At 40.9% G+C, this 121,896-nt stretch overlaps 3 protein-coding genes and 1 pseudogene across 10 annotated transcripts; 2 read left to right on the top strand and 2 right to left on the bottom strand.

Moving 5' to 3' along the window:
• Positions 1-1,104: 1,104 nt before the first annotated feature.
• Positions 1,105-21,710, bottom strand: TATDN3 (TatD DNase domain containing 3). 4 transcript variants are annotated; one of them, XM_027074473.2, is made up of 10 exons: positions 21,541-21,710; positions 20,016-20,048; positions 19,045-19,118; positions 18,743-18,827; positions 14,539-14,601; positions 13,304-13,413; positions 13,085-13,140; positions 11,656-11,768; positions 3,848-3,922; positions 1,105-1,324 (listed from the first exon to the last, which is right to left on the bottom strand). In XM_027074473.2, exons 1-10 carry the CDS (start codon positions 21,604-21,606, stop codon positions 1,181-1,183), a joined length of 819 nt encoding a protein of 272 aa, XP_026930274.1. In that variant the 5' UTR covers positions 21,607-21,710; the 3' UTR covers positions 1,105-1,180. The 4 variants fall into 4 exon arrangements, with proteins under 4 accessions (XP_026930274.1, XP_014918388.2, XP_014918389.2 ...); XM_015062902.3 differs by having other exon boundaries at positions 3,848-3,928; positions 21,541-21,708; XM_015062903.3 differs by having other exon boundaries at positions 3,848-3,925; positions 21,541-21,706.
• An 11-nt stretch (positions 21,711-21,721) lies between these two features.
• NSL1 (NSL1 component of MIS12 kinetochore complex) lies at positions 21,722-61,863 on the top strand. Of its 4 annotated transcripts, XM_053209068.1 has the most exons (7): positions 21,722-21,997; positions 25,676-25,751; positions 29,426-29,556; positions 31,123-31,177; positions 53,297-53,364; positions 59,622-59,683; positions 61,676-61,863. In XM_053209068.1, exons 1-7 carry the CDS (start codon positions 21,764-21,766, stop codon positions 61,680-61,682), a joined length of 633 nt encoding a protein of 210 aa, XP_053065043.1. In that variant the 5' UTR covers positions 21,722-21,763; the 3' UTR covers positions 61,683-61,863. The 4 variants fall into 4 exon arrangements, with proteins under 4 accessions (XP_053065043.1, XP_053065042.1, XP_053065044.1 ...); XM_053209067.1 differs by lacking the exon at positions 61,676-61,863 and having other exon boundaries at positions 59,622-61,117; XM_053209069.1 differs by lacking the exons at positions 59,622-59,683; positions 61,676-61,863 and adding an exon at positions 59,302-59,340.
• LOC113604024 (uncharacterized) lies at positions 30,552-30,647 on the bottom strand (annotated as a pseudogene).
• Positions 61,864-89,059: 27,196 nt separating the features above from the next.
• Positions 89,060-113,617, top strand: BATF3 (basic leucine zipper ATF-like transcription factor 3). Of its 2 annotated transcripts, none has more exons than XM_053209245.1 (3): positions 89,060-89,344; positions 92,012-92,116; positions 112,983-113,617. In XM_053209245.1, exons 1-3 carry the CDS (start codon positions 89,267-89,269, stop codon positions 113,196-113,198), a joined length of 399 nt encoding a protein of 132 aa, XP_053065220.1. In that variant the 5' UTR covers positions 89,060-89,266; the 3' UTR covers positions 113,199-113,617. The 2 variants fall into 2 exon arrangements, with proteins under 2 accessions (XP_053065220.1, XP_026930275.1); XM_027074474.2 differs by lacking the exon at positions 112,983-113,617 and adding an exon at positions 100,846-101,339 and having other exon boundaries at positions 89,086-89,344.
• The last annotated feature ends 8,279 nt before the right edge of the window (positions 113,618-121,896 follow it).

Genomic DNA, 121,896 nt, shown 5'->3' with positions numbered 1-121,896 from the left:
ACTTCTAAGTGTATAGTTTAATGACATTATGTACATTCATTATGTATGATGGTGGGGACATTGCATACATCCCCACCAATCCATCCACAAAACTCTTTGCAGCCACGATTTTTAAAACTTAAAAATATAAAAATATCACTACATGCAAAAATAGATACATTTTTCACAAACCTATGTACATTTTAAACATGTGACAAAATTCAGATTGGATCTTAAACTTAGTTACTACCTAACCTTTGGGGCTTAGTATTTAATGGTGATTAGACACACCATTCGCCTCACACGTCAAGGTCTAAGATCAATATAAGAACCTATACATTTCTTTCTTAAAAAGAAGTAATTCAAAGTCCTGACAATTCAATTTTACAAACCCAGAAAAAAGAGATTTCTGGCAGTATAAAAAACTAGATCTCCTTTCACCAGATAAATCCTATGGGAAATATAACAGGCGGTGAAGGATCAAACTTTAGCCACCGCGGTAGCACTCACATCTTACCTGTGGGAACCACCCTTGCCAGAAGAAATGGTTTCGGTTCATCTGGTGGTTCTACTTAATGGGGAAGGTAAGAAGCAGTGGTGTTTCCCAATGTCCTGCTAGGGCCCCAATAATTAAAAAGAAGCACCAAGTGGAATCAGAACCCAGGGTTTCAGGATCCAAGCCCAGTTTGAGGAGAAATATCTTCTCCAAAATTATAATCTTCTATACCTTTATATAATGGCTTCTTCAGTTCAGACTCTTTTTTTTTTTTAACGTTTATTTATTTTTGAGAGACAGAGACAGACAGAGCATGAGTGGAGAGGAACAGAGAGAGGGAGACACAGAATCTGAAGCAGGTTCCAGGCTCTGAGATGTCATCACAGAGCCCGACACAGGGCTCGAAGCCACAAACTGTGAGATCACGACCTGAGCCGAAGTCAGATGCTTAATTGACTGGGTGTCCACCTGGGTGCCCCTAGTTCAGACTCTTAATCGGAACATTTCTTTTTTTTTTTTTTTCAATATATGAAGTTTATTGTCAAATTGGTTTCCATACAACACCCAGTGCTCATCCCAAAAGGTGCCCTCCTCAATACCCATCACCCACCCTCCCTTCCCTCCCACCCCCCATCAACCCTCAGTTTTAATCGGAACATTTCTTTCTCTCGGATGCTGCTCCCTGCAGCACATTTGGTTTTGAAGCTACTTCTGGAGCAGCTGCCGAAGCTTGGGGAATAGTTTCAATGCATTCTGTGTTGTCACTTCTATAACTTCTTCCACTGAGATCCCCTTCACCTGGGCAATATATTCTGCTGAAATGGAAATGTTTTGGGGTTCATTTCGTACCTGAAACAGAACAAAGCAGACAGTGAATCAGACATGACACTCAAGGGAAGCAATCTTAGAGACCATAGATAGAGCAGAACAAAGTGAGTTGGTAAAAGCCAGTGAGGTTTTTGTTTTTGTTTTTTTTCTTTTCTTAATGGCAGTGGAGGTGATGCAAGGCTGGGGAGAAGGCCCTGAACTTCAGCTTAAAAGCTACAGCCACAACATTGGCCTGTACAATGTTGACTGTAAGTCGATGTCGTTCTTGAAAAGAGTCCTCGGGTATTAACACTGAGGCCCAGGGCCCAGCACATAAAGCAGTCTGCAGGTGGTGAACACTTGGTGACCTGCCTGTGTGATGCATTAACTGTGCTTTGGTCTGTTGTATAAGTGACTAGGTTGTAAAGGTCACTGCTCTGCTGCCTGGCCTCTTCACCTCACAGGTTTATTACAGTTGGATTCAAGAATTGCTACTGTGTGTCTGGAAGAATAAATAGATTACGTACTGGTATTTCACTGATTCTAAGATGTTTAATATCTCTGAAATTGATACTGGTTTTACTTACATTCGATGGCATGTCATAGCATAATTGTCAGTGATTTTTCTTTCTTAGTTGTTACAAAACAGTGGTGTATCTATAATCAGTAGCACTCAGATTTTACAAATTATTATTATGTTTTCTACTCAGGATGATAATACTCAGGGGAATAAGATAACTGTTAAAAAAAAAAAAAACCACCTTGATAATTAGCCTAAAAAAACAATGAAAAATATGCACCAAGATTTTTGCTCAAGGATGTTCATCATGTTGTTTATCATGCTGTGTTGGAAACAATGTAAATAACAATATCAAGTTACAGATATTATGGTATGTTCACATACTGGAATATTACACAGTTATTAAACATGATGAGGAAAAGCATACTGACATATACAGATGTTTACCAGATAAAGCAAGTTATGAAATTCAGGCTATTCTTATTTTTATGAAAAATATATATGTACATATATGGATATTAAGAAGGCTGGAAGGACATAAAAACTAACATTTATTAGTGCTTATTGTAGGCAAGATTTTGTTGTAAACTTTTCATAGGATTTCTCATTTATTCCTCAAAGTAACTCTATGAGATAGGTACTATTATTATCTGCTTTATTAGCGTCACTTTTTTTTATAGATAAGAAGGAATCCTAAATGGCTGGTTTGTAGGCTGGTTGAGGTTTAAACCTGAGAAATCTGGTATCAGGGTTTATGCTCGTAGCCACTGCTCTCTAGTGATCACTTTTCAGTAGTACATGGTTCTATTTTCTTGTTTATGATTTTCTGTGCTTTCTGATTTTCTAAACAAATGCACTTTACTTAGCAAAAAGTATATCCAGCTACAAAATTCATTTATTCAACAGATATTTCTGAGTACCTGCTATGCACAAGGCTCTATGCCGGAAACCCAGAATTTTTGACAAATCAGCTAGAGGCAAATATAAACTGAGTTAGAACAGCATTTGAAATTCATTTCTGTTTAGGGGGAAAATGCTACGTTCTGTTCCTTCTAGTATACGCTAACCAGGAAAGCAATTCTGTACCATCTTGTCCTATACCCAAACAAAAAAATAACTGGAGTTGTGATCGTCTATTTCCTCATTCCTCTGTCTTCTATATTCTTTAAAGAGCCAACTTACACAGATATGTAACTAATTGGACTTTGATTAGCAAAAGTCACATTGCAATCGTAAATAATCATAGTTTATTAAAAATCACATCACTACTGCTCCCAAACTTCTGAGTCTTGAGTGCCAGTCCTCTGAACCTGGTAGGCATGGAGACACAGATGTGATGGGCAGTCAAGGGCACTCAGTAAGCCACACTCGGAGGTCAATGCAACAGGTGGTGTCCAAAGCAAACAGAGCAGATACTCTGGCTTCCTTTCAGTTACAATTTTAAAAGGTAGCAATACTTAAAATATGACATTTTGTGGCCTACAATAAAATGTACAGCAAAGATCACATCAATAAATCTATGATTACATCAATATTTGTACTGAAAGAAACAGAGCCTCATTGTAACACGCTAATTGACAGAAGAAAAAGAAACATTTCTTGAACATCTACTATAAACCAGACGCTGCTGGACATTCATATACATTATTTCATTTAATACTCACTGTAATATTCTCAAGTATTTTATTACTATTTTGCCCACATTTTGTAAACGAGGACACACTTTCAAAGAGATTAAGCAACTTGCCCAAAGTCACACAGCTAGTGGGTAGCAGAGACAGGACTTGAATCCAGGTCTTTCTGACTCTAGATACTGAACTTTTTACTGTACTTGTCTGGCTCTCATTATTACATACATTAAGACATGGCTGATATCCAATAATATGTGCTGGAGCACAAGAGCTATATAATTAATAAAATCTCTCAACCTAGCATTAAAATAGGATTCCACTGTATTTACACTGTAATGAGACACACGGCTCAACTGAAAATAGCTCAAAAGAAAGAGACAATCTAAATAATGTAGATTTTAGATAACCATTTACCTGTTTTTCTGGTCCTAGTGCAGGTGAATCTGTTTCTAAGCAAATTGAAGTTAAAGGCAACTGTTTCACAAGTTTCTGCTTTTTGGAGAAAAGACAGAGCCAGTTTAAAACATGAGCCATAAAGATAAAAAAGGTGCACTAAACCCATATACCAATGCATCCTACTCTCCAGGAACCTAAAATTCATGCTTTCCTATTCAATCAATAATTGTTCACTGTGTTCTCATCCTTCTACTACCAACTGATAGATTTAAACAGAAACATTCATTGCCCCAAATTATCCAAAACCTCCAGGGACCCAAGCAGTAGTAACCAATAGCCAAAAATGAAGCACACGCAGCAAGAAAGCCAAACATCTGGTATCACACGCCCAAGGGAGACCCAAGGAAGAGACTTCTGTGGTGTCTCCACCACCACCACCCACCACGCTCAGTGTTTGCTCCTACTATTCGCTGTGAGTCACTCAAGGCTTTGCGTTTACCAATTCAATTCATGTGCATATTTAAAGTTTCAGATTGGGTAGGAGATGGCTTTATTTTCCTGTTTATGATTTTCTGTCTGGATTACAAGGACTGTAATGAACTTCATGAGTTTTAAAGCAAGAACAGAATTCTCTTGCTGCCACTGCACTTTTAAAGTAAAAATGGGAAGTGAATCACTATGTTGTACACCTGAAACTAATGTAACATTGTGTGTCAACTATACCCAAACGAAAAAAAAGTAAAAAAAGTAAAAGATGGGCAACAGATGATACAAAATGAAACATGGTTAAAATAAAGTATTTTAAGATTAAAATTTCAAAAAGCATTGAAATATTATGCACTATTGGTAGATAAACGCTAAACTGTCATAAACTTCCTTTAAGGAAATGTGACAGTCTAACCAAAAATTTAAAAATGTATCCCTTTTCCTCAATGATTCCATTTATAGGAAATACTGCACAAATGTGCACGTGTATTTGTGGATGTACAAAGGTATCCACTGAAGTACCTTAAAATGTTTTTTAATGTTCATTTATTACTTTTGAGAGACACAGACAGACAAAGCATGAGCAGGGTAGGGGCAGAGAGAGACAGAAAGGGAGACCCAGAATCCAAAGCAGGCTCCAGGCTATCAGCACAGAGCCCGATACGGGGCTCAAACTCATGACTGTGAGATCACAACCTGAGTAGAAGTCGGATGCTTAACCGACTGAGCCACCCAGGTGCCCCATCCGCTGAAGTACTTTAAATTGAAGTATAGTTGACATGCAATATTATATTAGTTTCAGGTGTACAACATAGTGATTTGATAAATACTTACATTACTAAGTGTTACCCTAATACTGTCACCATACAAGATTATTACAATAGTATTGACTATATTCCCTGTGCTGTACTTTTCAACTCCATGACTTATTTTGTAACTGAAAGTCTGTACCTCTTAATCTCCTTCACCTACTTTGCCCATTTCCCCGCTCCCTTCCTCTCTGGCAACCACTAGTTCTCTTATGAGTCTGTTTGGTTTTATTTGTTCATTTGTTTCTTTTTTTAGATTCCACACAGAAGTAAAATCATATGGTATTTATCTTTTTCTGTCTGATTTATTTCCTTTAGCATAATACCTTGTAGGTCCATCCATACTGTTGCAAATGGCAAGAATGCATTCTTTTTTATAGCTGAGTACTGAAGCACTGTTTATTAACAGTGAAAAACTAGAAATGACCTAATCTTTACTTACAGTAATGATTAAATAAATTATGATACATCCATAGTGTGAAATATTACACACTTTAAAGATGAAGTAGATCAATATTTATAGACACTAATATCCATGAAGCTGACTCAAAACAAAAAGACTAAGAATTGATCTGAATCAATGTTATCAATGATTATCTTTGAGTGGTAGGATTTAGGCTGACTTGAAATTTGTTCTTTTCTGAAGTCTTTCAATTTTCTATAATGTACATATACTGTCTTTAAAATTAGAAAAAATAGTATTTTTGTTTTGGAAAAGAAATGATACAGCTAAAAATTATTACCAAATAGGAAATTTTTCCACACTTGATAAAAATAGGAGAAATAAAAATAATCTTGAACTATCAATTAACTTGACCTAACTGACATTTTAGAACACTCCATCCCCCAGTAGCAGAATACACATTCTTTTCAAGTTATGTATGTTCTATTTACCAAGACCGACCATATTCTGGGCCACTAAGCCTCAACTAATTTATTTTATTAAAAAAATTTTTTTTCAATGTTTATTTATTTTTGAGGGGATGGGAGGGGAGGGAGGGGCAGAGAGAGGAGACACAGAATCCGAAGCAGCCTCCAGGCTCCAAGTCGTCAGCACAGAGCCTGATGTGGGGCTCAAACTCTCAAACTGTGATATCATGACCTGAGCTGAAGTCAGACATTTAACTGACTGAGGCATCCAGGCGCCCCCTCAACTAATTTGGAAGAATTAAAATTACATAATGTATGTTTCCTGAACACATAGAATTAGCGATCAGATCCTAATAACAAAGTTATCAGGAAAATTCCTAAGTATTTGGAAATTAAGCAACACACTTTGAAATGATCAGTATGGTCAAAGAGGAAGTCACAAGGTAAATTAGAAAATATTTCAAGCTGAAAGAAAGTGAAAATACAGCATCCATCAAAATTTGTGGATTGTAACTATAAGAACTGGTTAGTGCTAATGCAACTATAGCATTAAAGGTTTATATTAGAAAACAGGGAAGATTTTAAATAAATAATCTGAAACTTAACTATAAACTATACTTTAACTGTAAAAAGGATAATATATAGGCACACCTTGCTTTACTGTGTTTCACAGATATCGAGGCTTTGTTTTTGTTTTTTTCTTTTTACAAATTGAAGGTTTACAGCAACCCTGTATCTAGCAAGTCTATCAGCGCCACTTTTCCAAAAGCATTTACTCAGTTTGTGTCACTGTCTCACATTTTGGTGATTCTTGCAATATCCCAAACATCTTCATTGTTATTATATCTGTTATGCTGATATGTGACCAGAGACCTCTGATGTTACTATTGTAACTGCTTTGTGGCACCGCGAACTGTGCCTATACAAGACAGTACATGTAACTGATAAATGTGTATGTCCACCCACCAGCCATTTCCTTGTCTCTCTCTCCCTCTCTCCCCAGGCCTCCCTACTCCCTGAGACATACAATACTGAAATTAGGCCAATTAATCACCCTACAATGGCCTTTAAGTGTTCAAGGGAAAGGAAGAATCACATAGCTCTCATTTTAAATCAAAAGCTAGATACGATTAAGCTTGGTGAGGAAAGCCGAGACAGGCAGAAAGTGAGGTCTCTTGCGCCAGTTAGCCGTTGCGAATGCAAAGAAAACGTTCTTGGAGGAAATGAAAAGTGCTGCTCCCGTGAACACACAAGTGATAAGAAAGTGAAACACCTTATTGCTGATATGGAGAAAGTTTGCGTGTCCTGGAGAGGAGATGAAACCAGCCACAACATTCCCTTATGCCAAAGCCCAATCCAGAGCAAAGCCCTTTAATTCGCTGAAAGCTGAAAGAGGCGAGGAAGCTGCAGAAGTAAATGCTGAAATCAGCAGAGGTTGGTCCATGAGGTTTAAGGAAAGACACCATCTCCAAAACATGGAAGTGCAAGGTGGAGCAGCAAGTGCTGACATGGAAGCTGCAGCAAGTTCTCCAGAAGATCCAGCTCAGAGAATTCAGGAAGGTGGCTACGCTGTAAAACAGATTTTCAGTGTAGACAGAACAGCCTTCTATTGGAAGAAGATGCCATCTAGGACCTTCACAGCTAGAGAGAAAAAGTCAATGCCTGGCTCCCAAAATTCAAAGGACAGGCTGACTTTCTTGTTAGGTGCTAATGCAGCTGGTGACTTTTATGTTTACTTACCATTCTAAAAATCTTAGAGCCCTTAAGAATAATGCTAAATTTATTCTGCTTGTGCTCTATAAATGGAACAACAAAGCTTGGATGACAGCACATCTGTTTACAATGGGATTTAATAATTACTAAGCCCACTGTTGAGACACAGCTTTATTGTGATATTTGCTTTATTGCAGCATACTCACACTACCTGATTTCAAAACTTACTATAAATCTAACATAATCACGGTTGTGTGATATCGGCATATGAACAGACATATGCATCAATGGAACAGAATTGAAAAATGAGAAGTAGATCCAGATATACAGTCAATTAATTTTTTTACAGTGCCAAAGTAGTTTTAGGAAGAAAGGATCATCTTTCCAGCAAATTATACCAGAACCAGATATCTATAGGCAAAATAGTGAATCTTGCCTCATACTTCACAACATATACAAAATAGATCACAAATCTAAATGTAAAACTAAATCTGTAAGTCTTCTAGAAGAAAACATAAGAGAAAATCTTTTTGACCTTGGGTTAGATAGATTTCTTAGATATGATCCTAAGAGCGCAAATCCTAGAAGAAAAATAGTAACTGAAGCTCATCAAAATAACGAACTTCCCTTTGAAAGACACTAGAGAAAATAAAAGAATATATTTGCGAGAAAATGAGAGAAGACATTTGCAAAACACTTAGCAGATAAAGGACTTGCATCCAGAATATATAAAGACCTTCGCCAACTCAACAATAAAAAACAAACCAAATAAAAAGGTGCAAAATACGTGAATGAAATTTTACCAAAGAAGAGACGTGGATGTATGGATGTTAAATAAGCACATGAAATGATGTGCTTTTATTTTAAATTTTTTAAAACATTTTATTTCTAAGTAATCTTTACACCCAATGTGGGGCTCACAACTCTGAGATGAAGAGTCACATGCTGTACTGACTGGGCCACCTAGGCACCCCTGCAAAGATGTGCTTTTAAATTTTTTAAAACTTTTTATTTGAGAGAGAGCACGAGTGAGGGAGGGACACAAAGAGAAGGAGACTGAGGGAGAGGGAGTGAGAGAGAATCCCAAGCAGGCTCTGCACTGTCAGCATGGAACATAAATTTTAAACATCATTAATTGAGGAAATGCAATGGAAACCACGAGAGATGGTTATGCACGTTATCAGAATAGCTAAAACAAATGACAACACCAAGTACTAGTAAGGATGCAGAACCAAGACTTTGGCTTACTGCTGTTGAGAATCAAAAATGGGACAGCCAATTGGAAGTCAGTTTGACAGTTTCTTAATAAGGTAAACATACACTTAACCTTATGACTCAGCAATAGCACCTCTAGGTTTTAACACAGAAGAAATGAAAATATATGTCCAAACAAAGATCTGTATGTTAATGTCTATATCAGCTCTATCCATAATAGTGTGAAACTGGAAACAATCTAAATGTTTATCAACTGGTAAATGGGTAGTCACTGGAAAATCCACATGCAATCAAAATAAACTACATATACAAAATAGACTACTCATATATGCAACAACATGGATGAATCCAAAAGCATTAAGTAAAATAAGCCAGATCCAAAAGCTTACATGAATTATTTCATTTAGATCACATTCTAGAATAGGTAAAACCATAGGGACAGAAATCAGTGGTTGCCAGGATTGGGGGTGGAAGGAGGAATTTACTAGAAAGGTGCATGAACCAACTTTTTGGGATGATGGAAATACTCTGTATCTTGAATGTGGTGGTAGTACACCTTTGTTAAAACCATTAGAAGTGTGTATGTAAAAAAGGCAAATCACAATAGGTATATTTCTCAATAAACCTGATTTTAAAAACTACAATTCAAAAAATAATAAAACATAAATAATTGTTACTGGAGATTTTTTTTTAATTTTATTTTATTTTAGAGAGAGAGGGAGCAAGGGAGGGAGCAGAAGGAGAGACAGAAAGAATCATAAGCAGGCTCCATGCAGGCAGTGTGGAGCCCGATGTGGGGCTTGATCCCACAACGCTGGGATCATGACCTGAGCTGAAGTCAAGAGTTGGATGCTTAACCAATTAGCCATCCAGATGCCCCTTGGAGATATTTTTAAAAAATCTTGGCTATACCTCAATTCTATACTCTTTACTTACATTAGTTCTGAATACTGGTAGACAATGTACTGTATTTCACAGAATTTAAGGTGCCATTGACTGTAACATGCACCTCAGTATCAAAGACAATAGAATATAAAAAAAAAAAGAGTGTCTAAAAATATGGTAAATTACCTAAATTAGGTTTTGTTGCATTTTTAATTGATACAATTCACATACCATAATATTCATTCTTTAAAAGTATACATTTCAGGGGCGTCTGGGTACCTCTGTCAGTTGAGTGTCCGACTTCGGCTCAGATCACGATCTTGTGGTCTGTGAGTTCGAGTCCCGCGTCAGGCTCTGTGCTCACAGCTCAGAGCCTGGAGTCTGCTTCAGATTCTATGTCTCCCTCTCTCTGCCCCTCCCCTGCTCACTCTCTGTCTCTCTCAAAAATAAATAAACATTAAAACAATTTTTTTTTAAATAAAATAAAAGTATACATTTCAATGGTTTTTACTATATTCACAAGGTGGTACAACCATCAGCAGTATGTAATTCCAGAACTTTTCGTCACCCCAGAAAGACACCCTTTACCCATTATTAGTAGTCACTAATGATTAGTAGCGATCATTAGTCTACTTTCAGCCTCTGTGAAATTTGCCTAGTCTGGACAGTTCATATAAATGGAATGATATGTGTTCTTTTGTGTCTGGCTTTTTTCTTAGCATAATGTTTTCAAGGTTCATTCCATGTTTTAGCAGGAATGAGCACTTCAATTCTTTTTATGATTGAATAATATTCCATTATATGGGCACACCACATTTTGTTTATCCACTCCTCGGCTGATGGACATTTGGGTTGTTTCTAGTTTTTGGCAATTATGAATCCTGCTGCTGTGAACATTCATGTACAAGTTTGTGTGTGGATATATGTTTTCATTTCTCTTGGGTATCTACCAAGGAGTGGAATTGCTGGGTCATATGTTAACTGTGTTTAATTTTTTGAGAAACTGTCAAACCGAGTAGGTGTGAAGTGGTACTGCATAGTACCCTTGATTTGTGCTTTCTTTTTGGCTAATGTCTTTTCATGTCCTTATGACCATTTGTATGTCTTCTGGAGAAAATCTACTTAAATCCTTCGTCCATTTTTAAACTGGGTTATTTGCCTATTTATTATTTATTTATTTTTTTTGAGAGAGAGAGAGCGAGAGCAAGAGCATGAACAGGAAAGGGGCAGAGAAAGAGGGAAAGAGAGAATCCCAAGCAGGCTCTGTGCCCAGTGCAGAGCCTGACACAGGGCTCGGTCCCACAACCCTGGGTTCGTGACCTGAGCTGAAATCAAGGGTTGGACGCTCAATGGACTGAGCACCCAGGCACACCTATTTTTTTTCTAATTGGTGAGTAGTAATGGTGTTTTATATACTCTGGACACTAAACCCTTATCAGATATAATTTGCAAATACTTTTTCCCATTCTATAGGTTATCTTTTCACTTTCTCGATAGTATCTCTTCTAGTATAAAAAGTACAAGAATTGTTTTACTGCGGAAGTTTTAAATTTTGGTGAAGTCTATTCTTTCGACTGCTTGTGCTTTTGGTGTCATATCTAAGAAACCATTGCCAATTCCAAGGTTATAAAGATTTTGATCTGTTTTCTTCTAATAATTTTATAGATTTAGCTCTTGTGTTTATGTCTTTGATCCATTTTTGAGTTAATTTTCATGTCAGTGTGCGGTAGGGACCTATGATTAATTTTTGTAATGTAACCAGAATAAGTATTACAAGTGTGTAATAAAAGCTCGTATTTTAAAGTGTATTTCACAAAGCAGAAATTGAGGCTTAATGAAAGAACTTACCTGTCCACTTCTTATGATAGAAGGAGGAATTGAGAAGAAGTACCCAGCTCTTACTCCTTCCATGGCTACAGATGGCCGGCCATCAAATGCATGCAGAAGCACTTTGTCAGCACCTGTCAAAGGTTAATGATAAGCTAGAGTTTCCTTTCATTTCCTTAATGAGAAGTTTTTCCACTAATCAAATTGGGCAACATAGATTGTAAATTTTAAGTAAATGTTGATCACTAGGACATAAGGATGAGGTTCTAGGACTTCTAACGGGTAAATGTACAGTGTTCAAACAGTACAATAAAAATACAGCACGTTGTTAATCTTCGGAATAAAATTGAAATACAATTTTTTAAACAAATTTCTAAACATCCTTTATCATCAAACCTTTTCTAGACATTTGGAAATTATTCTAGTAGGAACAATTATTGTTCCTACTATGTCTTTAAGCAGTGAAATTATCCTTCGCAAGAATGCTTGTGAAAGAGACAGGGAATCAGTGACTGAGAGATTCTGTAGTCAGGGCTGGCTTCACAAGATCACTTTCAGTTCTTAAAGGATGGCCACTCAGCCTGCCTAAAAATCCCAGTAATTTTTAGTAATCCCGGTGATTCTCATCACTGAGAAATACAATACTTTCTAGCTGCAGGCAATTACATTTACTTTACTATTTGATACAGTTTTTTTTCAAATAGTAGGTGTGATCATTTGTGGATTGCGACTATTAAGTGAACTATGAAATCAATTTAGTGAGTCACGACTGACCAGCATGTGCTTATATGTATGTGTGTGTCTGCATATATGTATGCACACATATTTATATATACCATATAAATATACTGCTCCTTAAACGTTTCTCAGGTTTCTTTATGCACATATACGAAGTCTCGAAATAAAGTCATACTACAAAAAAAGTATACATGTGTATATATTGCGACTCAAAATAAAGTATATTTCTTACTGTGTATAGCACTTTATAAAGTCTGAAAAGTAATTCTGTAAGATATACTTTTACTTTAGAAGCAGCTGAAGTTGACAGTGCATTTTATGTATCACGGCCACAGCCTGTATAATTACCCTTTTCTGAAGCAGCAGCCAGAAAACATGCAAAACAGTAACAAATCTTTGCTCTGTTTTTTTCCTCTGTCTTTAATCAGCTGGTTAAGCTGATTAAAAAATTAGAACTGCTAATTTTTAAATTAGGGAATATAAATTACTTGATCCAAGTTTTCATTTGCTTTATGCTGGCCTTTTAAATGGCATAGTCACACCTGGAAGTAGACCGACTTGCAAAATCACCTTAGTTGGTTTCCACCTCCACCCTTGCCCCATTTTCACTCCCTTTAAGAAATCAAAGTGAAACACGGTTTATTCCGTGAGAACATGGACTGGAACTGTCAAAGTGAAATATTAGGCACATTTCTCTCAGGAACCTAAATACCTTGCTCATTTAAGAGGCTGATGGTGGGTCTTCCAGCTGAGCGTGAGTGAACATTTCTGTTTAACAACAAAAAATTCTTTTTAGGTACTTAATCTGTAAGTATTATTTTGTTCTATTAAAGCAATTCAGAGAAAAAGAAATGCAAAGCTCCATCTCAGGAGAATCATTATGTAATTTGCTCCATAGCTATTAATACAGAAAGATGATTAATTAACCTACAGAGGCAAATTTAATCTTTTGGCTAATTGGACCTGTCGGATTAGGACTTGTCGCTGCTCTTCCTTCTGTCCATCAGTGCCAGCAAATCTGGGGGAGAAATCTAGTCCCACCTGTAATGGAAAAATACAACAGATTTACACGTTTATGGTTTAATGAACCTATAAGACATGCCATGGAGCCATGCTGTCCAAGAAACATGATGGGAGCCATACATGCAAGCCACATGCGGAACTTTACAGTTTCTAGTAGCCTTGTTAAAAACACTAACAAGGAGCACCTAGGATGGCTCAGTCGGTTAAGTGTCCGACTTCGGCTCAGGTCATGATGTCACAGTTCATGGGTTTAAGACCTGCATCAGGCTCTGTGCAGACAGCTCAGGGACTAGAGCCTGCGTCAGACTGTGTTTCCCTCTCTTTCTCTGCCTCTCCCTTGCTTATGCTCCCTCTCTCTCTCTCAAAAATAAATAAACATTTTTAAAAAAATAAAATAAAAACACTAACAAGAATCAGGTGAAATTAATTTTAATAATATACTTTAATCCTATTAATATGTCAAAAACATTATTATATAGTAATATTATTATTTCAATACAAAATCAATATCAAAAATCATTGTTATTTTACATTCTTGTTTTGCGTACTAAGACTTTGAAATGCTGTGTATTTTACATTTATAGCACATCTCAGTTTGGATCAGTCACATTTCAAGTGCTGAACAGTTGTATGTGGTTACTACATTGGACAGGGAAGATTATAATGCCTGTTTCCCTTGACACTATTTTGGCACGCATTGCTATATTCTAAATTTAAGTGTTACTCTTATGTTTTATCTTTGATTAGAAGTGGAGTTTATTACCAAGTGATAAAAATGTTTCACAACTGTAAATTGTATAATAAAAATGTTTTTTAATTACAAACTCTAGCCTAGTTAATGTCAGTATACACCAAGTTAACTACCACAGAGATGACCCTATTTAAGAAAAGGAAAAGAAAATAATTAGAAACGCTAACAAAGTAGTTTTCTTTCATTAACATAAGCCTATGGTGAAGTTTCTATTGTTTTATCCGCAAGCTATTTTGCTTTTTGAGGAAGTACTGACAAATTATCATTCAGCTAAATAGGGTGAAGATAATTATCTAAGTCAGTTGTAACCACCAACAGTGAATTAAAGATTATATTCATATATCATATTTAAGTCTGGATTGGAAGTCATTTGATCGGCTATTTGGTGTTACCTCTCCAATTGCCAATAATCGATCCTTGTAATTCTCCATAATGGGCAAAGCTACATCCAAATCCTGGGAGAAAAAGAAGTAAATTTGCTTAAATAAAGAGGAAGGGAACTGATACTTTAGAAAAAAACATTTTATATGCCAGGCACTGTACTATACTGGATCCTTTACATACATTCAATACCTTTAACCAGTGAAGAAGTATTAATAGTCATCCTACAATGGTACATACTACTATTTGGAAATTTGAGTAGAAACATCCCACACTCATTCAGGTTACAAGAACAAGACTTTCAATGAAAAGTTCCACCAGAACACTTCCTAATATTTAAGAGGAATTCCCTGGCATTTAAGACTGATTTGGATTTCCTCCTGGAATAGCTGAGCAAGAGAGAAGAAAGCCAACAAGTAGTCACCCTTGTAATTGAGCTTTTGGGAGTGCACTGTGGTATGTCCACCTCTGAGGATGTTTTTTTAGTTTTTTCATAGTGACAATCCTATACATCCTCCTGCACTGTTTTCACTGATTTCTTCTGTCTTTACAGTCATGCCTAGCCTATTTTTTCCCTAAAGATTCAACAGCATAAACACTAAATACCACACATATGCTTCTTTGTCAACTACTGAAATAACTGTATACTATTAGTTTCCATGATATTACTATTTCCATTTAAAGAGAATTCACCCTGTGAGAGTTCCCTTGTAAGAAAAGGGAAAGACAAATAAATACATATATGGAAAATTTGCTTCTAGATATCTTATAAACTACTTTGAGAGTTTCAGTCTCAGGATATGTAAATTGCAAAGAATTCTACTGAAGATAATCAGAACAAAGAAGAATTAAGAAGAGGGAGGTGAAACAGATGGTAAAGGAACAGGAGATTTTACAGTTCTACCTCTAGAGACAGAAAGGATGAGGGAGAGAGTAGATCAAGGCCTCAGAAATACATTCTAGTAGACTCAACGAAGAGGAATTAACATTGTTGTAGGAGCTAAGAGTATAAAACCTTAGACACCAGAGAAGGCGTCTGACAACAGCCGAGGAGGTTAAACAGTGTCATCCAAAGTTTCTTCCATATCAAATATACAAGTTACTCTGTCTTGAAAGCTCAGAGGCACTGGAAAAGTTGGGGATTACCCAGGAAATGGCTGATATTTGGAAAGTCTTAGAAAGAAGGTGTACGTTTGGATGAAGACCAGATATAGGAAAAATTGTGCTTCTTGGAATATGTATTATCTGTGAAAAAAAACAAAACAAATTTATAATAAGACTGTTCCAACTTCTCACGAAATAGTCTGGAAGTTCTGGCAAGTCAGGGATAGTAAATAGAAATTAATATAATTCATACTACTAACTTAATACATGTGTGTATTTGTGTGTGTGGTCTCTAGTATTTCAATAGATGTAGAAAGTTTTATAAAGACATTCATAAATCTATTTCTGACTTCATTTCTGTTCCAACTTCCTCCATAAGGTCTCAAGTTCCTTAATAGCTAATGGTTCTATTATGGGGCTTCAAAAATCCTAAACCTCTATCTATAACTAGGACTACTATTGTATAATTATTCATGGTTTACAAATGAGGAAATTGTGGGGCATCTGGGCGGCTCAGTGGGTTAAGTGACCAACTCTTGATCTCAGTGCAGGTCTTGATCACAAGGTTGTGAGTTCAAGCCCCATATTGGGCTCTGCGCTGGGCATGAAGCCTCTTTTAAAAAAAAAAAAAAAAGAGGGAATTAAGACTTAGCAAAGTGCCACAGATCACAGAAGCCAGTAGGACAGGCCTTTCTGACTTCAAAGCCCATGCTGTTCCTACTATGCTGCTGACAGAAAAAAAGAGAAAAGAGGGAGGAGGAAAAAAGGGGACAAAGGGCAAAAGGGAAGGAGAGCAGATTTATTCTGAATGATTTTAAATAATTACAAAAGATTTTTTATCAAAGAAAATGTTTAGTCTTCAGAACCTTTAGAACAGGTCAGGTGTGTAACACAAATGAAGTGGGCCAAGAAGGGACCAGAGCCAACTGCAGAGCACATGCCCTGTTTGCAGGGGGCACTAGATTGCAGACAGTGAATTTTGGTTCCCTGAAGCGTCTCCAGGGTCCAAGCCCTGCCTGGTAATAATATATATTGAATGAATTAATTCAGTAATGTGCTGGAAGATTTGTGTGATCTAGGCAACTTTACACTTGATCTTAGCCAAAGGCCGGGAAGCGATGCTAGGCCACTTTAATTTTATAAACAAAATTAACTTAATAAATGCTTACTGCATACCTAGCTTTGTACCACATATTAGGGGCTTATAATTTAATCAATATGGGAAAATGAATCTAGGGTATGGACAAGCACACTAGGAGTAAAATAGGAATAACTGCTTATCTGTGGTGTTTTTCAGAGGGCTATCCTGAGATTTCCTAAGTTCATATCTGCTTTAAGAATCTAGAATTACCCATCTATTGTTGGTATTTTAACTACTTTTATAAGTTAAACAGTCCTATCAGTTCTACATCTGTGCCAAAATATGTCAAATCCACCCACCTCCTTTCACCTCTGCTGCCACCACTCTGGTCCAGTCTACCACCGTCTCTCTCTCTGTAATAGTCTCCTAGCTCCTTCTGTCTTCCTCTTTTGCTCCTGTCTTAAATCTCCCATTGAATTGATGAAATCCACCAAGGCCCTTACGACGTGACCTCTGCCCAGTCCCTCTGACCTCACCACTGTTACTTCCCCTTGCCACCAGTCACATCAGCACTTTATTTCTTGTTCCTACCTTAGGACATTCGTGCTTGGTTGTTTCCTTTGCCTACAACACTTGGATGCCTCTCTCTGCAGGGCCAATTCCTTCATAGCATTCAGGTTGCATTTCTAACATCACCACCTCAGAGAGGCTTTCCTTGACTACAATCTAAAAACCAGCATCCACAATCCCTATCACGTAATCTTGTTTTATTGTTTTTAAAGCACTAAGTGCTACCTAAAGTTTTCCTGTTTGTGTATCTAATTTTTGATGGTCTGTCTGCCCCTATCTAGAATCTAGCCTCCACGAGAGGGATTTCACTCCATGCTGCTTGGAGGAGTGCTTGAAATGCAGTAGGTGCTCAGTAAACACTTGTTGACTAACTAAATGAATGCCTATTAATAGAAATCTCAAGACCAACGAAAGAAATGCTATCTTGCTATGATCCCCAATATTTTTGGAATTTTAACTCTTTGGCAATTTAGCTAATTCTATCATATCAGGAGAACAACTCAGGAGAGCTATAGGACAAGTATATATTTTTACCTTAAGTGAATTAAAAGTAATTTTGTTTCAAAATAAATAGAGCTACCTGGCGTATCCTAATGTAAGAATACAAATTCACTATTATAAAAAATCAAAGACCTTGTAACCTCCTTTATTCATAGGTAACAAAAAGTCTTTACTTCTTCAAAATGGGGGGCTATCAATTCCATTATGTAATAAAGCATTTAAGGAACTGTGCATCACCCTGATGTTGAGTCAGGAGACAAGTCTGAAATGTAAGGCACATTGGCTATTGTGAGTCAGTGAGATCTTGTAGGTAGGATTTTTTTCACAGAGGGTATAAAAGCAACACAGCTTAATAGATCAGAGCATTCCTATAGAAATGGCTTAATGGTCAAGAAGACACTGCTCATTTGCTCCCTTACAATACTACATCTATGAATTTGTGACTTTCTTTTTCTGGATATTTTATCACTTTTTTGCCAAAGCAATAGGACAACATGATAAAAAATGTGACAGCAAGTCACTTATAATTCTGCCCAATCATCACAGCTAATACCATTTCTGTGTTTTTCTCTCCAGTCTTTTCCTTATAGAATATATTTTTCCTTGGATGTCACTCCTAGCAAATAAACCATTTGGTATCCTGCTTTTCTCCCTATATTATACTGTTAAATATTTTCTTCATCACTAATATAAAATAAACCTTATAATTCTCATTTTCCACGCATGCATCCCATATGTATGTATGTATATTTAACATTCTACAAATTAATTTTTATTTCTGAGCCTCTAGGCTGTTTCCATTTTTTCCTCTATTACAATAATGCTGTAACAAATACCTATGTGAAAGGTAGTATTTCCTTCTTCTGGATTATTGCCTTAGAATATAGGTCAGAAAGAAGAGGATTACAAAGTAAAAAGGTATCATTTTTTTTATGGTTCTTGTTTTATATGACTGTTACCTTTAATGTGACACTTCTTTGGTCTTCTGGTGAAACTCCTTGCACAGGGTGAACACCCAAACATGGCAGGACAAACCCCTTATACCTAAAAATGTAGAACAAATTAAGAGAGCAGGAATATTAAACTAGTAAACAATGCTACTCTAAAGAACAAGTATGAAAGAATTTTTTAGGGCTACATCGATGTGACTTTTTTTCTTCTTATTCTCTTTCAAAATGGATGATCTCTGATATTATAAATATGACATCATAACTGCATCCTTATTAGCAACTCTTTAAATGCTTAATGAGAGAAGCAGCACCTTTCTGAAAGCTGCATAATCTTCTCAAATTCTTCTGAATGTTCAGCAACCACCACAAGAGCCATAACATTGGCCTGAAGCAAAAATGAATAGTTAGAATCTCAAACAATACACATTTAATATAACTGAAGATAAATTTAAAGTCTTCTGTACTTTTAGTTATTCTTACTCACTCACACACCATCAATATAATCAGGATGGCTATCACTGGGTACTCACTATGTTTCAGGCACTATGTTCAGTGAATATAAGTATTACCTCATTTAATCTACACAACCCCATGAAGTAGGCACTACTGTAATCCACTATATAGATCAGGAGACAGTTTTGGATGGAGTCAAATAACTCGCCAAAGATCATTAGGCCTGTGTAATTCCAAACTCATAATTAAGCTGCCATAGTGAATGATTGCTGTGTATGTAAAATGTATTGGCAACCATTCCGGACTATCACTTTTACGGAAGACTATAAAGTGGTCGTTATAATGAATTTCATAAATACTTCCAAAAATTAGTCATTTTTTTTTCTGAAACAAATTAAAAATGTCTCAGGAAACTTTTGTAATTTCTCCATGATCTCCAGAGCTAGTTTCAGAACTGACAGATGGACCAATCTGTTCCATATAACTGGTAAGCACTGTAGTTGCGGGAACCTATTTTGGATCCAGACTATCTATCTTATCTGTATCACGTTACTAGCAGTGTGTCTTTGGATAGGTTAATCTCTAGGTCTGAGTTTTCTCATCTACCAAATGGTTGGCTACAAAATAGTAGCTTCCTCCTAAGGATGTTGTGAAACATTAAATGAGACAATGTAAGAAAGGGCTTAGCTCGGGGCCTGGCATATAGTAAACAGTTAATTAATGTTACTTATTATTAACAAAGCAACATAAGCATACTGTCTCTAAAGTTCAAGCTGTTCTAGCTTGAAATTAATAGGAAAACAAAAGGCAATGATAGATATCAACTTACTTTCTTGGCTTTCTCCAAAACATCATCCAGATCCTAAAACAAGCGTAAGTAATCACAATTATTTCAGATAATAAATAATATATAGCAATGTAGTTAGGCACCATAAAGAATGACAACAAAGGCAAGGAACAGTGTAACAGAATGTGAAGAGCAATAGTGATGCACCTTCTGTTTACTTCGTCTCTCCCTAAAATCTGGCTTCTGTTCCCACTCTACTAAAACAGAAACTGTTATTGTGAAATATAAAGGACACTTCTCTATCCTCCTCTTACTTTACCTTCAGCAGCATTAAGAACTCACTTGTTCACTCCTTCTTTCCTGAAATATTTCCCACTCTTGGCTTCTGCTATACTACTCCTGCAAACACCGCTCTCCACTAGCTGCTACTTTTCAGTCTCCTTAGCTGGCTCTCTCTCCTCTGCCAGATTTCAGGACCCTATGCTCCTCTCTCTCTATACCTTGGGTGATCTCATCCACAGGTTTTAATACCATTATGCTAATGAGTCCCCAATTTTGATCTCCAGCCTATTTTCTCCTGAACCCAAGACTGACATTTAAAGACATGACATTTCCACTTGGAAGGATATTAGGCTTCAACATGTGCCAAACATCTGCTTCTCTCAAACCCCCTTGCAACCACCATCGTCTCCTGTCTACATACAGTAAACGCCTCCAAAAGCTAGGGTTTTCTAGCTTCCACTCTTGCTATTTGCCACACATTAGCAAAACGGTTTTTAAAATGGAAATCAGATTTGTCCCTCTCCCTTAAAAAAACAAAAAACAAAAAACATTTACTGGATCCACATTGTCCTTACTGGCCTACTTCACCAGTCTTGTTTCCACCCCTCTCTTTCTAGCTCAGTGGGCTCCACCAGCCTTTTTGTAGGCTGAATGTGCCAAGTTCTATCCTGTCTGGGGCCTGCAACCTGCTTGCTTTTTACACCACCGTACACCCAACTCCTTGCTTGGCCGACTCTTTGTCTTTGCAATTCCAACTTAAGTGCCCCCTCTTGAGAGGTTTTCCCCCTAAAAGACACCCTGCTCTTCCTTCTCTATCATCAGCCTCTCATCCCCAATGGAGCAGTTTGCAACTGTGCAACTTTGCAACTCTGATTTTGTGTGTTCTGTCCTTTTGTTTGCTTCTCTTCCCCATTAGAACTGGAACACACAGTGCGCGGGAAAGTGCCGAAAACACAATTCCCAGGAAAACTGGGGGCTCCGCCAGGAGTTGCGAGGCGGGTGGGATAAACGGCCGGACCAAGGGGAGGAAGGGGGAAAGCACTCCAGCAAACGGGAAGAGCAAATAAAAGCTACGTGGAGACAGAGGGCTTAACGCTATTCAGGATCAGAAAGAAAAATCATGAGGACTGAGATTAAATACGGAGCCGGGAGCAAGTCACTCCGGGCCATAAACGGGCCTGGGAGGATTTGAGGCTTGGTCTTAAGGGAGGAGAGCAAAAACAATCTGAAGGTAAAGGGCCGCGAGCCTCCCCGCTCCCACGGGCAGGGCCTCGCCCTTACATACGCTGTCAAAGTCCGGGGCCGAGAGGTGGCAGTGACAGTCCACCAACCCTACGCCCACCGCCCCCATCGCCGCCGCCAGCGCAGCACTCCACTGGTCCGCCGAGCACCAGCCGGAACGCTGCCGCAGCGGCGGGTTGAGATTCCGGCCGGACGCGTGCTGCTTTCCCCAGTGAGACCCCGCCTTTCCGCTCCCAGAGTTCCCGCCCGCGATTCAAACAGGAGAAATGGCGCGGGCGTCTGTGTTGGTGGTCCCTTCCCCTCCGAGGGACGTGGAGACAGTGGCCGGGGCGGACGACGGGGCTTCGGTCGCCGCCACCTCCCGAGAGGACTTCCGGGTGCGCTGCACCTCGAAGCGGGCCGTGACGGAAATGCTAGAACTGTGTGGCCGCGTTGTGGAAAAGCTTGGGGACGCGCTGCCAGAGGAGATTCGGGAGCCTGCGCTGCGAGATGTGCAGTGGGTACGGGCCCAGTAGCCATCTCTTGTCTTATCATCCCCTTAACCCGCACCGTCTGAGGGCTCAGAAGGGGCCTACGCCGGGCTTCGCAAAGTTAGCGGTGCCGCCCGCTCGCGTAGAAGCGGCCCGAGAAACGCAAGGGGACGAGATAGATGCTAGTGTCAGCCGGGTATCGTTAATCGCTTAAGGCCGGCGCTGTCCAGTAGAAAAATACAAGGAGCTATGTATGTAACTTGAAATTAAAGGAAGAAAAAAATAGGTGAAATTAACTTTAATGATATGTTTCATTTAGCGCGCTCTATCTGTATCCAAGATACCGTTTTAACTTGATATAATAGAAAATGAACGAGAAATTTCATATTCTTTTGGTAGTACTAAACTTTCCAAATCTGGTGTCTTACATTTAAAGCTCATCTCCTTTCGGACTAGCCACATTTTAAGGCCTCAATAACCACAAAGTGGCAGATGGCTCCCCTATTGGACAGTGCAGACATAGACTCTTGGAAAGGGTAATCCTGGAAATCGGTCAGTCACTAAACTAGGTCTTTCCATTTCCCTGTTTCAGAACTTCATGTAAAGTCCGCGAAAACATTTTCTCTGTAAGTCTAAAGTAGATAAGGAAGGGGTCTTGATTATAAACTTCAGTGGCCCTCAAAACATTTCCCCTTCCTTTCTCATATTTTGCAAAGCCCTGAAGAAGCTTTTTTTGGGGGGGAAAGACACAACAGATTGAGGGATAGATACCACCTGTCTTCAGGAAGCACACAGTCTATCTGTTGGGGGAAAAAAGTTCAAAAACTCATTCACACTCTGTGAATGACCACAGTGCAAACAATAAAAAAAAAAAAAAAAAAAAAAAGGTTAAATGGAAGAAGGAAGGAACAGTGCCTGGGTAGTGATTCTGTGTTCCAGTTTTGTGTAGAGTAGTTCTGCTACTACCTTCTTGCAAGCAAGGGAACGATAATAGAGACATACCTCAGGACCTTTTTAGTAGTTTTTGGGGAAAGACTGTTTCATTGCATAATGATCTTAGAATTTGTCCCTTTCTAGGAAGTGCTAATGTACTTAGAACATTTACTTTACAGAAAAAAAGGAGCTTGGCTTAACCTATCATACCTTATTTAACGGATGATTAAGTGAATTAGAAGATAAAGATTTGAAGACTTAAACTACCAAGGAATTTATTGTGTTTTATATTAAGAGCAGGTAAAAGGCAGAGGCTTAAGTATGCTGACATATCTCTTTAGCTAAAACCACATAATGTAGTAATGGAAATTCGAAAAAAAAATTGGATTGGGGCAACCAGGTAGCTGTCAGTCAAGCTTCTGACACTTGATTTCTGCTCCTGTCACAATTTCAGGGCTTGCAAGTTCGAACACCGCACCAGGCCCTGTGCTGACAATGCAGACCCTGCTTGGGATTCTCTTTCTCCCTCTCTCTGTCCCTCCCTCGCTTACACTCTCTCTCTCAAATAAACTTAAAAAAAGATTAGATTGATATGATTTTGCAATGAAATGTATTACAGTTTGTGTTCTGAGATAATCTTTGAATGACCATGTATAAAGTAAGGATTTTAATTTATAAAATCTTTAAAGTGTATTTAACCCATAATTATCAGTCATTATTTGATTTATGCTTATTTTTACTCATACAAAATGTGTAAAATACATTCTCATAGTAACAAAGGCATAAAACAAAAGTCTGAATTCCTCTCCCCTATCCCCCTTCCTTCCTGGAAGTAACTTACTATTATGGAAGGCCTGGAGGGTGTAATCCTTCTATACTGCACCCCCCTCACTTTTTTTGTTAATATTTGTTTACTTTTGAGAGAGGGAGAGAGAGAATCCCAGCAGGCTCCACACTTTGGGCACAGAGCTCTTTGGGGTCTGGATCTCACAATGGTGGAATCATGATCTGGCCCCAAATCAGGAGGCAGACGCTTAACTGACTGAGCCACCCAGGCACCCCGTCTATACCTTTTTATGGTTTTTACATCTCTCTCTCTCTCTTTGTTGTTTTAGTTTTTTGTTTTTTACGTTAATAGTGTCATGCTAATGTAGCAGGTTAGCTTTTTTTTTTTCTATCAAATATGTCTTTATTATTTGGCAATGGTTTTTAGAGATACACTTCATTCTTTTTAAGTGTTGCATGATATGGATATAGTATATTTAACCATTTTCCAAATTGTGAATTAGATTTTATTTTCCCCTCAATGTTTCACAATTTCAAATACTGCTTTCATAAATATTTCTAATGCATTTTTTATGTTTTTTGGGAATAGTTCTTTAGGATACTTTGCTAGAAGTGAAATTGTTAGGTAATAGGGAGTGTGCATTTAAAATTTTAATGGTAGTATCTGGGGCGCCTGGGTGGCGCAGTCGGTTAAGCGTCCGACTTCAGCCAGGTCAGGATCTCGCGGTCCGTGAGTTCGAGCCCCGCGTCAGGCTCTGGGCTGATGGCTCAGAGCCTGGAGCCTGTTTCTGATTCTGTGTCTCCCTCTCTCTCTCTGCCCCTCCCCCGTTCATGCTCTGTCTCTGTCCCAAAAATAAATAAACATTGAAAAAAAAATGTTTTAATTTTAATGGTACTATCAAATTCCTTTAGTCCTTTATTTTTTAATGTACACATTTTTAACCTTACAAAAAACAGACTAGTACAGTGGACACCCTTGTATCCATCACCAAATTTAACAGTTACCAAAATCTTGTTACACTTCCTATTTTATTTATTTATTTTTTAAGTAGTTTCCACACCCAAAGCGGGGCTGGAACTCACAACCGTGAGATCAGGAGTCACATGCTCTATAGTCACATGAGCCAGCCAGGTGCCCCATTACACTTCCTATTTTATTTTACTTTTTATTATTTAAAAAAAATTGTTTTTTAAGTTTATTTATTTATTTTGAGAGGGACATATCAGCAGGGGCTTAAAGAGAATCCAAGCAGGCCCTGCAGGGTCAGCAAGGAGCCCGATGGGCTCAAACTCACAAACTGCAAGATCATGACCTGAGTGGAAATCAAGAGTCAACTGACTGGGCCACCCAGGTGCCCCTACACCTCCTATTTTATTTTATTTTTGTATATTTGTTTTTAAATGTTTATTTATCTTGAGAGAAAGAGAGAGCACGTGTGCAAGCACGAGAGGGATAGGGAAAGAGGGGGACAGAGGATCCAAAGCAGGCTGTGTGCTGACAGCAGAGAGCCTGACATGGGGCTCTAACTCACCAATTGTGAGATCTTGACCCTAGCCAAAGTCAGATGCTCAACCAACTGGCCACCCAGGTGCCTCTACACTTCCTAATTTAAAGCAAACTCCAGATCTCATGCCATTTCATCTCTGTATATCTCAGTGTACATCTCTAAAAAATAGAGTCCTTTATGAAGTAGAAATTAATTTCACTATCTTTTAAGCATTTCTTCCCTGTTGTTAACACCGATGCTCATTTAGCAGCATATGTAGGTAGTGCTTATACCTTTGAGATTCAACTGACTCTAAATCAGAGTTAAAATGTAGAAAGAATCAATGACTGATGGAATAGTACTTAATTGAAAAGAATATACTAATAAGCTAATCTACTTTTCTTGATATTATTTACAAATCTGAAATTCTTATTTTGAATAATGTTTTAATTCAATATTTAAAGTTATTTTTAGTGACTTGAGTATTGTGAATTTATTTCAGACCTTTGAATCAGCTGTGCAAGAGAATGTCAGCATTAATGGGCAAGCATGGCAGGAAGCTTCAGATAGTTTTATGGGTATGTGTATTAACTTCTTCCTTGTGTCATTTCTGAGTTATTTTTGTAGCTAACTTTATTTCAGATGCTAATTTTAATCCCCATTTTCAGTGTCCCATTTAAAAAATTTCCTTCACTAGGGGGATGGGGGAAGGAAATGAATCTAAAAGACTATGGAAGCCATAAATCTGAAGCAAACAATACAGTAGGTACCTTGATTCTATATATATGCTATCTGGCATTCTCAACAAGAATCTGATTAATCTTTGAAAGTACCCTTGTTAATAGTTTACTGGAAAATACTGTACAACTATCTCCAGACAAAAAAAAAAAAAAAAAAACAGGCCCAGAGAATTTCTGTGATTAATACCTTATAAATCAAGTTGTAGTTTTACAGGCGATCCTTAGAGTAGATAGTGAAGTACCCTTAGAAGTATGAAGTTAAATTATAAGAGTACCATGTAAAGTATGAGGTAAATATAAGGAGAAACCTCCTTAAAGACAGATTATTTTCTTCAAAGAAGATTTGATTGTACTAACTAATGATTTTGACGTATCTGAAGAAATCAAAGTTTTAATAGAAAGTGGTCAGTGTAGGAAGGACAAAATTAGTAGAAAAGGAATGATCTATGTGGGAAGAGAGGCAGAATTTTCCAACAATGTCTGAGAGAAGGACTACCCTGACAAGAGGGTCAGAGTGTCTTGTCTTTCCCCATAGTGATGTTAGAGATGCTGACCAGCATAACTTGGTATCACTGCTTGATATCACTTGATCCAGTTATACTCTTGAGCTGATCGCAAGCCCATCAAGTAACCTCTGTGGTTATAATTTTTCTTCTCAACGTTAAGATAATACTTTGCCCAGAAAATTTCATGTCTAATCCTTGGGATTATTATAGTTATCTCTTCAGAGTCACCGATGTTCACTTTCTGGTTTATATGTTAAAATGGTAAAAGCAGTAACATTAGATTTCTCAAATATCAGAGTGATTGCCAGTTAGTAGGGGAGAGGGGGTGTATCACAATCACCTAAGAGAATTTTCAAACTACACAGCCTTTACTGTATCTTTATCTGACTCTTGTTCTGTGAAGTCACTTTGGAATTGCTTTATTGTTTGCTCCAGGCTGCCTTTAGCAATATGATTCATCAATTTATAGATTAAGATATGTATTTTCTAATAAATTGGCAGCCTAGCTGGAGTATGGTTATTCTTTGTTCCTTTTCCTCCTTATAACTGTGAGGGGAAATAGTTGAGAATACTACAATTTTACCTTCTTTCATGGGCACTTGATAACACCAGGCATGATACCAAATTCTAGGACGTAGATGAGAATACCTGGTCCTTACCATTTAGGAATTCATTGTTAATGGAAGGAAATGGACGAAGAATTACCATAGTGTTTGGGAAGGGGGAGAAGACCTAACAGAGTGGATTGTTATTAAATTAAGTGCATTTAATAAATGACAGCATGCTAGATGAAAAGGAGGAAGGACATTTGAAGCAAAGAAAACAGCATATGCAAAGGCACAAAGGAGTGATATGTTTGGAAAACACCAAAAATGAATTGGGGAAACTAATGGCAGATGTGGCCAGATAGATAAATTTGGGCCATATCACAAAGAGCTCTGAGAGTTTGCTGAGAAATTTGCATTTTATCCTGTAGGAAATGGAAAACCAGTGGAGATTTTTAAAGTAGAATTTACATGAAAAGCTTTGTGTTTTAGAAAGCTACCTGCCCGCTGTGTAGGGGTTGGATTGGAGAAGAGAGAAATTCAAGGCAGGCTGATCTTAGGGAAGTTATTACAGTAGTACAGTAAAAGACGGTGAAGACTTGCCCTAAGTAGGAAAGGAGAGAAAAGTGTTCAAGAGATATTCAGCAGATAGAATTAAAAGGATTTGTATCTGATCTAATACACAGAAGCAGTAAGTAAATTTCACAAAGGAGAGGGTTTTTTTTGTCTGTTTTGTTCACGGGGATCATTTTAGAAATGAGTGGAGAAATGAAAGAATGAATGAATATACAAGTGAAATCAACCTTCTCCTTTCCTCTGTAACTACCCTGAAAGGACTTGATTTTAGGTTTGACCAGGTACATTTAAGAATTAAAGTGTAAGTTCCTTGAGAGCAGGGGCTATATTTATTTTTCTTATCACTATATTTCCAACACTTAGCTTGGCACATAGTAGGTACCTAGTAAATACTTGTTACATTGGGTGACAAAATCCTCCCTCCTCAAATTGTTTATACATTTCAGTTTTGTAGCTTTATCATTAGGTGGCGCTGAGAAACCACTTTCCTCCTACATAAAAGATTTAGCTGGGGGACTTTTTTTTAACTGTGAAATAGTACATTATTATTTCAGGCTAATGATTGAACTTTTTAAATGGATAAATTAAAATTTAGGGAGGGCTGCCCACTTAAGTGAGTATTCAAAGTAAGCAATGGCTGATTTTCTCATAATACTCTCAAAAGAAGTAATTTAGTTGGACTTAATGAGTATTTGTCACATGAATGAGAGATACCTGATACAGGTCATTAATCTTTACCCAGTATGTATATATATGCTGATATATATCAACAATGTTTGGAAATGTTTCCAAAAATATGTATATTACTATTTCAGACTTCTTAAGGAAGCTTCTACTCAATAAAATAGGTACATTTCCAGCATAGACTTTGATACAAATGGCCTAGCTCTTTAGTATTTTTAACTACTTATTCTTTAAGATGATTTTCAAAATAAGGTTGATGTACCATCTTCATTCATTTCATCCGGGGTGTCTAATTTTGGGGCTCCGTTTCAGAGGCCTTTGTTGAATCAAAATTTCTGTACTCCTGACAAGGTCCCCATGTGATTTTTCATTCTGCTGAAGTTTGAGAGTCACTATTTTAAAACAGGAAAGCAACGGATAACATAGTTTTAGCTAAATCAAAGAAATTCTAAAGTCACTGTGTCTCTTACTTTTTCTTACTATTTATCCAGTTGTGTCTATTTCAGATTTACCAACTCTATGCTACTGTCACAGCTTTGGTGCAGCACACAATAAACTCAAAACATGTTAGAAACTGTGACATTAAATGCCCTTTACAGTCTAGTTCTTTTGTAATTATATCATCCTTCTTTCCTTATGCTTTATCCTGCAGCCATTTAGAACTTTTAGAACAGTTTCCCCAAAACTCTTATGATCTTGCAAATACAGTTTTCTCTGACTAAAATGCTTCTCTCTGTATTTTTTCCTACATTTTTTTTAATCTAATGGATTTACATTTAGATTTCAAGGCTCAGCTCAAATGTTACTTTCTGTTTAAAGTCTTAAATTCCCCAAGCAGAGTTAGTGTTCCATTGTTCTGTGTCTGAATAGCATTTTGTTCATACCTCTGTTGAATTTATCAAGTTGTTTTGTAGTTTCCTGTTTCTTCCAGTGAACTGTGATCCCTTAGAGAGCAGGGATCACGTTATATTCATCTTTGTATTTTTCTGATTTAGGCCTAGCTTTCCATAGGTGCTCAGTAATTGATTTTTCAACGAGTAAATGAATTAATCACCAAAGTGGGGTCATACATTAACTTACCGTATTTGTTTTTCTTAATTATTTTTTGTTTTCTAAACTTAGCTTATCTGTATTACATTACTATATAGGATATAACCAATGTATTTTAAGAAAATTTTTAATATTTTTTCTCTTGAAATAGATTCTGATATCAAAGTACTTGAAGATCAGTTTGATGAAATCATAGTAGATATAGCCACAAAACGTAAGCAGTATCCCAGAAAGATCCTTGAATGTGTCATCAAAACCATAAAAGCGAAACAAGAAGTTCTGGTAAGATGATTTATCTTTGAGAGAGTACATTTTGTGTAATGTCTATTTTACTATAATAAAAAAATTAAAGTATAAGATCTGTGTGGCATAAATGACATTTTGTTTTCTTTGCCTTTTCTTCCTCAATTACTGTTTGTCTCTTGTAAGATTTTTTCCTATTCTAAGTCATACAGATTTTAAACACAGCTGATTTTAAAATAGAATTTGAAGATGACAGACTGACAATGACTTTACAATTCTGAGACCAAGAAGGCAAAATAAATTTATCTTTTAAGCCTTTTCTTTCTGTGTGTTGTTTGTGTTTGCATATTATTTGTGTATGTTTATATATTTTGGAAGACCCTTTAGTTAAACTGATGATGAAGGTTGAGTACCTGTTCATAACACCGAAATTTGCTTTCTGAATTGTGTGTAATTTGTTTTGCTCCGAAAGTCATGATGGGACGAGGGTAGGTTTGCTGGGAATGCCATTGCCTCTGGAGTGAGAAATACGTGTTGCTTTAGATTATGTTATACTGTTTGTCATTAATTTTTGAAATTAACATACTTTCACGTATAAATCTTCTTGTTGCTTTTTTTGTCAGGAATTGTTTTAGACAGTAAAGATGGTTACTTTACCTAAAACTTTTAGTCATTATTCCATGAGAAAAAATATAAGCAGAATTTTTCATTTATTTTCTGCCATAACAGTTCTCAAAGAAATACCGTACTCCATTCCCCCCCACTGCTTTTTAGTGTTTCCTAGGGAAAACATTCAAAATGTATTTACTTTCTCTCTCCCTACTACTACCCTCTTCTTTCCTGGAAAGAAGCCTAGTAATCAGTATTGCATACAAGAGAGAAAGTTAGCAGGCCTGGGTGAAATGGAAGTTTAAAAACTGATGAAAAATGGATGGATGGGGTAAGGATACTAAAGACAGCTCTTTTAGAAAACATTTTGTCTCCTGCTGGCTTTGGACAGGAGTAAGGCGGAACATTTTCCTTTTTCTTTTTGCTGAATTGTGGATCCTGTTCCGTGTCATCCTTGTGCAAGGACCGTGCTAGTTTTCTGTATTGTTCCAGTTTTAGTATATGTGCTGCCGAAGCCAGCAGGTGGGTCCTGTTTCTGTACTTCCGCTCTTAGCAGTCCCAGCGTATCAAAAGGTGTGTAGGCTTTAGTGTGCTGACATGGTAGCGTGAAACAGAGTTGCTGTGGACATAGGAGCTCTGAGTCCCAGACGCCTTAAAAGGAACTTTTGAAAAACAGTCTGTCCATAATTTGGAGACTACCTTGTCCTTTAAATCCAAAATCCAGTCTCCGTGCCTTTAATTTGCTTGTTCGCTTTTCTTCGGCGTTTTTAATGGTGCTATTTCTTAGTGTACGCAGTAGGTGGCGCTACTATAAAAGACTTAGTTTGTAATTCAGACTTTGAACTTTTCGCCTCTCCAGCAGATTTCAGCATCTCACCCCCCTCCAAAAAAAAGAAGGATTCTACTGACTAATAGTATATGTGCTTACATTAGCTGAAGGAAATGTTTATATGAAGGATTAAACGATTAAATCTGTTTAATTTATATTGTGTTTAGAAGCAGTACCACCCTGTTGTACATCCATTGGACCTAAAATATGACCCTGATCCAGGTGAGTCAGTGTTCATTTGTGGTACAAGTGAAGCATCGCTTGTAATTTTTATGAGTCCCTGATACTCTTTTAAAGGTGTCAGCGTGAAGGGTATCTTCCCTTTGATGCTCTCACTACCAGTCATCTGTGTTTAGCTCTTCACCTAAGATTACAAGAGCTTGCTCGAAACATACTGACTCAGGATCTCCAGGAGTATCTGAATTTGTGTCTGAATTTGTATAAAGCTCTCCCTTGACCTAGACTATTATAAAACCTTTTCAATCTCTAACTTCTATTGTAATACCCTCCCATTTCTAGCTGCTACTATACTATCCATTCTTTGAATTACAGCTAAAGTTATACTATTAAAGTTTTGTAGTGTCACTTCCCACGGTGATAACCATCATTGGTTTCTCATCATTTACAAAATAAAATCCAATAAAAATATAATGTTGAACTTAAGAGATATGCATACTTGATATACCTTTGAACTCAACTCTGTTTCCATTTAGATGCATCCTTTAAAACACAGAGAAATAAAATTGATACAAATTTATGTAAATTTAGCAATAGAATTTGCATTGCTAAAAATGTGGATCTATATATTTTTTTAAATGCTGTATTCTTACATTTAAAAATTTGAAAAGATTTTCCTAAGAGACCTTTTGGTATTTTCCTTTGGCATTCAGAAGTAGCATTTCTGAACTATTAGAAAAACAGTTAAGACCTTGATTTATTTGTATGGGCTATTTATAAACTTACGGCTTTGAGTAGTTAATCTTTGTCAAATTGTGCACCACTTTCTAACATGTCCCCTACCGCTCCTAAACCTCCTAAAGCCAATGAGATAAACCAAGAAGGGGGTGTACAAGTGTAAAGATACTCTGAAGTTTGTTAAAATCACAGCATTCACTGTGTTTGACAAATAAAAATTAACCTGGGACCTAATGCTTAATTGTCATGGCTCACTAAAAAGGGTAAGTTGCCAAAATGCAGTGGTTGACATATGCTTGTTTTGAACAACGTAAAAATAATAATTGATACCTGTGATATCATAATAACCCAAGTATTACTTTTTTTTTTTAATGTAAACTCTGTGCTTAACATGGGGCTCAAACTTAGGACCCCAAGATCAGGAGTCACATGTTCTACTGACTGAGCCCCCCAAGTATTACTTTTTAGATATAGTTAATTTTCCTCTAAAGAAATTTGTAACCTTTTATCTTAAGAGGGAAAACAAATTTACTTAAATGATCTTTTGAAGGTCTATGTGATTTTATTCCTACCATTCCAGTTATGTAGTACTAGTGGAAAATATCCTCTGTATCATATGATTATGACTTCAGAATTAAGCAGAGGAATAATTAGAATCTGTGTTTTGGATAAATTTTGAGATTTTGTCATTCTACATTTTCATCATATTTATAAACTTAGAATAGCATAAGTTCTTTAAGCATAGCAAAATTAACTTACAGTTTTATTAACTGTATATTTTGGGGCAAGTCCCTTGATTTCTTTAACCTCAGTTTCTTTATGGTGAGTTCTACATTTGGAGCCTGATGCTTTAGGTGTTAATTCCAGCTCTGTCACTAAATATTATAGCATTGTTCTGCCTATATTATAGCATTGTTCTGCCTACTTGTTGAGGTTGTATTATCAATCACAAGAGATGAGGAGTTCTATAATATAGAACTAAAATACATAAGTACAAGTTTGTAAAGAAATACAATATAATAATAACCTTATTATAAATCCCATCATTTATAGTGGCATACCTTATGATACTGTGTAGCTTATAATACATCAAACTGGTAAAATCATGCAAAATTAATTAAAATGGCTTAGGAGGAAAATAGAAAGCATAAATTTGTATAGAACCTAAAAGTCTGAATAAGCTGCATGGGAAAATTTTTATGGGAACTTCTTGAAAGTTTTTTTCTTTTTGTTAGAGTATTAAATGATACTAAATTTATTTGAAAGCTGACTTTTTTTTAAAGTTTATTTATTTTGAGAGAGAGAATGTGAGCAGGGGAAGGGCAGAGAAAGGGAGAGAAGGGGAAAATCCCAAGCAGACTCTGTGCTGTCAGTACAGAGCCTGACGCAGGGCTCAAACTCACAAACTAAGAGATATGACCTGAGCCAAACTTGACAGTCGGACCCTTAACTGACTGAGCTACCCAAATACTCTGGGAAGAGTTGATTTTTTAAAAATTCTTGAAATATTTCGAACATATAGAAAATATGGAATATAACATAACGAACATCTTTGTTGCTACCACCCATATTTAAGGGCTGTTCACATTTTTGCCAAATTTGTTTCAGACCTTTTTAGAAACTAAAAGCTATGGATATAGTTGAAATGTTCTCTTTACTCCCTCATCATCCTATCCTGCCTTCCTCTTACTTTAGAAGTAATCGCTATCTTCAAGCTGAGTGGCTCTTTCCTATCTGTATTTTTATGCTTTTACTTTATGGATGTGTAACCATAAATAATATGTGGCATTTGTTTTTAAATTTTTATATAAATTATATCATACTGATCATATTCTGTAACTTTTCCCCTCTTGACATTGTACATATTCTTGCCCATATTTTGCTAATAATTGTTCCTGTAAAGCTTTCTATATGTGTGTGTATATATATGTATATATATTATATGTATATGTATATTTGTATATCTGATATATACATATATACACATACATATACACATATTTAAAAATTTTTTTGCCAATTTGATAGGCATTCAGTAGTAAAGGTTGAGTATACTTTCTTATGTTTCCTACAGTTTCTTCTGTGAGTTGCCTCTATTTATATTCTTTGCCTATTTTTCTGTTGAGTTGTTTGAGCTTTTCTTATTCACTTCTAAGAGTCATACATACAGACACATATCCATACACATGTACACATATTCTGGATTGTTTGGTTATAAACACTGTAAATACTTGCTCTCAATTTTTGGCTTGTCTTTCAACTTTATTTATAATGACATTATATGTAAATTTTAATAAGATTTACCAGGTTTTTCCCCTTATAATTTGTTCTTTGAGTGTCTTTAAGAAATCCTCTACCCAAGTGACATAAAGGTCCTTTGATATTTATTGTTTCGGTTATCAAGTTTAGGTCTTGTATCCATCTGAATTTTTTTTTTTAGGAAGGAATCTAATTCTGATAGCCAGTTGTCCCAGCATCATTTATTGAATAATAGTTCCCCCCACCCCCATCTTTTCTCCACTGCTTTGTAATGTCACACTCTAATATGCTAAGTTTCCATATATTTGGGGGTCTTTTCTGGACCCCCTTTTTTTTTTTTTTTTTTTTTTTTTTTTTTTTTTTAGAGAGAGAGTGTGTGTGCAAGCAGGGGAGGGGCAGAGAGAGAGAGAGAGAGAGAGAGACGGAGAGAGAGAATCCCAAGCAGGCTCCATGCTCAGTTCACAGAACCCAATATGGGGCTCAAACTCACGAACCGTGAGATCATGACCTGAACTGAAATCAAGAGTTGATAACTGGTAACATTTTGGGATTACATATTATAATTGAATATTGCTAATGTTTAAGAACACCATTGATTTTTATTGTTGAACTCTTATTAGTTCTAATGGTTTATCTAGTTCCAATTAGATTTTTTAAAATGTAGATAATCGTACCATTTACAAGTAATGATGAGTTTTGTCTTTTTCCTGCACATCTTTTTTTGTCTTATTACATTGATTAAAATCTCCAGTATAATGGTGACTAGTAGCAGTGATAGTGGTCATAATATTTTAAAATTATGAATAAGTGTATAATTTTATTGAATACTTTTTTGCCCCAACTGAGATCATATATTTGTTAACTAACTTTATTGCAGGATAATTTACATATAATAAAGTACATCAATTTTATGCATACAGTTTGAGTTTTGACAAATATATACAACTATGTAACTATTACCACAATTCAGATATAGAATGTTTTCTGCCACTCATAAAGTTCCCTTGTGCCCTTAGAGCGTATGCTTTTTGTCTCTAACTCTGTTAATATGGTAAATAAACATTGACAGATTTTTCTATTGGTTATCTTTGCATTTATAGGGAAAACCCCATTTAGTAATATATTTTTTCTTTCATACACTGTGGAATTAAGTTTGCATATACTTTATACTTACACTTTGTTTAATATATTTACCTCTAGTATATTTGCATCTGTAGTCACACACACAAAATGAACATGTGCTGTTTAAAACATGCTATTCTGGGGCACCTGGGTGGCTCAGTCCATTAAGTGTCTGGCTCTGGATTTTGATTCAGGTTATGATCTCACGATTGGTGAGTTCGAGCCCTGAGTTGGGTTCTGGGTTCTGCAGTGTGGAGTCTGCTTGGGATACTCTCTCTCTCTCACTTTCTATCTCTCTGACCCTCTCCCAGCCATGCCCTCACATCCTCTCTCTCTCTCAAAAATAAGTAAATTAACTTAAAAACAAAACATGCTGTCCTTTTCTAATGTCATCAAGGTTATACTGCCCTCATAAAACAGTTTGTAAACATAGAGGTTATTTGCTCTTTGAAAAGTTGATAAGATTCATCTATAAAACTGTGAGCCTACTGGGTGGTTGGGTGCTATTTGACTTAGCCATTGGCTAGGTATTCTAACCATTAATATAGTTAATGATTATTTATTTCTTCAGTTTTTTTTTCTTGAATTGATTTTGGTAATACTTGTTTGGAAAATATTTTGGTAGTATTTGTTTCATCCATGTGCTTAGTCTGTTGGTGTGAAATTGTATATACTAGCTGCTTCTATTTGAAAAATCTCCTCTGCATATGATTATTTTCTTTCTTAACATTGATTATGCTTTCTCTTTTTTCGTAATATCTTGCTTTAGGTTTTGTTTGTTTTTACAGTCTTTTCAAAAGTCAGCTTTTAGTCTGTCTTTTTTTTTTTTTTTTTAAGTTTTCTGGTTCCTTGAATTCTGATCTTATCTTTAGTATGGTCTTCCTGCTTTCTTGAGTTTTCTCTGTAATTTATAGCTTCTTGAGTTGAACACTTTGTTTGAGAGTTATTTTTCAATAAATACATTGAAGGCTGCTAAGTTCTGCTTTAGCCATATTTCCAAGTCTTGACATGTCTAGCTCTGAGTATTTTTTAGTTTGCAAATATAGGTGTTTTCTTTGACTACTTTCTCTCTCTCTCTCTCTCTCTCTCTCTCTTTTGCCTTCTACCATGTTGGTAGAATTTTCTTTATTCTTTTTTTTTCTGGTTTGGAAGCTATATGCTGTGTTTCTTTTCTTTTAGTGTTACCTATAAAATTTTAGCACACTAGAATTCTAAAATTATCTAACATAGTGTGGAGTTGTTGATTATTTCAAGTCCCCTTCTGTGTAAGACAAGGACCTTATTACACTTTACCCACTGAATAAGCACACCTCTTCCTCAATGTTTTTCTTTGTGTCTAGAATGTTAGTTTTTCTTTTATTAAAAAACAGTTTACTCATTACTACTTTTCTGCACTCAAGGATTAAATTTATCAACAAAATTTTCCAAGTTCTGTGATTACTATTTCTTGAATCTCATGACCTTCCTTCTAGGTTCACTATCCTTGCTGATGTGCTTCTTTAGGTATTTAAGTAAAAGTCTGAGGATGGTAGACTCTCTTAGTTTTGTGGGGGTTTTTTAGTGTTTATTTTTCAGAGAGAGGGAGAGCGTGCGCATGCAGAGAAGGGGCAGAGGGGGGAACAGAGGATCCAAAGCAGGCTCTGTGCTGACAGTAGTGAACCCAATGCGGGCTGAGCCGATGTTAGACCCTTAACCAACTGAGCCACGCAGGCATCCTGACTCTCTTAGTTTTTACTTCATCCTAGCTCTTGAATTGTATTGTACTTACTTTCATTTACCATAGGGAATATATTACATCCTTATCTTTGGCACTCATGTTTTGGATGGCTTTATTGAGATATAATTTATATATCTTACACATTTATTTATTTATTTATTTAATTTTTAAAAAAGATTTTATTTTTTTCTTCAAGTTTTTATTTAAGTTCCAGTTAGTTAACATACAGTATATTATTAGTTTCATGTGTAGAGTTTAGTGATTCATCACTTACACCCATTATTTTATTTTTAAGTAAGCTCTACACCCAGTGTGGGGCTCAAACTTAGCAGCCCCAAAATCAAGTATCATGCTGTATGGACTGAGGCAACTAGGTACCCCTCAATTTACATTTAAAGTGTACAGCTCGATGGCTTTAAGAGTTATACAACCGGGGTGCCTGGGTGGCTCAGTCGGTTAAGCGTCCGACTTCAGCTCAGGTCATGATCTCAGTCCGTGAGTTCGAGCCCTGCATCGGGCTCTGTGCTGACAGCTCAGAGCCTGGAGCCTGCTTCAGATTCTGTGTCTCCCTCTCTCTCCGCCCCTCCCCTGCTCATGCTCTGTCTCTGTCTCAAAAATAAATAAAAACATTAAAAAAAAGTTATACAACCATCACCAAAATCAATTTTTTTAAATTTTATTTTTAATTTTTTTTAATTTACAACCAAATTAGTTAGCATATAGTGTGACAATGATTTCGGGAGTAGATTCCTTGAAGCCCCTTAACCCATTTAGCCCACCCCCCCTCCCACAATCCCTCCAGTAACCCTCAGTTTGTTCTCCATATTTATGAGTCTCTTCTGTTTTGTCCCCCTCCCTGTTTTTATATTATTTTTGTTTCCCTTCCCTTATGTTCATCTGTTTTGTCTCTGAAAGTCCTCATATGAGTGAAGTCATATGATTTTTGTTTTTCTCTGACTAATTTCACTTAGCATAATACCCTGCAGTTTCATCCACGTAGTTGCAAATGGCAAGATTTCATTCTTTGGTTGCTGAGTAATACTCCATTGTATGTATATACCACATCTTCTTTATCCATTCATCCATCGATGGACATTTGGGCTCTTTTCATACTTTGCCTATTTTTGATAGTGCTGCTATAAACATTGGGGTGCATGTATCCCTTCAAAACAGCACATCTGTATCCCTTGGATAAATGCCTAGTAGTGCAATTGCTGTGTTATAGGGTAGTTCTATTTTTAGTTTTTTGAGGAACCTCCATACTGTTTTCCAGAGTGGCTGCACCAGCTTGCATTCCCACCAAAATCAATTTTTAAACATTTTTTTCACTTCAGAAAGAAATCCTTAGCCATTCTCTCCATCTCTCATCTCTTTCCCCTGGCCCTAGGTAGTCACCAATCTCTTCCTGTCTCTATAGATTTGACTGTTTTGGACATTTCATATAAATGGAATCATGCAATATGTAGTCCTTTAAGAATGGCTTCTTTCCATTAATATAGTGTTTTCAAAGTCCATCCATGTTGTAGCATGTATCACTACTTCATTTCTTTTTATTGTCAAATAATATTCCCTTTCATGTATATAATTTTTATTTATTCATCAGTGTAGGGATTTTTTAAAAAGTTTATTTATTTTGAGAGAGAGGAGGCGGGGTGGGGAGAGAGAAAGGGAGAGAATCACAAGCAGGTTCTGCACTAAGCTTGATGCAGGGCTTGAACTCACAAACCATGAGATCACGACCTAAGCCAAGGTCAAGAGTCAGACACTTAACTGACTGAGCCACCCAGGCATCCCAAGACTCTTTTTTTTTTTTAATAAGCTCCATGCCCAATGTGGGGCTTGACTCATGGCATCAAGGGTTGCATGCTCTACTGACTGAGCCAGCCAGGCACCCCCAGTATAGAGACATGTCTCTAGTTTTTTTGTTTGTTTTTGGCTATTGTGAATAATGCTGCTACGAACATTTGTGTACAAGTTTTGTGTGTATATACACTGTCTTGAGTGTATATAACTAAGAATGGGGTTGCCGATAACTCTGTTTAGCTTTTTAAGGAACTGCTGAACTATTTTCCAAGGCAGCTGTACCAATCACATTTCTGCCAGGAGCATATGAGGGTTCCATTTTTTCTGCATCCTCACCAAATCTTCTTATGTTTGTCTTTTTGTTTATAACCTTCCTAGTAGGTAGAAAGTGATATCTCACTATGATTTTGATACACATTTCTCTGATGATTTTTAATGATGAGCATCTTTTCATGTGCTTTTTGGCCATTTTTTTTATCTCCGTTGGAGAAATGTCTATATAAATCCTTTGACCATTTTTAAATTGTGTTATTTATCTTTTTATTGTTGAGTTGTAATTGTTCTTTATTATTCTGGAAACTAGTCCATTATCAGATACATGATTTGCAAATACTTTCTCCTATTCTTTGGGTTGTCTTTCACTTTTTTGATGGTATTATTTGCAGTACAAAAGTTTTAAATTTTGGTAAGTCAAATTTATTTTCTTTCTTTTGGTTGCTTACACTTTTGATGTCATATCTCAGAAACCATGGCCTAATATATGGTCGTGAAGATTTATACTTGTGCATTCTTCTAAGAGTTTTATAGTTTTATATCTTACATTTAAGTCTTTGATCCATTTTGGGTTAATTTTTGTATATGGTGTGAGATGGGAGTCCAACTTCATTCTTTTGTGTATGTACGTATAACTGTTTTCAGCACCATTTGTTGAAAAGGCTATTTTTTCACCTAATTGAATGGTATTGGCAACTTTGTTGGAAGTCAGTTAACTGTAATGTGCAAGTTTATTTCTGGATTTACAATTCTGTTTCATTGGTCTCTATATCCTTAGGCTGTTTGATTATTAAAGTTTTAATAAAGTTTTGCAGTTAAGTTTTGAAATCAGAGTGTACTTTGATTCTTTTGTTCTTTTTCTCCTTTGTTCTTTTTCAAGATTGTTTGCCTCTCCTGGGTCCCTTCAATTTCCATATGAATTTTAGAATCAGTTTGTCAATTTCTGCAAAGAAGCCAGCTGGCATTGGCATAGGGATTGTGTTGAAACTGTAGATTAATCTGGGTGTAAGGCTATCTTAATATTAAGTTTTCCAATCCATGAACAAAAAAATGTCTTTCCATTTATTTAGGTCTTCTTTGATTTTTTTCAACAAAGTTTTCTAGTTTTTAGCACTTCTTTTGTTGCATTTATTCGTATTTTATCCTTTTGATGCTAATGTAATTGGAATTTAAAAAATTTTTATTTTCACTTTGTTCATTGCTTTTATAAAAGAGTGGAATTGATTTTTATTTATTGATCTTGTATATTGCAACATTGTGGAACTCATTTATTCTATTATTTTTTTAGTGGATTCTTTAGAATTTTCCATATAAAATATTATATCATCTGCAAATAGTGATAGTTTTATTTCTCCTTTTCCAATTTGGGTGCCTGACATTCATTGTTGATAAGAAATCTCCTGAGACTCTAGATGCCATTCTTTTAAAGATGGTCTGTTTTTTCTTTCCTGACTTTTTAGATTTTCTCTGTATTCTTAATGCTCTGCAAGTTTACCACAATGTGTCTAGATGTTTATTTTTATTTATCTAGTGTATTGTTTGGTGTGTATTTTTTCTTATTTTTTTAACATTGAAAATGACTTTATTGCTTTTTCTTGATTATTGTAAAATACATTCACATTCTAAAAATGTTAAAAGATAAGAAACACATTATATGAACATACATGATTATTGCTTGACTCCCATACCTTCAGTCCACCTGCAGATTTTTCTGCCCATACCTTGAGAACATATTACAAATTCAGCCACTTTCCACCAAATCCATTACTACCTCTCTTACCCATATTTTCTCAGCAGGATTACTTCAATAGTCTCCTCGCTGGTTTCCTTCCTTTTATTCCAGTTTTCCACACAGCATCCCAAGGATTCTTTTTAAAGCATAATCAGGTCATGTCACCCCCTGCTTATCACTCTGTAGTGACTCCCCATCCTGCTTCCGTGGTCTATAAGATCCTCTCTGACCTGGGCCATGGCTGATTCTCTGATTTCATCTCTGACTTTGGTCTCTTCTGTCACCTTTCCTTATTGTGCTGCAGCCACACTAGCATTCTTGCTGTTTCCCCAAGGACGTGCCACACACTGGCCCTGTGTCTTTCGCACTGGTTCCTATCTGGCTGTTCCCTGGTTCCTATCTGAAACCACCTACCTGACTCACCTCAGTCAGCTCTCTGTTCAAGGCGTTACTTCATCAGAGAGGTCTTTCCTGACAACCTATGTCACATCCCCTTCTGACCCCCTTGCTCATACTCTGTCCCCTTAACCTGCTTTTGTTTTTTCACCACTTAACTATAATTTCTGTTTATTTTATTGTCTTCATTTCTCCCCCCACTGTTTTATAAACCCCCTGTGAACCAAGACTTTGTTTTGTCTACTACTATATCCCTAGCTAGCTCTCTACGATCATTATCTGGCATTTTATGCTCAAGAAGTATTTGTGAAATAAATATATAATATTATGTATGTGTATGTATATATATACACATATATGTGTTTAGTATATATGTATGTATATATATGTGTATGTACATATACACATATGTGTGTATATACATACATAAAATTATGTATACGTGTATATATATCATGTCATACACTTAAAAAAAAATAAGGATAGCATTCTATTTTTTACTTTTTGTTTTTGGCCTCCTCTCAGATATACACTGTTAACTTGGTGTGAATTCTTTTATCCATTTTTCTCTACTCATATAATCATACAGGAGTATATATGCACTGGACATTTGGGGCATAATATATTTTATAGAAAATTGATTCGTGTATTCAAATTATGTGCAATTTACTCTTTTAAGTATATGGTGGAAGTCTTCCAATTCAACTGCCATAAATCTTTGTTAGTATTTTAAATTATATTTTTGTAACTAGTTTTTGTGCTAATTAGTTTTATAATTAGTGAAAGTAAGTTTAATATGAAATTTAAAATAATAGTGTATATATAGTAGTAAATGAAAGTCCTTCCAAGTCTGCCTGATCCCACACACCTTCAAATAAACAACTACTTTAACAGTTTGATATGTCTGATTTTAGATCTTTATCAGTTTATTTGTTTTTTGTTTGTTTTTGTTGGGGGGGGGAGGTTTGAGAGAGAGAAAGTATATACCTGTGTGAAGTGTGAGCCGGGCAGGGGCAGAAGGAGAGGGAGAGTGAGAATCTTAGGCAGGCTCCACACCCAGTGTAGAGCCGGACGTGGGGCTTGATCTTATAACCATGAGACCATGACCTGAGCTGAAATCAAGAGTCAGATGCTTAACCGACTGCGCCATCCAGGTCCCCCATTAGATCTTTATCAGTGTATTTGTATATGGGCAGACAGGCACAGGGAGGTTTGAGTTATTATTTATTTATTTTTAATCTTTTTTTACATTTATTTATTTTTGAGAGACAGAGACAGAGCACAAGTAGGGGAGGGGCAGAGAGAGAAGGAGACACAGAATCCAAAGCAGGCTTCAGGCTCTGAGCTGTCAGCACAGAACCGGACACGGGGCTCGAACTCACAAACATGAGATCATGATCTGAGCCAAAGTCGGACGCTTAACCTACTGAGTCACCCAGGTACCCCGAGTTATTTTTTTTATGTAAGTATTATGTAATACATTCTATGACTTTTTTTTCACTCAACAGCGTAATAAATAGTTCAACTCTATTTGTAATTTCTTTGTACACACACACATAATTTTATTTAAATATATATATTTGAGGCGGGGTGGGATTTTTTATTTGTTTTGTTTGCTTCCTCTTTCCTCCCATTTTCCACTCACAGTTCCAAGTATACTTTTAATCAGAAGACTCCTATCTTCCAGAAAATCTTTAACCTAATCTTTGAACTTTGCTTCTTTATCATTTCTTCTATTTTTGTATTATTCTCATTTTTATTTGATAATTTATTTTTCTGCTGTCATGTCTATTATGATTTCCTTTAGCTATGAGAGGATCCTAAACTTTTAAAATTATTTTCAGATTGCTCTATTTTTATGCCCTCTGCAGTAATTTCTCACCTTCAAATTAGTTATATTGGCTGTCATTCATGGTTGTGATTTTTTCATGTATTTTGGAATTTTGATTTGCAAACACTCTTTCATTAAGATTATTTATGTGCTTATTTTCATATTGTCACTGCTTCCCTGCCCCCCACCCCCACCCCCCTTCCTGTCTGGTAGTTGTGTGGTTGCCTTTCATCTGCTCCTGAACAGTCTCAGGCAAGAGCCGATCTTGCACTGGCAGCATGGGGCCCCTGTTCCAGTGTACTTTAGGAGACACTGAGTCTAGTCACTAAGTCAGCAGGCAGCTTGGTCCAGGCCCAGGCTTTGAAATATTGTCTGCCTCCCATAACTTCTAATGTATGCCTCAGCTCCTGACTGTGGTTAATGGCAAGTCTTTTTCAGGGTAGGAAAACTCAGTATCTCAACCTGTGGTTTCATACTGCAAAGTTGACTCTTCCCATTTCCTGCTCCTCCGGAGCACTTTGGACCCCTTTTATGTTACAGGAAGCAAATTCCTAGTTACCTACTGCCTACCTACTGTCTGCCTACTGGTGGGTCTGCAACTTTGGCCTGACTTACAGCTTTTTCTCTTCTACTTTTTTTGGTTCATAGAAATGTTTATTTTGTATATGCTTTGGGATATGTCTTTTTAATTTTCTGTATTTATCCCATGATATTTTCGACAAAGCTGGGGAGTTTTGTGAATTTCCAAGAACAACTTGACCAGAAGTCTACTCTTAAAAACACAGAGCTTTCATTCCTCTGCTGAAAATTCTAAAATCTTCCGATTAAAAAAATATATGGGGGTGCCTGGGTGGCTCAATTGGGTAAGCGTACAACTTTGGCTCAGGTCATGATCTTAATGTTCATATGGGTTCAAGCCTCACGTCGGGCTGGACAGCTTGGAACCTGGAGCCTACTTCAGATTCTGTCTCCATCACTCTGCCCTCCCTTGCTCACACTCTGTCTCTCTCTCAAAAATAAAATAAAATAAAATAAAATAAAAATTTTTTTAATCAAATATGTATACATATCTGTACATATATAAAATACATTTCAAACTTCTTAACATTCCCTTATGTGATCTGGCCCCCACTTTCCTTTTTGCTGTAGACCTATGGTCCACCTTTCAGTTCTTTGAAAGTGCCTCACTTTCACACATGCTTTTTCTTGGTGCTTCTAAAGGTGGCATCTTCTTTTCTTTTCTTACTCTTTAAACGGTACCTCCTCAGAGAGATCTTTCCTAACCACCCTAATGACAATAGCCTTTTCCCAGTACTCCATCATAATACTTGTTTATTTCCTTAATAGCACTTGTTTACATTTGTGAATTTTCTTGTTTATGGTCTCACAAAAGTGAAAGTTCCATGAGCTTTTTTACTTTGTGTTTGCATTCTACGTGGCCAGTGTATAGCACCATGCTCAATAAATACTAAGCGACTGTTATTCATCCATGTATTCAATATATTTATTGAAGGCCTACCATATGCCAGAACTGTTTTCACTGTGGAGGAGATAATGGTGAACAACACAAGCAAGGTCCCTGCTCTATGGAGCTTATGTTCAAGTGGGAGAAGAAAAGTACAAATAAATATAAAAGTAAACAAGTAATCAGTGAGAGGGTGATGTGTTTACGTTGAGAAACACTTTCTGAGGAAGTAACAAGAAGGAATTTGTCTTATGACAATCAAGAGGAAGAGCTTTTCAATCAGGGAAGAGCTAGAACAAGGTTCCTAAGTCAAGACTGATCTTGAGTATTTATGGAATAAAAGACCACTATGGCTAGAGTGGGGGGAATAGAGAGGAAGAACATTACAGGAGAATGTTAGAGACTTGGCCCAGGCCAGCAAACACAGGCTAGGAGTGTGAAAATATATGGTACCTTAAGAGAGAGACATCTCTTCAGTACTAAAGATGCTGGTGAGGAGCAGGTGGGAGTGGGTACAGAGGAATATGTGTCTGCTACCCAGAAGGTGTGTTCAACAGTTATGTTCAAGTTGTAGCAAAGGGTTATCTTCTAGAACGTCATAAATCACTGCTAGTTTTTTGTTTCGTTTTCAGCAGGGGTGCTACTTTTCAATTCATGGTTCTCATTCATGCCTTTGGTTATCCCTTTAGAAAGGGATATCCCTTGGTATGCATGCTTGCTCATTTGTGCACATAAAATGCATTGAAAATAGAAAGGAAGACCTCAGTTAATGCTTTTTTGCTGGATGTCTGAATTTGTGCAGGCTTTTAGATGTTCATGTTTCCCAGTTTAGTCAGTGCAGTGACCTGAAAGCAAAACTAGGTTGATTACCCAATCTTTCATTTCCACTTTTTCATTTCCCTATGTTTTAGAAGGCAAGTGACTAGGGAAGGCAATGTCCTCAAGGGTGCCTAACTTCCACATTTTTAAGAGCAAACTTTTTTTTTTAATATCCTTGCAGCAATCCTCTGATTAGTTGTCTACCTATGAGTTTTCGTTTGTCAGTTATAACCTTTTGTGATCCTATTAGTAAAACTAATAATTGCTTCTATATTGTCTTTTTTTTTTTTTAAGTTCTTTGATGTTAATTGAAAAGACTGCCTTCTTCCCCCTGTCCTTCACTAAACATATAGTGATGACAAGGAGCTATTTTAAGTTTCTCTATAGTAGACTTGATACTTGCAGTTCTTTTGCTGACCCTACAAGTAGAAGACTTAGACATAGTTCCTCTTCTTCCCTAATAATGCCGGCTTGCTTAAGCCACTGCCAGAATATTTACAGGTAGTAACCCGCTTTCAAATGGTTATGTTTCAGAAGTTCTTATTTAATCTGAGCTTTGGAATTTGAAATACATTTTCCCCCTGAAAAAGTTCGCAAGTGGTATTTTTATAAATGGGTAAGTTTCTAGGCTACCCTTTAAAGACCATTTTTTTCCTGCAATGTAGCTGAAATACTACACATTAATGTTGAAAAATATTAGGAAAATCACATTTCAGATGTACATTAGTTCCACTACAGATGTTTAAATAGGATTTGGGGGGAACGGTTTGGATCCCTAAACACCTTTGCAGTGAGAGGGAAGTGGTGTCACAAAGATGTTCCCATGAAAGCTATGGAGAGAAGGCCATTGAGAATGCTTCTAGAGGAAGCCCATACCCAGTCTCCTACATGGCAGGTGTCAGCTCTGTGCATGTGATACATTCTTAAGTCAGATGTTTGTGTAACAGGGGTACATACATGCTTTTACTAGTGAGAAGTGAAAAATTGATTTAAAAATCTTGAGTGAGGGAGTGAAAGTTTTATATATTTTGAAATTTTCGAAGCAGATATTAATGTTGGAAAATGCTATTTTGATGCTTTTATAGGCAACATATTCACTTGTTAGTGATCATTTTTAATTGTGTGTTTGTTTTCTCCCCTCTTATAGTGCTTTTTAAAATCTTTGTGTGCTTGGTTTTTTTCCTAAAATTATTGATGTTCCTTAATTTTCAATGAAAGGAATTTAATTCACTTAAAAAAAAAAAAGGTACTATAATGTTAATAGTTAAAGCAGAGTTAACTCTAGAATTGTTCTATTTTTAGTTTTTACCAGACATAATTTATTTTTATTTCAAGAGATTTTTAATATGTTAGAACTAATTTTTGACCATTTGTTATATTCTTATGAGTGTAGTATAATTCCAGACAAAATGGTTATTTTGGAAAGTTACATATAGAACATAAAAGAGCATGTGCTTTGAATTCTAGGAAATGTGGGTTCTAGTTCTATTCTAGATCATTTCTCAGTTCTCACAGCTCTGTTTTCTTATCTATAAAAGGAGGCTGATGAAACCTGCTTGCCTCACAGGGTTACTAATGGTAATACACAAGATTGATTGTTAATGGATGCCACCCCACACTACTACAGTAATGGGCTGTTGGGATTAAGTAGACAGTTACTATGCCATTGGGTTTCTCTTCTCTGTGCTCCTATTTCCTTTCCATAGCCAAGTTTCTCAAAGAATAATCTACAGTCATCAGCTTCGCTTTTAATCTCTCACTTTTGTCAAGAAATCAGTAATATTTAGTATTTATATTGTTATGACTATGTAAGTGTTCTTCAGTATGAGTCAGGTAATCATTACTATGAGTATATTTCTTTCTTGAACAGCTTCTCATCCTCCTTCAGAATGATAATGGCTTTATTTTTCTGTTTGCTTTGTTTGCTGTTGTGTCTATCACTAATTCTTTCCCAAACACTTCAGTAGAACTATAAAATTCCTCTCAATGTGGTAAACACTTTAGGTTATCCATCAAATCCATTTTAAACCTTTTCCTTTTTCTTGGAGATATTCCTCTGGGAGGCTTTTGTCTTCCTATTCTAAGCAGGACTGGTTGCTCTCTAGGCCTGCTGCAAAACTTTTGTCCCATTTGTCCCTTTCTCATCATCCTAGGAATTTCCTGTACTTCTGTTTTGAATCCTGTTTCCTGGTTCCTGTGTTTTCTTCTTTCTTGATTTATTCCCTTGTTTTGGTGTAGCACATCCTCTACCATCCACCTCCTATTCCCACTTACCCCAGCCATCCAGCACCAGATCCTTTTTTAAGGCAACTCTTAGAGCACCTCTGAAACTTCTACTCTCCTTTCAGTTTTCCTGTTGGATTGACCTCACCCCTCTTTTGCCTCCACAGCGCACTCTTATCATAGTCTTGTTCCATCATACGTACTGAGCACCTGCTCTACATGTCAGGCATTGTGTTCAACACTTAGGGAGTCCAAGGTTAAGAGAATGATGTTCCCAAGGAAGTTCTAAAAATTAAGTTAGAACACTGGTTCTCACTGGTGGCAGTACTGCCCCCTAGAGGCAGTTTTGAAAAGTGGGGGAAGTTTTTGGTTACCAGAGTAATGGGGAGGGCACAGCTGGCATTCTATACTCAGGAGCCAGGAATACTAAATGTCTTATATGTCCAGCACAACTTCAGATTATTCCACCAGAAATTCATGTGTGAAAATCTGTTTATAATTATCCAAGTCTCTGACCTAACTCCATTTTACACTTAAACTACTCTTGGTGACTTTTACATTGTCATTGCTTGTGCTACAGATGGAGAACAGCTATTGTGTCCATCAGTGTAGGCTTATAGACAGTTTTTTTCAAAGAGGCACATGTTTATACAAAAATTAGGAATCCCTTGGGTAATAGATTATTTTGTAAATCATGCAGTAACAATGAAGAATAATATTAATTACCATATCTTATAAATAAAAGTAAGATGAGTTTCAAGAGTAAATGTTAAAAAATACTCTGTTCATTATTGTGTGTGTGTGTGTGTGTGTGTGTGTGTGTGTGTGTGTATGTTGAGGTATAACATACAGTGCACAGCTTGATGAATCTATATACACACATACACATAAACACATGCAGCTTCCTCCTCAATCTAGATATACTGAGTGTCTGTATAGTTAGGAAACATGGGACAAACTTTTTTTTTTTGAGAGAGAGAGAGAGAGAGAGAGAGAGAGAGAGAGAGAGAGAGAGAGAATCTTAAGCGGGCTTTACGCTTAGCACAGAGCCCAACATGGGGCTCAATCCAATGACCTGAGCTGATCGTGACCTGAGCTGAAATCAAAAGTGGGACATTCAACCAGCTGAGACACCCAGGTGCCCCAGGACAAACTTATTTTTAAACAGTATGCTACTTATATTTTCAAATAAGGTTCCCATTATGTTTTCATGTATACAATAAGCACAATTGAAAGTGGCCAAAAAGTCTAAAAACAAGGAAAATAGTCTATTTATTGTAGTTTTCACGTATTAACAATTGGACCCATTGTCTTAAATTTAGGAGTATTTTACCTGAAAAGGTAATTTGAGTTTAAAGAAAAAGATAGTATATTATCTGAAACTAATACATACTTATTCTGCTTCCTGACTTTATGGGCAGTCTGTACTATGTGACACTTCCAGTACCCAAAAAAGTTTTCTTATCTTCCTTTCTGGTCAGTAATCCCTAGCCATGAGAGGTAACCACTATTCTGACTTACATCATTACATCATCGTATTTCTTCAGATACTCTTTCTCTGTTTGTTAACATGTGCAGTAAAGGAAAACAGAACTAAAAAGAAACAAACAGATCTTTGCAGCCAAAGCCATGTTTTATCAGTTAACAACTTTCATACTCCCTTTTTTCCAAAGACAATTACTTAGGAGCATTTCCAAAATTTTTAATTGAAAAAGTTTCTGGTACAGTATGTAATTATTACAAAAGCAACAAAGCTGATGGAAAATATGTAATAGAAGACTTGAGACTGCTTTTAAATAGGACTAGAACCAAATGTTACTAAATTAATGGAAACATACAAAAGTAGAAATCTCATTTTTTTTTAATTAGAGGTTTTAAAATATTTATTTATTTTGAGAGAGAGAGAGAGCACCAATGAGGAAGGGGCAGAGAGAGGGAGACACAGAATCTGAAACAGGCTCCAGGCTCTGAGCTGTCAGCACAGAACCCATTGTGGGGCCCGAACCCAGGAACCGGGGACCATGACCTGAGCTGAAGTCACAAGCTTAACTGACTGAGTCACCCAGGTGCCCCTCATTTTTTTAATAGAAATGATTTTCAAATACTTGCTATTATAGGGGCGCCTGGATTGCTCAATCAGTTTAGCGTCTGACTTCAGCTCTGGTCATGACCTGATAGTTCGTGGGTTTGAGCCCTACATTGGGCTCTTTGCTGATAGCTCAGAGTCTGAAGGCTGCTTTGGATTCTGTGTCTCCCTTTGTCTCTGCCCCTCTCCCGCTCACACTTTGTCTTTCTCTCTCTCAAAATAGAATAAACATTAACAATTATTTTTTAAATACTTGCTATTATTGCCACGCTAAATATTAAAAACTATATTTTTGTATAATGATAAATTATGTGACTATTAAAAATTTTAATATGAAAAATCTATTTAAAATTCCGATTCTATTTTTGGATTGCTCCTGTTTATTCTTACTCAGAATGTATCCATAAAGAGCAACCACATATCTGCTCTATATTCTTGTTTTGGCCCAGTCTATCCTGTGTTCCTCATCACCTTTTGACAGTATGATCACTGAAATCTTTTTAAGTAAATGTATATACTGAATGTAGTCTGAATTATGGTGGAATTTCTAAGTAGGATTTAATTCCCTTATACCTTACCATGTTATAATATGGTGAATTATTTTGACATGACACTTTCAATAAGGCCATCTCATTTGTAGTAATACTGCACTTCCTAATTTTCACCATTTCAACAGCCTATACTTTGTCTTGGTAGGTTATCCATACTCCATTATTTCCTCTTTTTTTTTTTTTTGTCATATTCAAGTAATATAGACTGTTATTTCTTATAAAACACTAACTTTTTAAAAAAAATTTTTTTTAACGTTTATTTATTTTTGAGACAGAGAGAGACAGAGCATGAACGGGGGAGGGGCAGAGAGAGAGGGAGACACAGAATCGGAAGCAGGCTCCAGGCTCTGAGCCATCAGCCCAGAGCCCGACGCGGGGCTCGAACTCACGGACCGCGAGATCGTGACCTGAGCTGAAGTCGGACGCCCAACCGACTGAGCCACCCAGGCACCCCAAAACACTAATTTTTCTATTTCTGCTTATGATCTTTTGTTTTCTATGTAGAATGACTTCTAATATAAATTTTCTTAAAACCAAATTTACTCAGGATAATAGGTACAATTATTTGAGTACTTCATTATATCTGTTTTTCCTTTGTATTTTTATTTATATGTACAGAAATACGATCTTTTTTTTTTTTTTTTAGAATAGTAAAGGGGACTTTACGAAATATGTTCTAAAGGGGGAAGTTGAGTCTCAAAGGGTTGAGAAACTATTCTAAACAAATCAGTGCCATGAAGTTTTCCAGTTATTCTACTAGAACTGTTCAGGAGACTGTGGGAGTCTGTAGCAGGGGAATGCTCATTCAGGCAGAGAGTGGAATTTGTGGCAGGATCATGGAAATGTGAGGCTGTGCAGGACAAGTTTAACCTTTTCAAAAACTGGCTTGTTTCTGCGTGTCTTTCTTTTCTAACTGGTAAGTTCCTTGAGGGGCAGAGACCCTTTTTCCTTACTCTGAGTACCCAGTACTGGGCCTAGTCCATGGAAAATACATAATAAATGTTGGAAGACTCAGCAACTCCCATACAGGTATGCAAGTTTGAGGGGGAGAGAATAAGTGAGAGCCTGGCTAGAAGCCAGACTGCCACAAGAGTCCCAAGGGATGGATCACTGATACGCCATGCTCAGAAGAAAATTTAATAATTGCCTAAGTACTTTGGGGATATATCCCCTAAATATCCCCAAATCTTAAAAGATTGGAAATTAGCATATTATTCTAAGGCAAGGGTCCTTAGAATACGGGGAGATTATTAATTTGGATAGAAAAAAATACATTGTTATTTTTACTAACCTTATACTGAAATTTAGCATTTCCTTCAGTGTTGAATGTAGATCATGGTGGTAGAATTAGCAGTACCTGTAACTTTTTGCTACTAAAAGCCACAGATATTTTCAATTTTAGTTATTGCAGATACCTCACAATATTGTTGATGCTCATTATTTTCGTAAGATGGTAATTATTAGACCTGCCACTTGATCTTATTTAAATCATTAATAAAGAAGCACATGTATTACCTATCACAACACTTCAATAGTTGTATTTTAAATTTTATTGTAAAACACTCTAAAATTCTGGAGTAAGCAAAAGCGATGAATAATGACAGAAATCAGATGAGTGGTTGCTTCTTGTAGAGAAGGTTGGTTGGGAAAGGGGCACAAGGGAACTTTGTAGGGTGAAGGAAGTGCCGCATGTATGGTTTGCATATGTCAAAGGTGACTGAATATTAAACTTGAGATCTACATTTTGCTGTATGTAAATTGTACCTCACTTAAAAAAACTAACACATTTAAAACTATTCTTAGAAAGGGTCTGTAGGCTTCATCCAAGTGCCAAAGAAATCTCTGGTAGCAAAGCTGGTTAAGAACCCTTTTTCTGAGGCCATCCTGTTACCTTTGCCTTTCCCTTTCTTTGAGTACCCTCTTTCTTCCAGGTGCTTTTGCTATTCGTTTCCTTTTTTTTCCTTTTTCCTAAATGTGGTCTACATTTTTGACCTAAGGAAAGTCAGACAAGAAAATAGCAGCTATGAAAGAAATTTTTCTTGCTTGGCTTATCTGCCACTTTCTTGAAGCCAGTAAGGTTGTAGCTCTCCTAACATGGTTATATATTTGCTTAGATCTGAAGTAATTTCCAGTGAGAACTACTCTTCTAAAAACTAATTTGTAGATAATTTCAAAATGGAAGGATTTTTCTTACCCAATTTTGCTTGGAGTTTAGTAGGATTTGTGTCCTTTTATATCATTGCATATACAGTTCTGTTATGAAGTAGCCATGAACATTTATAACAAAGATTGGAAGAAAATAAAATGTATTAGGAATCAGTAAAGCACCAAGGAATTAGGAAAGAACAGATGAACCTAAGGGAAGGGAAGTAAAAATAATATAAAAACAAGGAGAGGGACAAAACATAAGAGTCTCTTAAATACAGAGAACAAACTGAGGGTTGCTGGAGGAGTTGTGGATGGGGGGATGGGCTAAATGAGTAAGGAGCATTAAGGAAGACACTTTTTGGTATAAGCACTGGTGTTATTCATAGGGGATGAATCGCTGGAATCTGCTCCTGAAATCATTATTGTACTATATGCTAACTAACTTGGATATTAATAAAAAATAAATAAATAAAATAAAAAAAAATAAACATTAAAAATTTTAAATTAATATTATTGACAATCTATTCCAGGTTTTTTTCCAGAAATTCCATCTAGTATCCTCAATACAATGTGATTGTTTATTCCAAATTCAAATGTGTTTTACGTGTATAAAATTCAGGGTAATAAATATCAAATATTAGCCTATATTTACTTTAAAATGGGATGATAGTGCTTGAAGATGTTAAATACAGTGGTAGATCACATATAGAACAAACATTAGGCTATTAGGGGCACATAGTGTTAGGACTACTCCTAATAGAACTCTTGTTGCCTATCATACCTATTAGTTTTACTCTACGGTTCTAACATTTCCGTAGTCTTTTTATCTATCTAGATAAATTTAATGGGACACTTGTTGTAATAGATTACAAAGTATGCTAAGAAAGATTGAGCTAAGGTGGGTAGTCTTAACGGATTTTTGTCCAAATAGCATCTGTGTATCTTTTATGACTTGGTATTAGATAAAGAACCTAAAATACTGTTTGGTGGTTTCTTTGCAGCCTCTCGTGTGGAAAATTTGAAATGCAGAGGAGAAACAATAGCTAAAGAGATCAGTGAAGCCATGAAGGTAAAAGCTACATGCTAAACAGTTATAAAATGAATGAAATGTGTAGCTAGGTGTACGTTTTCAACATCTATGTGTATTTTAGTCTATTGTAACAGGAATTCTCAGTAGTCTTTTAAGTAGATCTTTAATGAATTTATGAAGTGACAATAACATTCAGAATAACTACCATTTAATAGGAAGTATATGCCAATGTATCTGACTTCTTTGAAGATTGGTTATATTTTTTAATTCTGAGATTTAGCGGTCTATCAGACAGTTTTGGATAATAATGCCACCTAACACGTAGTGAGCATTTATGGGTCAGACACCATCTAACTGCTTTACATATATTATCTTACTTAATCCTTAAAATAACACTATGAGATAGGTACTGCTAATTTCTGTGTTTTACAGTTGAGAAACTGCGGCTCAGAGAGGCTCTAGATTGCCCAAGTAAATGAGTCAGGATTTACACCCTGGATATTTGGCTCCCGAGCCTTTACTTCTTTTTTTTTTTTAAAGTTTTATTTATTTAGTTTGACAGAGAGAGACAGAGAGATCACGCATGTGCACATTGGGGAGGGGTGGAGAGAGAGGAAGAGAGAAAATCCCAAGAAGGCTGCTCGCTGTCAGTGCAGAGCCCTGTGTGGGGCTCAATCTCACGAGCTGTGAGATCATGCATGACCTGCGCTGAAATCAAGAGTCAGACGCTTAACCAACTCAGCCACCCAGGAGCCCCAGTATACTCTTAATCACTGTATTATGTATGCTGCGTATTCAATTTGGAGTCTTAGTATTATAATAAAATTGTTTATCTTCTCGACATTTATTTTATGCAAACAAGAAAACATTTGGATTTCTAGTATATGAAAATTATTTTTAAAAAACTCCTGAATCTTCCTTGTTCTGATCATTTTCTATGACATTCTTTTGTGGTTTGTATTGATTCCATGATTTTCTGGTGCTCATGCTTTTCCTATTGCATGTTCTTTATCAGGAGTTAGCAAACTAGTGAGCCAGGCAAGAACCCAGCCTGCACTTGTTTTTGTAAATAAAACTTCATGTCACAGCTCTGCCTATCCATTTACTTATTGTCTGTGGCTTCTTTACATTACGATGGCAGAGTTGAGTAATTGTGACAGGGATGTGAGGCCCTTTACAGGAAAAATGTACTGATCCCTGCCTGGTCTTGATGATCGGGATTTCCAAAATACTTACTATCCTAAAATATGGAATCTCAGACATCAAATCCTTGGCTCTGAAATTCTGTTAACTTCCTGTTGCCAAAGTTTTGTTTTATTTTATTACCAGACATTGTAGGAATAGAATATATCTTTTTAGTTTTAGTTTTTGGTTAAAATCTCTCAGCATTTAAAATTGGTATTTTAAGGTAAAAGCAAATATCCATGACCCAAATAATTAGGTCTTAGAAAAGCCTTGACCTAAAGAATTAAAATCTCGAGTGTTGTATCTGTTTCTGTGTGGTTGTGTTTCAAACTGAGATTAATGTTAAGTATTACTGTTGTTTGTTTAAGTCCTTGCCTGCATTAATTGAACAAGGAAATGGATTTTCCCAAGTTTTAAAGATGCAGCCTATTATCCAGCTCCAGAGAGTCCACCAAGAAGTCTTTTCCGCTTGTTACAAGCAACCAGATGTTAAACCTGAGAGCTTTATTACACAAATAGAAACCACACCAACAGAGACTTCTACCAGGAAAGCCACTGATGTGGTACTGAAAAGAAGGCAAACTAAAGACTGTCCCCAGAGAAAATGGTATCCGTTGCGGCCAAAGAGAATTAATCTTGACACCTCTTGACAGCTTTTTGTTTATCTTGCGAGTTGAAATTCGGCACTATCAACATTTAGATTACAGCCTAATGCCTAGACAGGGCTTCCTTTAAAAAGACAAATAACTCTTTAACTAGTGATTCCTTTATACAAATATAGTAGCTCTATGCTGACATAGAATGTAATCATTGTGTTTCCTTATCATTTTGTCTTTAGTGATGAAAAGCATATTTTTTGAATATTGGCACAAAGAGATCAGTGGGTATTAAGAGTGCAAACTTTTACTGTCCTTAAATGTAATCAACTCTCGGCTACCTTACAGCTTTTGTGGAATACCACGAGTAACACATTCTATTAGATTTCTGGTGTACATCTTTCTCTGAAAAAGAGCAGTGTAACAGGTATCTTTATTTAAATGCTAAAAGTAATCCTCTGTTCTGATTAGGAGCCAGGAGCAGATGCATTTGGGTTTTGTTTTTGTTTTTGTTTTTTTCAATGCAGTTTTGACTTATCACATTGATATGCAGATGAGAAGACTGGCTTTGACTTTGTTACTCCAAGTTCAGCTAATTTGGATTTGTGGTGTTATTTTTAGGATTTTTGTGTTTTTGTTTTGTTTTGTAAGACAAAGAAGACTTATTTATATAAGACTTTCTGTTAGAAATAAAAATTGGCATGGAGCCAGTATTTCTTGTTCACACTTCTGTTCTCCACAGGCCTTTCAACTTTTAAATATTATTTGACTTAGGACTAGTAGTTTCTTTTTAGGGTTTTTCATTATTTCCACATGATTGCAGTTCAAAAATATATATCGCATTAATACATTAACAAATTGTCATTGCGGAACAAAAATAGATGTAGTCATACTGAACTATTTTACATTTAAGGATGCTTATTTATCAAGGACATAATTATTGGTAGAAGTCTGAGAAAACTATGTTGCCTATACTTCTAACATTTCACTACAGTTTCTTATAGCTCTTACTGTACCTCTTTGTCACAGTAATACAATGCAGACAGGGCCATCTAACTTTTCTCCTTTTGAAGACTGTACGACTTCATTCACTTGCAGAGGAATTTACTAATCATGAGGTTGGAAAATCTGTACTTCCCTTGTTTATTATGACTTAATCATAAAATGTCTAAATGTGACAGAAAATCTGTCTCATTGAAGAAAATTTATAAAGCCACTGTATTTCACTCTGTATTTTAATGTTACAATTTGATATCTGTATATTTGTAACAGCAGTGTGTTTTTTATTAAAATAATGTACAAAGAACTGAAATCTTAAAACTATGTATTTTTTAATTATCTCAGGCATCTTGAGCTCAGCTTTAGTTGAATGGTAAATAAGCATCCTGCATTTCTCAACATACTAAATTTCACTTTAAAGTTGTTATGAGGCTACAGGAGCACCTGGGTGGTTCAGTCGGTTAAGTGTCTGACTTCAGCTCAGGTCATGTTTTCGCAGTTCGTGAGTTCGAACCCCATATTGGGCTCTGTGCTGACAGCTCGGAGCCTGGAGCCTGCTTTGGATTCTGTGTCTCCCTCTCTCCCTGTCCTTCTCCTGCTGGCACCCTGTCTCTGTCTCTCTCTCAAAAATAAACATTAAAAATTAAAAAAAAAATTAAATTGTTGTGAGGCTACAGAATATTGCTATTCTAATATAGTGCTAAGTTTTTTATGGCATAAAATTCTGTATGAGGTGTTTCACTTCAATAGCCTATAAACAATTGTTAACTTTCCTGGATAATTGCATTGATGATTATATAAGAAAATGTCTTCCTTTTTTTAAGATGTCTATTTACTTATTTTTGAGAGAGAGAGAGAGACTGCATGAGTAGGGAGGGGCAGAGAGAGAGGGAGACAGAGAATTCGAAGCAGGCTTGAGGCTCTGAGCTGTCAGTGCAAAGCCTGATGTGTTGCTTGAACTCACAAACCATAAGATCATGACCTGAGCCAAAGTCAGATGCTTCACCAAGTGAGCCACCCACATGCCCCTAAGAAAATGTCTTCCTTTTTTAAGAGATACATATTGAGATACATAGAATTTAATGACTTCATGTCTTGGATTTTCTCAGAAATATGTCAGCAAAGAAAAAAAGAATAGATTAAGTAAATGTGGCAAAAATCTTAATAATAGTGGATCTGTATAATGTATCCATTCCTCTACTCTTTTTTTTTTTATTTTTTTTAACGTTAATTTATTTTTGGGACAATGTGAGAGACAGAGTGTAAGCAGCAGAGGGGCAGACAGAGGGAGACACAGAATCTGAAGCAGGCTCCAGGCTCTGAGCTGTCAGCCCAGAGCCGGATGCGAGGCTCGAACTCACGAACCGTGAGATCATGACCTGAGCTGAAGTCGGACGTTTAACTGACTGGGCCACTCAGGCGCCCCATTCCTCTACTCTTTTGTCTGTTTGGAAATTTTTATAATTAAAAGAAAAAAAAAAGTTTGTTATACCTTAAAGGTCCCAGACAACTGAAACTTGAAATCCCTCAGAGAGCCCAAAGTTCCACTCCACAGTTATAGGAGAGTTCCGAATCAAAGACCACTGGACAAGACAGTATGTTGCCATTTTTAACCAGGATAAGCATGGCTGATACAAGTAAAAGTATTGGTTAAGTATATGTTTCTAAGAGAGATTAGAAGTATTTTCTTCTAAGAAGAGAGATTGAATTCCTGCATAAAGCATGAATTAGCTAAGATGATGAAAAGGAAGAAAATCTATAGTTGTAGGCAGTATTGAAGGAAAACAAAATCAAACATCAGCCTCCTTGTGGTATGAAGAAGGCTGGGTTGCATGGAGTCTTAAAATTTCCTTTAAACAAAAAACAAAAACGAAAGTACAACACAAGAAGGTCAAATCCAGTTCCAAAGGAGAGAAAACACATTAAAGCAGCTGATTTCTGGAAGAAGTGAAGGAAAATCTGTTTTCCATACTTCAGCCATTACAAACTATATTGGTGTACTTGAGCTGCTGTAACAAAATATCAGACTGGGTGGCTTCAACAACAGAAATTCAATTTCTCATATTTCTGGAGGCTTGAAATCCACGATGAAGAGGCTGGCAAATTCGGGGTCTGGTGCGGTCTCTCTTCCTTTGTGTATACGTAGGGGTAGAAGTGCTGGTATCTCTTCTTGTGAGGACATTAATCCTATTGGATCAGAGCCCCACCCATATAACCTCATTTAATCTTAAATTATTCCCTTAGAGGCCCCGTCTCCAAATAGAACCACACTGGGGGTTAGGGCTTCAACTAGGGATTTTGAGGACATGCAAATACTCAGTCCATAACAGTAGACAACAGAAATTTTATCCTAGCCCCCTTTCTCTGGGTCTTTATGGCTTGGGCTGCAATGGAGAACAAAGCCAATAAAATAAAACTTTTTGTTGGCTTCAAAATATGGCTATCTCAGACTGAATTTGTTTGACTTCTTTTGAAGGCTATGGTTTTTCCTTCTCTGCCTTCACGTTGATTCATCCATTCAACAAATACACGTTAGGCACCTACTCAGTTCAAAAGTCAGGTTCAGAGCATAGTCTCAGAGCCAGATCATCTATTGGTTTTGTTTTGTTTTTTTTTTTAATTTTTTAATGTTTATTTATTTTTAGAGAGAGTGTGAGCGAGGGAGGGGCAGAGACAGAGGGAGACACAGAATCCGAAGCAGGTTCCAAGCTCTGAGCTGTTAGCACAGAGCCTGATGCAGGGCTTGAACCCATGAACCATGAGATCATGATCTGAGCCGAAGTCAGATGCTTAACTGACTGAGCCACCCAGGTGCCCCTATTGGTTATTATTAAGAGTTAAATAACATTGGGCAAGTTACTTAACCTCTCTGTGTTGCTGTCTTCTCTAATGTAACATGGGAACGATGTTAATATTATTATGTGAAGTAACTGTGTTCATAATATAAAATCCTTAGACTACTACTTGGCACAAAGTTTACATAGTGAGCATGCTGTAAGCACTATTAATACTTGGTTTGATGAAGGAAATGAAAACGTTCATAGGATAAACATTGTCTTCAAGAAGTTTATATTCTAGTGAAGAGAATGACCATATGAACAATGATCATGCAAAGCAGTAAATGCTATATAGATGTATATGTGGCAGACTTTGAGAAGTCATGGAAGTCTTTGCGGAGGAGGTGACATTTCTGCAGTTTTGGATATTTTAGGCAAATAATCAGGATTCCTGGCAATGTGAAGGGAATATCCCAAGGCTGGTGGTTGTCAGACCAAATGCATGGTGTACTGAGGACCATCAGGTAAGGCTTGATGTATAGGTCTTGTCTAAAAAGATTTGTTATAAGGAAAATTAAAAAAAGAAAACAAAAACTTGTCATAGGTGAACTTGAACAGAGGCAGGGTCAGCTCTTAAGAACTTTGTACATTTTAGAATTGGTGATGAGAAGCCATTAATTTTGACAAAGGAGGTGAAAGGAAATGGAGATCTATTGAATCCATTTTTCTCCTTGTGTAGTATTTACCCCAAAACAGCAAGAGTAAGAGAAACACACACTCGTCTTCTGAAGAAACCAAGAGGTATGTTGCCCAGACCATAGCATATGAAGAAGGAATGTGTATGGAGGAAAGAGTAATGAATTAGCAGGTCAGAGGAAGATCAAGTCTAAGTGTCTGCAGAGAGAGACATTGGTAAGAGAAATTTGCCAATTTGCTCCCAGAATTTCTAGAACACTGAAGAATGGAGGACACTGCAAAAGTCTGAGATGAGATAGAGGAACCTAAAAATGAGATCATGTCCCCCCTCCACTCACTGTCAGTAATTGCCTCTGCCAAAGGAACTTACTTTCTGGAGAAAATTGAAATAAAGAGTCCCTGGACAGTAAGGGTGAAACTCAGGGGGGAAAAAAAAGGTCAGAATAAAATGTTCCATTGGAATGGTAAGACTTGGAAGTTCCAGAATACTAGCAGTTTGGCTCATGTATCTTAGACAATCCTGTAGAGAAATTGAACAACCTATACAGATAGTGGTATTTGGAGATCCCAAACCACATGTCCAACTGACCACTCCAGTAACCCTACTGTAGCGCCATTTAGTGCCTAAGTCCCACTTACCTAGAACTTCCAGAAGCATTTTTGTATTTCACTTTCAAAAGTAAGTGGACATAATAAAAAACTGGAAGCAACCCAAATATCCATCAGTAGTAGAATGAAAAAATAAATTATAGCATATACTTATAATGAAACCCAACACAATTTTTTTTAATGAATTACTGATATACACACAACATGGATGAATCTCAAAGACATTATGTTGCATAAAAGAAGCCAGGCACAGAAGAGTGCATACGGTGTATGAAATCAGAATAGGCAAAACTAATCTATGGTGGTTATGCATGGGGAGAGGGGAGATATTAATTGGGAATAACCACTAGGAATTCTTTTAGGTGAAGGAAATGTCCTAGATCTTGCTCTGAGTGTTGTTCACATGGCTGTATACATATGTGTAACTATTTAGCTATACACTTATTTATGCATTTTATATAAGTTTTAAAAAATAATAAATATACAAATTGAGATTCACCAGACATTTGAGGAAAGTCTAAATGCAGAGACCAAAGACTGAGTCCCATAAAGGCAGTAATCTTTGTTCTGATGTATCCCAAGCACCTGGAAAAGTACCTGGCATATGATAGTTTCTCAATGCATATTGATTAACTGAATGAATGAAAACAAGAACACAAAAACCAAAGAGAAAATAGGACCTCAGAAAAGCCAGAGATAAATACAAAACAAAGTTCCAGAATAATTGCTATCCTCCCAGAGGTAACAAGATATTCCATTCATTAAAAAAAAAAAAAAAAAAAAGTTCTCAATATTCCATTCATTTAAAAAAAATTCTTGAAAATTAAAGGTGTAAAAGTTGAAAGAATTTCGGTGTGAAGGCTGGAAGATAATAATGAAATTTTCCCAAAAGTAGAACCAGATTAAGAGATGACAATTTAGAAAAAATAAGAGTAAAGAGAATAAATTCAGAGGGTCCAATATCTAATTGATACCCTTTTCAAAAAAGTGCAGAAAAAAATCCAGGAGTCAAAATTCTTAAACATAATGCAGTTACCATATGACCTAGCAATTCAACTCTAAGTTCTAAACCTCAAAGAATTGAAGACATGTCTACACAATAATTTGTACATGAATGTTTGTAGCAGCAACTCAAATGTCTATCAACTGATAAGTTAATAAAATATGGTATATCCAATTGATGGGATATTATTTGGCAATAAGTACGGTACATATTAACAATGTGGATGAAACTTGAAAGCATGCTAGGTGACAGAAGTCACTCACAAAAGACTTTTGTGCAATTCCACTTACATGAAACCTCTAGAATTGGCAAATCTATAGGAACAGAAAATTGATTAGTGGTTGCCTAGGGATGGAGGAAGGGAGAGGTTAGGAGGAATGGGGAGTGTATAGGGTTTCTCTTGGGAGTGATGAAAATGCTCTAAAATTGACATGGGCAGGGGCACCTGGGTGGCTCAGTTGGTTAAGTGTCTGACTTTGACTCAGGTCATGATCTCATGGTCCATGGATTCAAGCCCCGCATTGGGCTCTGTGCAGACAGCTTGGAGCCTAGAGCCTACTTGGGATTCTGTGTCTCCCTCTCTCTCTGCCCCTCCCCTGTTCACACTCTGTTTCTCTCTCAAAAATAAATAAACATTAAAAAAAACATTGATGTTGGTGGTGGTTGATTGGTGAATACACTAAAACCCATTGAACTGTACCTTTAAATGAGTGAATTAATATGGTATGTGAAATATATCTCAATTTAACAAGAGTAAAGAAATAGAAATAATATAAGACACTAGCCCCAGATGGATTCCAAAATTCCGAAAGGAAAAGGCCCCACTGAGTATTCAGCACAAGGAATGAAAAAAGACAAGAAACAAAAAACCAAAATCACCCATACCAAGGCCCATCACTGAGAAATGTTAGATAAAGAGAAGTTCCTAAAAGCTTCCAGTAGAGGGAAAAGATCATAAAGAGACATTGGCATGGCATCAAACTACTAAACACTAATTTTTAATCTAGAAGTCTCTGGAGCAATATAACCTGGAAACTCTCAGTATAAATGATTTGCAACCTAGCAATCTATACCTAGCCAAACTATCAATCAAGTGAGAGGTTAACCTAAAGCCATTCTCAAACATGCAAAATCTAAATAAGTATATATTTAAAAAATATATTTTTGGAGGCACCTGGGTGGCTCAGTTAAGTACTCTTGATTTTAGCTCAGGTCATGATCTCAGGGTCATGAGACTGAGCCCCAAGTTGGGCTCTGCACTGGAGCCTGCTTGAGATTCTCTTTCTGTCTCTGCCCCTCCCCCCTTTTCTAATTTTATAAATATATATATAAATTACATATATATGTAATTTATATATATATTATATATGTAATATATGTAAATATATTTACAATATGTATGTAAATATATTTAAAATATGTAAATCATATATTATATAATTTACATATTTATATTATATTTTATATATAATTTACATATTTATATGTATAAATATATAATATATATTATAAATATATATAAATTATATTTAAATATAAATATATATAAATATAAATATATTATAAATATATAATATAATATATATAATTATATATTATATTATATATTATATATATTATATATTATATATATTATTATATTATATATATTATATATATATTACACACACACATATATATATATATTTAACCCCAAAAACATGCTGTTTGGGACACTGCTAGTGAATGTGCTCTGCTACATAGGGTAAACAATAAAGCAGCAACCATGGGGTCTAGCAAAGAGGCTACAAGATGGAGAGTGGCAAGCTCAAGTCCACAGGACACTTCAGCAAATCTGGAGAAGAGTCCAGTCAGACCAGGTTGGAATATGAATATGTAGGACTAGAGAAGAGTATTTTCAGGAAGAGGAAATATAACTGACAAAATGAGTGATGGTTTACCTGGAAAATTGTATAAAGGAGATATTATGTGGTATTCAGATGTTCAGAGAAAGAAAAAAATCAGGCAATTATTCACTATAGTAAAAGCAGAATATTGTACAAGAAAAGAAATGTAGTCATAGTCACAAATGGGCCTCACAGTGACCCGTATTTATATAGACAATAAGGAACACCTCAAATCTGAATTCAGTAAAAAATTGGAAGAGTTCTATTAGGATGAAAGGATTGGGAATTAGTAGAGGAAGGACACTGGGCAGTCAGGGCAGATAGTGGTCAACACACTGGAGCAGCTAGGGTGACAGGGACTGGGCACAGAGGGAGCTTCAATGCCAGCCAATATAGAAGTTCATTTTGTAGAGTTGAAACAACTCATTTGGTTGTAACTGTGTCACCTGAATATCAGCCATGAAATGGGAATGCTGGGGAGTGAAATCTTCACCACTATGAAAAGTCAGTGCATGATCTCTGAAATAGCTGAATCAAAGGACAGCATAATGTGGACATTATTCAAGTAAATACCAGAAAAAAGAAAAAAGAAGAAAAACAGCTAAGAGAGTGGAAAGTGAATGAACCCAGGTGGGTGAAGCAGGTCAAGGGACTGGTGTTTTTTGCTTATAAGCCTTATAGATTTGATTCTTTATGTGCATGTAATACTTGCATAAAAATAAATTTGATTTTTAAGTGATTTAAAAACTCACACAGTATGGAAGTGAATATGAATAATCTTTGACTCTATCTTCCATTCTCCCTATCATTAAGAATTAAGAGACAAATTACACCCCAGGGGCTTTTACAGGGTTTCAGTTCCATTATCTCAGTATATTTCAGATAAGACTTGTAGATTTTGTTTTTAGCTGAGGGTTTTAGTTTTGGTTTCTTTGGAGGGTTGGGTTTTTTTCTGACCTATTGTTTTGCAAATAGATTCCATTATCAAGCCTCTACATACCAAAATGATGAAAAAGTATCTTTCTAGAGAACCACTGGAGACGTTGGTGAGATTTTATGAAAGGATTTGGGGAAGCTAATGTTCTATTCCTTTGAAACTTCAGAGCTCAAGAGTCCTCCCATAATTCATTGCTTGTACCCTGTGGGCTTTTCACTAATATTGGTTGAATGAATGAATGATTTCATACTACAAATTTCTGACTTGTCAGTTCCCCCTAGATCACAGTCTCACACGTTAATGACTTAGCATTCATGTTCATATTCATTATTAATTGAGGTTAGGAGATGGGCTAACTACCACGAGAGGAGGGGAGTGGAGATATGGAAGGGGGTGGGGTCTAAGGGATCTAAGAGACTGGCAAACTTGGCTGAATGAGAGCTTTAGAGTCTCCTGGCTACTGAAGCTGACGTCTAATCCCCATATCCCTGAGGATGTCAGAGCAGAAGGTGGCATTCACACCCCTCGGATTGACTCCATGGTTCTAGCAGATGTATTTTCCCTCCAGCCCTCCTTTCTTTTGGTTGTATTCCTTTGACTTCTGTGTGGCCTGGCGTAGCCAGAGAAGACAACCTGACCCCTCAGGGTCCCCTGGTCTGGCTAATCCCCATGTCTGTGAAGGATCAGTCTGTATTTTCACGCCTCATTCAGAGAATGGCTCCCATGCCTTTGGGTTCCTACCTAGTCACAGATTTTAAGGCCTCCCTTGCTGCCCACATGTGCGGCTCTGTGGCCCACTCCTGCCATGATGGCCCTGGAGCTCTCTGTCCATTTCTGTTCCTGGTGCTACCTTGATGGGAATCCTCTCCGTGCCCCTCCTCACCAGTTGGTAAGTATACAAAACTTGAGCATTTCACTTTTTTTGTTCCTTCAAACTCTTCTGAGGTTTGGTTTCCCCATGAATCAGCCAGTGGTTACCCTCCCTCTCAGAGTCCTTGCTGGCTGCATCACCCAACTGCCTCTCTGTCCTCCCCTGCCCTTGGCTGCACCGTTGGTTTGGTGACTTTTTCCTGGGTTAGAGCTTCCTTGCCCCTTTGTTCCTGCATTTCAACCTCCTTTTCTTTTGAGTCATTTTGCAGCTCAGCATCTCCCAGGATAGTAGGTAGAAAAAGGAGAAGAAGGATGCATTGATCTGTGTATCTTGCTTCATTTCTCTCCCTGATTAAAAAGGAAAAAAAAATGGTGGGCAAAAGGTTAAAATAAATGTGGGTATGAACTTTTGCTGACATCTGCCCACCTCTGATCCTGTGTGGGTATAGAAATTAGGGGATCACAGGGGCAGAATAATAACATTTGGACAACTTGTAGGACACCTCTGCTCCAGGTCCCGAAAACCCCACCCTCAGAGCCTTGTGGTCTTTCCCACTTACGTGTGAAACAATATTTTAAAATTATTTTTCATACATGCATTCTTTTATTCCATAAATGCCCAGCGGATCCAAATAGTGTGCTAAGGTATGTGTGGATATGCACATGGCATAGAGCCTTCCCACAAGCAGTCTGCCGTTGGTCATGAGAGAATCCAATAGAGTGGTACAGGGGGAGTGGAGGGAAAGATCCAGGAGTGGGGGGGGGGGGGGGAGGGGGGGACACATCTTACTGTTTGCTGGGGTTCTAGGGTCCCAGAAGGAAGGTGAGAGCGAAACCCATAGGTTTCTGAGACTTCTGAGGAATTAGCTACTAGCAAGAAATTGGCTTCAGAAGCTATGATGGAGTACTAAGGAATTCCTATACTTTACTGGCAAATTTTGATACCGCAATTTCTCTTTGTTGTTATAAGCCCAACCCAAGAGATTTTATTTTATTTTTTTATTTTTCTAAAAATTTTTTAAAAATGTTTATTTATTTTTGAGACAGAGAGAGACAGAGCATGAACAGGGGAGGGTCAGAGAGAGGGAGACACAGAGTCTGAAACAGGCTCCAGGCTCTGAGCTGTCAGCACAGAGCCCGACGCGGGGCTCGAACTCACAGACCGTGAGATCATGACCTGAGCCAAAGTCGGATGCTTAACCGACTGAGTCCCCCAGGCGCCCAGGACTGTTCTTTTAAAGGAAATCATCAGATTTGGCAAATGATTGCTTCTCTAGAAATACTGCTTATTAAGATGAATCCTCATTTCTTTTGTCCTCTACACCCAAAGGGAAGAAAAGTTCAAGAACACAAATAAATGTTTCATTCTTTCTGCCTAGGTGATGGACTCTGTGACCCCTATCTCCCAACCCTAGCACCCCCAGGCTGCCCTCCCTGAAACACTGGACTTAATTTGCTGGGAGTTCTGCCCAGACTCCTTTCTCCCCCTTCCACTAGCTGTTATCTGAGTCACAGGGAAAAGAAACAGAAGAGGGATAAGCTGAGATGTGGCAACAAAGGGACCATGATCAGATCTATCCCCTATATTGTCTATGAAGGTATTACACTCTCTGGGGATCTCATCAAGTGCTATATATAATATACAGAGAAACCCGTGGTTCCCTTCACTATTTAATACATCAGATCAGTGCCTTAGAATTCTCAGAAACCATTTGTTTTCCTCTAACAAACTCCTTTTCTCTTTCATATCTCCCTGTAAATCTGATTTGAAAAAAAAATTGTTTAAACAAACCCATGGTGTCAGATTTGTTCTAGCAACATGGGGTCACAATACATTCTACTCTTGGCAGTTCAAGATAAAGATTACCCAAAGAAAAGGAAGAGATTAAATGAAGCCACAACTCTAACAGTGCAGCACAATTGGGTGAAAAGCTATTAATATATAGTGTGAACTTTAGAACGGTTGAAAGGAACATACTTTTTATTTTATTGTTTTATTATTTTTAATGTTTATTTACTTTTTGAGGGAGAGAGAGAGAGACAGAGTGCGAACAGGGGAGGGGCAGAGAGAGAGGCAGACACAGAACCCAAAGCAGGCTCCAGGCTCCAAGCTGATGCAGGGCTCGAACCCACGAACCACTAGATCATGACCTGAACCGAAGTCAGACACTTAACCAACTGAGCTACTCGGGCACCCCGGGAACGTACTTTTTAAACAAATATATGAAGAGTCCACTATATGCCCAGAATTGTACAAAAATACTTTCTCTATAAATATTTAAATGTAATTTTATCAACATTTTTGCTGAATGTAATAGTAATAAAATACTAGTAGTTACCATGTGTTGAGTGCTTCCTATGTGTTAGGAACATGCTAAGAAGTCCACATGCATCATCTCATTAAATCTCAAACAATCCATGAGATAGAGGCGATCATCTCCATTCTCATGATGCAAAGATAGAGGTGAGAGAGTGTTCACACCCAGCCACTTTCCCAAGGGTCTGCTGACTATCATAGTAGGGCAAGTCTGTAGAACTCCAACCCCTGCCTATGTCTCTCCCCAAGGTCCACAAGTCCTGCGTCTCAAACCTCCTTGCCATTACGCCACAGCTACCTTGCTGGCTTTTCTTCCTCTTCTCCTTCTCCTCCTCCTCCATGACTCATGGCGACATAGGTTAACAACAAATATTTCTCAGCCTCCCATGAGTTAATGAACAGCTAATATTCCCACGTAATAGCAGCGTCTAAGAAACTGCCCACAGTGGTTTAAAGCAGTTGATTATCTTAAGGAGATTCAATACGGTAGTCTCCCCACCGCCCCCTCATCTGTGGTTTTGCTTTCCTTCATTTCAGTTATCAGTCGGCCGTGTTCTGGAAGCAGATGATCCTCCTTCTGGCATCTTGTCAGAAGGTCAATAGTTGCCTATCCCTGCATCACAGTGCCTGCATCATTCACCTCACTTCATGCCATCGCGTGGGTATTTGATCATTCTGTATCATCGCAAGAAGAAAGGTGAGTAGAGTACAGTAAGATATTTAGAGAGACCACATTCACATAACTTTTATAACAGTATGTTCTTATAATGGTTCTATTTTATTATTAGTTATTTGTTATTACTACTAATAATATTACGGTGCCTAATTTTTAAGTTAAACTTTATCACAGGCATGTCTGTATAGAAAAAACACATAGTGCGTATGGGATTTGGTACTATCCATGGTTTCAGGCATCCACTGGGGGCCTTGGAACATATCTCCTGAGGGGAAGGGGGAAGCTCTGTATGTCCTTTTGCTGCCAATTGCTTGGGAAATAGCCAACCACCCCTTCACTGTAGGAAGCTAACCATCATGTCTGTTCAGAATTACATTATAGGAAATTCTGAACTGGCAAACTGTGACTTAATAAGGTTTTAAAGCAACTTCCAGACAGCTGAGTCATCAAGTGTTTTTGGAAAATTATGTGCCATACATTGAATTCATTGCCCTATCTCTGCAGTGGCGTAAGATATTTATCTGAATTATAAAAGAAATGATTTTAGTTGATAGCTGCTCGAAATTGTCTTCCAAATTTATGTACCCTCTGTGACCAGAAGATATTCTGCAAACACTGACCTGACTTATTTTTGTTTCCCCAGTTTACTGTTGTTCCCTCCTGGCCTTCCATGTCTAAGGCAGAGCCCTGAGGCTGACTGCCCCTCAGTAATGAGGAGGGGGACATGGGCCCTGCTTGGAAGAAAGGGCTGTGGGACAAGTGGACATCAGGGCAAGTCCTGAAAGCCTTATTCTGTTTACAGAGAGAAGGATTTTCTAAAGTCCATTAACCTCCATGTAACACGTCAAGAGCCAGGGCTCGGAGACTAGCTATAGGTGCAGTCTAGGAGAGGAAGGAGACCTTTTCCCTCTGGCCCCAATGAACTGTAAGAAGATGAAAAAAAATGAAACTGGTAGACTCAGAGTACCCCACTTCCCCTCTCTGGGGAGTGGTCTCAGACTCTGAAAGGACACAGCCTGGAAGCACATTGTCCCTGTGCTCCTCATCTAACCACAATCAGACAGGAGGGTAAAATCAGTGCCGTGTGGTCCTCCACAATTCAGCCCCTAAACCTGCCTTAGCCCTGTTGTTTCACAGAAGGCATTTGGAGATCCGCACGTGCTGTGGAGGATTGTGGGAGTAGCCAGTGGAGGTGGCTGGCAGCCTGTGAGAGGGACACTGGGGAGAGTGACTGAATCATCCTACACTGGTCTGGACACTAAAGGGGAATCACAGCCATCCTTGCAGGTAACGCAGTGCCTGTGGGAGCTGAGGTGAGCCGTGCCAGGGAGGGCCACAAACCTGAACTAGATCCCATAAATCACAGTGTCAGACGTTCCCAGACACAGGTGGACAGGAGCATCTCCATGGAAGCTGGAGACACCAAAGAAGGTACAAGGCTCTGCACAGATGGCCCTAGAAACCCTTCTTCCCCCTACATCCATATGCAATCGCAGCGAGAAACAAGGAAATCGAAGATACTAAGTCATCCAAAAGAGCCAGAGTTACCGCCTAACAAGTGTTTAAATAATTGGATCGAGTTGGATTTTCTAAGTTGGACTAAGGCTAGTGTTTATTATTTTTTTTCTCCTGTCATCTGACAGAGTAGTAGTTTACAGGGGTGACCTGATCGCTTCAGATGGGTAACTGCCAGTCCTGACACCGTTTATTTAATAGTACCTCTTTTTAATAGTGCCTACTGGTTTCATATGCCACATTTTCCATTTAGCAAAATCTAATATATATTTGGGGTCTGTTTCTATTCTGTTCCATTCATATGCCCATACCAAACCGCTTTAGTTTTTACAGTTTTAAGATACATTTATTTTCTCTTAAGACCATGCCTCCTCCGCTTGTTATCATCATTTTTTCAGAAAGTTCCTGGCTGCTTCTGCGTATTCCCACACATGAACTTTAAGTTCATAGACACACTCAGATTCAAGAAGAGGTGGGTGTGGGGGCTACACAAAGGCCTGGATGCTGAGAGGCAGGGTTCAATGCGGGCCGCCACAGTAGTCTTAAAAACTTCCGGTACGCGCTACATCTTGAGTCACTGACACAATGCTAGGCTCACCGTAGATTCCCAGCAAACATCTGTTGAATGGCTACTACTGAACCATCTGGCTAATAACATTGCATACATAAGCAGCACCACTGGAAACGTAGAAGTTCAGTTTCTGAAGACAAAGTCTGAGAAACTACGCTTGCTGCTCTCATGTGTTGGGGTCATTTACACCTCAGTTAGACCCCATTCTACTTCTTGGAAGGCATCCTACTTCTTGGAAGGCATCACCTATTATTATGCCTCAGGAAGACATCCTTCCTGAGAATCTATTCAAAATACACATTAAACCAATAAATAAGTTGCAGCATTTATGTTCTGTGGAAACAAAGGGGAAGTTCTTTGAGGAGAGTGGTTAGTGTAGAGGGAGGCCAGGAGGTTTCATTGTTCTAGTGAGTCAGGGAAGACTTCCTGGAAGAGAAACCCTTTGAGAAACCCTTTGAATGATGGGAGAAGATAGAGGTTGATTGGGGATATTCTGGGCAAGTGGTATGACCTAAAAAGGAATATCCAAGACACAAGAGGAAGATGGAGGAAAGGGTTGGTGAAGAGCTACAAAAAATGGAGGGCCATATGGGGAAGGTGTTTGACAGGATTGTGCAGGCACTTTCTGCAAAAGCTTTCCAGTGCCTGAAACACTTTTGCAAAGGTGAACATTTATTGAGTCTGAGAATCCAGAAGGAGATCACTTCGGCATTGTCACTCCACTGCTCGGGCTCCCATTCCCTTCCATTCCAGAAGGGAATGGAAGCCCTTCCCTTCTGGAAGTGTTCACGTTGAGGCACAGGATGAGCATGACTGTATCGCAGGTTCACAGGTGCCAGAGTGCAGCAATGCACAGCCTCAACAACACCAGGTTTAAAAGTGGTTTCCCTGGGGTGTCTGGGTGGCTCAATTGGTTGAGCATCCAACTCTTGATTTTTGGCTCAGGTCGTGATCCCAGTATCGTGGGGATCAAGCCCTGCATTGGGCTGCATGCTGAGCGTGGACTCTGCTTGGGATGCTTTCTCTCTCTCTGTCTCTCCCCTGCTCACTCACTCATGTGTGCTTGTGTGTGTGCGTGCATATTGTGTGCATGCTCACACGTGCTTTCTCAAATAAAATAAATAAAAACAAAAGTGGATTCCTTGAAAAGAAACACTGATACTAAGAGGAGGCAACCTGGGTGAGCCCCAACTGCCTGGAGCTCTAGTCCATGTTGAGTAAAGCTGCCTATAGGAAGCCTGATCTCCTTGAAGAACATAATACACAGGGCATGTCCCCTGCCAGAGAGCACCCTGCAAGGGGCAATGTGGGTTCCTCTGACCATTCTTTGTGACCACCCATTTCACAATGAATGTGGGAAGAAGTGGCTGGGAAATGGCAGGAAGCAGGCACTGTTTTCCCTGCTTGATCCAACATTGCTGAGTAACCAGCAAATTCCTGGAACTGCCTTTACCATTTGTGGCTCTTATTTGGAACCACACTCTTGAGTCAGACAGCCAGGAAGGCTTACTAAATATTTGCCACATGTAGAATCTTCAGCCAGTTTCCATAAAAAGATGCATGAAGTCACAAGTGAAAGTAAGCCCCAAAAGTCATCTATCTAGTTCCCCTGCTATCAGGAAAGAGAATGCCAGATAACCAAGCCAATTAGTTATTAGGAAAAATATGCCTTGGTCTCAGCCCTTAGAAGGTTCTGGGGATACCTCAAAGTGATAAAATAATTGGGAAATGAGACCCAAACACCATGGAGAAAGAGGATTGATTCGCCCTGGAGAAAATCAGGTTGAAGGCACAGTGTTTTAGTTCTATGGAAGATTCTGAGGCGGAAGAGAGAGGTCAACACTTCTCTTCCTCTGCTGGGGAGAGAGCAAGAGGAAATGGGTCTAAAGAACAGCATGTGGAACTGAAAATAAACACAAAGCACTGACAAACATCAGCATTATTACATCCTGGAACACCAAGGGTAGGTATAGACTCTTCATTTAAAAAAAAAAAATCTATCCATTATACTCTTGTCTGAACACAGACCAAAAAAGATCTAGAACAACCTCTCCAAAGTCCTTCTATGTTATGGTTGTTAACAATAATTATTTATTAATTAAATACCTAATAGTTTATTAATTATCAATAGTAATTATTATCATTATTCTAATTCTCTATAATAAATGGGTTTCATTTTATGCTAAGATAAGAATTCTTAAAAAAATTTCTTCTAGTCTTCTGTGACTTAAAAAAATTATAGTTAGACTTTTAATAAAGACTGGAATTGCCTGGTATATGAAAATGTGAGATATAAAATTTCACTACTTTTATGTAGATAAGTTGTATGGCCCTTACTTTAAAAATAACATAGGGTATTATTTATACTTGCTTTTTTTTTTAAGTCCTGTTATATTACACAGTCTACTGAAACTATCACCTGGCTTAAAGAAACAAAAGTGCAAAACTCACTGGAGTGTTGCACACTTCCATAAAACAAATCATATTTTTAAAACACATTTTTCGGTTGTTTTGCTAGTTCATGTCCCACACTCAACTGACATGCATTTGGAAATCACTTCATAGCATGAGTTTATCAGTATTCTAAATGATTCTTTTAATCTGTTCTCAACAAATTGGTGATTTGCCTAATGTACTACTTTTGGTGAATTTGGTCATTTGAAATAGAATTCTAACGATATTCACTATGTGAGCTAGAATGTCAATAAAAAAGAGGCACTTTGCCTACAAGCCAAGATATAGATGTAAAGTAACAATAACAACACAGTTCTGGTCTGAAGCACGGACATGAAGCCACCCAATGGTTTATCAGATATGTGCATTATGATACCAAGCAATGCACCAAAATAGGGCAGATGTTAGAGGACAATGGAAAAAGGCAATCACTTCCGGCTGGAATGATCAAGATAGTCTCCTAAGAGGGAGCATTTGAGCCACATTTAGAACATAAGTAGGATTTTGATTGACCAAAAGCATTCTAGGCAAGGGGAATGACATGAGCAAAAGTGTAGAGGCAGGGGCCAACTTATTAGGGAACAGTGAGGTATTGACATAGCTGAATTAGTTAAATCAGAAGTATATCATATGGGCTTTAAATGTTATTCTAAGGTTGAGGACTGCATTTTTCAGAAAATGGGAAGTCATTGGAGGTTCTTTTTTTTTTTTTTTTTACCCAAGTGTGTGTCTAATTACTTGTGGCACTATGCCAGATGGAGATACACCAGAATTACCCAAAGACATATTCCTGACTTTCCTATTCGGATGCATCACCAGTGTTACTACATATGTAGGAGCAAAAACAACAACAACAACAAAAAAAAAAAAAACAGAAATAAGAGGGAAAAAACAAGTTTGAATAATTGGTAAAGACAGTCTCAACTACATGTTTTAAAAAGTACAATTAGGGAGGAAGGAAAATATTTAATTGACCCTCAAGTTTTTTTTTTTTAATTTTTTTTTTTCAACGTTTATTTATTTTTGGGACAGAGAGAGACAGAGCATGAACGAGGGAGGGGCAGAGAGAGAGGGAGACACAGAATCGGAAACAGGCTCCAGGCTCTGAGCCATCAGCCCAGAGCCCGACGCGGGGCTCGAACTCACGGACCGCGAGATCGTGACCTGGCTGAAGTCGGACGCTTAACCGACTGCGCCACCCAGGCGCCCCAATTGACCCTCAAGTTAAATAGAACTCAGGGAAATGCAAATCAAGACCACAAAATAACATTTTCCACCTACTAGACAGACAAAAATTAAGATATCTGACAATGATTGGTAGAATAATTAGACAATAATCAACATGGATATAGAAGAACTCAACAACACCATCAAATAGATATTTTTGGAACATCCCACCGAACAACAGCAGAATACACATTTATTTCAAGTGCCCGTGAAACATATAGCAAGATGGACTATGTCCTGGACCATGAAACCAACCTCAACAAACTAAAAAGAATTACAATCATACAGAATGTATTTTCTGACCACATGGAATCAAACTAGAAATCAATAACAAAGATAACAAGAAATCTTCAGATACTTGGACTAAACACTCTTCTAAACAACCCGTGGGTCAAATAGGAAATTTCAAGAGAAATTTTAAAAATACCTGAACTGCATGAAAATGAAAATAGAACATATCAAAATTTTCATGACACAGCTAAAGCAGTGTTAAGAGGGAAATTCATAGTGTTAAATGTCTCAAGCTTTCACCTTAAGAACCTAGAAAAAGAAGAGAAAAAGCCAAAAGCAAGCAGAAAGAAGGACATAATAAAAATCAATGAAATTAAAATCCAAAAACAACAGAAAACCACTGAAACAAAGAGTTGATTCGTTGAAAAGATAAAAAAAATTGACAAACCTCTAGGAAGACTGACCAAGGAAAAAAAGAAGGCACAGATGACCAATATCAGGAATGAAATGTAATATACTAGAGAACCTCCAGATATCAAGAGAATAATAAAGGAATGCTATGAGCAATTATACACACATAGACAGGGCAACTGAGATGAGATGGACCAATTTCTAGAAAAATATTAACTACAACAACTCACCCAATATGAAACAATTTTAATAGCCTTATAAATACTAAAGGAATTGACTAAAGACCCCCCCCCTCCAAATCTCAAGATCCCAGTGGTTTCACTGGAGAATTCTAAACATTTAAAGCAGAATTAACACCAATTTTATACAATCTCTTCCAGAAAATAGAAGAGGGGGCATTTCCCATTTCATTTTGTGAAACTGGACAAAGTCTCTTATTCCAGAGGTACAAGTCAGTTTCAAGTCAATTTCAATATTTGAAAATCAATATAACCCACTTCACAGACTAAAAAAGAAAAATCACACATATCGATTGATGAGGAAAAACTATTTGAAAAAATTCAACAATGATTCATGATAGAAACTCCAAAAAAACAGGAATAAAGGGGAACTTTATTTCCCTCAATCTGATCAAGAGCATCTACAAAAACAATACAGCTAACATTGTACTTAATAGTGAAAGACTGAATGCTGTCCCCTCTAAGATCTGGAACAAGGCAAGAAAGTTTGCTCATATTCAACATAATGCTGAATATTCTAGTCACTGCAGTAGGCAAGAAAATAAAATAAAAAGTATATAGATCAAAAAGGAAGAAATGAAACTCTCCATATTTGCAGATGACATGATTGTTTACATAGAAAATCCCAAGTAATCTACAAAAAATTCCTAAAACTAATAGGTGAGTTCAGCAAGTTCACAAGACACAGGATAAACCTACAAAATCAAATGAATACATGGATGCCAAAATTTAAAATTTTTAAATAGTAACTCAAAAGAAATATTTAGGTGTTACTCTAACAAACACATAAAGACTTACATGCTAAAAGCTACAAAATGTTGATGAAAGAAATAAAAAATCTAAATAAGTGGAGAGACATACTATGCTCATGGATTGGAAGACTCAACCTAGCAAAGATGCCTATTTTCCCCAAGTTTATGTACAAGCTAAATGCAATTCCTATGAAAATCCCAGAAAGATTTTTTTGTAGATATACACAAGATTATTCTAAAATTTATATGGAAAGACAAAGAAACTAGAATAGCTGAAACAATCTTGAAAAAGAGGAAGAAACTAGAAGGAATCTATGAAATTTCAAGACATTATATAGCTATATAAATATATATTTATATTTATATAATATATATTTATATAACATATATTTCAAGACATTATATATCTATAGTAATCAAGATATATATAAATAATATATATAAGTATATAACATATTTATATAATGTATAATATATATTTCAAGACATTGTATAGCTATAGTAATCAAGACTATGACGTATAGGCAGAGACACAGACACATATCTAAATAGAACAGAATAAAAAACCCAGAAATAGACCCAAATAAATAATATGCTCAGTTGATTTTTGACAGTGATGCAAAAGCAATTCAGTGGAGGAAAGATCTACTTTTGGAGAAATGGTGCTGGAGCAAAAGACCCTAATTAAGACTCACATCTTACAGAAAAATTAAGATGGATCACATCCTTAAATCTAAAATGCAGGGGCATCAGGGTGGCTCAGTCAGTTAAGCATCCAACTCTTAATTTCGGCTCAGGTCATGATCTCATGATTCTGGAGCTCCAGCCCCGCATCAGGCTCTGAGCTGGCAGTGAGTAGCTTGCTTGAGATTCTTACTCTCTGCCCCTCCCCCACTCACTTGCGTGTGTGCACGTGTGCACGCTCTTTCTCTCTCTCAAAATAAATAAACTTAAAAATTTTTTTAAATACGTAAAATGCAATGCAAAAACTATGAAACATTTAGAAAAAAAAAGTGAGAGAGAATCTTTAGGATCTAGGGCAAGTCAAAGAGTTCTTAGACTATATCAAAAGCATGACCAATAAAAAGAAAGATTGGTAAATGGGACCTCATCAAAATTAAAAATTTTATTCTCCAAAAGTCCCTGTTAAAAGGATGAAAAGACAAGTTACAGAGTGGAGAAAATAGTTGCAAACCACACATCTGACAAAAGACTAGTATCTAGAATGTATAAAGAGTTCTCACAGCCCAGTTATAAAATGGATAAAAGACACAAAGAGACACTTTACTGAAGAGCACATACAGATAGCAAACATATGAAAAAATATTCACCGTCATTATCCGTTGGGGAATGCGTATATAAGCCACAATGAGATATACTACTCACCTATCAGAATGGCTAAAATAAAAAATAGTGACAACACGAAACGCTGGAGAGCATGCTGAGAACCAGTATCATTCATATACTGCTGGTGGGAATTTCAAATGGTTCAGCCACTCTGGATCCAAAGTACTTTGACGGTTCTTGAAAAACTAAACACTCAACTACTCTCAGACCTTGCAGTTGTACACCTGGACATTTTCCCAGGAAAACGAAAACTTATGTTCACAAAGTGAACGTTTCACACAATATGTTCACACAAATTCCTGTACACAAATGTTTGTAGCAGCTTTATTCATAGTAGCTAAGAACTGGTGCCTCCCGATGGGTGAAGGATTAAATGAACTGTGGGGACATCCATACCATAGAATACTACTCACCAATAACAACAACAATGAACTGTTGATATAGGCAAACCTGGATCAACTTCCAGAGAACTATGCTGCGTGAAGAAAAGTCAATCTCAAAAGATCATATATTGTATGACTACATTTACAACATTCTTGAAATGACAAAATGATAGAAATACAGAACAGATTAGTGGCTGCCAGGGATTAAGGATGGGGTGGACCAAGTATGAGACCGTCTATATCTATGACTATAGACGGTGCTGCCGACACTCGTGATCTTTGTGGTGAGGGGAATGTTCTCTATCTTGACAGCATCTATGTTAGTATCTGTTGTGATACCGTACCAAAGTTGTTAAAGATTTTACCACTGGAAGAGACTGGGTGAAGGGCACGTGGGATCTCACTGCAAGCGAATCTAAAATATCTCCAAATAAAAAATTTAATTAAAAAAACCCAAAAATGATAAATACAAAATTTAAGATAGTGAAGGGGGAAGGGGATAGAATAGGGAGGAGCATAGAAATGAATCAAAGAGACTGTCGGTGTACTGGCTCTTGGATTACATGGTGAATTTAGAGACGCTTTGTTATATTATTAATGAGTAAAAAAAAAAAGTGACAAATAATTAAAAGATCCAATGACGACAGAATAGAAGTATAGAATAAAGAATAAAGGTTAACTCAATTTTGTGTACCCGGGATCTAGGAGGTAAGTGACAAACTAGCCCAGCTCCTTTTGAGAGGCAGACTTTGGGCTGCTTTTTACACAAACCTGAGGCTCTTTCAGCTCTAAAGAGGCCAAGAGCATGGGTGATTGTTAAGAGAGAAAAAAGATTTCTTGAAACAACCCCAGTCACTCATCTTGAGTGTCTGGGGGAATAGCAAAACTATCGCTCTCTTTCTAGTGAAATCTACCGCACTGTCAGTGGAAGTCACTCACAGTTTTTTCATGCAGCAGACGTGTGATCAGTGCTCTGAGCCCAGCCCTGTGTTAGACACAGCAAGCAGCTGGAGCTGTCCCCTGGGAAATTACAAATTAGTTGTAGATAGTAGTAGGTTGTAGAGGAAGAGTGAAATTACTTTAAAAAGGGAGTCACAAATGTCTCATTCATTGTTTTAAAGAGAATAATGAGTAATCTCTTCAGATACTAGGCTGTTATAATTCTGATGGTATGCTACAACTTAGGGCTGCACTAGATATTAGCATTGCATAACTAGTGAAAACACTCTTACTAGACGTCATTCTGTGGGAAACAAAATTGGAGGGGGACAGAAGAAAAAGCAGTCACTTAGTTATTGTGTGAAGTATGCTACCACGGTGCTTATGTAAGCCAGTAATGTGCTGTGATGGTAGGTGCTGGACCTTCTCTGGGGGCAGCTCTTCTAATCCAAACACTACTTGCCCCAGTGTGGGTGTTCATTATATATTAATTATAGATTAATCATTAATATTAATCATGTTAGTGAGTGCATGTTCTACTTGAGTTTGAATGCCAACTCTGCCACTTTTCTGGGTAAGCCGGGCACATTCCTTAAGCTCTTTGTGCTTTGATGCTTTCATTTCCAGCGCTGGTTATTCCTACCTCCAGGCACTGGGCTGGGCAGTGGGGCCAGAGTGATAAGACATTGCCTTTGCCTTCGTAGGTTTTCTAATCTAGTAGGGGAAGAAAGACGTGTAAATAAGGAATGAGGTGTTAATATACATAAGAACTGGAAAAACATACACCAAACTAAAAACTAGAATTGTGGATGGTGCTCACTCTTAATTTATCCATAATGGTTGAGTCTCCCCTTTAAAAAATTTTTTTTAATTTTTTTTTTTTTTTGAGAGAGAGAGAGAGAGAGTAGGAGAGGGACAGAGAGAGAGGGAGACACAGAATCTGAAACAGGCTCCAGGCTCTGAGCTGTCAGCACAGGGCCCGATGTGCCGCTTGAACACATGAACTGTGAGATCATGACCTGAGCCAAAGTCGGTGCTCAACTGACAGACTGACCTGACTGAGCCACCCAGGCGTCCCGAGTCTCCCCTTTTTACAATGGAAATGTATTCACGTATTTGTTACATAAATGTAAACATTTTAACTGCATAAAGAAGTAAAAAGATATGTAGTTCATTCTGATTGTCAAGGAAAGTCTTTGTGGAGGGAGAGATGCTTAAGCTATACTGTGAAAGAGTAGATGTTCATCGAGTCAACTGAGCTAGGGGTAAGAAGGGGATGTATGTGGAAAAAAGAAGACGGAAGCAGAAAGACAAAAGCCACAGAGAGTGGAGACAACTGGGCATGGTCTGGAGGATTGCAAGCAGGCATACTGCATGAGCATAAGGGGTGATGTGGCTCTAGAAGCAAGAGAAGTTCAGAGAGATGGAGGGAACCATGGAAGCCAAGAGGAGTAGTGCTTCATCCTGGTGACAAAGGACATCCTGGTGACAAGGAAAGGTTTTAAAAGCAAGAGTCATGTGGCAAACTTGCACTTTTAGATGGTCCGGAGGCCCACAAGAGCAGAAGAAGGAAGGCCTTTTATAGGGCACCTGGGTGGTTCAGTGGGTTAAGCGTCCAACTCCGTATTTTGGCTCAGGTCATGGTCTCATGGTTTGTGAGTTTGAGCCCCGAATTTGCTGCTGCTGCACTGACAGTGTGAAGCCTGCTTGGGATTCTCTCTCTCCCTCTTTCTCTGCCCCTCCCCTGCTCGCGTGCCAGCACTCTCTCTCCCTCTCTCTCTCTCTCTCTAAGTAAATAAATAAACACTTAGAAAAAAAAAAGAAAAACGAGGCAGAGATGGATTTACTTTGAAGCCAGTGAAGTGTGAGCCCATCACGTAGACCTGTCCAAGGCCCGGGAAGGGGTCATAGCACTATGTTCACTTGGTTACATATTTTCATAAAATCAGCAAAAGAAAGAGATTTTAGCTGCGATTAATCAAGACTGTGGTTTCTTTCCACTCCAGCTTTCTCTCTGACATATTTCCTCTCCGGTCGGGCGGCACCAGGATGACGGTGTGCATTTTTGAGAGACAGCAAAGGGGGGTTGGGGTGGTATACACTTACGTTGGGAGTAGAGTTTTTACGGATAGGAGACTGGTATAGGAATGGTTTCCAGGATACTCTTAACGCCCACTGTGCCAACTCACGTGATGTGGCCTGCGAAAGCGCAGGGCAGGCGTTATTGCGATGTGAACGTATCCTATGGTGTTGGCACCAGAAGTAAGCAGGCAGTGGAAGTTTGAAATATACTCAGCCCAACCTAGTGGGGGGCTGAGTCTTCCAGTTATCAGCCGTGTAACGGTGGAAGATTCGGTTCTCATGGATGCCTAGTCAAAGAGGAAGTCCTCACTGTCCCGGGTTTTACCTGATGATGCAGCTGACACAATCATATATACATAAACTTTTTGGTGAGAATCATAGGAAACAGAATTGACCAGAGCTCCTGTATTTTGAGGATGTGAGCCGCAAGCACACCACGCTATAGAATCACGTGATTTGTGTAGCTCAGCTGTCAATAACATAGTGCCCATCAAAGAAAAGATGCAGTGATCTTTCTATTCTCTTCTGGACAAGTGACTTCCAAAAGCATTGTTATATATTGTGATAAGAAGGGGTGGTCAAGGAGTACACGGCCGAAAAACCTATGTAATAAAAGCATAAGGAGTGCGTTAGCTATTAGTGAGAAAGACCCCGAACGAGAGAAGTAGGGCCGAGGACGGAGGACGGAGCTCAGGGCAGCACTGGCTAGGAGGCAGGCAGAACTGCCGAGATGAGAGAGACAGAGGGACAGAACAAGGATGATGAGCCAGTCATTTAAATTTCCCAGCCTCTTTTCCAGAATCTTCTAGGGTCACTCACTGGCATCCCACATAAGTATTATCCTCCTTCTTTTCCTGTCTCCTTTTTCCTCCTTTTTTCGCCTTTGGCCTTTTTCTTTTTCCCTCCCTCCTTTTTCAGGGCCAATTCTACACAAAGGAGTAAGACGGTAATAACCTAACACAGTGTGATTAAATCACTGTCTCCCAATCTCTTTCCACTCGTAAAGCCAGGGAGCCTAAAATTCCACTAATTGAAATCCGTCCTTTGCGTGAATGCATTATCAATGCTTTTTCCTTTTAAAATGTAAACACCTTCAGTAGAGGTAACTCGAACGCCCAGGTTTGGCTGGCTGTCTTTGTCTTTTTCCTCTCTGAGAGCTGCAGGGGAGAAAAGCCTGCCGGGTGGGAAGTTTGGCTGGAGGAAATGTCGTGAAACATCGTGCTGTGTTTTGGATTCTACAGAGTCCAGAACTTCACCTTGGGTTGCACACCTTTTGGGCAATCCCAGGCACCTGAGAGACAGCTTCAGGGAGTGGATGTTTCTAGAAGGGGCTATGAAAGGGAAGTTGCTAAAAACAACCCTTGACCTGTTGTTTGGGGCATGTCTTCATCTTATATTTATCTGTTCCTGTTTTTTTTGTTTTCTTCTTTACCAGGAATCCAACAAGTGACCCGAGAAACAAGCAGTCAACTGTAGTCCACCTAAAAGAGTTCCCTAATTAGCTAGTAGGATTTTCATACACAGCTGGCAGGACTATTGATTGTAAGGTCATTTTGCAATATATGTCAAATACCTTGAAAATACGTATATTCCTTTTGATTAGCAATTCCATTCCTACAAATTAAACCTAAGGCCATAATCAGAGAGGTGCAAAAATATGTGAGTGTAAGGATTGATATGGACTGTATTGTGTCCCTCCCTAAATTCATAGGTCAAAGCCCTGGCCCCAAATGTGACTGGAGCTGGAGATTGGGTCTTTAAGAGGGAGTTAAGGTTAAATGAAGTCATAAGGGTGGGGCCCCCATCTAATAAGCCTGTGGCCTTAATAAGAAGAGGAAGAGATGGGCGCCTGGGTGGCTCAGTCGGTTAAGCGTCAGACTTCAGTTCGGGTCGTGATCTCACAGTTTGTGGGTTTAAGCCCCACGTTGGACTCTGTGCTGACAACTTGGAGCCTGGAGCCTGCTTCAGATTCTGTGTCTCTCTCTCTCTCCCTCTCCCCCCACTCATGCTCTGTCTCTGTCTTTCAAAAATAAATAAATATTTTAAAAAAATTTTTAAAAGAAAAAGAAGAGAAAGAGAGAGACATCTCTCTTTTCTCTCCCTGCCATGGGAGGACACAGTGAGAAAACAGCCATCTACAAGCCGGGAAGAGGGTCTTTACCAGAAACCCAACTGACCAGCACCTGTTCTTGGATTTTCTAGGCTCTAGAACCATGGAGAAATACATTGTTTACATCACTCAGTCTGTGGTATTTTGTTATGGCAGGCAGGCTAAGACAATGATTTTTATAACAATGTTGTTTGCACATATGGAAAAATTGGAAACAACAGAGTAATAGATATCTAGAGCAGCTATGGTATATCTCTACAATGGAGTTTTACGCACGTTTAAAATGATGATGTAGACGCATATTTCTTGTCACGGAAAGAGGTATAATAAGACGGGATTTATTATAGGAATTGGCTCAGATGGTTATGGAGGCTGAGAAGTCCCATAACCTGCCATCTACAAGCCGGCAAGATCAGGAAGGCTGGTGGTATAATTCAGAGTCCAAAGGCCTGAGAACCGGGGATAGGCGGTGGTGTGAAAAGCTGCTAGTATAAGTGGTCCCAGAGTCAGAAGGACCAAAAACACAGAGCTCAGGAGCTCTGATGTCCAATGGCAGGAGAAGAGGGATGGACGCCTCAGCTCAAAAAGAGAAAGGGAATTCACCTTTTTGTTCCGTTTGGGCCCTCAGTGGTTTAGACAGTCCCCATATTGGTGAAGGAGGATCTTCTTTTCTCAGTCTACTGAGTCAAATGCCAATCTCTTCTAGAAACACCCAGAAATAATGTTTTACCAGCTGGGTGTCCTTTTGCCCAGTAAAGTTGACACATAAAACCATCACAATAATGCCAAAATACTAACAGGGTGATCTCTGTATGGGTGCTTGGATAACACGCAGTACGTTTCTTCTGTATGTTTTTTAATCAATTCTAGATTTTACTATCATATAGGGCCTATAATCATAAAAATATCAAAGGTTATAAAGTCAGCTAGCTGACTCTTAGCCAGTTGCACTATTGGGCTTTGCACAATAATTGGCTGGCATTAAGAAAAAGCAATTTTCTCATTCTAAAAAAATGTACAACAAACTACAAATTTTAAAAATCTGACAAATACCAAAAACAGCAGAAAAATACCATATTTTTATTAATTACCTCCCTGACATACCTCTCTAATACTCCTTTCTTACAATTTTAAGCTGTATAATCTTTGTTCTCCTCTTCATGAGACAATGATCCTGTAATGTAGTTTTTCTATAACTAGAGTAGAAAGATAATCCAGTGTTTCCAGGGGAGCGGGGTGGGGGGATGAAAATTTGACTTAAAAAATATTCAGATAACTTCTTTCACAACACTTCTTTCATGACACATTGTCATTTTTTTAAAAAGAATTTTCATATTTGGAAAAACCTCTAAGTTTGTAAATGTGTGAGTTGTAATATTTCAGGGCAGTTCCTTTTCTTTTCCACTGATTCATTCTAAATATTCTTAGAACTGATGTCACTTGTTAGCCAATCATCACCCCTGTAATGGCACATCATCCTCATCAATGTGAGTAGTTCAGATGAGAACAGCAAGAATTATAAATGTCAATTCCATCGTGTGTTTGGTCTGCTCTACTCCATCATTGCATAATCAGACCCTGCAAAGAGTCTGTTCTTGCTTCCATCTGACGCTGTTCTTCTGATGTCTTTGCTTCTAGTATTCTCTGAAATCCGTGTTTACGGTTTGCTTTCTGATGTCAGAAAGTTTTCTGTTGATCTTAATTGCTTACCTTTTCCCCTTTAGTTTACATTTCATGAATTTTATATATTTTTTTCTTTCAGTTCTTTAATACATAAATACATTTAGAAATGAGTCTGGACTTTTCTAACTTTCATTGAAAATATTATAGAACATATTTCCAAACAGCAATTAAAATTATAATCAAGCTTTATCAAGTATACTACCTAGCAAAGAAAAAGACCATAAAGTATATTTTATAATCCTCTATTTATAATCCTTGATTTCGTTTCCAACAGGAGAGGATGCTGGTTTGACAAGACATGCAAGAACTCAGTCCCCTGCTTACAATTTTGCATGTGTGCTGATCTGAAGAATTTTCCTAGATTCACTTCTGAGGCCATACATTTCAAACCTTTCTCCACCATCCACATTGGTCTGGTGCCGGGCAGTGTGAAAATGTTCATTTCTCAGTACAAAGAACCTTCTCAGGTGAGTTAGCATGGTGGGCAGTAGGGATATTCCTGGAAGCCTATAGCTAGTGAGAGTATGACTCTAGACAGAAATGACTGCAGAACACATACATATATCCCAATATAGAAATACAGCTCTGGTGAACCTTTCTTGGCAACCCCCCACCCTCACCCCCCAGATGCCCACACAGCTAGTTCAACATCACCAGACATGAAGGGAGCGAGGGGAAGTTGGGGTGAAAAGTGATAGTGGTCTTAACCATTTGTACTTAAAACATCCCACTTTTACAAATTTTATTGCAGCTTATTACCATAAGAACACATTGCTAGGGCCCCTTCTGGGTCTTGAAAGAGGCCTGTCCAAGTGAGGAACCTTAAAGCCTAAGTACAATGACTTCCTGGCAAATGTACCTTGGCCTCCATTGCTCTCAGCATCTTCCTAGCCCTCATCCCCTCTCTCCTGGATTATTGCCATCACCTCCTGTTTCTTCCCTACCCCTTTTGGACTGTTCTTAATGCCACGCTCAAGGAAAACCTTAAGTCAGATCATATCACACCTCTGTTAATAGTCCAATGTTTTCTCGTCTCGCTTCAAGAAAAAGGCAATAGTCCAGAGAGCCCTGTATCACCAGGCCCTTTGCCTTTCTGACCTCATCTCCTGGTATGCAGTCCTTCCTCACTGCACTCCAGTCTCCTACAGTTTCTGGAATGGTCAGGCATGCTCCCAAGAGGCTCTTGCATTTGCTGTTCATGCAGCCTGAACCATCCCACCCACATACTCACATGCCCCCCTCTCTCACCTCCTTCAGGAAAACCTCGCTTGGCCTTTCTTCACAACTCTCTATTTCTCATCCCTTCTTTGTATTTCTCTGTAGGACATACCACCATCTAAATACCCCACTTGGCTTACTCTTTGTCTCCCTCCTCTACAACGTGCAGTCCCTGAGTTTACTTTGTCCAGTGCCATATCCCAGTGCCTAGAACGCAGCCTGACACAATGACTGATTTCTGGTAAACACAGGGGGCTCTGCCTTAAACTTTCCTTTGTCTAGCCCCACAGGAAGCCCACAAGACCACCTTCTGAGAAAGAGCAGGGAAAATACAGTTACTGGAAAGCCAGTTTCCCTAAAAGAGAAGAACAGAGGTGAAGTAGTGACAGGGTTTTCTAGCATGCGAGCAACTTGTTTCTATAAAGAACTGTCATCTTGTGAAGTGAATCACCAGAGGATTTGATCAATGAGCTAGAAATCTCCTGCACCTCCTCCCCCTGCCGCTAAAGATGTGATCCAGGGTCACTGGGGCAGTAACGGGAAAATACCAAACCATATCATTTCTCTTCATGGTTCAAAGGAAAAACTACATAGGAAAAGGAAAGGCGGAAGAAGAAAAGGAGACACCTGAAATGTCTATTCTTGCTTATCTTTCCTTCATTTTCATTGTTCTTTCTCCTTCTGACCTAGAATAAAATGAACCAGAAAATATTACAGAAAATAGGCTGTTCCTAAAGCATCCCATTTGGCCAAACAGGTGTTGGCATTCTGATGTGACAAATGAGCTTAGTGTCAGGGAAGGCAGTAGTTAGTGCTTGTGAATATAAAATGTTTTAAGATGTTAACATAATAAAATGTTCTCCAAAAAGTTAAATAAAGGAAAAGGAAAAGAAAATTTACTTATAATCCCACCACCACAGCAGAAAAGCTAGTAGTTTTGTATATTGTCTTCCAATGTTTTCTCATAGGCGTATACTTTGTCATTGTGGTATAAAAACCCCACAGCATGAAATTTACCATCTGAACCTTTTTTTAATATATTAAAAAAAAATTTATTGCTTATTATTTTCGGGAGAGAGAGAGAGAGAGAGAGAGGGAGGCTGAAAGCAAGCAGGGAAGGGGCAGAGAGAGAGACACAGAATTGGAAGCAGGCTCCAGGCTCTGAGCACCTAGGACAGGCCCTACATGGGGCTCGAACTCACAGACCGCGAGATCATGACCTGAGCTATAGTCGGCTGCCCAACCGACTGAGCCACCCAGGTGCTCCTCATCTGAACCATTTTTAACAATAGTGTTTTACTCACATTTTTATATACATGATATACTTGCACTTTTTGTTATCTGACTTTTTTTCTTATATTACCTATGTCCAATAAATCTTCCATGTGGCAAACTGGTCCACATGCTTGTAATTTTTTTTTTCACATGCTTGTAACTTTAAAGATGCACCCTGTTCTGTCCCATGACTAAAACATATTTTAGTCGGCCATTCTCCAATAATTGGACATTTATGTTGCTTACAATTTTTCTACTTAAAAAAATATGATGAGCTTTCAGTGCATATAGTATTTTTCCCTTTAGTCATTTACAATCATCTTCCTATGATTTTCTAGAAGTTTTCTGAGGAAAATGAAGTCACAGGTGATGATTATTGCATGGTTTCTTTAAAAATTACAATGAATTTATTTTGCGAGTGAAATATGAGGGCACCAATTTCAGCACACTCTCACCAACATTTGATACTTCTAATTTTGCTAATTTAATATTTTTAAATTTTTCTTTTTCTAACGTATATTTTTTCCTATATCTGTTTTCCTTGAGCATTTCCTCTGATGGGAAATGCCAGTTCATGCCTCTTGTGTAGGTCGGTTTTGAGAGACTGTCTCAGTATTTTTCTTATTCCTTTTCAAGGGCTGTGTATGTAGTAGAGATTTTAACCCTTTATCATAACTGTAGTGAACATTTCCCCCATCTGTTTGTAATTTATTGTCATGCTCTCATCTATAGCAATTTAGCATTCTTGTACAGTTCAGATCTTTCCAGTGTGATTTCTCCTGTCGCGTTGTCTCAGAAAATTCTCTCCATGTTGTCTCATCCCAGGGCTTTACTAAAGAATTTAATTCTCTGAAGCCGACCTGTTCCTTAAATGCTCACTGGTTAACTAAGATCCCTCCTTTATATTTGAGTAACGTAGGCTAGTAGGCCTATGCCTATAGGAAGAGTTCTGGTGTGCTGGGACCCGGATCCAGGCTCCGTGGGGAGCGAGGTGGAGGGCACAGCCGCCGCTGACCCAGGCTGCGGTGTGACTCCGCGGGAACACAAGAGTGGCAATACCCAGAAGGAAGGATGGGACTGCACCTAAATGTCCGTGCTTTCGCCTTACCCTTTCCCTTCCTAAACAGCATTGGGGAATGAAAGCACTTCTGAAAATTAAAGATCACATGGCCGGTAGGTTTTCCTATCTTGTTAGAGTCCTTATGTTTCCAGAAATGAAGGCTCCCAGTCGACCTACCGCAATGCATTTACTGCGCCCTTGGTGTGCGGAGCCCTGTCCTAGGAACATTGTGTGTATCCGTGTGGTTTGCAAGTAATAATAGCTCCGGGGCAGCCATGAGTTATGTGGCACGGTGGAAAGGATAAACGGGAGATGAGAAGATAAATCTAGGCGGATAACCGAATGTAGACATGGCTCCGTTGTGGATTCTTGATGGTATGAGGGATACGGCACGGTCCCGTTGCACCCACCCTCAGTCCTCCCCGCTGCCTTGCACCTCAGCCCTGTGTCCAGTTGGTCGAAGCCCCTGATCCCACAGACAGGATCGTCCTGTCCCCAGCCAGGCAGTCAAGTTCACTCAAGGTGCGTCTCAAAGCTGTTGCCAGGGTCTTAAATCCTGGCGGAGAGCCACGTGCGCGGGACTGCGAGTCAGAAGTGCCCGCCCCCCATCCCTGCTGCTGCCCACGAGCCCGAAGACTTAGGCGACCGCAGTGGGAAGGCACATCTGACCTCTTGGTCCTGGTTCCCACCCGCCCACCTAGGTTCGCAGTTATCTTTCTTTCTCGGTGCAGACCACAAACCCGAAACCGCTTGTTTTGTTCTTTGCTGGGACCAAGAACAGCACTGCTTGACTCTGTATCTTTTCCCTGGCAGGCAGGTGGAGGGGAACGCGCCACACCTCCACCCCGTCCCCAGTTGGGCACTAATCCACTCATGTTAACTTGTAGGCAGAGCATCTGCCACTTTCATCTTGAAAAAGAAAGCATCAGAGGTTCAGATCCCCGAACCTGTCAATAGTGAGGTCCACCGCGGCAGATTCGCTCTCAGGCGCTCTCAGGACAACCTCCTCCCTCCCATCCCACACTGAGGGAATTCACCCTCGGGGCCGCCCGGCCTCGCGCTCTCCCCCAGCCCCGCGGCGCGGGTGAAAAGGGACGCAAATGCCCCCGCAGACAGGCCCTGGGGTGCCCGCGGCTCTCAGGGTGCGCAGCGGGACCCGGCAAAGCCGGCTGTCCCTCCCCTGGGCTGCGCCTCGCAGGTGGGTGAACGGTGGGTTGAGGAAAGAGTGAGAGTGGCGCCCGCGCGACCGGTCGCCGCGAAGAAAGTCCCGGAGACCGTGATCCATGCGCGAGGGGGAGGCGGGGCCGGTGCGCAGGCAAATACCGAGATGGGACCGCTTAACAACCCCGCGCAAGGCCACCCCCTTGTGTTTCGCAGCCCGCGAGGTCCCCGAGAGCGGCCGGAGGAACCCAAAGGCTGCGCTGCGTCTCCCCGACCCCTGGGCGCCGCAGCGTCGCCCCTCGTGGGTGGGCTTCGCGTTCCCTCCCGGGTTTCCAAGCTACCACGTGACTTCCACGAAGTGCCGGGGCCCAGCGGAAAGCCGCCGCAGGGGTGGGATTTGGGACCCCGAGGTGCGGCGAGAGGGCGGGGAGAGGAGGAAACGGGGCGGGGGTGGGAGCGGGAGGGGCGGGCAGACTCGGCGACGCGCAGGCCAGCGGCCCGGGCCGGGGGCGGGGAAACCCTGGCGGCGCGCGGCGGCCGCACGCGCCGGGAGAGCGGGAAGCCCGAGGGGGCGGGGCGGAGGGCGGCGGCCGGCAGGTGCGGGGGCGCGCGGATGCGGGCGGCCGGAGAGTGCCGCTAGGCAGCACCCCGCGTGCAGGGGGCGGCGGGCCGCGCGGCCGCTCCTCCGCGAGGCTGCGCGGCGGGGCGGGGCGGGCCGGAGGAGCGCCCGGCATGTCGCAAGTGCTCCCGGCGGCCGGCAGCGTCCTGCAGAGGAGCGTCTCGGCGCCCGGGAACCAGCCGCAGCCGCAGGTAGTTGAAGGAGGCTCAGGGAGGTCCGCGGACCTGCGGGGATGGGGGCGCCGAGGGGCACGCGGAGGTGGGTGGGTCTGGGGTTCTGGAGTGGTGACCGCTGAGTGTCGGGGTGGAAGGCGCTGCGGGAGCCAGCGACCAGCAGGAGTGGGGGCGTGGGGTGGGTCCAGGGCCCCCCGGCGTGCGCCTCTGTCCGGCGGTCCTCCGCTCACGCACGGTGCCCGCGGCGTCCGGAATGGTGACCCGTCTCTTGTGGCCCGGGAAGCGGAGAGACTGGAGGGCGCGGGGACCCAGGCACGGTCCACGTTTCCCCGCACGTGGGATCCGCGCTGTCCCGGTGTCGCCATCCTTGCGCTGGCGCCCGCTGCCACCCCACCGCCGGCGCGCGTGGCCCTTCCCGGGCGCCAGGGTGCGCAGAGGGGAAATTCAGCCCGAAGGGGCAGCTCGTGTCCAGGCACTTCCAACATCTACGGTCCGAATGGGGAACTCAAGACCCGTGCCTGAGGGTGCGGGGTGGGGGCCCGCAGTGGGCGGACTCCAGCCCCAGCGCTGGTGGAAACCCCTCGGCCCCCATCCAGTCCTCTGTGCTGTCCTGGGCCACATTTACAACTGTGTACTTAGGAATCTGAGACGAGGTTGCCCGCGGGGATGGCCATCAGAGAACTTCCCACTCATTGTTATGCTCCCCTTCCCAATTTGATGCCTGGTACACGGTGTCATCAGGTGGCTCTCAAGAGTCACACATTTCTGAGTTTGGACCTCGGTTTTACCACACGCACGCTGAGTAGCCTCGGGCATTTTGCTTAACATCTTGGAGCCTTAGTTTCCCCCCCTGTAAAATGAATATAATAATAACCTCTTGTGATTTTTATGAGGATTAATTAAGATATGGTTAATAATTGATGGCTGTCTCAACACTTTGCTCTCCTTTCTGTTTTGATTAAATGTTACTGCTGGGTTGTCAGGTGTGAGCATATGGGTAGGTACAGAGTGTCCCCTCCCAGAGGGCAGGACACAGGCTGCTTCCCTGTGCCCTGTGACTTTTTGATTGCGGACAAAAAGGCGTGATTTGGTGACAAGCACTATGGGGAATTCAAAAATAGCAGCAACCTCTACAGAGGTTGCTGAGGGCGTACCATGTGCTGGGAGCTTTAGGATAAAATCTCACTTTGTCCTATGCTCGTTCCAGGCGTTAGGCTGTTAGAATGATTGCTACAGTGATTACCCATCAGTTGTTCAGGGCATGTCTCTCTAGTGCCTAAAACAGTGCCTGGCACATGGCAGGTACTCATTTAATACTTAGTGAAACAATGAATGACTCACACTTACAATAAATGAGAAAACTGAACATTCAGAGAATGTAAGCCCTTTCCCCCAGGCTATAATGACAGCAAGAGACAAAACCAGGAGCCACGTATTTCTAAGCTGAAAGTCTGTCCTGTACATCACATTTTGCCCATGTGGTGTTCTGGTTATGTTTACCAAGACTTCTTTGTCTCTAAAAAACTATGCTTTGACCCCTTGTGCCTGTTCCCTTAAGCACTACCTTCAGACCGCATCCATTTGTTATATTATTTATGTATGTTGTTTGTGTCCTTCTGTAGACTTAGATTCTTCCATATACTGGAAATTCTTTACCCACTGGAACTTGGGGGGAAACATATGTCTCTCATATTGGAATACAAGACCATATAAAATGATAACTGCAGTTACCCATTATTTTATATTAATGTTTGCTTCCCAATAATATTAATAATTGAGTAGCTTTCCTGTGTTTGTATCCTACTAACTAACCTCTTAGCTTTTAAACTGTTTAAAGGTAGCATACTCCCCCCCCCCCCCCCCGCTCCCCCCGCTTGGTACCTTCTCACAGGGTTCTGGAAGGCAAAGAGTCTCTACTTCTCCATGTTTTTTCTATAACTGAGATGTTTTTACCTTGGTAGATGCATTTTGTAAGCCTGCCTGTTTCAGGATAACTCTTAAAGGATTTGACTCGGTTTGGTTAAATCTCATACAGAGCGCTAAGAGCTCTCAAGACACATCATCAGTCTGCTTTCTGATTCACTCTGACCCGTGGAACAAAATGGCCATCAAGCATTGTTCAAATGAGCATATTGTCTGTGGTGTTTAAGATCATCTGGTGTGTTGGCAGAGTTGTGTGGTTGCAAGTAGTTACAAGCGTGATGTGATTTGCACGCATCGAAGTACCTGTTTGTGTGGTGGCGTCAGACCTCGCACGTGGCAGTTTCCAGACAGCAGATGCCTTCTGCCTTTCCCGTCCTCAGATGGACAACGTTGACACCACACCTCTTCCAGGCACACACCCTGTGGGGTAGAGGTTTATGAACGTTGGTTTGGAGTCCAACAGACCTGAGTTCCACTTCCCACTTACCCGCTTACTAGCTGTTATACCTGGAGCAAGTTCCTTAACCTCTCTGAGTTTCTTATTCCTCGTCTGTTAAATGGCAGTCACACCACACATTTGTCAGGGTGGTCACGGGGGTTGGTAGCTAAGCTCAGCCACGGCACGCGGTGAGCAGCAGGTCCTCTGCTGTGACTGCAGGTAAAACGGGGAAGCTCCATGAGCCATGCAGAGGAAAGAGGCAAGGCTGAGGAGGGTGAGGCAAAGGGCCTGGACAGCACACCTGACCAGACATTTCCCCCCAGAGTCCGGAGGACGATGACCGGAAGGTCCGAAGGAGAGAAAAAAACCGAGTTGCTGCTCAGAGAAGTCGGAAGAAGCAGACCCAGAAGGCTGACAAACTCCATGAGGTGAGCCTGTGATTGGGGCAGAGCCACATTAAGGCCACGGAGAGGAGCCACCTTCTGCCCTTGCACTGTGGTGGCGGCCCCAAGGTCATGTCCTGGTCATCACCGATTTGGACACACAAGTCTAATTCTGCTGCGTCCTTCAGCCCAGTGTTCTGATTCTTCACTCGCCGACATCTTGCTTTCTCCCTCATCCACTGGTTGTTCCTCACTCTCGATTTCTTTCATTATAAATCAAAACAAAATAAAACAAAACTTCCTCTTGATCCCAATTCCTTTTCAAGCTGCCACCCCACTTCATTTCTTTCCTTCCTCACTTCCCTGCTCCTTAAAGAGAGACCTGCTCTCTCCACGTCTTCAGTTCTATTTATTCTCCAGTCCCATGTGATATTGTTTCTACTGCTCCCTCCCCACCCAAGGTGCCTGCACGCATACACACACACACACACGCACCCTTCCTATGGAAGCTGCTCCCACTGAGGCCACTAGTGCCCTGGCACTGCCTGATCCAGAGGCCTGTTTCTAGTCTCATCAACCATGACCTTGCTGGAACATTTGACACCATTGACTCCGTCCTTTTTTTTAAATAGATTTTTAAATGTTTATTTTTGAGAGAGAGAAAGAGTGCACGCAAGCGGGGGAGGGACAGAGAGAGAGGGAGACACAGAATCCGAAGCTGGCTCCAGGCTCCGAGCTGATAGCAGACAGCCCGATGTGGGGCTCGAACCCATGAACCATGAGATCGTGACCTAAGCCGAAGTCAGATGCTTAGCCGACTGAGAGCCACCCAGGCTCCCTAACCCTTCCCTCCTTGAGACCTTCCTCAAGGTCTTTAGCTTCCAAAAGACCATACTTCCCACTTGACCCTCTTAACCACCTTTCTTCTCAGTTCCTTCACTACCTTTTCTCCCTCTGCCTGTTTTCTTAAATGTTGGTGTTGACTGGGCTTTCAGACTCTGCCCTTTTTCCTTCCCATCCTGGAAGATTTGATCTATTAATCTGTTCTCTCAGCATCAGCTGCCCACATTGATTGCTCCAGGCAAGACCTCAGTCGCAGGCCCTTGACCCCATATCTCGAAAGTCTGCTTAGATGTCTCCAAGTGGGTCTGCTGTAGGCTGCTTGGATGCAACATGGCTGTGACAGTGTGTGTTCATCCTGAGACTCTCTTCTCGCTGTCTTCAATTGCAGTTAATAGAGCTAACCACCTTTCTCATCACCCACATCAGGAACCTGGGACTTATCCTAAACTCTTCCATTGCTCTCCACTCTCTATCCCACATAATCTCATTGCCAGGATTGGGAACTGCCCCATATCAGGAACTGGCCTCGCAAGCATCCGAGGGCCTGTGCAAAGAATTGGTGACAGTTCTGAACTCTCGTCTATACACAGAGTTGGTGCAAGTAATTGGGGATTTTAGTTTAATGTTTCCCCGCCTGCTCTCTTGCCACAGCTTGTCTCCACAAGGCGAGTCTGGGGGCACTGACGGCATAGCTGACCGAGGTATAATGGGGGGGGGGAGGACAGCAATCTCTGGAAACCCTTTCACAGTGAACCGAGAACAGATTGAGGATGCACGTACTCCAGGGAGAGGTGACCCACTGGTATAAATTCACAGTGGGCATAAATGACACGTTAGACTCTTTCCCGGGAGCAGGAAGGCTGGGCCCTAAAAAGAGAGAGGGTCTTCAGATGAGGGTCAGGGAAGGTCCTTCCCAGCCTGTATTAATCCTGGAAACTTCCCACAGAAGAGTTGGAATGTCCTTTGAGTGCTTTCTTCCTTCCCCTTTGCTGCCGAAGCAGTCTTGGGTCTAGCGTCGTGTTACCAGATAACCCCAGAGGGCACTTTCGGCTCAGTTAGTGCATGGTCCTGTGTTCAGACCGCATGTGCCAGCCAAACAGCGAGGGTTCTTCCCCTCAAGAAGCTTCTCGTCCAAGCCAGGTGCATTCACTTAAGAAAACACTAGGGGACACTCTGTTGTAAGTCCCAAGTAACTATGTGTGTGGTTGTGAGTGAGCGACTTGGACAGGACCTTCCCCAAATATTTGTGAAGCTCTACCATGGCCAAGGCGTTGCTGCTGGGTCACAAGGAGAGGAGTAAGATCTCATTCCTGTTTTGGGAAGCATAGGAGTTTTCAAGGAAAGTAGCTCGTTTCCGGTGGCCTCGGTAACAAATTATGACAAATTCGGTTGCCTTACCACAACACAGGTTTATTATCTTACAATTTTGGACGTCATCTGTCTGGAATGGGTCTCACGGGGCTCAAATCAAGGTGTCCAGAGGTGCTGTATTCTTTCCGGAGGCTCCAGGGAAGAATCCATTTCCTTGCACTTGCTGGCTTCTAGAGGCTTCTGTGTTCTCTTGCTTGTGGTCCCTTCCACCTTCAAAGCCAACACTGGCTAGTTAAGCTTCTTTCATGCTATATTACTCTGATACTGTTTCCATTGTCATCTGACTCATGACTTCTTCTTTCACTTATAAGGACACTTATGATTACATTGGGTCCACCTGCATAATCCAGGATCATCTCCTCATGTTCAGATTCTTTTTGTTCTTAATGTTTATTTATTTGTTTTGAGAGAGAGAGAGAGAGAGAGAGAGAGAAAGAGAGAGGGCGTACGTACGCATGAGTTGGGGAGGGGCAGAGAACAAGGGAGACAGAGAATCCCAAGCAGGCTCCATGCTGTCAATGTAGAGCCTGACGCAGGGTTTGAACTCATGAACTGTGAGATCATGACCTGAGCAGAGATCAAGAGTCGAATGCTTAACCGACTGAGCCACCCAGACACCCCTCCCCAAGTTCAGATTCTTAATCACACCTCCAAAGTCCTTTTTGTCATGTAAGGTAACATATTCACAGGCTCCAGGGGATGGATGTCGACCTCTTTGGGAGGCCCTTGTACTGTGGAGGGCCTTTCTGTTCACTTAGCCTCTTCTGCTGTCCCTATACTGTGTCACGTGACCAATTGTGCCAGGTGCTCTTTTGGGAAATGGGAATAACTGATGTGAAACCCAGCCCTTCCATGGGAGAGCACTCCCTTCTCTGTCTCTGTGGAGCCAAAGAGTAGTTCCGGTTTAAGTACCACTAGCGGATCACCTCATCAAGAACAGTCTTTCTGAGAAACACAGTGTCAAGGAGGCCAGGACAGTGGCTCCACCCGTGCACAGATCCCCAAGCTGTAGCCCTTAACTTTGCTGGCACTAGCTACACACAGGTGTTATTGGTCACAAGAGGGTGTGTGGGGGAGCAGGTGGCTGGCTCAGGAAAATGGAAATACGTCCCAGTCCCGCTGTAGAAGAGGACTGTCTTCTTTGGACCGAAGGGTAGCACATGAATTCTGTCTCCGCTGTTAATTCCTCCCATGGAGGGCAGCACAGCTGTGTGGGGGTCTATGTTCTGCAGGGCAAACATAGCAAAACAAAATAAAATAAAACAAGACAAAAAAACAAAAGTAAATATAGTAAAAAAAAAAAAGTACTTTTTTAAACTTTGAAAAAAGTCTACGTATTGAGGGTGGGATATCTGGTTAAAAACTGCGGTAAAGAATAGCTTTGTTGTGCTCCGGTGAGTGAGCTGAGGGCAGAGCACCCAGCAGGCTGCTCTGGGTTGTGGCAGAAGAGCCCTTCAGGCCCCCTTGGGCTCCAGGCCACGTGAAGGACAGGAAAGTGAGAGCCGGACACGTTTCTCAGAAGCCTCTTCAAACCTGGGACCGGGCCCCTCTCTAGGAGACACTAAGGGGTGCAGAAAGCAGCACTTGGTAGCCGTGGCTGCCTGTCACTCCCTGGGGAGATTAGCCCATGAAAAGGGCTTTACTCGGTCCTTCCTCTGTCCCAGACTGTGGGGTAGCATTGCTGCATATCTCAAAGTCACTCGAGATCTTTATTTGCCTTTCTTGAATACCACGAAGGGGAGTATTTAGAGCTCGTTTAAAATTCCCACCTTTCTCTCCTGCCCACCTTGTTCACTCACTGGAGTCTCTCTTATCTCCAACACCTGAGAAACCTCCTCCAGTCCCAGCTCCCAGGAGCCTCTGGGCCACCTCCCATCTCTCCTGGCTCTCCGTCTGCAAAGCTGGAGGACAGTCCGTCAAGGCTGGGCCTCCCTGGAGGGCCGGGCTGGGAGAGCCGGAGCAGGCCATGCCAGGGACAGGCTCAAGTCACTCTTCAGTCTGAATTTTCCCCTCAGCGAGGTGGTTGCTGGAAGCCCGACTGTGGTGACGAGAAGCCGTTCCTAACGTGTGTCTGTGTGCCTCAGCGCTCACTGTGGCTTTTCAAATCATCTCAAGGCGCTTACACCTCTCATGGGGATTTCAGCCTCTATTCATCTCTGAACATTAGGCACACGCCTGAGTCCACATTCACAAATAGGGACCCAAGTGAACGGTCCAGCTTTCTACGACGAGCCAAAAGGTGTCTCAGAAGTGGGTCAGACTGGTTCGAGCCAGGCATCCGAAGGTGTAAGACTGAGAAAGAACGTTGAGTCAGAAAAGGAAGGCAGACGATGCCATCCTCAGGAACCCCAAATGTCACCAACTGACGGATTTCTTAGGCAATTTGGTTGTGGTCTGTGTTGCCACGGTTTTTTCAGATATTGCATATTCAAAGAGAATGCTTCATGTCAGTCCCTCCTTGGTTTAGAAACTGATGATGACACTAATTTGTACGGCCCTCCCTGATGACACTATCTTTCTTCTGGGAAGGAGATCAACCTAGGGCTTGGGAATAGGCTCATTGTAAAATCCTGAGCCCTCACAGCCCTTTACTGCCAGTAACCACCACGGGGAAATTTGGGGCCAGTCACTGCCAACTGAAAGCACAATTGCTGTCCTTGCTTGAGGATTGCATTTGACCTTGAAATCAGGTTCCAAGTCTGCATGACCTTGGAAAAGTCACTGCGCCTCTCAGAGTTTCACATTCCTCGCTTGTGAAATGGGGTCTGTGTGTGGCTGTGCCCTCCTGATGGCCTTTTCCTCCCCCTCATCTACTTCCTGCCTCTGTTTTCCTCTCTGGTTCCTGGTACCCACATTAGCTTGTCAGTTGTTGTTTTTTTTTAATCCTGGACCCTGGATGCCCCCAGACAGCCCCTCGCTCCCCAGTCAACCTCTCTTAGATGCCCAGACCAGGGTTCCTCAGCCTTGGCACTACTGACATTTGGGGCTGGATACGTCCTTGTCTGGGGGCGTGCTGTCCTGGGCACTGTAGGCTGTCGAGTGGCACCCCTGGCCTCTACCCACTGGATGCAGTAGCGCCCTCTGGTCCAGTTGTGGCAACCCAGCTGTCTCCAGACATGCCGCCTGTCCCCCGGGGACCACCGCGATTGCTCTGGTTGAGGATGGCTGCCTCAGACAGTCTCATTTCTGAGGCAGAACTGGGATTTGCAGAGATTTCGCCGCCGGGAATGTTTAGGTCTCTGCTTTGCGACTGTGTCCTGAGAAACGCCAGGGAAGGCAGCGCAGTGACCTCCAACCCTCCTGCGCAAAAGGCTCGAAAGTCAGCAAGATTTGAGCTAAACTGATCTTTTGGAAATAACAGATGGGCTAATGTTCTTGCTTATTTTCACGTATGTCAAGTCCAAGTACTTTCTTCTCCATGTAAAGTGGGTGTTACTCTTTCCCCTTTGTTCTCTGCATTGTCATACCTCCTCTCCACCTGCTCAATATTTATTGATTTATTAAATATTTATTTATTAATTTATGAGTAACACCCACTTTTATTCTTCTTGAGCTGGCCTCACCTGGAGATCTTGACTTCTTCTCTTTTTATTCTCTCAGCTCCATGAAAGTCCCTCAGCAGGTTTAGAAGTAAAAGTCAAATCCCAGAAGAGAAAGTCCCTGCAGAGAAGGCGGATGAGGGGGCTGCTGGGCTGGGGTTTAGAGGAGGCAGCTGTACCTTGGGAAGACTTTAGGCAGCATGGCCGTTCATGGCTTCTGGAGCTAAAACTCAGAAGCTCACAGCGTCCTGCCACAATACAAAAGGACACTTTGGAATGTTCTGCCACGGCAAGTGATCTTCCTATGTTTTGGAATCTAGTTAAAACGTTAGCTCATTAGGGGCGCCTGGGTGGCTCAGTCGGTTGAGCGTCTGACTTCGGCTCAGGTCATGTTCTCACTGTTCATGAGTTCAAGCCCCGCATCCGGCTCTGTGCTGACAGCTCAGAGCCTGGAGCCTGCTTCAGATTCTGTGTCTCCCTCTCTCTCTGCCCCTCCTCCTCTCACACTCTGTCTGTCTCTCTCTCTCTCTCTCAAAACTAAACATTAAAAAAATTCTTTTAAATGTTAGCTCATTGGAACCATTCGCATCTATTCTCCATTTTACTTGGAGGTGAAGAGCATTTCCAGTTGCAGGGTGGAGCACATGAGCGTGTATGTGTGTGTGTCTGTGTGTGCGTGCATGTGTGTGCATGCACGTGTGCGTGCGTGCATCTGTGCTGCATGTGCATGCGTGCGTGTGCGTGCACATGTGTGCCTGTGTGCATGTGTGTACGTGTGCCTCACAGAGCTGCAGCCAGTCACCCTGCTGCTGCAGGCAGGCTTCCCACGATGACTGTCCTGTCTTCCCTCCCCTTGCCCACAGAGGGCTTGTCGCTGCTTTGTAGACTGAATTCGGGCTCCAGGACTAGAGTTTGTCAGAGGCCAGAGGGGAGCTGACAGGCATGGAGGAGGGCTGAGGGCAGAATGGGGCCCGTGCGCTAGTGAAACCAGACTGACCCAGGATAACCTGTGAGAGGAAGGGGTGCAGCTGGTGGCCTTGGAGAATATTCCAGACTATCCTGAGGGCTTGCCTGGGGAAGGCTCAGATGGCCTCTGTGTGTGCAGCCCCTCTGGCACCTAGAGGGGGGAAGGAAGCAGGTGAGAGAAGGAGGCAGAGGACTGGGGCTGAGTCGTCAGTGGGCACTGTGGCCCATCAGGTGGGGCTACCGCAGAGGGTAGCAGAGGCTCTTACATTTCTGATCTTTGGGGAGAGACCTTATTTAGTATAAGTAAGATTGAATATGATACAAAATTGAATAGAACACATAATAATGAGGGATGTGGTTCCATTAGGTGCTGTGCTCAGGGAAGCCTTCCTGGAGGTGTTAGGCTTGAGCTGGGCCCACACAGAAAAGGAGGTAGGTAGTCCAGTCGAGGAGAACAGCATTAGCAAAGGGGCAGAGTTGAGAATTTGTGTGTGCTTTAGGGAACTGTAAGAAGAACAGACATTTTTAGTGACATTTTAAAAAAGTTACTAGTACAAGAAGAGATGTGATGGTTAGGAAGGTTGGGTCCCCACCCCGGGAAATGCATGGTAAACAACATTGCAGCAAGATTTAAATAAGATTGTCAACTTTGAGATGGTCTCTACTGGCGTGCCCTAGGGCTCTGCCATTGGTTGAGAATTATACTATAGAACATACTAATGACTTGGATGGAGATAAGGAAGACCTGCTCATGAAGCTAATGGACAGCTTATAGCTGTGTGGCATCGTGATCCCTGAGCTGACACGTTAAGATTCAGAAAGACTTTGCTAACCTGGAAGATGCCAAGTGAACAAGGTGAAAGTCAGGAGAAGTGGATATAGAGCCCACACCGTTCATCTCCAGAACACCAGTCATCATCCAGACGTAGACAGAGGAGCAGTAGATGCAGACAAAGCCTGTACCTCTCCGCAAACTCAGGGAGAATCCCCAGAGTGAGGGGGCTGCAGGCTTGGGCCCAGCCCCAGGGTGGGCCACCTCCAAGCATCTGCCCTCTGCATGGGCAGGCCACCTGCAAAATCATGCACTGTTTTGGGTATGGCGTTTTTCTCCGAGATCCTGGCAAATTGCAGTGTGTATTGGGATGACCTCCAGGAGGACAGAAGGACCAGAAGCCCTAAAACCCAAGGAGCTCAGGAGACCTGAGACAGTTGAGCTGAGAGAATACCTAAGGGGAAGTGGTATGGGGCTGTCTCCTAATATTTCAAGAACTGTGATGTTGAAAAAGTATTGAATTTACTCTGTGTGGTTCCATAAGGTGGAACCAAGCCCAATAGGTGGGTCTGAAGGAGAGAGAGAGATTTTGGATCGGCACAAAGACGAGCTTTCTAATAGACCAGCGTGGAAATGGCAGGGACTGCCCTTTGAAGAAGAGAAGGCCCAGCACAAGTTGCATGTCCGGTTTCTGCATTGTGTGGATTGGGCTGAGGGGTCTCTAGACCCCCCTCCAGGTCTAAGCCTCTGCAAACTCTGGTAAAATGGAAACTTAACAGAGTGTTGGGGCAAAACCAAGGCAAGGGGTATTTTTATTCATTTACTCATGCAGCCAGCAAACATCTGTTATGTTCCAGGCACTGTTCCAGGTGCTGGGGCCACAGCAGTGACCACAACAGAGATCTTGAGAAGGCAACTCAGCAGTTGGGGGAGGAGAGGCTGGCTGCAGTGGGGGCCCTGAGGGAACTTTTAGGAGTGATGGAAACGTTCTCTCGACCAACGTTTAATTTGCCAAAACTCATTGAATTACATACATCCTTACAACAGGTGTGTGTTATTTGATATAAATCATATCTCAATAAAGCTGATTCAAAAAGCAAAGCCCCACCCTCACCAACCTTGCATCCTGGTGGGAGGAGAGAAACGTGAAGCTAACAAGGAACCACTAAGAGCGGTGGAAGGGGGCTCAGTTAGCGAGGAAGCGTTCCTGGGGAAGAGCGAAGCATCAAGCGAAGGGAGTGTGCTCACAGAAACCATTTTCCCCGTTCTCCTTGTCTGTGCAGGAGTATGAGTGCCTGGAGCAGGAGAACACTGTGCTGCGGAGAGAGATCGGGAAGCTGACCGCGGAGCTGCAGCAGCTGAGCGAGGCCCTGAAGGAGCACGAGAAGATGTGCCCACTGCTGCTGTGCCCCATGAACTTTGTGCCGGTGCCGCGGCCGGACCCCGTGGCCGGCTGCCTGCCCCGATGAAGCCCGAGGATCCTCCTCCTCTGCTGAACGAGGAGCCTTGGTCGTTTTCACACCTGGCAGGAGGGTTCCCTCCGCATCTGTGTACAGGGGGGCCTGTGGCCGGGTCCCCTTCTCGGAGCTCCTGGCCGCGTCCTCAGCAGATGGCTCAGCATGACGCTCCCGCCGGCACCTCTCAAAGCCTTGAACCGATCCAGGCAGGGAGGCCACCCTCAGGAGTCACCTGGAATCCACTTTGGCAGCTAATAGGTTCCGTGTTGTGCAGAATCATTGCCTGTAGATTTTGGATAATAAAGATGGTTATGACGTCTCCTTTTGCTAACTTCTTGGAATTTAGAAATATAGTAGGTTTCCTCATCCTGGAGAGGTCATCTTCTATCTCCTCACACGGTTTTGTGGCTCCTGGGTCTTGCTTTCCCCTCCTGGTCATCTTCCCCATGGCCATATCTGTGCTCGCTGCAGGAGACAGCTGTGGAGGCCTGGAACTTGCTGGCCACCCCACCGGGGTGATGTCGAGGTAGTCATGCTGGGTGTGACCCCTGCCTGCTTTGGGTAGCTCTCCATCTTGGTCAGCACCCAACCCCTGCTGGACTGTCAAGGCAGATTTTCTCTTCCAGGCCCTGGAAGCTTTCGTGACTGCTCTGGACACTCCTGGGTCACCTCCCTGTTCCATACGTAGGCGTAGGATCAGAGGACACTTTTACTTTCTGTTAGTCTGAGTCAGCAATGGGATGGGGAAATCTGTCCCCTAGTTTAAAAACACAGATATTTTTGGCAGATAAGGAGAGCAATTTCCTTTCAAAAGTTCTGTCTGTTATTTCAGGAAAAGCAGAACCAAGACAAGTTGAAGGTGGGCCTGGCGAGAAAAGCAAAATGGGAGAGGATTCCCGGTCCTCTTCCAACTCTCTTTTCCCCTGGACCCAGGGAGTTGTGGAGGGCAGAGCCATCCCATCATAAAGGGCACAGGAAATGGGAACGGAAAGGAAGGTGCCTTGTTGTAGATGGTTGAAAAAGAAGAAAGTAAGAAAAGAGAATGCCAGCCCCTCCCAAGGGTGACAGGCTTGCTGATTTCATGCAAGTATTCATACTGGCCACTCCTCGAGAGCCTCCTCTCTCCTGGGCAAGGGTCCCTTGTCCCCCAGGCCTTTTGGAGGTCTGCGGGTCTCTTGGAACTCACGCAGGCTGAAGACGGCAAGGTTTCCCTGGTCAGAGGCGTTCCAAGTCTGCCGTTAGAGACCAGGGCCGCTGCTGGCTGGCAGGACCAGGCCAAATCTTCCTGAATGCAGCCGTTTTGGGGGGGAATGGCAGAAGTTTTTAGTATGAGAGATTTTATAAATCATCCAGCCTGATAACATTCACTCTGCAGACAAGGGGCTCAGATGCAGTGAGGGAAAGGCCTTGCTCAAGGTCAGCCACAGGTAGGGAGGAGCAGGCTGGAACCCCAGATGGTCTGACTCCTGATCCACTGTAGAGTGATAGCATCAGGCTGAAGCCATGCCGCAGGAGGTGCCTCCGGGCCGGGACTGGGGTCTCTACATGTGGCATGACCTTCTGTCAGCATCTCACAAGGCTGGCCAGGACTGTGGAGTCCAGGTGAGCCTGTCCATGAGGGGCAGACTCAGAGTCAGGGTCCCAGACGCCTATATGTACACAAAGTGTGTGCCTTGTACCTGCAGGTGTTTTGTGCTGTTGTCTTTCAGCTCCAGCACTTTCTGTCCCTGCAGGGAGCACTTTACGCTCTGGCTGGCTCTCAGCAGGATCCTGCCGCACTTCCACGTTCTCCTGGCTTGCACATCCCTTTAGCAGTTCTGCTGATCTGCTCTGACCCCTACTGGCACTGCCGTTCAGCCAGCTGCTCCCCCACCCCCCCCCGAAACTGCTAACCCCAGGGTATTTGTGCCTGGGGCCTCCCTGGCCTGAGCAACCCTGGCTCCACACAACAAATTAGAGAGGCATCTCTGTCCATTAAGTTGCTCTGTGCCCCCAGGGCCCTAGGGTCTCTTGGCTCCTCGACTTTGGCTGGGAGACTGAGGATGAGGGGCCGAGGGAGGATGGTGGGGAGCAGGTTCTATCTCGGAGGTGATAGTACACCGTCTCTGCCCACAGACCATAGCCAGAACTCAGTCACATGGCCTCACTGAGCCATACGGGACTTTGGGGCTTGAAATTCAGCCAGGTGCTCAGGGAGCGGACAACCCGGATTTGGGGACTGTCAGTCTCTGCTGTAAGGTCTAGCAGTTGCTCCCACCCTCTCAATGGAACCCCGCACTCGGAGGTCACCAGTAAGCTGCCAAATCTAATGGCCAGATCTCAGGTCTTATCTCCCTTTAGTCCGCCAAAATGAAGACGCTAGCTTCTGCATTTCTCTCTGTCTACCTGCTGCTTCACTGTAGGAAGGGACTCCTCTTCTTGGAGTCTCCATCTCTATCTATCCCTAAACTGATAACTCTCACACCTGTACCCAGAGCCCAGCTCTCTCTCACGAGGGCAGGTATATTCAGCTGCCCGTCACATGTCTTCGAGAGAACATCGCACAAGCATATCCCACTCGACGTGTTCACAGCTGGACTCACGATCTTATTTTCTTCCTTTCAAAGATGCTTCTCAATCTGTTTGTACCTGTTTAATAAAGAGCTCTGTCACCTGCTTGACATCATAATTGAAACTTCTGTGGTAGTTCACCAAGTCCTTCCAGTTATGCCTCCGAAATCCCCCCAGATCCAGTCTCTCTGCTCCAATGTGCTCGTTGCTTTGTCTACAAACAGGATCCTGATTCAAACTAGCTGCCAAACCACAGGGGGCTTCCTCCCTGAGCTGTGTATTCATTGAGGGGGAGCTGCCCAAAAGTCAGAGCAGTAAATTTGGAGTCAAAGAAGCCAAACTAGGGAAGCCCAGGGTCGTGAGTCATGGTGCTGGGGTCCAAGTCCCCGCCAGGATAACTGGCAATGTGCCAAGAGTTCTGAAAACCAAACATTCACTGAGCTTGGCTGCTAAGAATGCCCCTATCCACCACCTGGTAATGTCAGGGGCTGTCTCAGCTCCCCAGTTCCTACTCTGAAAGAAGCAAATTCTCTATAAACTTGAAAAACTGTAGTATTATTCCAGGAGGGACAAGGGAAGTAGAGAAGCTGCTGGAAACTGGATTTACTAGGCTGTATTCACACTTCTGCTGTGTGCGCTGCCTGGCTGGCGCCTCACATCTGAATTCAGTCTCCAAGTGGCTGTTTGTTGGGCTGGGGGGAAGGGAGGCAGTCTAAGAAAGGCCCCTTCAGCATAGAAAGTGTCGAAGGGAGGAAACCCTTCCTTCACACCCACGCAGCCACACCACTTCCTGTCCGCAATCCCTCCCTGTATTGCACCAGCCCAGCCTTGAAGCTTGGGGTTTCCATCACTGAATCAGGCCCCAATTTTGGCCCCAAACCTTGGTTGAGAATGATGACTCTAACGGACAGGAAAGCAAGAGACCCAAAAGCCCCTCTCTTCTTTCCCATTAATGCTAGGGTTTCCACAGTCCAAGTATACTGATGAGGGCCGTGGGCTCTGTCCCAGCAGGAACTAGAGGAAAAAGGGCGGCCCTGAATCTCACTGGCAGCTTCCCTCCCGTGATATCCAGGAAGTTCTGGAAGGGTCATCAATGCCACTACAAGAGGACTTGCAGATGAGAGCCAGGGAGCAGAAAGAAGGGAGAACGGAGAGAGGGAAGGAGAAAAAGAGGGAAAAAAGGAAGGTGGATGGGAAGAGGGGGATGGGGATCCTTGAGCTCTGAACCTAAAGCATCCCTGCTCCTGGGGACGGTATGCTGAATCCCCAGGGGGATGGGCTGCTGGAAGTCCCCTAATAATGACAGGTAACTCGAGGGGTGAGAGTGGAACTAGCCACGGCCAGAGTGTCTGCAAACCCTGCTTGGAGTCAAGGGAACTTTCCTGGATTGCCCATTTGGAAACTGACCACCTTGATGAGATTTCCCCCACTTACCTATTTGGGAACAGAGGAGATTAACATATTCACTTCCGCCGCCTCGGGCATCACCACCGTTAGCATGACCCACACTGAAAGTCTGTGTTTACAGGTGCCGATGCACTTGGTGCGGCATGCTTGAAGAACTCGTGTCCTAAATCTGGAGTTGTGTGCAGGGCAGACTCTGGCCCTGGAGGCAGCTCACCTGCTCTTTTGGGTGTTCTAGCGTGACCTTTTCTAGTCCCATATTCTTAGGAAGATCAGAAATGTCATCGCAGATAAGACAAAAGGCCACTAGCCCAGAATTCCGACCACGATGCTGAGGGACATGTGAGGGAGAGTCCAGTGTTTACATTCTAAGACACCATGCTAAAAGTCCAGAGATGTACTTGGAACTTCCCTGGTTTCCCTTAATAACCGGCTATGTATCCATCCATTATCAAGACTCTTCTTGAACTGGTTTAAGTTCTCAGTCACCTCGTGCAGGGTGTAAGCTTGCATTCTGCTCTGAAACCACCCTCTGCTCTGTCCAAATCTAGGGCCACTGGATCATGGACAGAACAGGTGCCTTTGCCCAGGGCCTGGAAAGCAGCACTGTTTCCCGAGCATCCCAGTATTCACAGAACTTCTGCAATCCTTCCTCTAGACCAGTAACAAGGCAAAAAAAGTACCTTCCAAATGTCACAAACCCACAGGAGGCTCAATTTGCCAGGCAGTGGTTTCTGAAATTGACATAGTAAGAGAGTTGGAGAAATAACAGTGGGGGCCAGCGTCCTCAGGTAAAAGGGTGGAAAGAACCAGTGAACGTACCTTGCAGTACTTCTCGAACGATTGCAGTAAATTTGCTAATTATTAATGGTTATTGAACTTTATTAGTAATTCATTACTTATTCTAATAATCAATTTATTGTACTAAACCAATACATTTATTTACAATAGTAGATAATAAAATGACTTAAAAGTAAAACTATCAATGATTACTTGTTACTAATTTATGAATTAGCTGTTGTTTAAACAATCAGTAGTTAAGTGCCCACTGTGTGTGGGGGTGGGTGGGGGTGGGGGACCAGGACCAGCAAGGGACAGACATCCCCCCCAACACACCACATATCTTAGTGGGCCACCTTATCATATAACTTCTGAGATCTCACCTCTAGACCTGCCTCAGTTTGAGGAGGGGAGATCTAATGATGTTCTCCATCTGGTCTGAACAGGGAACACTCTTACTTAGGTTGTAAACAACCACAGGACAGGGATCATGTTATTTAGCCACATATCCCTGGTTGCTTAACTCGGTGCCTAACACATGGGAAACACTAAGTATATCTGCCTGAGTGATTGATGAAATGAATGGCTACTCCTTCTTTAGTCTTCATTCCATTTAAGCCCTCACCCCCATTCCACACCCCCATCACTTAATATTACTTCATTTGTAATGTGAATTTCTTGGTGTTGTTTCCCCATTTAAGGGCATGGACCTAATCTACTTCCTTTGTTCCTATAATTCCTTATCTGTGTCAATTTGCCTGGTTTAAATTAGGGATTCCTGTAAGTCAGCAGTGAAGTTGCTTCATAAACATCTCGTAAGCATAATGTCGAAAGCACAATAGGTTGATGACGATGAAGGTAGAGGTTTGGGCCAGAAAGCACACAGGAAACAAGTCTCCAGGTTTTCTTCAATTTTATGTAAGTGTTGTAAATAGTTAATTATATTTTTATTTGTTCTACAACATTATTATTTAAGTCTTTAATATTTGCTTAGGGGTACTTATCATGTGTACACAGAGGAGTTGGATACACAAATCCAACTGGCCTGGAGGAGAAAAGGAATGAAATTTACTAGATGGTTCTTGTAGGGAGAAAGTTCAAAGGAAAACTATGTATTGTCTAGAGGACACTCCTCAGATTATCTAATTAAGACATTTTCAGTGTCTTTGAGCAATTTTACAACTCTGTACATTATAGTTAATTGTTAGCAATGCAAAATAATTCTCACCTCTAGACATGCAAATTATGTCTTGTCCGTAGAAGTCAATTTACTTTTCTCCCTCCCTCCTCCTTGAGAAACCAGTTTGCCTCCACTGGCACATTCACTTCAATATTCCAGACCTATAAATATGCCTGTTCTTTGGATTCTCTTTTGAACTGGTGATAACTGCTCAGCTCCCCCATTGGTTAATGACCTTTCATATTTATGATCTTATTTAAACTTTCATGAGTAAAAATTTGTACACCTGTTTTTTCATATCGGAAAAAGAGCCATGACTTTGCCTTTTTTTTGAACTTTATTTTTAATTACTTTTAATGTTTATTTATTTTTGAAGGAGAGAGAGACAGAGCGTGAGCAGGGGGGGCGCAGAGAGAGAGGGAGACACAGAGTCCGAAGCAGGCTCCAGGTCTGGGTTGTCAGCACAGAGCCCGACGCGGGGCTTGAACCCACAAGCTGTGAGATCATGACCTGAGCTGAAGTCGGATGCCCAACCGACTGAGCCACCCAGGTGCCCCTGAACTTTATTTTTAAGCAGGGCCAAATGACCCTAGTGTTGTTGGGCGGTGTTCACCTCATGTGGACAGAGACTCCGAGAAAAGCCAGGCAGTGTGTTGGTATTGAGTGTCATCTCCAAGGACCTGAGTCTCTGGGATCATTTCTTCTGTTTTGCTGTCCGGGGCTCTATTATCCTGAGTCAGGTCCTCAGATTTCCTGTTCCTCCTCCTTATTTTTTCCTTTCACTCCAAGCATCCTTTACGTCACATGCTAAATGTCATTTTCTCCAACGGTCTTCTGTGATCCGACAAAGCGCTCCCCTTGACTCTGTCTGTAGGTCACAGCACACACTCCATTCTATTGTTATTGCTTATTTAAATAAGTGAATACCCAAATGAATGGATTCTGGCGTGAAAGATTCCACAGCATCTTGTATCTGCCTATTCTGTTGTCTAACTTCAGTGAGAAAACTTCTTGGTCCTAAACCGAATCTTTGTGGAAACATTTTCCTGTCTTCTCTCCCACTGGACTCATCACCTTTTTCCCTTTATTGTGTATTTTCGCATGCTTGGAAACCCTTACTAACACCTGTTCCACCATTTCTTTTTCATATTTCCCTCTTTGTCTTTCTTTTTTTCCCTCTCCTCTATCTTCTTTAATAAACCACAGAGCCCACAAAACTACCACATAACTGAGCATGTATTCTCAAATAAACGCTTAGAAGGCAGCAAGGTTCCAATACATCGCACCTCAGGCTGTTCTCCAGCAGCCTGGGATATTTTGTGGTACATCAAAGGAGTGGGCATCTCCCCGAGGCCACTCTTGGAGTGAACCGGCAGCCAGGGTGCACAGATCTTCCCACCTCCAAAAGAAAACGATGAGTCATCTCCTCCCACCCCCCCCCCCACCCCCCCCTCAGCTCCACCGCAGGAAGCTAGGAAAGTAAAAGCATTAGAAGCACACTGGGCCCCAGGTCAGCCTGAGCAAATCTGTGCACTTACCCAGACCATTTCTTTATAGTAATAAGGAGAAAGGTGATGATACATTTCACCAATATGCAGACCTCTTTTCAAAGCCTTCCAATTTCACCCCCCGGGGCCCATACACATGTGGTTGGTGGTCACCGAACGTTCTTGGCCTTCCAGCATAGTGGCTGAGAAAATATGGAATCCTGTGTCTTTAAGAACTGAAACTGTGTAGAAACAGGATTTGATACCCTGTAGGAGACAGGAGACTTCCCTTTTGCTGCTCAAGTTTCAACTTCAGTTATCAGGAACTGAGCAGGGGGGGATAGGACCTGGAGCTCAGCAGCACAGGTCTGGGAGGCTGTTGCTTTCTGGAGATGAATACACTCTTCTTTCTTTTTGAATGTACCTCATCACAGTGAAAAATATGTTTAAGAAAGTCCCTGGTTGACTCTGCACGTCCCAAGGGTTCTCTGGAAGAGAGAACATCTAGTTCCAGATGCTGGCCGGTCCCAGGATTCCCCGGCACTGCCCTTGGTCAGGCTGGGTGCCCTGTGGGCATGAGGTGCAACCAGACCCGGGAGCAGGCACCACAGCGCCCAGCTCAACGTGCTGGCCAGAGAGCACGCTGGCTGACGGCAGAGTCGAGGGTCCCTACGGTGGAAGGCTTTGAGAGTCACATAGTCCAACCTCCCTTTCTTCACAGCTAAGGCTGTCACAGCCCAGGATGCCAGCAGTGTGGCGCTGAGGACAGTCTGTGCGTGGCATGGTCAGGCCTGTCAGGAATCCAAGTATCTTGACTTCCTGTGGTGTGGCTTTTCGGCCCCTTCCACAGAGTTACCCAAGCCACTGCCTCACACAGGCTCACACAGGCTGTGTTGGGGAATGTGTTTGTACTGGTGTATCTCGCTTGTCCCCTAAACCCATACACCTGATCCATTCCCCACTCTTCTCTTCCTCCTTTGTGTCTGCAGGCTGATCCCTCCATCCTTCACCCCGTGCTCCCCTGATGGCTAGTTTCCAACTGGTGTTGACCCATGAGAGGCACCGGGAGGAGACCGGAGAGTGAAAGCAGGGAGAGATTGGCAGGCTATTTCTTCCTTGTCCCTCCTGGTTTGGAGCCTTCATTCTGGCAGTGGCTGCTTCCTCTGTGACTATAGCTTCTCCTGCACTGGCAACCCCTCCTGCACAGCTCATTTGCCCTGGGCCTCAGTGGTACCGTCCTCTCCCTCTGCCCCTTCAGGCCTAGATGTGGTAACAGCTTCCCACTGATGAAATCCCTCAGCTGCCTCAACATCCCTTGTTGGTTCCCCCAAGTCCTGCCCACATCCCTGTAAATTGTACCTTCATTAAAGTCTCTTCAGAAGAATCATCAGAGTGGGATCCTGGAACCTGACAGACTTGATGAAATTCTAAACCAAGGGGCTAATGAAGTCCATGTTAAGTAACACTACCACCACAGGCAGCAAAACCATGGAGAAAATGGCTTTGTACTTGCTCAGAGCCTAAGACTCAGTGTCTGTTCAACTAATCAACGCCCAGAGAGCACATTTCTCACCAGCAGGGCCCCCCGCCCCGACCCCGGAGCTTAAAGGGTGGCTGGCGTTGGCCCATCTCTGGCACTGCCTCCTGGGCTCTGACTTCCTGGGATCTCTCTGTGGGATGTGCAGAAATTATTCTCTCAACCTCTCTCACCTCCAGTCCCGTGTATACACCCAGTCTGCTCTTTATTTCCCAAAGCCTGGAAAATGAGGCCGTCATCCACACAGCTTCCTCAGCTAAAAACTGTAGTTACCCGGGTTCTGGTTCCATCAAATCCAGTGCTCCCCGAATCCATCCCTGTCTTCCCTCTGTCTTCACTCTGTCCCTATAAAAGCCGCTTTGTCTGGACTAGTAGTTCTCAACCAGGATCAACTGGGGAGTTTTTGCAAATGCAGATGCTTTAACTCTCCTTCCCTCTGCTTCCTAAGGAGATATAAAAAATTTTGACCAGAATAGGATGTATCTTACGACCACCCAGACCCCCACATTCGGAGTTCCATTGGTTTTGAGCTTCATTTTCTCTTACTTAGAATCCCTTCTTCCCTGGTCTCCTGCCTCTGAAAGCCCATCCGCACACCAGTGGAATTATCCACCAAAAGGCCAAATCTGACCAGTTCTTTCCCTTGTTTAAGAAGCTTCAGTAGCTATAACGATAAAAACCAACCTGCCTGGCCAAACAAAGCCTTTTGCCATCTGGTTCTAACCTATCCTTTTAACTTCATATCTGGAGGTACAGAGAGAAAAAAGCAGATGACAGAGGAGCCGAGAGGGGATGGACACAGACAGGAGACGACATTAAATATTTAGGGGCTCCAGCTGCTGAGACCAGGACAGGAGCCTTGGATCCAGGACTGCCCTCCAAGCTGAGAACCCATGAGGTCTTTCTAAGGATTTCCATGAGACTTGATCTTCTGGATAGTTTCACATGCAACTCCTTCATTTAACTAAATGGGATGAATTTTAGTTCCTTATGATCTGGAAAACCTAAGTAAATCAGTGCCTTTCATGAATGTCCCCACCTGTTAAGTATTTAGTCACCTTTCAACCCACAGTTCAAATGGTGTCTGCCTTGAGGGGCTCTCCTGAGTTGGAGTGATTCACTGATTGGAGTGATTCTTCCCTTCTCTCTGCTGTCTCCATTAAAGCATTGGTTTTGTTTTATTCTTTTTTTTTTTTTACTTGAAAAAAAAATTTTAACGTATTTGTTTTTGAGAGACAGAGAGACAGAGCATGAGTGAGGAAGGGGCAGAGAGAGAGGGAGACAAAGAATCCAACACAGGCTCCAGGGTCTGAACTGTCAGGTGTCATGACCTGAGCTGAAGTCGGATGCTTAACTGACTGAGCCACCCAGGCACCCCTCTTTTATTTTAGATTCATTGTATTACTTTTAAAATTCCATGTAAATTTACAATCACCTTGTCAATGTCTAAAATCCATAGTTGTGAAAAAATAAATAAAAACCATAGTAGTGTGCAAATATGATTGCACTGAATCTATGGATCCATTTGGAGAGACTAACATCTTGATAATATTGAGTCTTTCAATCCATGAATGTGGTATATCTATTCATTTATTTAAACATTCTTTAGTTGCTCTCAGCTTATATATGTTTTTTACATATTCAGTATTTTATAATATTCAATGTAGAAGTCTTAGACATCTTTCATTAAATTTACCCCTAAGTATTATATGCTTTCTGATGTTTTTATGAATGGGATTTATAAGATTATAATTTCCCAATTGTTTGTTGCTAGTGTGCTGGTTTTTGTATATTGACCCTGTATCCTTTAACCTTCTTAAGTTCACTTATTAATTCTAGTTGGATTGGGTTATTTTTAAGATTCCTTGGAGTTTTCTATGTAGCCGGTAAATAGAGAAAGTTTTACTTTTTGCTTTCCAAATTTTGTGCCTTTTCATTCTTTTTCTTGTTTTGTACATTGGCTAAGGAATCAGCACAATATTCAATAGGTGTGTTAAAAGCAGTCATGCTTTCATTGTTACGTTAGGGGAAAGCATTCAGTCTTTCACCACGAAGGATCTTGTTAGCTGTAGGTTTTTTTGTGTTTTTTTGTTTTGTTTTGTTTTTTTTCAGAATTACCCTTTATCAAGTTGAGAAGTTCACTTCCATTTTTAGTTTGCTGAGAGTTTTTAGTCATGAGGGAATATTGAATTTTTTCAAATGTTTTTGCTGCATCTATTGAGATGATTGTTTGATTTTTAAAATCTTGTATTCTATTAATATGGTCAATTGCATTGATTTATTTCTTTTTTCTTTTTTTTTTAATTTAAATTCAGGTAACTTAACATACACATTGATTTATTTTTGAATGCTGAATCAACCTTTCATTCCTGGGATAAACCCCATTTGGTCGTGGTACATTCTTCTTTTTGTATATTGCTGGATTCGATTTGCCAACATTTTGTTAAGAATTTTTGCATCCATCTTCATGAGAAATAGTGGTCTGTGGTGTTTTTGTTGAACTTTTTTGTCAGATTTTGTCATAACGGTTTATTTTTTAATTAAAATTAAATTTTTAATGAAACATATGCATAATATTTTCAAAAATCAACTTGTGCTAAAAGGTTTATGGAACAATTAGAATTAGTTTTAGCTACAAATATAGCAGAAAAGCCCAGGGGCACCTGGGTGGCTCAGTCGGTTGAGTGTCCGACTTTGGCTCAGGTCATGATCTCACGGTTTGTGGGTTTGAGCCCTGCGTCAGGCTCTGTGTTGACAGCTCAGAGCCTGGAGCCTGGAGCCTGTTTCTGTGTCTCCCTCTCTCTGCCCCTCCTCCACTCATGCTCTGTCTCTCTCTTCCTCTCAAAAATAAAGAAACGTAATTAAAAAATTTTTTTCTAAAAGCCCCAAATACTTGTTCTTAAACAAGAAACATTTTTTTTTCCCTATATAAAAGCTGTTTAAGGTGAAAGGAGTCAAGCTGGTATGGCAGCACCATTGTGTCACCAAAGACCCAGGCTCATTTTCTCTTTCTACTTATCCTTAGGGTCACTTCATATTCCAAGATGGCTGCTGGAGCTCCACTCATCAGGTGCAGCTTCCAGGCCAACAGCAAGACAAAGGGGAAGAAAAGAAAAAGGGTATCTGTCTCTCACTTTTACAGAGACTTTCCAAAGACCCTTTTAATTGTGTTTCTTTGATCACAATTTTATCATATGGGCACATCTCGTTGCAAGGAGGGTTGGGAGATATAATCTTTTAGCTGGGTATGTTGTTGAGGATTTGGTTACTAAGGAAGAAGGGGAGGGTGGATACAAGCAATATGCTGAGCAAAAGAAAATCCAGGACACAAAAAGAGTATATACTATATGATTCCACTTAGATGCAACTGTAGAAAAGCCGAGTCTAACTTACAGTGACAGAAAACACATCATTGATTGTGGTATTGATCCCAGGATTGAATAGGATGGGCACAAGGAAACTTTTTGAGATGATGGAAATGTTCTGTGACTCGATTGTAGTGATGGTTATAAAGGTGTATAAATTGATCAAAATTCATCTAAATGTGCACTTATAAATTATATTTATTATACCGTATATAAAATATACCTCAACTTTATTGTTGATTTTTTGTAAGTATGGAAAATCCCAGCACTACAATAAAACTGCTCTTAAATTTTGTTTATCTCCTTATCTTTATGTGACTGAAATGAGAATGCACATAATGACTTTGAATTGTGCCTTTTTCACTTAACATTATGTCATAAAATTTTCCGTGTTGCTATGTTAATCTTCACAATCACCATTTTAAATGACTCTATAATTCTTTGGGAATTGAAGGTGTTATCTATATATTATATATTTGTATATACACTCAGAAAAATATATATATACACACACACAAATATTCAGAGATACCAAATAGTGCACAGTAAAAACTAAGTCTTCCCCTCTAGCTCTGGCCTTCAAGGCCCCTTACTTAGAAGCAGTGGACAATACAGTTTCTAATACATACCTCCAGAAATATTCTATGCACATAAAGACCTATATGTGAACACTTCCCCCTCTCCTTTTAGACACAAATAAGACAATACGAGATACTTGCTGTTTCACATAATACATCTTGGATACCATCTCGTGTTCACACATTGAGACAGACCTCATGCTTTTGAACCACTGCATAATATTCCAAGGATGGATGTTCTATAATTTACTAAACTAATATTGATAAACACTTAGGGTGTTCCTAGGGGTTTTCTTTTCCTATTACACATGCCACAAGATGTAATGTTGAGGTTTCGACTCGGCTGCCAAGTTAGAGAATACATTCCAAAGGAATTGCTGGACTGTATGTAAAATTTACCACAGAAGTAACTGGAAGCTGGTGACCTGATCATTGAAACTTCTCAGCTACCCCAAGGATATAAAAGGTTGGAGAGAGAGGAGATTGTGAAGGGCTTTGTGAAGGCTGCCTCCGTGCCCTGAAGATAAGAAAAAGAAATTTAACAGGGTAACTCAAAGGAGCTTGATATACGTCCCTGCAGTCTGGGGGACTCAGCAAGCCAGGGCCACCTTCTGCCTGGAAAGTGCTGAGTGCCTTATTAGCGGAGAGAGGGGGTGTGGGTGCAGCCTGGGCTCATCTCATGGGCTCAGGGTTTGTCCCAAGAAAATTACACACGTTTTCCTGTGCAGCAGTTGGCGTGGGTTGTCTTAAGTCAGTGCCAGCTCTGGTCTGCCCTTGTCTTTCTCTGCTGTCAGCTGCAGGCTCAGAAGCCCAGTCTTAGCTCCTTGCTCACGGAACACAGCCTGTTGCCCTCATATCCTTAGTGCAAGTCAGGAGCAGACACTCCTGGAGCCAGGAAATGGACCTGGACACAGCTCTCAGCCTGGCTCCTTGCCTTTGACCCTTCCTCAGCCCTTAGCATGGCAGCACACCCTGTGTGTGGGCTGGGCTGAAACAGAGACGTCGTGGATCACTGTGCTGATCCTGAAGGGGCTTTTCTCTTCTGTTTCTACCACCCGCACCAAAGACAGGCGCTTCCCTTTCACAGGGTGCATGCAGACCCCCACCCTCCTGCCACCCACTGTCCTCTGGGAGAGTCTGCTTTCTGGGCTCCTTCCCCTCATCGCTCCTCCCCTGCTACAGGCCAGCAGCCAAGGTCACGGCACACACACCCCGTCGTGTGATCTGTCCTTCCGTGCCTGGGTTGTTCTCTCCCTGCTGCCCCCATTCTCAGCCAGGCCCAGAGCTGGCTGCCTCCAGAACAGAGTACATGGTTAGTGATGACCAGCCACTGGTGGCATCATTGGACCACAGCAAACTCTGCAAGGAAAGTCAGTGCCCATGAAGATAATACCCAACCCAGCACCGCTTCTGTAACTTTAACGTGCGCTGGAAGAAGCTGGGCGTCTTGCTAAACTGCAGCTCCTGACCTGCAGAGTCTGTGTTTCTAACAAGCTCCCAGGTGATGCCATTGCTGCATCTGTGGGCAAAACCGAGTGGCAGGCACGTAATACATTCCAAAGCCACTGTGATTTGTAAAAACATCATTCTTTAGGATCATGTCATTAATTCAGAATAATTGAGGTAGGGAGCACAGTCTGAGTTTTAGAAAGTAGATTCTTTAAATATTGCAGAGTACCAGGGTTTTTGCTTCTTTCAAAGAGATGTATTTTCACTGGAAGGGGTGGCAGAGGGTTAAAAAAAAAAGAAGGTCCCGTGGATCTGCTCCAATGAAGAGGGAAACAGAGTCACAGGTCTGTTTCCCTGCTGAACTACAGGGCCTTGAAACAGCTTGGAAATGCCTGATTCTGTCTCATCGGCTAAGATGCTACAACTGGTTACCTTACCCATTGCTTTCTTGGCACCCAGGGCCCTTTTTAGTTTCTTTCCCCCTCGTCCTCATGGAGTGTGCTCTCATATATTCATTGAATACATGAACAATGAACTGAATTTGTTTGCTTAGAAATCAGTTTTCTCATAGATGGTAGAAAAGTAAACTTTGGGGGCACCTGGGTGGCTCAGTTGGTTGGGCAACCTCGGCTCAGGTCATGATCTCACAGTTGCTGGGTTGGAGCCCCGTGTCAGGCTCTGCGTTGACAGCTCAGCGCCTGGGGCCTGCTTAGGATTCTCTGTCTCCTTCTCTCTGCCCCTCCCCCGCTCGCACGCACTCTCTCAAAATAAATAAATAGACATTAAAAAAAAAAAAGAAAAGAGAAGTAAACTTTGGTGCCATCCCTACATTGTTGCAAGGTCTGTGCACCATCCAGATTAATGACGCTTTCCCAAGACCTTAGCCCAGGGCCTGGCACCCATTTCCTTCCTGTGCCCCTGCATGCCCGGGGATTACTCAGAGGTAGGTGAGTGTGTTTTCCCAAGCAAGGCTGAGCAATCGTCTTCACTGCCCAGCAATGACGGCTTGTAACAGCCCATTTATTATCACCACTCCCTGCCTATGTCAGGTACAGGTGGGGGGGGGGGGTGCGGGTGGTGCAGGAGGATTGACAGGCAAGTCAAGAGGCTGCTTTCAGAGGCTGCTCAGTAAATTGTTGCAAGGTTTCTCCCTGAGTCATCAGGGCAGGAAAGAGCTTGGAGGACTGGGATTGTCCTACTAGCGGCTGAGATCTCTCTGGATGTAAGCAGACACAGATGCCTCTGGCCACCACCCCACCAGCTGCCACCTCATTTGCCTGATGATTTACATGCCTGGGTCCTGGACACTCACCCGGAGGGATGTTTCTGGGCTGTTTGGGTAAAATACATGCTTTATGCCTATCTGTGCAAGTGAGGAGTTTTGGGGAGGGATCAAGGATCAGGAAACTCGATTTCTGGCTGTTTCCTTAATTCTGCATTTCTACCAGAGATGCCTGCTGCTGATGCAGGCATAGCCATGAAGTTGGAGCATCTCACTCAAGTCTGCCTTACAAAGAAATTCATGGGGGGTCCTTGGCGTTGGAGAGGGGTGCACAAAGAGAGCTAATGAGTATAATCCTGGCTTTTGAGGAACCAACAACCTGAGCAGGATCAGAAACAAAGCAAGATCCTAAGAATGCTCACGGAGGAACCTCTGTACAAATGGGCTCAGGGGGCATAAGGGCACAAGGGTGGTGACCACGTAGGGGTCAGAGGTACTGTGGCCTGGTAGAAGGCAGGGGTGTGTTAGCTGGGTCCTCTGGGGAGTTAATCTATCCAAGGTCTCTGTTTCCCCTGTATAGCAAGAGTAATAACACCTGCCCGCACAGCTGCTTTAAGGATTAAATGAGATCATGGATGTGAAAGACCTAGACCAGCAACTAGCTCTAAATGGCCTTGGTCACAATCATTATTAGTGTTAGTAAGATAAAACTATGGATCGGCCATGGTGCTGCCTTACATATCCCGCCTGCCTGCCGCCTTTCCCACTGTGAGGAAGGGCTGCCCTGAGTTCCTGCGGTCCCCCGAACCGTGAGTGTTCTTTGGGGTCTATAGTGTCAATGCTGGACAGAGCACAAGGTGCCACCTGCGGCCACCAAACAGGATGGACCAGAATGAGGCTGAGAGGCCCGCTTGAGGGCAACACTTGGGACCTCAGCCTCAGGACCATCCCCAGCCAGCGGGCTGTCACGTGTCGGCGGACCAGGAGGCTGCATGGTGAGTGGGTAAAAGCACAGAGCCAAACGGGATGCAAATCCTGTGCTCTCATCAGTTGTAGGACTTGGCAAGTTCTTGAACCTCTCTGTGCCTCTGTTTCTTGATCTGCCAAATGAGGATAATAACAGTACCTACCACACAGGGTTGTTGAGAGAATCAAGGAGGCCAATACATAGGAAGTGCTTGGAACAGTGCCCGGCACAGAGTACACACGATGTAAATGGTAGCTATTTGTATTTAGCAGAGGTCCTTGGATGTGCAGACCTGGGTTTTGTCACTCTCTGATCATTTTGAGGGGGTGACTGGCATGTGTAGGGTAGTATTAGGAGGGGGTTGTGGCCAGAGGACTGAGGACAGCCAGGTGGGCGGGCAGAGCCCTCCGACAGGTCTGTGGCTCTGCAGGGAAGGAGAGGATAAGGTTGGCAGCCGGGAGAGAGGAGGGCACCAGCCTGTCCAAGGTCAAACACTTCCTCTTACTCGTATTCTAGGAGCAGGGAGCTCAGGGCCGTGCCCAGGATGACATCTCCTTGTTCCGCAGATAGAGAATGGCTGTGTCTACATGACCCTTCGGGGGACCACGTCTGTCAACAGCAGCCTGCACTTCCTAACCCGTGGGGCAGCCCCTCAGTTTCAGGATTGGGGCCTGAACCTTACCGTGGTGACATCTGACTTTTCCTAGAATGATTTTCCTTCTTTCCATTTCCTTCTTTACTTAAAAAAGAAAAAAAAAAGAAAAAAAAAGCCTTGCTGTGTCATATCTATTTTCATAAGTCACCTTGGGGTGTTCTTGGAATAGGCAGAGAATAAACATACTAGTTCCTGGAGTTCTTATTTAGCTTTCTTGAAGTTTTTACAGTATCTATCTATCTATCTATCTATCTATCTCTGTCTATCTGTCTACCTACCTACCTACCTATCTATCTATCTAATATTCAGATTAAAGCCGTGAGAAAGATCCCAAGCCCCCAGTTGCAGGCATATTTACCAAGCTCTAGCTCTGAGGAGCCCGTTTACAAACCACCAGTCTGCTCCATAGAAACTCTGCAATGCTTAGTATGACAGTTTGATACAAAAAAAAAAAAAAAAAAGGAAGTAAGATGGTTTCTTAGGACCTTTAGGGCAATTTGCTAACTACTGGTGGGCACTAACTGCTAAAGAATGAATATGGGTTAATATCCAATAGGAAGGCACTATGAACAAAAACAAAAGTCCATTTACCCTTCTATTATATAAGATAATCATCTGTGAGTTTAAGTAACAATTAGGCCTTAAGTGCTACTGATAGGGTTTAATAATTAAATGAGTCCTGGACGTGAAATGTGTAAGAAAGCATTTGAAAGTAGTTTCAGAACTGAATTTTAACTGACGATCATCACAACCTATCGGCTGCCTCAGTTTCCCCATACACTGAATTCCCTGTTCCTCCAAATGCTCCCACTTTCCCCTTTCTCTCCTTTCATGTTTAACTCTCGTTCCTCAGAACCCAGCTCCTTCATGAAGCCTCTTCTGATCCATCCCGTGCAAACCCTGTAGCATTTTGTCACTCTTAGGCTTCTGTGTATTCGGATGCGGGCCTGGCTCCCTCCCTCCCCCCCCCAAAGGAACAAGGTGGTGTCTGAGTCGCTTTGCACACAGTGATCAGCCCACACTAGGGCAGTTCCACCAGTAACAGCTACTGTTCTTTCCTAATTCTGCCCGGTACCTAACTCAGTGTCTGCTTCTCAAATAATTACAACCTGTATGGTGACGTTGGTATAAAGACAAACATAGTAATATAATGTATTAAAACATTTTCTCTAGGGGTGCCTGGCTGGCTTAGTCAGTAGAGCATGTGACTCTCAATCTCAGGGTTGTAAGTTCAAGCCCCACGCTGGGCATGGAACCCACTTTAAAAAAAGAAAAATAAAACATTTTCTTTATACCTAAAAATTCATTTTTTTAATCTGATTAAAAAAAAATTAAAACATTTTTGTAAGTGCCCCCTGAAGTATTATGGGCCCTTGGCACTATGCAGGTGTATAAGGCCACCATTTCCTGGTTTGGCAGACTTGGGCAATTCACTTAAGCCTTCTGCGTTTAGTTTTCTTATTTGTAGATTGGCAATGATAATAATATGATCCAGTTTACAAGATTAAACGTTAGCTATTACTTATTTAGTATCGCACAGTCAAAAGTAGAGAAACAAAAGGAAAAAAAAATCTAGATTTCTTCTTATGCTCTGAGCCAACCTCAAATCTAGTTTTTCATTTTATTCTTGGCAAAGACGGACTTCCTATTTCAAAGGAAAAGCGCTACAAAAACAAACGAAACCAAACCCAAAGCTCTTTCCGAAACATCCAAGGACTCTCGCCAAACAGCAACTTGATGAGTTCACAGTAATGAATCAGAAACACACGATTTAGATTTCCTTCTCAAAGTCCCAAGAGGAAAGCAGGAAGGCGAGGACTTCAGAGAGCAGCTGGCCGTGCCAGCCTCACTCTGCCAGCTGAGCGGGAGGTGGGGTCCTCTGAGAACCCCCCCAGACAGCGCCCCCCACTGCCGGGCTCAGCTCGCATTTGTCCTGTGTCCTCCGCCAGAGAGCAGGAGGCCCTGACCAGAAACCAGATTACTATTATCAGGGCACCCCAAACCCAGTATCTGGTTACTGCTTAATCCCTGACCGCTGATCCATTCATTCCTAGCTGCAGGTAGGATTTCTAAGAAAGATTTGGGGGGTAGAGGTGGTACATCTCTGTGGGTGATGTTTTCTAGGAAACTGAGCTAGCTTCCTGAGAGATGTCGCACACTGGAACCTTCCCAGTGGCTGGCAGGGGAACTCTGGAATGACTCAAGTGAGGACCTGAACCAGGAAAGGATGGGTTATGGCCTAAAACCACACCCTTTTCTCATTTTGTCAAACAGCATCCGTTTCAATTACAGCTTCAACAGCACCGCCCCCTCCCTGCCAACCAGGAAGCTTTCCTAAATGAACCAGAAGCCCTTTCCACCCCAGGTTACCCCACCCCCCACCTCCCACCTCCAACACTGTTATTTGCATTTGCATATGCAGTTAGCTTTTTTAGTGACAAGGAGTGATCACTGAACAGCTTCAGCAGGGCTCTCTGATGGAATCTAATGAGCCGGTGGCAGCTTGTTTAAAGATCTTGGCTGAGGTCTCAGAGCCTGTTTGCCAGGTAATCAGTCAACACACGTGGACTGCTTGTGCATCGTCAGTAAAGCCTTTTTTTGCAGGCACTGGTTTGTGCAAGACAGAGAGATGGTGAGGGAGCACCCAGCTCTTAGAAATGGAGAAGTCAGGAAGGACAGAAATAGAAGCCCCAAAGAACTCCAGACATAAACATCTCTGCACTGGCTTGTTCACCTGTGTGACCATGCACAGCAGAGGCAACAGTTCCACGCTCATCCGGCCGAGGTTCTAGAGCCAGGGTCCTCCCCCTGCCTTAGCAGGCCTTTATATGGAACACATGGTCTCTCCAGTACTGAGTCGAATCAACACGGAGCTTTGCCGCCATCCCCTACCCACCCTAGACATCCCCCCTGCCCTGGGAAGCAGAAGGGGCTCCCTGGCCTAGAGGTGAGTACAAAGCTCTAGCTCTTATCACTCAAAATTGGACACCACTTGCCCCACGGCAGAGAAGGGGGGTGGTCACTCAGCAATTGTAATGGCAGGTCCACGCAAGCACCCACCACCTGGAGAAGACAAGATGGAGGAAGAACCGTAGCCAGAGGCTGTGGTTTGCGGCGATACGCTATGACCCGCTTTAATTACTGTGTATCAGGCCCGGGGCCAGTGCTGGGCCTTCTGAACACAGAGATATACAAGACAGCCCTCTGGCCATCAGATATCCTAGATGAAGTCAGCCCCAAACCCAAGGCTGCCTGGACGAAATGCCAGATGACTGGTGCACGCCAGCAATAAGAACACACCAGTAAGATCAGTGGAAAAGAAATACCAATGGTAACATTTACTGAGCACTTACTACATGTCAAGCGCTACGCTCCCTGGCTTACATATATTTAATTTTTCCAGCAGTCCGTGAGGTGGGTACTAGAATTACTCCCATTTCACCTATGAGAAAAGTGAGGTTCAGGAGATGAAAGAGCTCCGCCTGGCGGCACACAATTTTATATGTCTTCTTTTTTTTTTTTTTTAATGTTTATTTATTTTTGAGAGACAGAGGCAGCATGAGAGGGGGAGGGGCAGAGAGAGAGAGAGAGACCCAGACTATGAAGCAGGCTCCAGGCTCTGAGCTGTCAGCACAGAGCCCGAGGGTGGGGTGGGGTGGGGGGGGGCTCGAACTCACAAGCCGTCAGATCATGACCCGGGGCT

Source organism: Acinonyx jubatus, chromosome E4 (assembly GCF_027475565.1).
Source record: "Acinonyx jubatus isolate Ajub_Pintada_27869175 chromosome E4, VMU_Ajub_asm_v1.0, whole genome shotgun sequence".
NCBI classification, from domain to species: domain Eukaryota; kingdom Metazoa; phylum Chordata; class Mammalia; order Carnivora; family Felidae; genus Acinonyx; species Acinonyx jubatus.
The sequence above is the reverse complement of the archived record's forward strand: the minus strand, read 5'-3'. Positions and strand labels throughout refer to the sequence as shown.

Excerpts from the sequence above, each read along its gene's own strand:
- NSL1 (XM_015062904.3), top strand. The coding sequence starts at position 21,764 with ATGGCGCGGGCGTCTGTGTTGGTGGTCCCTTCCCCTCCGAGGGACGTG. Across the intron at positions 29,557-31,122 it reads AAGCGAAACAAGAAGTTCTG|AAGCAGTACCACCCTGTTGT; the intron begins GTAAGATGATTT and ends TATTGTGTTTAG. Across the intron at positions 53,365-54,878 it reads AGATCAGTGAAGCCATGAAG|TCCTTGCCTGCATTAATTGA; the intron begins GTAAAAGCTACA and ends TGTTTGTTTAAG.
- TATDN3 (XM_015062902.3), bottom strand. The coding sequence starts at position 21,606 with ATGGGGGCGGTGGGCGTAGGGTTGGTGGACTGTCACTGCCACCTCTCG. Across the intron at positions 14,602-18,742 it reads AAAGAAGTGTCACATTAAAG|GATTTGGATGTAGCTTTGCC; the intron begins GTAACAGTCATA and ends TTTTTCTCCCAG. Across the intron at positions 11,769-13,084 it reads CAGCCTCTTAAATGAGCAAG|GTGCTGACAAAGTGCTTCTG; the intron begins GTATTTAGGTTC and ends AACCTTTGACAG.
- BATF3 (XM_053209245.1), top strand. The coding sequence starts at position 89,267 with ATGTCGCAAGTGCTCCCGGCGGCCGGCAGCGTCCTGCAGAGGAGCGTC. Across the intron at positions 89,345-92,011 it reads GGAACCAGCCGCAGCCGCAG|AGTCCGGAGGACGATGACCG; the intron begins GTAGTTGAAGGA and ends ATTTCCCCCCAG. Across the intron at positions 92,117-112,982 it reads AGGCTGACAAACTCCATGAG|GGTCACTTCATATTCCAAGA; the intron begins GTGAGCCTGTGA and ends ACTTATCCTTAG.